Raw genomic sequence first — 144,179 nt, 5'->3', positions numbered from 1 at the left:
GGCTGAATGAAGGGCCTGGATTTTGAATTTGAATTACTTGAAGGATATTTGATAACCCCAACCAAGAAAGGCAGTAAGTGTGCAAATTTCCCACTGCCTTCGGACGGGATAGTTCTTACAACAGAAAAGCTTGATAAATGTCTAATGACTAATGTTGAGGACAGCGACGCTATTGTTTCTTGTTTTTGATGAGGTTGATAGACTGTTACATGTAACACAAAAGTTCATTGCAATAAATGCATAGAAATTTAAGTTTACCAAAATCAAGATTAATATGTGAGTATGGACTGCTTGCTTAAGATGCTGTTGCAGCAGTTGATGTGTTTGGTGCAGCAGGAAGTGGGTTGCCCTTCAATCTTTGTGTTGCAGCTCAAGCAAAGTTGTTCAGGTGCAAATTCTTCCAGTGTCGCGCTATATTTGCTGTGCTAAAGAAGTATTCTCAGGATGGATCACCCTTTGAAAGAGTTGTTTTGTAAATTACTAAGAATACTTTTGGAGTATTAACCTTCGGCTGGGGTAGTAGCTATGACAAAAAGGCTCGATAAAGGGCCTTGACTTTGAATCAGAATATGAAATTGAAGAATAATTGATAACCCAAGCCAAAAAAGGCAGCAAGTAAGTGCGTGTATGTGTGGATGATGTGTTCATTGAATGGAAGATGAATAAGGTAAAAAGTAAGAAAGGCTGCAGATGTGCAAAGTAACCACTGCCTTATCAGGGAAGTAGATCTTTGGATACCCAGCTCATTACACAGACAGTGCGTCGCAATGAAAGGATGCAAGTGTGGAAATTACCCACTGCAATTTACGGGAAGTAGTTACCAAGCAGGCTGAATAAAGGGCCAGCGTCAATCAGGTCGGCGATTTCTAATTTGTGCTTGGGGAGGGATCTTGCATTTCTTAATGCAGCTTGAACCAAAGGGGGGTCGGTTGTAGAGTGTTTCGCAGCAGCTATTGTGCAAGTAGGACATGGAACTGGGCCCAGGATTGGGCTGGAGTATCTGAGAAGTGGTAGGACATGAGGTAGGGCAGCTGTAGGCCTAAGTTGTAGTAATTTGGCAGAGGCGTATATCCGTCTTACCGTGTTAGTAGGTCGTGGTAGTGGAGCAGCAATTATATGATGTTATCTCTAGAAGATGGGCAACAGTAGAAAGTGCAAAGTGCTCTGAGTAGAAACACCATCACACATACATGGCCCCGACAGATGTTTCTTAAGGAACGGGAGAGCCACCAGATGGTGTGCCAAACCAAATCTAAGTCTGGTAAGTACAAACTTATGACATGGCCTAGTCACCATGGTTAAATACACAGGAAAACTTTCTACCATGCTATATCTAGTGTAGAACACAACAGTTGTCAACGTGCCCCAGCCATATTTGCTGCTTATTTACCTTATGCAACTAACAACCACTGATAAAACCAATAGTCTTACTTGTTGTAGGTATGATTTTACTTGTTGTATCATATATCTGGATGGAATGACAGAAACAGGAAAATATAAGCCAGGGACCACATTATGCCAAGCACAGAAAAGTTTCAAAAGACACACAATCACCCCACAGCCCAGATTTTTTAAGAAGAGAAATACAGCAAGTCTACAAACAGAGTGTGTGCTTTACATGCCATGTTTGTAGAGTTGATGAATTTCTGTACTTAATAGAGCGCAACTGCAGACTGATTGTGTGCCTTTGTTAAAGTTTTCTGGTTAAACACAGTGCACGTCTGGAGCTGCAATTAACCAGAAAACGTTCAGATGAAGTGAATGGGATGACTTAGAGTGGTCAGTGAGCTTAGAGGCTTTTATAGGTGAGAAAAGAGATCACTAAACTGCTATACACCTTTCAAATCCTTGAAAAAATACAATCTTAGACAAACATTACGCTGACAAGAGATCTGTAAAAGCCTGCACCATCACTGCACAGGTACATCACCTAGTCCCGTGGAATGCTCAGGTCACAGATCATCATGCATAAAAACACACTCTTTCTAGATGTCGGTTTCTCAAGTCAATAATAGAACAATTATTAAGACCCTAAAAAAGACTCAGCTCCTCCACTGCTCAGGACTACTGTTACCATCATCAGTGTCTCACTGCGTCAAGGTTCATCTTGTCTATTCTTCAGTCTTGCCATAATGAGCACCTACATCAACAAAATTGAGAAATACCACATATATTTCCCCTTTCTTCCTTCCTCTCACACCATTAAACCTGGAAAGAACAATCAATCTACAATTTGGACAGTATTTAGAAGCAAGCCGACTGTTGAATTCTCATCAGTCACTTTTCTGCCCCAACCACAGTACGGTAGCTTCAGTTCTACATGTGAGGCATACTCCTATCACAAGACAGGCAGACTAACCTGATGAACTTCAGAGCTGAGTTGTGTACAGAAGATCACCCCCTTTTGCCCTAATATATGCAAGTAAAAAAAAGGAATCTCATTAACAGTCAAACTGCTTCTTGGTAAAATGTCACATTTTATCTAGAGGGGTTGTTAAAATTGTACTACCAGTGGGAACATTACAGACACTCAAGCAAGTCTCTGCCATTGGCAGCCTCATCACAACCAGAAAGATGGCTGGAGAGTTTTGCTGTTTTCAAATTCAGATAGATTTAAGTTATCCCAGCTATTGTGGCTGCATATTTATCTTATGAAACTATCAACCACATACAAAGTAAATGGTGCGACTTGTAGGTATGATCAGGACTTTAAGTGGGCCAGGTCTCACTGGTGCTGAGCACTGGCAGTTATTTTTAAAGGGGGCTTCTAAACGGGTCTCAATTGGGTTCTGTTTTGTGCCCTGGCACAGGTGGTCTGTTTTTTCCAGACTGCAGTGACAGTATGCACGTCAATGTGCGCGTGCTCACACTGCTCCCTTCTCACTAGTAGAGCAGCTTGGGCATGATGTTGTGCCAGGGTGGCTTTGTAAGAAAGGGAAATCCTTTAAAATAAACCTTTTTGAAACTCTGGAGCAGTAACATTGCTGTGGTATCACCAGGGATTGAAGGTGAAGCTTTTTCAATATTACATAAGAGCCATAGTTGCTGCTCATTTATCTTATGCAATTAACAACCATTGACACAGCCAATAGTCCTGACCTGTAGGTATGATGTTACTTGTTGTATCCTATATCTGCATGCAATGACAGAAACAACAAAATACAAGTCGTGTGGTGGACCATGCTTAGTAAAGATTTTTAGCTTATGTGTCTTAAGCCACGCCCTTACTTACACTGGCCACACCAACATCTTTATCTTCAAACAATCCATCATTAGACGTATTTAGAAGAGTGGCTGGCCTCTGCTCTTTCTTCTACTGCTTTCCAAGAGAATTTCTGTGTCTTTGCCATCACTCCATTCAAGCAATAGAAGTCTAACGCAAGACACTTCAGTTTATAGGGACAAAATTCCTGTACTGGTCTTGGCTTTCCATTTCTGAGGAGAATAACTGATCAAAGAGTAGAATATTGTTTTGAGCAGTTATTGTGGTTTTTGAAGCTAGTGGGTATAATGTTTCCTTTTTACAAATGATCACGGAGTAGTTTATGCTGCAGTCTTTTCAGCATCGTTGTACCACCAACCAGGTTCAGTTTCCCAACTTAAAATCCAAAAAGATGTAATTTTCCATCAAAGGCCTTCCTTGTAAGCGCCTTCATGAGGTGTGATATTTACACCACTTGATGAAAAAATACTTGATGAAGTTTCTGAGTGCAATATGTAGCACCCAGTATTAAGTTTGCCCCTCCAATGAGAAATCAAATTAAAATTGTGATGCTTACTGCATGTTATAGTATTTTCTAAGCCCATTTATTCAATTTAAATGCCATCAACTTTGATTTGAACACATTTAGTAGGGGATGAATATTTTACTTGTAGCCAATATGCACCATAAAGTACACAGTACTAAGCCTATGATTATTATGTTTTAGTTACAGGAGTTACCTCTTCTGCTAAAGAGTACTGACAATTGGTAATGAGATTTGAGTGTTGAAGTTCTTTCATATGTTTACTTGATGGTTAAATCTTTTTAAAGGGACTCTTTCCCATTCAGTGAATCTTTTGTGTACTATGATGAATGTCTGTACATGCACAGATGTGGATTTGACTGCATAGTTCATTGGACTCATAGCCTTTGGAGATCATCGGATCCTTAAACAATGATGATCATCAGATGCCTGACCTCTGAGACAATCAGCTCCACTGGCCTCTTGATACCAGTGCAAGGCCTATGGAGGCCACCGGGCCCACAGCCGTTACACTCTCAGGAAGGCATTCAACGCATCAACCACTTAGACATCAGCCATATTTCTTGACCTCAGGTTCGTTCTCCTGGTCTAAGATGAATGAAGCATTTTTAAACTTAAAATATACAAACTTTCTCATGTGTAAAACTCCTGCATTGTTTTATTTAAACAATAAGCAATGGACTCTTTTTACAGCAAAGCAGGTAAGAAATTTGAAATAATTTCTATCCCACTAAAAAGAATCCATTCTAAAGGAAAGTCAATCCTGAACTACAATCTTTTTTTCAATACCTTGGTACACCTATTTGCACAATCAGATTTAGTTTTGTATGCTCTGCACTGAGTGTCATGAGATGGGCTTTCGTCGAGAAAACATCATATGACAGAAAAGTAATTCAAAACACATTCTGTAGCACAGTGCCAAGCAGGAACTTGTATCCAGCACCCATCAGCTCACTATGTTTATCTGAAGACTTCACAAAAAAAGATAAACTGCTGATATTTAGGGCCTGAGTCTCTACACCCATGAACTGAAGGAAAGGAAAATGGGAGAGGAGCTGTCCTAACGGCTAGGGCGGTCAACCTCGAACATATAGAACTGGGTTTGAGTCTTGGCAATGACGCTGAACATCCTGTGATTCTGGGCAATTCATTTAATCTCCCTGTACCATAATTTTTTTAAATGTGTCCTTATGTAACACAACTAGTGCTATGTAGAGCGCACTGATACCCGATTTGGGTCAAGTTTGCGGTATATAAAACTCTATTTTTAAAAAATGACCACAATTTAAAATTAGGAGAGCAGTAACACACTTGAAATCAGGTTATCCTAGTAACTAACATTCCTTACAATAGCAGTGATGTCACCAGTGATGAAATATATGAAGTCACAGAACATGGCATGAGAAATGTAACATGTGAGAACATAATCAGTTTGTGGTTGAGGCACAAGTTATAGTTAGCTGTGCTAAATATAACTGGTGATTTTTTCTGTATTTATAAGTATGTGTGTGTGTATATACATAATTTAGACCTTTTGAATTTCTATTCAAAAATAATTATTATTTTTCTCTCTGTGCCTATATATTATGCATGTGTGTGACCAACATAGCAATAGCATACAAAAACACAATCACTTATCACATATTTAATTTGCTGCTGGATGTGGGAGACTATTTTTTGGCAGCACATGAAGAGCTCCACTCTCCCCAACTATAGCTAATCATTTGCTGGCCATAGGCCTGGTAGCACTTGGACCCTGCTGCCAGCATGAAGAAGAAATGGCTCAGGGGGGCATGGTTAGCCGGCCAAGATGTCAGGAGTGATCTAACGAGGCTCATGTATACTCTCCATGGACCTTGCCACTCCAAAACCCATGGACCTTGCCACTCCAAAATCGATTTGAGTTACTAGGGTTGATGGAAGATTTGGACTGACCGAAAGCACAGTTCAGGAGGGTGAGTGGTGGGGACCAGGTTATTAACAAAGGCAAACATTTTGGGAGTACAGGCATACGATCAAAATCATAGTATTCAGGTGGATGCAAGACAAGCTATACTGAATACTGAAGATAGCCGGCTGGGAGGACATATTGAAGGATGCAACTGTAAGGCAGTACACCACAGATTACAGACTGAATATAGAAGAAGAAATACTTAGAGAGACAGGGGGATTAATAGGGGAGAGTACAATAGGAGTAGATTTGGGGTCAGGAGGCGAGATGCCAGAAATAAGTAAAATGTGTAAAACAGTATCATGGAATATTGCTGGGCTCGAGTCGCAGGTGAGAGACGCCATTTGGTTAATGTTTATATAGGATTACTCCATAGTTTGTTTACAAGAAACATGGGTAATTGAAGAAATACAAATAGGTGGCTTATGTACCCTTCATACTCCTGCCAGCTCTAGTAGCATGGGGCATAACAAAGGGGGTTTAGGTACTTATGTGTCAAACACAGCAGGGGAACTGATTGTCAAGTTTGAGAATGGGTCAAAGTTTTATCAGATATTGTCAGTAGGTGTTGGGTTAAAGAAGTTCACAGTTGTAACACATTTCTATAATAACATCCCGAAAACTCAAATTACTAAGGTCTTAGGCGATATATGTCTAACGTTAGGACACCTAGAAAAACACCTGAAGGGGGATATGTGTATCATTTGAGTTGGCAAGTTAAATTGTTCTCTATGTTCATATAGCAAACAGGGCATTTGTGGTATGGGTAAAGATAAGGATGACACACAAATCCATTTCTCCCATACAACTATAGGGGACTTGTTGAAATAAATACCTTTCCAATTTCACTTGGGCCATGCAAACAAACAATGTACACCCCCTTTAACCTTTGAGCTCACTTTTATTGGAGGAGGGTGTAAATCAGTAAATGATTTTGCCCTTTTGTCAAGTAGATACTCCTGCAAAGTTAACACTTGTAAAACTACTCATCCTATTAGCTTAGACCTTTAATTAGAATGGGACACAAAATCTTCCGAAGGGGAAGTAACAATTTATAATTGTAAAATAAATCTTGCTAGAATAAATGGTTATACTTTAAACTGGGCGAAAGTGGACCCTGCGGTATTCCTTTAAACTCTAGTAAAAAAAGATGAACAGAGATTTTGAAATATGTATTTCTAAGTCATGTGAACAAATCTTTGCAGCCTTCCTTAGGATAATAGAGGAAACATGTAAACTACTTACAAGGGAGCAGAAACAGGGGACGAATAAGGCCCAGGGCTGGTTTAATTGAGAATGTAGCAAAGCCCATTCTCATTTAATGAAAGTCTTAGAAAATGAAACTAGAAGTAAAGAAGAGGTGAGACTGGCCAGATTAGATTATCGATTAGCTATTGAAAAGCAAAAGAGTGAATTGAAAACGGAAGCCTGGCAAGCTTTACACCGGGCACGTATGATCAAGGATTATACCGGTTTTTGGAAGGCTGTCAATGCTCTCTTTTTCGTAAATAGGAAAACTGACATTATCGATGTGGTAATCACCAAAGACAAATGGGTCGATTTCTTTAAGGACCTTTATAAGGACGAAGCTTCAAACAGAGTTAGAGAATTATTGCTACAATAGAGGGAGATGTTAATATACACCATACATCCTTTCCCCTGTATATTTTAATTTCTTATGAAAAAGTCCTAACGGCTATTAAGGGAGTGCCGCGGGGAAAGCCCCAGTACCCAACGGTTTATCCCTACTTGGTGAGATGCTATCATGATCACGATTTTTAAAAAGGGTGATCGAAATTAACCCAGTTGCTACTGCCCAATCTCATTACTGGATTCACTTATGAAAGTCGCTGGGAGGGTGATTTTAAAGAAATTACAATTGTGGGTAGAAGGGAAAGGCTTACTATCCAAATTTCAATATGAGTTTTGGGCAGGGTTGGGAACGACCGAACAGAAATTAAACCTAGCATTAATGATCGGCAAATATTCATCAGCCAAAAGGGGAAAGCTTGTTTTAGTGTTCGTTGACTTAAGCTCTGCTTTCCACTGCGTAAATCATGAGAACTTATGGAGTATTCTAAATGAAATGGAGGTTGATCCCAATTAGTTACTATTCATCAAGGAACTGTACAGAGGAAGGGGGTGAGGGCTAGGTACGGCAAGCATGGGGAATGTTCAACTAAGTTCAGCATAAAAAAGGGGGTACAACAAGGATGTATACTTGCCCCGTTCTTATTTTCCCTATGCATACACAGTGTAGGACTTTATTTGACAGACGATAGGCAGGATTACCTAATCATTAAGTTTAAGAAATTTTATTGGAATAATTATAGACAAAATAAGCAAAATACATCTGCAAAAGTAAGTACATAGTAATGAGCTTAAATACTTGAATGAAAAGAAAAAGGTGTATAGAATTCTAAAAGGAGGAAAGAAAAAAAAAGAAGAGAGAGAGAGACAAACAGAAAAAAGAAAAGAGAGAAGAAGAGAAAGAAAAAGGAAGAACATGAAAGAGAGAGAAAAAAAAAGATATATATTACATACTATAAGCATGACTAATAACTGTATCAAGGTGTACCTGAGAAGCTATGTAAAAATGTGAAACTCACAATATAAGAAAACCATTGTCTAAGTATAAAAAAACAAATGTACGATATGCATTATAGTAGACAATGCGAAACATCAAGGTACCTTCATGGAATTGGGAAACAGACTTACAAGTATCTTGGTCCATTGCTCTCTGGGATAAAATTTGGCTTAAATTACGTAAATCTTCCAGAGCTGCTAATGCGACTCAGACGTTATTTAATTATTTATAATCACCGATTATTCTCCCCACTCACTCTTAGCAAGCAATTTCCAGATGTCACAGACTCTTGTTGGTCATGTTCCAGGTCCGGTGCAGATCTTTTTCACATGATTTTTGATTTCCCCCTAGTGCACACCTTTTGGAGGCAAGTTTGTTCCCAGATTAACTAAAATGTTTTCTCTACACACCCTTTTTCTGTCTCACACATCTTTCTGGGAAGTGTTTCTCCTATTTGGAAGCAGTGCACTCTGGGTACCAGAATTATAGACTTACTGTTAGCAGTTGCTTTTCAGCAAATCACCAAAAATTGGAAAGACTTCACCAAAATATCTTACCAGGCCTGGTGGTATGCAGTATGTTATAATCATAGATTGGACACGACTTCTGTTTACCCATTGTCCCTGGCGACGAAAGGAAAAGTTTTGTGGGAACCTGTTACCTCCTTACCTAATCATTCAGAACACTCCTGTTCCTATTCTATTGTATGCGTATGACGCAGTGATTATGTCACGGACGCAGATATTTATTTATTTATGTATTTTTATTTCTTTTTAAAGTTTTATGTAGAGCGAACTAGACCCTTGTGGGTATCAGACCGCTTTACAGGGTAGGTGACATTGTTATATAAATACAAAGAAAATACCATAGGGTTCAATGCTGATCCTTGATGTTAGAACCAACTATCATAGATAGATACATGGGTATTAGATGAAAAAAGGGCAGGTACTAAATGTACTACTTATATGAATGAGAGTGGTTTAAAAGTAAATATCAGTAAGACCTATACTATGAGCTTTCGGGTTAAGAAAATTAAACCATGTAAAATATTAATTGAAAAGAAAACAATAGATAACATAGACAGATTCTCTTACCTGGGAATCACTTTTGATAAGTCTGGCTCATGGACAGGGGCCATGAATGCGAGAAAATTGTCTTACCCCAGAGCAATAGCTGCAGTGCTTAATTTTTCCAAAAATGTGGTGGTAGACCAGTCCCGGAGCTATTGGTCATTTTTCAAAGCTAAATGTATATCTACTGCGATCTTTTAGCTATGGCTTGTTCTACTGCTATGTACGTATGTCATAGGGAAATTGGTTTGGCTTACATATCTGATATCATCAAACTAAATCCCCTTTTATTGTGGCACAAGGCGTGGGTTTTAATAGTGATGTAATTGAGGATTGCCTCAAACTAGACTGAGTTGCCAGTATATCATGGATTAATTATGAAAAAAAAACGATCTCATGATATTGGCCAGCCCAAGTATTTTGATTCCCCAAATAGCATGAAAAGGGTATTGAGAAAAATTCTTAAAGCAAACTGTTTAAGCCATCTAGAGAATGAGCGCTGGCTCTGCAAAAAAAGTGAAGAAATCAGTCATGGAGAACCACCTGATTTTGTAATGTCAGGGTACTCAATTATATCTCGTACAGGTGCAGAGCTGCTTCTCCTGCATGCTATTAACACGATTTCGCTGTGGGCCCTTTTTTCAGAATGGTGACCCTTCCAGAAGCTAATACTTGTAATAGAAATCTGTCTCCATGCCCGTGTGATCATACCACCCTACACTGAATGTTTTTCTGTAAATATTATGACTTACCAAGGAGTAGGCTTTTAATTCTTATTTTAAAGAAATGGGGACTTAGACAATGTAGAATAGCATTTCTGAGGCTCCAAACCTAGAAAATTATCAAATATCAAATAACAATAGTTATGTCATCTTTCATAAAAGCTATTATTAGGCATATGAACACTATTTATTAATGTGTGTTTTTTAAATTGTTGTCTGTGTTAAAGACTTTTATAAATAATATAGGATGTCTTGAAGAATTCTTTGAATTAGGGAATATTGTATTAATATGTGTTAAAGAAGGGTGATTGTTTTTTCTGTACTGTGGTTTTATAGTTTTTATGACACAAAAATCGAATAAAGCAGAGTATATTTTACTTTATTTACTCTCCATTATCTGCCGTTGATGCTGCACTCGTGGCTATATCAACTGAGCTAACCTGAAGTGCCCTGATTCCAGTTTCTTCCATTGCCATCTTGTTGTCTCCCCTGCCATGGGGTTTAGAGGTCGAAACTTGGTAGGGCCTGACCCTCTGTTGAGTTGGGTGTCCTTCTATGACAGAGCAGATGGATCTGTCTGCCTACAAGGGATGGATGCACTGCCTGCCAGCATCAGTGAGCCAGGACTGGGCTCCCCTGGATAGACGTTTGTTATGTCAGCCAGGGCCTCCACAGGTTTCCCCGTTTTCTACTCTTGTTGTAAGCAAACCTCAGCTAGGCCTACTTAGTGCAAGGGTTCACCCTTCTCTGCAAAGAGTCCTCAGACCTTAGGAAGAAGTGGGCAATAAAACTGGAAAATACAAAAGCAAAGTTTATTAACCCCTTTGATGCTTGTGACAGAACCATTCTGTCATCAGTCACGGTTGGGCTATGCCGATGACGGAATGGTTCCGTCACGACCACACCCATTTACATAGGGGCCCAGCACGGCAGGAGATTCTCCCTAGCAGCCAAGGTGTTAAACCTTTAACGGTGGTACTACAGTCCACACAACACCCTTCAGTATTGTATCGAGTAGCACTAAAGCACATGGCCCCTTTTATACAGAATGAAGGGTCCAGAGAAGGTGGTACAAAAGACAAGAGCAGTTTTATGACCATACAAGGACATTTTGGAAGGCACAATCGATAGGTGGGCGGAGTTAACAGTCTTCGGTAACTGTTAAACACATTCCTATCTGGAACCTATTACTAACGGTTGTTGACCCTACTGCGCATGTCTGGACATGATGGAAGCGGGGAATACTAAAAATAGCCTGTTGCCGGGCAGACTTCAGGTGCGGTGAACAAGAAGGTAGGAGTAAGCACATGACGAGCACATGGCAATGTATGGCATACAAAATGGCCGCTGCAAATACTAAGATGGAGTTGGCACATTTGTTACGATAATGGTCAAAACGAAGCATGTCTTCTGCTAATGCTTAACCTAATCGCCGTTGATTTACAACACTCTTGAGCAGAGATGTATCCCTGCCTGACCACCCCCTGCAGCTTTGGAAAGTACATTTACATCCTGCCTGTGGTGGCCTTCTGGTGAGGAAGAGATCGTGTTTACTTCCCTATAAACACACAAGGGAGAGTAGTGTATATAGATCTAAAGTTTAAATGTGGCACGTGCTCAGTGAAGACAAGAGGTGAAGGCAGAGCGCTACCCTTGGTGTGAGTGTGACTACAGGGGGTGTCCTCCTCTAACTTACCAGTTTAAGCATGCCTTATTTGGAAACTCAATTTTCTGGAGTGAGTTACTCATTGGGCCCCTCGAGCTGTGAACAATTGGTTTCGAAGACCCAATACTGGGTGTTCTGAGGGGATTCAAATTTTAAATTTCTGGGAACTGAAAGGTCTTCATGAAGGCTGTGATGACCTGAAATTGCAGGCACTTACAAAGCAGCTGAAACATGTTGACAATCTGACAGTAAGGAGGGGTGTAGGAACTCCTAATAATTTACTATCACCACCATCCTTTACATTAATATTTCCAGTCGGTGGATCTAGGAATACAATTATTTACAAAAGAAGCCACTGAACTAGTTTAAATTGTCACTTCACTTTTTCTTTTGGTAATCCCAGGATTAATTACATATATTAATATTTATATGTGTTTGTATTGTCTTCCCTTCCCTTTTTCTCCAACCTAGGTGTTGGTCTGCTCAGTGGTGTATTGATGCAAGCCCAATGATGAAGCATGTCACAATTTTGTGAGTGAGGCCAGTATTCTTTCACTGAGCATGTGCCACCGCTAATCTAGAGATCTATATACACTACTCCCCCTGGTGTGTTTACAGTTGTTATTGGGGAGGCTGGAGTAGTGATTGGGTTGTGCCTCTCCCCCTTCTTGTGTTTGAGATGGTGTTTACCTCCCACCTGGTTGTATCTTGGCTCAGAGACCAAGAGGAAATATTGGGCATGCTGTGAGGGGGCCCTCCCCCGTGGGTGGCTGTCACTGATGTTCTGCTGAGATATATCCTGGCCTGGCTCTGAGTAGAATTCAGACCAGTGAGTGAGCAGGGTCATGAGGGTGGTGTCAGGCCCAAGCCCCTCTGCTCGTGAGTACACTTGTTGGAGTTGAGGTAGCCGCAGCGTGTGCTGCACTTATCTTCTCTGTCTTCCCTCTCCTATCTGTTATCCCACCAATGTTGAAGGGTACCCTCATCCTTGACATTGCTTCAGCCTCAGTGGTAGCTGACAACTCTTATTGCTGACTCAACAACCAGGAGAACTATGATGCTGGGATAGAGGCGATTTGCTCTCTGCACAGTACATTCCCCCTGTTATGAGCCTCCCTGGGACTGACCCCTCTGATGCCCACATGCCAGCAGCTAAGCATGGGTCATCTTTGCTCAGCTGGCCCTCTGGCTCCTGCCCATACTGAGTTGTTTGTGGAATGGTCCACTGAAACTCACTCAGGGACTGATTAACCCATCTCTTAAGTGTCACAAGGAGCTGAACTAGACATGGTCTTACAAGATATGAAGAAGATTTGTTCAACACTTGTGCTGACCTGCACATCGCTGGAAGGCAGGTGTGGCACAGCTATGACAGACATCAAAGCTTACTGATAAAGTGGGTGATGCTAAACTGTCTGACCTCATATCCTTCACTTGGAGCATAAGGTGAAAGATGCCGAAGACTACTCCATCAGGAACAGTATGTAGACCACTGACCTGGTCAGTGTGACTGCTCTCCCCCTGCACATCTCTACCACTAAATGCTGCCCTCTGAGCCCACTTAGCTCTCCACTTAATGGGTGTTCAAGGCCATCCTACACCTGCAGGCTCCTGACTCTGCCTCGTCCTTGGTGGTCTGTGGGAGAGAACTCTGCGCTTCTGCCTGTCTTGGATTTATGTGCCCTCTTTCCTCTTTTCCCTCTTCTCTCTCTGCTCTCTCTCTTTTCTATCTCCTTTCTCTGCTTTTTTCTGTCCATGCTGCTGTTGCCCCAGCGCCCCTTTCAGTTTGTCCTTCCCACTCCTGGCTGACTGCCCTCCCTGACCCTTACCTAATGGTAGCCACCAGCGGATACCCCACTTGTGCACTAAAGGCATGCCAAAGCCAAGCCCATCTGCTCCTGTCCATGACTCAACCGTGACCAGCACCGGGGACCCTGGTTGTCCTACCCACCTCTGCTATGACTCCAGCACCTTTTACGCACTCAACTCTGGACGCAGCATCAACTGCGAGAAATCAAAGCTGAGCAACACCCATGGCGAGATCTCTTATTGACACTGCTGCTGCATCTTTTGCCACCTCCCGACCCTATAAGCAGCCCCCAGCATACCGGACATCACTGCTCACAAACTACTCAACTGCATCCTCGGGGCTATTTAGGCTGAGCCTGACTTTCACGCGCTGCGGTAAGGGGTAGTGGCAGTTCCTCCTGACCCGCTAGCTCGCCAGAGGCTACAGCATTGAGCCTGCGCTCCAACCACATGTAAACTGTGACTTGCCTGAATGTTTTTATATCTGTGATTTAAAACGGAATAATCGTCTTTTTAAAATTTGCTTCTCGCATTCTTGCACGCATAATCACCACACTTCAGATTGGTGTAGATTAGCCGTAGGAGACGCATCTCGGACTGCTGATTCGTCTTCCCTCTGATTGCAAGGGGGAGGACACCACTTCCTGCTTAGAACTGCTTGGCGGTTAGCACTCTAGCAGCTGGGTCTCTCTGGGCTATTTAGGCTGAGCCTGACTTTCACGTGCTGCGGTAAGGGGTAGTGGCAGTTCCTCCTGACCCGCTAGCTCGCCAGAGGCTACAGCATTGAGCCTGCGCTCCAACCACATGTAAACTGTGACTTGCCTGAATGTTTTTATATCTGTGATTTTAAATGGAATAATCGTCTTTTTAAAATTTTCTACTCGCATTCTTGCACGCATAATCACCACACTTCAGATTGGTGTAGATTAGCCGTAGGAGACGCATCTCGGACTGCTGATTCGTCATCCCTCTGATTGCAAGGGGGAGGACACCACTTCCTGCTTAGAACTGCTTGGCGGTTAGCGCTTTAGCAGCTGGGTCTCTCGGGGCTATTTAGCCCTCGCCCCCCAGTGAGCGCGCAGCGGTCGCGCGCAGTGGAGCCAAAGCTATGCCGAAGAGTAGCCAAAGAGTAGCCCGTCTGCGCCCGTCAGCGACAGGACGGGGCCAGGGGCCACCCACCCTGCTCCTTTTTCTTGTTACTCTTTCGTTTACCATGCCTACACCTGAAGACTCTCATATCAGGTACTCCTCACAATCCTTACTAGCTCTCCGACCCCAGGGTCACCAAAGATGTGCCGATAACAGCTGGCCATGTCCAGAAGGTCCCTTTTCCTGCTGTTTTTGTGGATTCCAAGCCACTTTCAATACCATAATAACTGGGTCTCCACAAACCATCAAGCCAGAAACGAAAGGCTGGAAAAGCTTCCTACTAAATGTTCGATCACTCCAGCGTCATTGTACTGAAATATGGGACACCATCCTTAGCCTCAAACCGGAAATATGCTTTCTCACTGAAACTTGGTTAAAGCCAATTCCATTAGGATACAAAATCCTGAGACAAGACCGCCCGATAAAAACAGGTGGCGGTACCGCCATAATATACAAAGACAGCCTCCACATTACAGTAATAGAACAAGCTTTACTTCCTTCCATGGAGATAATGATCTTTAAAATAAATACTGGAACTAAGAATCACTGGAAAGGAGCCTTAGTATACCGACCTCCCGGCCCTAATACCGGCTTTTCACTAACTTTAACTGAAGCACTTGCTCCACATATGAAAGCCAGAGAACACTTTATTTTACTTGGGGACTTTAATTTCCACGCTGATGTACCAGAGGACCCTGATACCAAGCTTCTTCTAGCTGACCTCGCCCTCCTAGGCTTACATCTGCGGAACAGCGGCCCCACCCACAGGGGAGGCCACACCTTAGATCTTATTTTCTCTAATGACCCATCTATACACTGCCACCCCCCCAGATCCGTACACTGGTCTGACCATAGCATGCTGGAATTCTCCATCATGCAGCTAACCAAACCTTCTGACCCTTCTGCTACTCTAAGCATCAAACGAAGATCATGGCACAAGATCACTCCAGATGCATTTGCAGAAACTTGGAAAACACCGATTTTCACAGATTCTGACAATTCTGAGTCGGCCCTAGCCAAACTCAACAATACTCTCCTCGATACCATAAACCTCCTAGCCCCACAAAAATTAGTCAAACAACCATCGACCAATAAAAAGGAAACTTGGTACACTGAAACACTAAAATTAGAAAAACAAAAGTGCAGAAAGCTAGAAAAACTATGGAGGAAGAATCATTCCAGTGAAAGTAAGGAGCTTTATCAACAAGCTGTTTCCTCCTACTACAAAAATATAAAAAAGGCAAGGAAAACCAGCCTTCAATCTCAAATCGATGAAGCTGACAACTCGACTAGAGAACTATATAAAATCCTGAGAAACTTCACCAACCCCTCAGCATGCGAAAGCCCTGACACTTTCTCTCAAGAGTTGTGCAATAATATCTCGCAATTCTTTGAAGATAAAATCGATACCATTTATAATAAAATTCTGGCCAAACACCCTAATACCATAGAGACTTACAGTGCCTCTTGCACACAGACTAATACTGAGACCTTCACTGACATCCCTGAAACCACCGAGGATGACATAAGATCATTACTAAACAATATAAAAACAGGGTCTCCCCTTGACCTTCTCCCCCCTAGAGTGATGAACACTCTGAGCACAGCTCTCTGCCCCGTTATTCAAAAAGTTTTGAACCTCTCTTACATAGAAGGTAAACTCCCTCAGCAATGGAAAGAGGCAGTAGTGAATCCTATACGGAAAAACTCCACCTCCCCTTGGACAGAGCTCTCCAATCTACGCCCTATATCTCTTCTGCCCCTCCTGAGTAAACTGGCCGAGAAACATGTTAACACCCAAATGTCCAGTTTCATAGAGGCGACAGGGGGCCTGGACCACTCACAATCTGGGTTCAGGCCCAACTACAGCACCAAATCTGCACTCCTCTCCGTGACCGATAACATCAAGATGTCACAGGATAGAGGAGGCTCAATGATTCTGGTGCTGTTAGACCTGTCGGCCGCCTTTGATACTGTGTCTCACAAGATTCTCGTGAGCCGTTTAAAGGGAGTGAGCATTGGAGGACAGGCCCTTTCCTGTTTGGAGAGTTTCCTGTCCGGGCGCTCACAATCCGCCAGCCTGGGACCCTATCGTTCCTCCTCAAGGGTGCTCACGAAGGGGGTGCCACAGGGCTCATGCCTAAGCCCCACATTGTTCAATGTGTACGTGGCCCCCCTTGCTGAGATTGTGAGGAAAGACGGATTCACTCCGGTGTCCTATGCTGACGACACCCAACTCCTCTACCCTTTCCACTCCCTCAACTCTAATGTTAGGGAACATTTTGCTGAAGGCATGAGGGCTATCTCTAATTGGATGGCTTCCAACCGTCTCCAATGCAACGTTGGGAAGACGGAAGTAATGCTCTTTGGAAAAGCATCTATACTATGGTCCCCTGACTGGTGGCCCCTGGACTTAGGACCAGTACCCTCCCCAAAATTGACAGTAAAGAATCTGGGGGTGAAGTTAGATCAAAATCCAACCTTAAAGGAACATGTAAATGCAATCGCTGGGGCATGTTTCCACACCCTTGGCCTGTTAAGACGAGTCTTCCCTTATTTACCAGACAATTACAGAAAGACCCTTGTACAGACCATGGTGATAATTCGACTAGACTACTGCAATGGGCTCCTGATACAAGCCAACGAGGATGCCATAAACCGCCTACAGGTAGTACAGAATACAGCGGCAAGACTGATTCTGAATGCCCCTCCAAGAACCCCCTCCAAGCCTTTGCTGAGAGAACTTCATTGGCTACCGATACGACAATGTGTCAAATTTAAAATCTGTTGCACTGTCCACAAATGCCTGTTCGGGAATGCCCCCAACTATCTGACTCAAAAACTACATCTCTACAAACCAGACAGATCCCTACGCTCTAGCAACCAACTGCTGATAAAAACCCCTCTTGTAAAAAAGACCAGACAGGGTGGCCGAGCCTTCTCCCTGGTGGGGCCGACCCTATGGAACAACTTGCCCTTCAGCATTAGGCAAATTTCTAACCACCTCGCCTTCAGGAAAAAATTAAAAAACAACCTGTTCCTAGAAGAATAACTAAACTATCAGCTTACTAGACTACAGCTCATCTGCAATAACCCCTCCTTCTACATCTTAGCGAGCAAAGCGTGGAGATACCCCGTACGGGGTCGATTCTTGCGCTATACAAGAAATTAAATAAATAAATCCTCCTCAGTATGCCCTCCCCAAAGAAGCAGACCATAGAAATCTGAGACCTCTTCAACACCCATGCACCCAATGTTGCCTAGACCAATGCCAACCCTATGCAGGACATCAGCACCGTCATTCCTAATGGATACAAGATCCTGCCCTACCCTCTTAAGTGGAGCCATCGCCATCAACACTACAATCCTCATAGAACATGTCCACTTCCAGATCCAGACCAACCCAAAAACGACACCCCAAGAAAACGCTCATCTGCAGGCTGCTCAGCCCATACTGCTTCCACTGAAACCATTGTGAATTCATCACACTCCATGCCCTTGCCTCCACTGACTACATCCTAGTCAGAGATCTATTATTATTATTATTATTAAAATTTATTATAGAGCGCGTAGTCACCCTGAGGTATCCCAGCGCTGAAGATCCCTACATCTGTGGGTTCGGGGGCTGAAAGGGGGGGGGAACGACAGGTTTCAGAACGGAAGAAAGTTAAAATTTAAGGGCACAGGTGAGCTTTAAGCCGTTTCATGAAACGTAAGTAGTTGGGTTCTTTTCTCAAGTCTCGGGGGAGAGCATTCCAGAGGCCTGCGGTGTGGACCGAGAAGCGTCTTCCACCCGTGCGGGCTTTCTTGAATCTGGGAAGGATGATAAGGGACTCCTTGTTGAAGGGATCTTGGGGCTTTGTAGGGTTTTATGAATTTCCTAAGAATAGGGGGGCCTTGATTCTGCAGTAGCTTATGCGCCAAGCATAAGGCTTTGAATATCACTCGTTCCCTCACTGGGAGCCAGGGAAGGAGCTTCAGTGCAGGTTTGGCTGAAGCTCTGGCAGGGGTGTTAGTGAGGGTCCGGGCCGCCGCATTTTGGATTTTCTGAAGTTTGTTTAGAGTTGCTTCGGGTGCGCCCAGGTAGATTGCGTTGCTATAGTCGAGCCTGGAAAGTATGAGGCCTTGGATGAGAAGTCTTTGCGATGTGGGTGGAAGTAAGGGCAGGATCTTTCTCATTGATTTCAGTAGCCCGAAGCAAGTACCGGCTACTTTTTTGGCCTGCGTGGTGAATAAAAGGTCGGTTTCGATCCATACACCCAGGCTTTTTACTTCCTGTTTTGGGTCTGGGGGGGGACCCAGACAGGGTGGCCAGATGTTCAGGGGGAAGGTGAGTCCTTTCTGACCCAGAAGGAGAATGTCTGTATTTGAACCATTCAGCTTTAAGGCTGAGTTGTTCATCCACACTTGTATCTGCGTCAAGCAGTTGAATAAGTCCGCAGGTTGTTGACTAGGGTGGGATAGGGAGACCACTAGTTGTGTGTCATCCGCATAACTGACGATGCTCACTCCGAACGGGGTGACGACCTCCTCCAATGGGGACATTTAGATGTTAAACAATATGGGGCTCAGGGAGGAGGCCTGAGGCACCCCACATTGGAGGGGTGTTTCGGAGGAGCAGGTGTTATTCTCCCAGATCTGGAATGAACGTTGGGCCAGAAAGGAGGAAAGCCAGGATAAAGCAGTGCCTTCCACTCCTACCTTCTTGAGCTGTTTGATCAGGAGTTGGTGGTTGACTGTGTCGAAGGCCGCGCTCAGGTCGAGGAGGATCTTTGCCACTGATCCTCCTTCGTCTAAGAGTGCCCTGGCCTCCTCCACCGCCGCAAGGAGGGTGATGTCAGTGCCCTGTCCTGGGCGAAAACCTGTCTGCGAGTTTTTTAGCAGATTATTGGATTCAAGAAACTGGGAAAGTTTCTTGTTCACCAGTTTCTCGGCAATCATGCTGGTCCCGGGGAGGAGGGATATTGGTCTGTAGTTGGCCAATTCCGCTGGATCCAAGGAGGGTTTCTTTAGAAGCGCTTTAACAACTGCAGATTTCCAACTAGGGGGGACGACTCCCTGTTGCAAAGACGCGTTAATCAGATGGGTGAGCGGGGGGATGATGATGGGAGCTACTTCCTTGAGGGTCCGTAGCGGTGCGGGGTCCCTAGGAGATCCGCTTTTGATGGTTTTTAGCGTATTCTCGACTTCTTCGGTGGTTATTTGCCTCCAGGAGGTGAGGCAAGGGGAGATTGGAGTGTCGGGGGGGATCTCCAATCTCGCTCGGATTGGTAGAAGGGATGGAGTCAAGCATTTTTTGAATCTTTTCTTGGAAAAAGCTGGCTAGCTGATGGCATTTTTCCTGGTCTGCTTTGGGGTCTGGAGGGTTTCTCGGGGCGGGGTCGGGGACCTTGAGAAGTTCTTTCAGGATGGTATAGGTTTCTTTGCTAGAGCAGGCGGCTTTTTCAATTCTTTCCTGAAGGAATAGACTTTTTGTCTTGCCAATAGAAGATTTGTATACTGATAGGGAGGTGAAATAGGCATACTTATTAGCATTGGATTTCTCCTTTCTCCAGGAACGTTCAGCTCTTTTACAGTCCTGCCGTAGCGACTTGAGCTCTGGAGTATACCACGGGGCCGAAGGTCTTCGTTTGGTATATCTGAGGGTGGCGGTTTTGGGGAGGAGTGTATCCAAAGAGGATGTGATCCAGGAGCTAAACTGTTTATCTGCCGTAATAGCGTCAGAGCAAAGCGTTGGAATAGAATTAGAGAGAATGACTTTGATTTTCGCGGACTGGGTGGTAACAGTAGGAGACTCCCAGGTGATGGGGATTAAAAAGTGATCGGTCCATGGCAGTGGCAAAGGAGGACTGGTGGTGATATTGGGGACATTAGTGAGGACGGGATCTAAGAGGTGTCACTTGTCGTGGGTGGGCTCGTTATTCACCAGTCGAATGTTAAGTAACAGAAGGTCCCCTAGCAGGTCAGAAGCAGACCGGTCAGTGGGATCTGTGAAGTGGAGGTTAAGATCGCCTACGATAAGAAAGTTGGAGACGGAGGCGGCTAGTTGAGAAGCCGTTTCGGTGACTGCGTTGATGAATTTCCCAAGAGTACCCGGAGGGCGGTAGATGAGTAGTCCCGAAAGGGAGTGCATCGGGAAGGTTTGGAGGGAGAAGTGGCAGCTTTCAGAGTCTTCAATGTTGGCGTCATCTAAACTTCAACCTGGACATGGCTATCCTCCTAGAGAACCTCTAAAGGACACATGTATCTCCCTTTACTGCATTGCACAGTGGTTTGTTCTTTATGTCTGCATTTCAAATGAACGGGGACTTAGTTGCTGCATGATCCATATTCCATTGCTTCCTAGACAGAGGTTCTTTTGGCCCTTTTTTATGTAACAATTTGTGTGTGATGTATGTTGCTTGCTGTTATACTATAAACAGTTCATTAGAGGTAGCCCCGAGCTGACTTGGGGCATTCCTATGCCCTCTAGGTTTCACCTATGTACTCATTCGTTGTTGCAATTTGTTCAGAAGTTTGGGAGGCTGCTCTTTGTACTACTGCCCTAATAATGTATCATATGTCGGGTGCTCCTCCCTCCTCTATTGTTATTTTCTCAAGGGTCTTCACTGTTGCTCATACACTTCGCGCTGACTTACATGATTTTGCTCACTGGCCCATATTCCTGAGCCACACCCCTTCATTCAGATGTGGAAGAGGCATATGTTTGTACCTATTTCAACAACAGTATGACCCACACTAATATAGTCCCCTGGTATGTATGAGGAATGCAAGTGCCCTCCCAATGTGTTGCAGTCTATTTGTACCATCAGGGCAGCTCCACCAACATAGCATTGCTGCAGGACACCCACCTGACGGTTGCCAAGGCTGATCGCCTTGGTTGTCAATGGCTAGGTCAGGTGTTTGCCACAAAATATTTTTCATGCACAAGGGGGTGTTGGTGTGGGTGAGATCATGGAGTCCCTTCCAGGCAGAGGAAACAGTGACAACATAGAGGGTAGACATGTGTTTATACAGGGTCTCCTGAATGGTATACAGGGTATTTTGAGTGCAATTTACTCCACTGACATAGATCAGGCTTCATTCCTACTCATTCTACCTGCATATTATCTCCTGGAGCAAAATTCCCTGGCTTATAGGTGGAGACGTTAACTCTGTCCTCAAGACTACCTTGGATCGGTCTTTCTCTCCACTGCAAAGCACATCAGCTGTATCTAATGCCCATACACTGAGTGATGGGCTATGTAACTGGTCTCTTGTAGACCTGTGGTGCAGCCTCAACACGGCATTCCACGTTTATGCACTTTACTCTGCCCCACATAACTTGATGCCACATTGCATATTGTGTCACACACACTCAGATCACCAACCCCAGCTTCTGGCATTGGCATGGGACAGGGAGGCGTTTGTCATCCCTATGTGGTACCTCCAACCTTGTGCATTAGAAGACCCCCAGTTTCAGGAGTTCCTTTGTGCCATCAATGTCAATGTTGTCAATGTCAGAAGTTCTTGTATAGCGCAGCTTATCACCGTGAGGTCTCAAGGCGCTTGCAGCATAAGAAACCAGAAAGAGAAGTGACAAGAGAGACAAGGAGCTTAAAGAACATGGGGGGTCCTACTTGGGAAAAGCCAGGTTTTCAGTGCTTTACGGAATTGCTGGTGTTCAAGGCAAATTATTCTGATCTTAATGCTGGCTAAGCTTCTGATAAACTGATCAAACAGGATGCATTTAAAATCACCATTAGGGGGCACAGCCTTAGGCATTGCATGTTGTTATTATTATTATTGGACATTTATTAAGTGCCTGGTTACGCCACTGGCGTGTCCCCGCGCTATGACAAGTGGAGTGACTGTCCCCCCTCCTCCCAACCAAGCTATCTACAGAAAAAGGTGCGTTTTAAGTTTTTTCCTAAACTGGACTTCGGAGGGTTCAAGCCGAAGTTCCAGCGGAAGACTATTCCAGCACTTGGGAGCAAGGTATCTGAAGGATCTGCCTACCATACGAGCTTTGAATATTCTTGGAACTTTTAACAGCCCGGTCTGCGAGGACCGAAGACTGCGTGCAGGCTCATAATGGGCTACTAGGCTCTGGAGCGGAAGAGGTGCTTTGCCGTTCAGGATGCGATGGCAGGTGGCAAGGGCCTTAAACTCCACTCTCCTCTTGATGGGGAGCCAATGGAGCACCCGCAAAGCTGGTTTGGCGGATGACCTCCTAGGGAGTCTGAGGACCAGCCGCGCTGCCGCGTTTTGAAGAACCTGCAGGCGGCCGATGACCCTGCCTGTAGCCCCCAGATAGAGCAGGTTCCCATAATCAAGTCGGGAGGTGACCAAGGCATGCACCAGTGTCTGACGAGCAGAAATGGGAAGCAGATCTAATACTTTCCTAAGAGCTCTCAGAACACTGAAGCAAACCCCCGCCACCCGACCGACATGTGGGCCAAAGGTGAGGTCCTTATCCAGCCACACGCCCAGGTTCCTGGCCTCACGGCAGGGAGTGGGGACTTCCCCCAGACAGGGTGGCCACCACGCCGACGACAACGCAGACGGTGCACCCCCCACCACGAGCACCTCGGTCTTGCTCCCGTTTAACTTTAAACAGTTGGCAGACATCCAGGCAGCAAGGTCTTTCATGCAGTTCCTGAAGATGTCCGCCGCAAGTCCGGGCGCGCGCGATAGGGAGATGACCAACTGCGTGTCATCGGCGTAGGACACCAGGCGGAGACCATATCCCTCCACGATAGCCGCCAGGGGGGAGACGTAGATGTTGAATAGAGTTGGGCTCAGGGACGAACCTTGAGGTACGCCCTGGCCCAGCTCAATCTCCCTGGAGTAGCACTCACCCAATCTGACTTGAAAGCACCTCTCAGAGAGGAAGGACTTGATCCAACCAAGCGCAGCTCCTGTCACCCCTCCTCCATTCAGAAACTGTAGCAAGGTGGAGTGTGCTACAGTGTCGAATGCTGCGCTTAAGTCTAGAAGGATCAGTGCCATCGTCTGGCCCTCGTCTACTCCCTGTCTGAGTGCTTCTACCGCCACGAGTAGAGCGGACTCCGTCGAGTGACGGGGGCGGAAGCCAAATTGCGAGTCGTGGAGTAGCGAAGCCGTCTCCACGAACTGCATGAGCTGTATGTTGGCTATTTTTTCCGCCACCTTCGCCATATAGGGATCAAGTGGCTCAGGGACATTAAATACCTGCTTGGGGAACTAGGTCTGGGCAATTGTTGGCTTACTCACTCAGCCCCCCCAAAGGAGACCCTGAAGAAAATATACTGGGGTTGGGTGTCCACTAAGCTTATGAGCAACCATCACCACTGCAATTCCACCGCAGCATATTTAAGGATTAAAGATGTCACTGCCTTCGAACCCTTTTTGGACATTATCACCATCCCAATGGATCGGGCTTTGTACATCAAGTTCAGACTAGGAATTCTACCTTTAGCTGACCTCCTTTCCAGATGGAACTTGCAAAATCAGGTATCACGCTTTTGTGCGCTTTGCTCTGACTGTTGCGAAACTGTGGCGCACTTTCTTCTTGATTGTCCAGACTATGCGCGCCCGAGATCTGTTTGGCTTAAACCCCTCTGCAACGAGATGGGCATTCGCAAGCATTCTGAGGCCCTACGCATTTTATTGACTAATACTGCCCCCCCTATTGTTTGTGCTGTGTCTAAATTTTCAAAATGGGCTTGGTTGATACGTCTCAAAAGACTGTCCTTATCGATTTAATGCTTTTCTTAACTAAGTTATCTAGTTATTTTGTTTTTACTCTGATGTCTGTACAGCCTATGAGTCCTGATATGTCGTTTTTTATATATTTCTGTGTAATGCTTTTATGATATACGCATATCGAAATAAAGCTATCAATCAATCAATCAATCATATAGGGAAGGAGGGAAATAGGACGGAGGTTATCCAGCTTTTCAAAGCTAACGTTGGCCTTTTTTTGCAGGGGAAGTACCACAGCCTGTTTCCAAGCCTTCGGGACCACCTGAGACTCGAAGGAAATATCCAGCAGCTGACGCACATAGGGCTCTAGTACTGGCAAGCTGTCCTTAAGCCGACTGGGAGTGGTCGGATCTCTAGGGGAACCGGATTTGATGGATCCACAAATATGGAGAAGCTCCGTGGTGGAAGGAGTGACAAAAGTGGTTAGCCGATGTTCCCCTTCCATTCTTGGGAGTTCCAAGGGGGCAAGGCCGCTGTCTATCCTCTGGGGGAAGGAATTGTATATGTTGGAGACCTTGGTTGCAAAGTACTCCGCAATACAATTGCAGCCCTCCGTGGTGCAAAGTTTCTTCGGTGCTGCGGCGGATTTTCCTATTACAATAGATTTATAAATCGAGAAAAGCTCCTTGGTGGACTGCTTAGCTTCCTCAATTTTATTGCAATAGTACAATGATTTGGCCTTCCTAATCAGCATGTGATAGGCACGTCTGCAATCAATGTAAACTGTTTTGGCCTGCATGGAGTATGCAATCCTCCATTGCCTTTCGGCGCGTTTACATGCAGCTTTGGCCGTTCGCAAATCCTCATTGTACCAAGGCGCCGACCGATGTACTCGGCCGCCTGATTTCGCCATACCCAGAGGTGCCACCTGATTCAGGGCTTCCAGGATGCGCTGGTCCAGGTTGGAATTGAATTCATCAGCCCCGTCGCCCCCAGGATGACCTTTCTCGGTGAGTGCCCGGTTGAATTTGGCCTGGGAGAACGCTGTCCATCTGCGCCTCGGATGTTTATCAGCGGGAGGGTCATTGGGGCGAAGTCCCTGTATTTCGATGGTAAAGGGAACGAGGAGATGATCGGACCATGCGATGGGAATCGGGGCTTGGGCATCCACTTGACTCCAGTTAGCAAAAACTGGGTCCAGAAGGTGACCCAACTTATGGTGGGTTGCGATACCTTCTGCTCAAATTGTAAGCTGGCCATTGTGTGGCATAGCTCGCTCGCCACCCTGTCCGTGGGGGTATCTAGATGTAAGTTAAGATCCCCTAGGACCAGGTATTTGTCTGAGCGTAAAGCGGCTTCTGTGACGCCTTCCACTAACTTTCCAACAAAGGCTGTAGTAGAGCCTGGAGGACGGTAAATTAACAGGCCTTTCAGGGTAAAACAGCCATTAATAGAAATGGAGAAGGCGCCAGCCTCACTGTCGTCAATCACAGTGCGATCTAGCTGACATTGATAATCTTGCCGAACAACAATGGCTATGCCGCCCCCTCTCCCACGTATTCTGTCTAGCCTTTGCAGGCAATAGCCTTCAGGGATGGCCTCAATGATCTCCGGCATGGAATCTTGGTCAAGCCAAGTTTCCGTGAGGAACAACAGATCCCATTGTTTCCCCGTGAGAAGGTCATGGATGTCGAGGGAGTGTTTCCGTAGGGAGCGAACGTTTAGTAGACCACACACCAAGGTATGTTGGCCTGCGGTTAGCGCCTTACCTGTGTTGAAGGTGTAATCACAGTGGCTGCAGCCCGCATTGGTCCCTGCATCAATGCTGTGGGGGCAGAGCCCGCACAGCTCTCTGCGGAGGAGAAGTAAGTCATCTCGACTCCAGGAGACTTGACAAGAGGGAGAGGCAGGGGGTATGGCCCTGGGCCGCAATCGGCCGCGGACGGGCGCAGACGGGCTTAACTCTGGCGCAACTCCGGCGCGCCTTCGTCGCGCCTGCTGCGCTCGTCCGCTGCGCTGACGACAGCACATCCGCCTTATATCCCCCCCAGCGTTCCAACAACTAGAGCGCTGCTGTTCCCTACCGGAAGTGCCTGGCTCGGACCCTCCACGCCCTCTGCTCAAACGGCGCTAATCACCGGCGTCAGACCGAGGCGGGAGGGAGGGGCGAGTCCAGTCCTCCGTATTCCGTCTATCAGAGCTCAGCCGAGCTAAGTACAAGGGGCACACACAACACGCTGACACCACGCTGTGCTTCCCAGCCAGGTGAGGAGAAGTAATGTGCAAAGTTTAAAAAGGCATAAAATGCTCACGCGCCGCAAAGCATGCGAGCTACACGCAGATGCGCTTCAGTTTTAAAAGCGGTAGGGACGCTGCCACAGTCCACTTACCACCTGTAACATTTGTAGGCAGCTGAATAACACTATTGCCTAAAAGGAAACATACGCTTATGCAAATTGAAACATGTTTGGTTATGTGTCCAGACTTTGCAAATCCCTTGGACAAATCCCTGGTGAGCATACCACATTACTTAAATGGCTGCGCTGCCTTAATTACACTGCACATTCTGCACAAATCTATGCAACATCAGGTTGTGTGGGTGGATGTTGGTGTGGTTAGTACATGAGGAGCAATCATAGCATCCCATTCTCTCCCTATGTGCTCAAGAAGGCAATCTCCTACACACACAGCATGAAACGTTATGCTGAATTGACATGCCACTATTCTTCATTTCTTATTTCTTTGATATAGAGATTCACTGTTACAACTAGCCCTGAAGGCCTTGCCACATTTTCCTCAATTATAGGTCTGTCTTTCTCCCAATGTTCCCATTAATTTGTTTAACTGTGTGCATCAGTGTATGGTCTCTATGAGCGACATCCATGACTATGTGCGCCAGGAACCAGACCGCGCTTGTGCGCAGAGTTAAATTTCAATCCAAACTTTTGCTTAAAAAAACTGAAAAAACAGTGCATTTCCACACATGCAGCACTACGTTAAGGGGCTTAAGGCAGATTTACAATTTGGATACACACGCCATGACATGAATTTTTTACACAGGCAAGTGCACTTCAGGTGTAGAAAAGCACAAGACTCAATGGGAAGTACCATCAGAAAATCTTACTATTATTTCTTAACTGGAGCACTGTCCATTGGCTGGACAAATGTTGAGAGCCTGTACAAGATTACATATACACAATAAGTTACAAAATTATAGAACATATTTACAATTTGATGTGTAAGTACTGTTGGGCTATCTCATCATAGATAGTTTGTGCAATGTGTGACATCCAGGCAAACATGGACTGTTCACACAAGTCTCATGTCACTTGATGGGTGTCATGGTTGCTTCTCTTGTCGATCCTTGCCATTTTTACAGTGCTGTTGCCTTTGTCCTCATCAGCATACCCAAATGCTTCTGCTCTATTTCTTGATTTACTCTTGAGAGTGTTCATGAGGCAGAATCCTCGTTTACAATCTGCACTAGGTACATGAAACGTTGCAACAAGCTGAGACATCCCACTATACTGAGAATCATTGCATACAGTGAAATTAACCATGTCTTGAAAAGTGGTAAATAACCCACCATTTACATGTTCCGCCACCTCATATTTATATTCTCTGTATTGTTGAACAACATATATCAGTGTTTCACAATCACCCAGGACCAAGACATTTTTTACTTTTCGATGAGTCTTTGTACATTCTCAGTCCCAAAATACAAATGTGATTGTTTTGAAATTGCGTTTAATTCAAAACGTGCCTATTCTTTCAGTACATCTTCCGGGAACCTTTATTGCATGTGCTCACAAAGAAGGGAAACAAAAGACAAAATAGGCCCACTGTCAAACTCCTGCCTTTCCTTGTACAATACCATCATATATCTTACTGTGCTGCTTCAAAAGACAGTGTCCCCCAAAATACTGTTCCTTAATTTAGCCAATCGTTGCTCTTGCATACTGTACAGCTTCAACAGTAGACAAGTAACTTTTTTGGAACAGTTTGCTCAAAGATTTAAATGCACCCAGAATGTCATGAAGTACTGAAATATGTTAGTTTGAGTTTGATTGATTTTGTAACAATATTTAGGAACTGGGTCATTCTACGTAAATTTCTCATGCTCAAGGTAGTTAAGCACAGCTTCTTAAATCCGAATTAGTGCACCAACTGCAAAATGCCTTGAAAGCCACCAGACTTCATTCAATGGTAGAAAAAAGAACACTTCATATTCAGTGACGGGATGCGATTTCATCCAGTTTGATCTTCCTTGCAGGAGATCCTGGAGAACACAGTGTAGACCGTCCCCAATAGTTTCCCCATCTCTTTAATTATTATAACCCTCTTCCAAATCTTGCAGTTGGGTGAAACAATGCTGCTCAATTGATCAGCAATGGATTGTTTGAGGTGAGGAGCAAAACCATTATTCTTACCCAGCAGCACAGACGCACCAACGGATGTGAACAAGACCATTTGTGTAAGGTCCAGTTCATTGGCAGCATAGAATTCTTTCACAGCAGTAGTGATAGCCTCAGAATTACAACTAATCAGCTTGAAGTACAAGATGAACATTTTTGTAACTGAAATACCTGTGCTCCCATAAATTATCAATGTGTGATACAAAGCTTGCCGAAGTTCTGCCATAGCTTCACAGTGCATCACGCTATCGATGGCCTAAAGGATCTCAAAGGCATAGTTCTTGCTCCTCCAGCTGTCTGGTATGTACACAAACCAAGCTGGGTGGTCATGGATGTCTTGGACAGACAACATTGACCGCCAGCAACACTTTGTTAATGAGAATGTTTATCTCCTTAGGCAGGTATCTTTGTTGTTCAACCACGTCCATTCTGTTTGCTTTGTCAGTGGCAGTTTCTGTCAGCATTGTCCACACTCCATAACCAAACCTGGCAGCCGTTGGGTAAGGTATGTGGTTATACTACAATGTGCAAGATGCACAGGTTTAACTCTACCAAGCAATTACCTGTTTGTTCTGCATGTACTCACATATGCCTGTTTAAATGTTTGTTGTGCTGCCTGCAAAACCTGTAACAGAAGAAAACATGGGTAAGGTGTGTTGTTATACTACAATGTACAAGATGCACCAGTTTAGCTCTACCAAACCATTACCTGTTTGTTCTGCCTGTGCAATTGTATCCGTAGTATGGTTTCACAAACCTGCAAAAGAAAATGGGTGCAGATTGTGAATATATTTACCCAGCAACCCCCAATCCAACGAGGAACGTAAACAGAAATACCTTGTCTTTGTGGGTACAGACGCCTGACCATTCAAATACCATACAGACTGCAAACCTGCAATTGAAGACCAGTTTGTTAGCTAGCGTTCTAAGAGTTACATACAATGAATAGAACATGCACGCTTAGTGGCTGAATTAAATGGATGTATGACGTAGGAAGCATACATTTACCACACATTTTTTACAACGCAGGACCCTTTACAACGAATGCCTTTACAACGCATTACACTACAACGCAGATACTATTACAACGCATACCATTACAACGTAAGTATAGGTAAGTATATAATATTTTAAAATAATGTAACCAATAATTAATTAAAAAATGTAATTAATTATAATAATTTTTATTGAAGAATTTGTAAATATATATGTTAAAAATACACCTATACCCCAAATCCCAAACCTAGCCCTGAACCCTAAAAATACCCCTGTACCCCGTAACCCAAACCCAGCCCTGAACCCTAAAAATACCCCTGTACCGCAAATACCCAAACACAGCCCTGAACCCTAAAAATACCCCTGTACCCCATAACCCAAACCCAGCCCTGAACCCTAAAAATACCCCTGTACCCCAAAACCCAAACCCAGCCCTGATCCCTAAAAATACCCCTGTACCCCATAACACAAACCGAGCCCTGAACCCTAAAAGTACCCCTTTACCCCATAACCCAAACCCAGCCCTGAACCCTAAAATACCCCTGTACCCCATAACCCAAACCTAGCCCTGAAACCTAAAATACCCCTGTACCCCATAACCCAAACCTAGCTCTGAACCCAAAAAAACCTCTGTACCCCATAACCCAAACCTAGCCCTGAACCCTAAAAATACCACTGTACCCCATAACCCAAACCCAGCCCTGCACCCTAAAAATACCCCTGTACCCCATAACCCAAACCCAGCCCTGAACCCTAAAAATACCCCTGTACCCCTTAACCCAAACCTAGCCCTGAACCCTAAAATCCCCTGTAACCCATAACCCAAACCTAGCCCTGAACCCTAAAATACCTGTGTACCCCATAACCCAAACCTAGCCCTGAACCCTAAAAATACCCCTGTACCCCATAACCCAAACCCAGCCCCAAACCCTAAAATACCCCTGTACCCCATAACCTAAACCTAGCCCTGAACCCTAAAATACCGCTGTACCCCATAACCCAAACCTAGCCCTGAACCCTAAAAATACCCCTGTACCCCTTAACCCAAACCTAGCCCTGAACCCTAAAATCCCCTGTAACCCATAACCCAAACCTAGCCCTGAACCCTAAAATACCTGTGTACCCCATAACCCAAACCTAGCCCTGAACACTAAAAATACCCCTGTACCCCATAACCCAAACCCAGCCCCAAACCCTAAAATACTCCTGTACCCCATAACCCAAACCTAGCCCTGAACCCTAAAATACCGCTGTACCCCATAACCCAAACCTAGCCCTGAAACCTAAAATACCCCTGTACCCCATAACCCAAACCTATCCCTGAACACTAAAAATACCCCTGTACCCCATAACCCAAACCCAGCCCTGAACCCTAAAAATACCCCTGTACCCCATAACCCAAACCTAGCCCTGAACCCTAAAATACCCCTGTACCCCATAACCCAAACCTAGCCCTGAACCCTAAAATACCCCTGTACCCCATAACCCAATACCCCTAAGAAATGTTTTAAAAAAATAGATAAACTTACCTATACTTACGTTGTAATGGTATGCATTGTAATAGTATCTGCGTTGTAGTGTAATGCGTTGTAAATACATGCGTTGTAAATACACTTGCGTTGTAATAGTTTCGTTGTAACAGTATTTTGTGGTAAAAGATGCGTGGTAACAGTTGTATACCGAATTAAATAGCACAAAGTGGTACCAGAAGTCTTTGAATCTGCCTTATCCGCTTGACTCATGCAGCGCGAGCCGGTAGCATCATGTGACATTGGTGTCATGTGAATGTGCCCAATTGCCGACAGGAACTCACTAGTTAGGCACAGCAGCAATTATATTTATTTGCACACCAGTGCCTGCCCTCTTGCATGACCATTAGGAGAGCAGAGAACGCTGGCCGCTCAAGTCTGGTAATTCATGAGTTTTGACAAGATAATTTACAACATTAGTACTACTTGGCAAGAAGGGACAATACGACCTGCATTTTAATAGGGTTTCTGCTTGGAGAACGACATTAGTGATTGAGCTGGACTTTGAAAGGCTAACACTTCTCTAAAAACACCTGCAGATGAAATAAAATCAAGCTTTTACAACAAAACTATTTTGAATCTTTAACTCCAGCTAAAGAAAACATGCTTGCAGCAGTGCATTTAAATTAAACTTTGGTGACAAACTAAATTACATGTGTATTGACACACTTTTAAGTGTTTTAAATTAATCCTTCATGAATTCCAAAGGAGGGGAGAGGGGTGTTGTGTCTTATTTTTATATGTTTACATGCACTGTCTTTAGAAGTACAATACAGTTTTAAAAGAACCTGCTGCTGTGTTCCTTGCCAGCAGCAATTTTCAGGAAACCATAAAAATGTCAAGATAACTCTGGCTTATTTATGGGCCTGCTGCGGAGAGATCTGAGTTTCTTGTAGTGGAAGTTTTGACTCATCATAAAGTTGCGCTGGAGGTTAAAATGCCTGATGTAAAGCAGGTGAACCATGCAGATCCCAAATTGCATTTCATGTAAATAGGCCAGTGCGTTACTGTTTTCGCTAGAGAGCCCCTTTTGAAACTTGCAGTTTAAAATTTTAAATCCTAATATAGAACAGTGAGCTATTAACTATCTAAGAGCTGCATACACACTGTAAGGTATAGATTAGAACATCATGCATATCCCTCCAGCCTTTCTTTATCCTAATGTTGCAAACAGATTTCACTTGGGTTGAAATCAATTCATATCAGTAAAGCCATGGTGTTATGTTTTAAATTCTCAGAGTGGGCTTCTTCATATCAAGAACTTTTAAACTAAACTGTCTACCAGTATGGACAACTTGTGCTTCCTGCAAATTGTATTCCTCTGTCTGATGTAACATTTTCTATACATTGATTTAAACACTATGATTCAGTGTCTCCGGGTAATGTGTATCCGATGTAAAGTGCTTAACACCTTACACTGGTATGAGTGACATTATTAAACAAAATCCATATGAATGAGAGAGGTGTTATGGACTTGAGGGGCACAGTAAAAAGTTGATAATGAGAGTATCCACGATGGAGGTGGTTATTGGGGCGCCAACAAACATTGTCGCACCAGGCGCCACCAGCACTAAAGCCAGCCCTGTTGGCACTAATAATTACAGTGAAATTATGAAAACATCCTGCATTGCAATTTGAAACCTTTGCATCTGTATTGATGCATTTCTTTTCTTAATAAGTCTGAGCCGCAGGGTGATTGTGTGCATTTGTTAAGGTTTTCGTGTTAATTGCAGCTCATGATGGGTGTTGTTTTTAACATGAAAACTTCAACAAATGCACAGGGACATCCTAAGGATTTTAATGGCGCTGGGCCAATCTTATTTCTCGGGCCCCTGATCAGAACAGCTTTGCATTTATAATCCAATGTAGGCTTTTCATGTCCTTTTTGGCCAGGTACCGACAAAGCAGCGGCACACTGGTCCAAATTCTAAGAGTGCTTCAATGTAATATTCAGGGATAGTGGTATGTGTTTTCAAAATTGTAACATGGCTGCCTGAAGGAAATGGAGAGGAGACTAACAAGAAATTGGTTTTAGTAGCAGAGAAAGGGGAGAGAGGAACAAAGTAGGAAAAAGACAGGGCGCAAAGACGAGAAATGGGGAAGGGGTAATGGAGAAATTGGTAAGAGAGGGACAGAAAGAGAAATGCAGCCAGAGGCTTTGGAGAACTAGGAGGGAGAACGGAGAATGGAAAACCGGTAAGAGGGAAAGCAAAGAACAGGCAGCGAGAGGAAAATGGAGACAAGAATGGTATCGGGGAGAAGGGGAAAGTGGGTAAACGTGGAGCAGGACTGATATGAGGAAGAAGAAAAAGAAGAGAAGGAGACGGCAAGAGCAGCTGGGGAGTTAAAGAAAAAAGGACAAAAGGTATGTCAGAGAAGACAGCGAGAGTGGTATGGCAAAGCTTCAGAAGTAGCATCTCTGCATATCGACGTTGGGGTGTTCTATAAGGAGCCTTTTTCACCAGCTTGTCATTTCTAAATGCTAGCTCTATGTAACTGTGATCACCTGAACAAACTAAGAAGGGTGGAAGGCTTGTTAGGCCTTGCCAAGATTCGTAATCTTGCCCAGATGCAGGTCTGAGCAGATGGCAGCTGCAAGTGTGTAAATGACTGATCCATCTGTCAGGAGTACTCTCTGCACTAACACTCGCCTCCTTGCTCTTTTTGAAACCCAGGGGCAGCAATATTGTTGTGGTGTCACCGGGGCTTAAAGTAGAAGTTTTTTGAATATTATATACAAGCCAATTCAATTCATGAAGCTTTATTTGGCACATGTAAAATGACCATAAGAGCACAAGAATAAAATCATGATAATAACAAATATATCAATATCTAAGAAAGATTTACAGACAATGTTACAGACATAATTCTTAAAAGCACATGCTTTTCCTGGCATTAACACAGTAATTTAAAAACGTGGCTGTGTAAAAACAGATATCGGCCGATTCCAGATTAAAGATTAAAATCATTGCCTGGTTAACTGTACGTACACCATATTTTATAAACATCGGTTTCAGAAATGCAGTACGTAAATTTGAGTACATTTTACAAAACAGTAGAAAGTGCAAAGTGCTCTGAATAGAAACACCATCACACATACATGGCCCCAACAGATGTTTCTTAAGGGACGGGAGAGCCACCAGATGGTGTGCCAAACCAAATCTAAGTCTGGTAAGTACAAACTTATGACATGGCCTAGTCACCATGGTTAAATACACAGGAAAACCTTCTACCATGCTATATCTAGTGTAGAACACAACAGTTGTCAAGGTACCCTAGCCATATTTGCTGCTTATTTACCTTATGCAACTAACAACCACTGATAAAACCAATAGTCTTACTTGTTGTAGGTATGATTTCACTTGTTGTATCATATATCTGGATGGAATGACAGAAACAGGAAAATATAAGTCAGGGACCACATTATGCCAAGCACAGAAAAGTTTCAAAAGTCACGCAATCACCCCACAGCCCAGGTCTATTAAGAAGAGAAATACAGCAAGTCTACAAACAGAGTGTGTGCTTTACACGCCATGTTTGTAGAGTTGATGCATTTCTGTTCTTAATAGAGCGCAACTGAAGACTGACTGTGTGCCTTTGTTAAAGTTTTCTGGTTAAACACAGTGCACGTCTGGAGCTGCAATTAACAAGAAAACGTTCAGATGAAGTGAATGGGATGACTTAGAGTGGTCAGTGAGCTTAGAGGCTTTTATAGGTGAGAAAAGAGATCACTAAACTGCTATACAACTTTCAAATCCTTGAAAAAATACAATCTTAGACAAACATTACGCTGACAAGAGATCTGTGAAAGCCTGCACCATCACTGCACTGGTACATCACCTAGTCCCGTGGAATGCTCAGGTCACAGATCATCATGCATAAAAAACACACTCTTTCTAGATGTCAGTTTCTCAAGTCAATAATAGAACAATTATTAGGACCCTAAAAAAAGACTCCGCTCCTCCACTCCTGGAGACTACTGTTACCATCATCAGTGTCTCACTGCGTCAAGGTTCATCTTCTCTATTCTTCAGTCTTGCAATAATGAGCACCCACATCAACAAAATTGAGAAATACCACATACATTTCCCCTTTCTTCCTTCCTCTCACACCATTAAACCTGGAAAGAACAATCACCCTACAATTTGGACAATATTTAGAAGCAAGCCGACTGTTAAATTCTCATCAGTGAATCTTTTCTGTACTATGATGAATGTCTGTACATGCACAGATGTGGATTTGACTGCATAGTCCATTGGACTCATAGCCTTTGGAGATTATCGGATCATTAGTCAATGATGATCATCAGATGCCTGACCTCTGAGACAATCAGCTCCACTAGCCTCTTGATACCAGTGCAGTACACTCTCAGGAAGGCATTCAACGCATCAACCACTTAGACATCAGCCATATTTCTTGACCTCAGGTTTGTTCTCCTGGTCTAAGATGAATGAAGCATTTTTAAACTTAAAATATACAAACTTTCTCATAGGCAAAACTCCTGCATTGTTTTATTTAAACAATAAGCAATGGACTCTTTTTTTACAGCAAAGCAGGTAAGAAATTTGAAATAATGGCTATCCCCCTAAAAAGAATCCATTCTGAAGGAAAGTCAATCCTGAACTAAAATCTTTTTTTCAATACCTTGGTACACCTATTTGCTCAATCAGATTTAGTTTTGTATGGTCTGCACTGAGTGTCATGAGATGGGCTTTTGTCGAGAAAACATCATATGACAGAAAATTAATTCAAAACACATTCTGTAGCACAGTGCCAAGCAGGAACTTATATCCTGCACCCATCAGCTCACTATGTTTATCTGAAGACTTCACAAAAAAAAGATAAACTGTTGATATTTAGGGCCTGAGTCTCTACACCCATGAACTGAAGAAAAGGAAAATGGGAGAGGAGCTGTCCTAACGGCTAGGGCGGTCAACCTCGAACATGGAGAACTGGGTTTGAGTCTTGGCAATGACGCTGAACATCCTGTGATTCTGGGCAATTCATTTAATCTCCCGTGCCATCATTTTTTTTTATGTGTCCTTATGTAACACAACTAGTGCTATGTAAAGAGCACTGATACCCGATTTGGGTCAAGTTTGCGGTATATAAAACTCTATTTTTAAAAAATGACCACAATTTAAAATTAGGGGAGAAGTAACACACTTGAAATCAGGTTATCCTAGTAACTAACATTCCTTACAATAGCAGTGATGTCATTTGATGTCACCAGTGAAGTAATATATGAAGTCAAAGAACATGGCATGAGAAAAATAACATGTGAGGACATAATCAGTTTGTGGTTGAGGCACAAGTTATAGTTAGCTGTGCTAAATATAACTGGTGTTTTTTTCTGTATTTATAAGTATGTGTGTGTGTATATACATAATTTAGACCTTTTGAATGTATATTCAAAAATAATTATTATTTTTCTATCTGTGCCTATATATTATGCATTTGTGTGACCGACATAGCAACAGCATACAAAAACACAATAACGTATCACATATTTAATTTGCTGCTGGATGTGGGAGACTATGTTTTGGCAGCACATGAAGAGATCCACTCTCCCCAACTATAGCTAATCATTTGCTGGGCCATAGGCCTGGTAGAACTAGGACCCTGCTGCCAGCATGAAGAAGAAATGGCTCAGGGGGGGCATGGTTAGCCGGCCAAGATGTCAGGAGTGATCTAACGAGGCTCATGTATACTCTCCATGGACCTTGCCACTCCAAAACCCATGGACCTTACGACTCCAAAATCGATTTGAGTTCCTAGGGTCGATGGAAGATTTAGAATGACCGAAAGCACAGTACAGGAGGTTGAGTGGTGGGGACCAGGTTATTGACAGAGGCAAACATTTTGGGAGTACAGGCATACGATAAAATCCATAGTATTCAGGTGGATGCGAGACAAGCTATACTGAATACTGAAGATAGCTGGCTGGGAGGACATATTGGAGGATGTAACTGTAAGGCAATACACCACAGATTACAGACTGAATATAGAAGAAGAAATACTTAGAGAGACAGGGGATTGATAGGAGAGAGTACAATAGCAGTAGATTTGGGGTCAGGAGGCGAGATGCCAGAAATAAGTAAAATGTGTAAAATAGTATCATGGAATATTGCAGGGCTCGAGTCGCAGGTGAGAGACCCCATTTGGTTATTGTTTATAGAGGATTACTCCATAGTTTGTTTACAAGAAACATGGGTAATTGAAGAAATACAAATAGGTGGCTTACGTACCCTTCATACTCCTACCAGCTCTAGTAGCATGGTGCATAACAAAGGGGGTTTAGGTACTTATGTGTCAAACACAGCGGGGGAACTGATTGTAAAGTTTGAAAATGGGTCCACATTTTATCAGATATTGTCAGTAAGTATTGGGTTAAAGAAGTGCACAGTTGTAACACATTTCTATAATAACATCCCGAAAACTCAAATTACTAAGGTCTTAGGCGATATATGTCTAACGTTAAGACACCTAGAAGAACACCTGCAGGGGGATATGTGTATCATTTGGGTTGGCAATTTAAATTGTTCTCTAAGTTCATATAGCAAACAGGGCATTTGTGGTATGGGCAAAGATAAGGACGACACACAAACCCATTTCTCCCATACAACTATGGGGGACTTGTTGAACTAAATACCTTTCCAATTTCACTTGGGCCATGCAAACAAACAATGTACACCCCCTTTAACCTTTGAGCTCACTTTTATTGGAGGAGGGTGTAAATCAGTAAATGATTTTGCCCTTTTGTCAAGTAGATACTCCTGCAAAGTTATCACTTGTAAAACTTCTCATCCTATTAGCTTAGACCTTTAATTAGAATGGGACACAAAATCTTCCGAAGGGGAAGAACCAATTTATAATTGTAAAATAAATCTTGCTAGAATAAATGGTTATACTTTAAACTGGGCGAAAGTGGACCCTGCGGTATTCCTTTAAACTCTAGTAAAAAAAGATGAACAGAGATTTTGAAATATGTATTTCGCAGTCATGTGAACAAATCTTTGCAGCCTTCCTTAGGATAATAGAGGAAACATGTAAACTACTTACAAGGGAGCAGAAACAGGGGACGAATAAGGCCCAGGGCTGGTTTAATTGAGAATGTAGCAAAGCCCATTCTCATTTAATGAAAGTCTTAGAAAATGAAACTAGAAGTAAAGAAGAGGTGAGACTGGCCAGATTAGATTATCGATTAGCTATTGAAAAGCAAAAGAGTGAATTGAAAACGGAAGCCTGGCAAGCTTTACACCGGGCACGTATGATCAAGGATTATACCGGTTTTTGGAAGGCTGTCAATGCTCTCTTTTTCGTAAATAGGAAAACTGACATTATCGATGTGGTAATCACCAAAGACAAATGGGTCGATTTCTTTAAGGACCTTTATAAGGACGAAGCTTCAAATCAGAGTTAGAGAATTATTGCTACAATAGAGGGAGATGTTAATATACACCATACATCCTTTCCCCTGGATATTGTAATTTCTTATGAAAAAGTCCTAACGGCTATTAAGGGAGTGCCACGGGGAAAGCCCCAGTACCCAACGGTTTATCCCTACTTGGTGAGATGCTATCATGATCACGATTTTTAAAAAGGGTGATCGAAATTAACCCAGTTGCTACTGCCCAATCTCATTACTGGATTCACTTATGAAAGTTGCTGGGAGGGTGATTTTAAAGAAATTACAATTGTGGGTAGAAGGGAAAGGCTTACTATCCAAATTTCAATATGAGTTTTGGGCAGGGTTGGGAACGACCGAACAGAAATTAAACCTAGCATTAATGATCAGCAAATATTCATCAGCCAAAAGGGGAAAGCTTGTTTTAGCGTTCGTTGACTTAAACTCTGCTTTCAACTGCGTAAATCATGAGAACTTATGGAGTATTCTAAATGAGATGGAGGTTGATCCCAATTAGTTACTATTCATCAAGGAACTGTACAGAGGAAGGGGGTGAGGGCTAGGTACGGCAAGCATGGGGAATGTTCAACTAAGTTCAGCATAAAAAAGGGGGTACAACAAGGATGTATACTTGCCCCGTTCTTATTTTCCCTATGCATACACAGTGTAGGACTTTATTTGACAGACAATAGGCAGGAGTACCTAATCATTAAGTTCAAGAAATTTTATTGGAATAATTATAGACAAAATAAGCTAAATACATCTGCAAAACAAGTACATAGTAATGAGCTTAAATACTTGAATGAAAAGAAAAAGGTGTATAGAATTCTAAAAGGAGGAAAGAAAAAAAAGAAGAGAGAGAGAAACAAACAGAAAAAAGAAAAGAGAGAAGAAGAGAAAGAAAAAGGAAGAACATGAAAGAGAGAGAAAAAAAAAGATATATATTACATACTATAAGCATGACTAATAACTGTATCAAGGTGTACCTGAGAAGCTATGTAAAAATGTGAAACTCACAATATAAGAAAACCATTGTCTAAGTACAAAACACAAATGTACGATATGCATTATAGTAGACAATGCGAAACATCAAGGTACCTTCATGGAATTGGGAAACAGACTTACAAGTATCTTGGTCCATTGCTCTCTGGGATAAAATTTGGCTTAAATTACGTAAGTCTTCCAGAGCTGCTAATGCGACTCAGACGTTATTTTTTTATTTATAATCGCCTATTATTCTCCCCGCTCACTCTTAGCAAGCAATTTCCAGACGTCACAGACTCTTGTTGGTCATGTTCCAGGTCCGGTGCAGGGTTTGCAAAAACAACAGGTGATGGACCGAATGAGGATCAATGTCACACATTCAACCCAGTCAAAAGTTCTGGGTCCTAATCCATCGTTTTTTTGCACTCCACACCACCCTGGGTTAGACAATGACGATATGCAAATCAGCTCTGACCCTGTGCCCCATGGGAACAGTCCAGTCCGAACTACAAAAGCCATGTCCTTCCCAGAATGGAATCAAGCATCCGAGGACCGGACCGGTTTCGAGGTAACACCTCTCATCAGCCCGGCTAGCTTGACTCCAGTGGTGTGGAGTGCCTGGGACCCACGTCTGGGTATCCCCAGTACACTTATAGCGAGTTTGCAAAAACAACAGGTGATGGACCGAATGAGGATCAATGTCACACATTCAACCCAGTCAAAAGATCTGGGTCCTAATCCATCGTTTTTTTGCACTCCACACCACCCTGGGTTAGACAATGGCGATATGCAAATCAGCTCTGACCCTGTGCCCCATGGGAACAGTCCAGTCCGAACTACAAAAGCCATGTCCTTCCCAGAACGGAATCAAGCATCCGAGGACCGGACCGGTTTCGAGGTAACACCTCTCATCAGCCCGGCTAGCTTGACTCCAGTGGTGTGGAGTGCCTGGGACCCACGTCTGGGTATCCCCAGTACACTTATAGCGAGTTTGCAAAAACAACAGGTGATGGACCGAATGAGGATCAATGTCACACATTCAACCCAGTCAAAAGATCTGGGTCCTAATCCATCGTTTTTTTGCACTCCACACCACCCTGGGTTAGACAATGGCGATATGCAAATCAGCTCTGACCCTGTGCCCCATGGGAACAGTCCAGTCCGAACTACAAAAGCCATGTCCTTCCCAGAACGGAATCAAGCATCCGAGGACCGGACCGGTTTCGAGGTAACACCTCTCATCAGCCCGGCTAGCTTGACTCCAGTGGTGTGGAGTGCCTGGGACCCACGTCTGGGTATCCCCAGTACACTTATAGCGAGTTTGCAAAAACAACAGGTGATGGACCGAATGAGGATCAATGTCACACATTCAACCCAGTCAAAAGATCTGGGTCCTAATCCATCGTTTTTTTGCACTCCACACCACCCTGGGTTAGACAATGGCGATATGCAAATCAGCTCTGACCCTGTGCCCCATGGGAACAGTCCAGTCCGAACTACAAAAGCCATGTCCTTCCCAGAACGGAATCAAGCATCCGAGGACCGGACCGGTTTCGAGGTAACACCTCTCATCAGCCCGGCTAGCTTGACTCCAGTGGTGTGGAGTGCCTGGGACCCACGTCTGGGTATCCCCAGTACACTTATAGCGAGTTTGCAAAAACAACAGGTGATGGCCCGAATGAGGATCAATGTCACACATTCAACCCAGTCAAAAGATCTGGGTCCTAATCCATCGTTTTTTTGCACTCCACACCACCCTGGGTTAGACAATGGCGATATGCAAATCAGCTCTGACCCTGTGCCCCATGGGAACAGTCCAGTCCGAACTACAAAAGCCATGTCCTTCCCAGAACGGAATCAAGCATCCGAGGACCGGACCGGTTTCGAGGTAACACCTCTCATCAGCCCGGCTAGCTTGACTCCAGTGGTGTGGAGTGCCTGGGACCCACGTATGGGTATCCCCAGTACACTTATAGCGAGTTTGCAAAAACAACAGGTGATGGACCGAATGAGGATCAATGTCACACATTCAACCCAGTCAAAAGATCTGGGTCCTAATCCATCGTTTTTTTGCACTCCACACCACCCTGGGTTAGACAATGGCGATATGCAAATCAGCTCTGACCCTGTGCCCCATGGGAACAGTCCAGTCCGAACTACAAAAGCCATGTCCTCCCCAGAACGGAATCAAGCATCCGAGGACCGGACCGGTTTCGAGGTAACACCTCTCATCAGCCCGGCTAGCTTGACTCCAGTGGTGTGGAGTGCCTGGGACCCACAGGTCCGGTGCAGATCTTTTTCACATGATTTTTGATTGCCCCCTAGTGCACACCTTTTGGAGGCAAGTTTGTTCCCAGATTAACTAAAATGTTTTCTCTACACACCCCTTTTCTGTCTCACACATCTTTCTGGGAAGTGTTTCTCCTATTTGGAAGCAGTGCACTCTGGGTACCAGAATTATAAACTTACTGTTAGCAGTTGCTTTTCAGCAAATCACCAAAAATTGGAAAGACTTCACCAAAATATCTTACCAGGCCTGGTGGTATGCAGTATGTTATAATCATAGATTGGACACGACTTATGTTTACCCATTGTCCCTGGCGACGAAAGGAAAAGTTTTGTGGGAACCTGTTACCTCCTTACCTAATCATTCAGAACACTCCTGTTCCTATTCTATTGTATGCGTATGACGCAGTGATTATGTCACGGACGCAGATATTTATTTATTTATGTATTTTTATTTATTTTTAAAGTTTTATGTAGAGCGAACTAGACCCTTGTGGGTATCAGAGCGCTTTACAGGGTAGGTGACATTGTTATATAAATACAAAGAAAATACCATAGGGTTCAATGCTGATCCTTGATGTTAGAACCTACTATCATAGATAGATACGTGGGTATTAGATGAAAAAGGAGCAGGTACTAAATGTACTACTTATATGAATGAGAGTGGTTTAAAAGTAAATATCAGTAATACCTATACTATGAGCTTTCGGGTTAAGAAAATTAAACCATGTAAAATATTAATTGAAAAGAAAACAATAGATATCATAGACAGATTCTCTTACCTGGGAATCACTTTTGATAAGTCTGGCTCATGGACAGCGGCCATGAATGCGAGAAAATTGTCTTACCCCAGAGGAATAGCTGCAGTGCTTAATTTTTCCAAAAAATTGGTGGTAGACCAGTCCCGGAGCTATTGGTCATTTTTCAAAGCTAAATGTATATCTACTGCGATCTTTTAGCTATGGCTTGTTCTACTGCTATGTACGTATGTCATAGGGAAATTTGTTTGGCTTACATATCTGATATCATCAAACTAAATCCCCTTTTATTGTGGCACAAGGCGTGGGTTTTAATAAAGAGGTAATTGAGGATTGCCTCAAACTAGACTGAGTTGCCAGTATATCATGGATTAATTATGAAAAAAAAAACGATCTCATGATATTGGCCAGCCCAAGTATTTTGATTCCCCAAATAGCATGAAAAGGGTATTGAGAAAAATTCTTAAAGCAAACTGTTTAAGCCATCTAGAGAATGAGCGCTGGCTCTGCAAAAAAAGTGAAGAAATCAGTCATGGAGAACCACCTGATTTTGTAATGTCAGGGTACTCAATTATATCTCGTACAGGTGCAGAGCTGCTTCTCCTGCATGCTATTAACACGATTTCGCTGTGGGCCCTTTTTTCAGAATGGTGACCCTTCCAGAAGCTAATACTTGTAATAGAAATCTGTCTCCATGCCCGTGTGATCATACCACCCTACACTGAATGTTTTTCTGTAAATATTATGACTTACCAAGGAGTAGGCTTTTAATTCTTATTTTAAAGAAATGGGGACTTAGACAATGTAGAATAGCATTTCTGAGGCTCCAAACCTAGAAAATTATCAAATATCAAATAACAATAGTTATGTCATCTTTCATAAAAGCTATTATTAGGCATATGAACACTATTTATTAATGTGTGTTTTTTAAATTGTTGTCTGTGTTAAAGACTTTTATAAATAATATAGGATGTCTTGAAGAATTCTTTGAATTAGGGAATATTGTATTAATATGTGTTAAAGAAGGGTGATTGTTTTTTCTTTACTGTGGTTTTATAGTTTTTATGACACAAAAATCGAATAAAGCAGAGTATATTTTACTTTATTTACTCTCCATTATCTGCCGTTGATGCTGCACTCGTGGCTATATCAACTGAGCTAACCTGAAGTGCCCTGATTCCAGTTTCTTCCATTGCCATCTTGTTGTCTCCCCTGCCATGGGGTTTAGAGGTCGAAACTTGGTAGGGCCTGACCCTCTGTTGAGTTGGGTGTCCTTCTATGACAGAGCAGATGGATCTGTCTGCCTACAAGGGATGGATGCAATACCTGTCAGCATCAGTGAGCCAGGACTGGGCTCCCCTGGATAGACGTTTGTTATGTCAGCCAGGGCCTCCACAGGTTTCCCCGTTTTCTACTCTTGTTGTAAGCAAACCTCAGCTAGGCCTACTTAGTGCAAGGGTTCACCCTTCTCTGCAAAGAGTCCTCAGACCTTAGGAAGAAGTGGGCAATAAAACTGGAAAATACAAAAGCAAAGTTTATTAACCCCTTCGATGCTTGTGACAGAACCATTCTGTCATCAGTCACGGTTGGGCTATGCCGATGACGGAATGGTTCCGTCACGACCACACCCATTTACATAGGGGCCCAGCACGGCAGGAGATTCTCCCTAGCAGCCAAGGTGTTAAACCTTTAACGGTGGTACTACAGTCCACACAACACCCTTCAGTATTGTATCGAGTAGCACTAAAGCACATGGCCCCTTTTATACAGAATGAAGGGTCCAGAGAAGGTGGTACAAAAGACAAGAGCAGTTTTATGACCATACAAGGACATTTTGGAAGGCACAATCGATAGGTGGGCGGAGTTAACAGTCTTCGGTAACTGTTAAACACATTCCTATCTGGAACCTATTACTAACGGTTGTTGACCCTACTGCGCATGTCTGGACATGATGGAAGCGGGGAATACTAAAAATAGCCTGTTGCCGGGCAGACTTCAGGTGCGGTGAACAAGAAGGTAGGAGTAAGCACATGACGAGCACATGGCAATGTATGGCATACAAAATGGCCGCTGCAAATACTGAGATGGAGTTGGCACATTTGTTACGATAATGGTCAAAACGAAGCATGTCTTCTGCTAATGCTTAACCTAATCGCCGTTGATTTACAACACTCTTGAGCAGAGATGTATCCCTGCCTGACCACCCCCTGCAGCTTTGGAAAGTACATTTACATCCTGCCTGTGGTGGCCTTCTGGTGAGGAAGAGATCGTGTTTACTTCCCTATAAACACACAAGGGAGAGTAGTGTATATAGATCTAAAGTTTAAATGTGGCACGTGCTCAGTGAAGACAAGAGGTGAAGGCAGAGCGCTACCCTTGGTGTGAGTGTGACTACAGGGGGTGTCCTCCTCTAACTTACCAGTTTAAGCATGCCTTATTTGGAAACTCAATTTTCTGGAGTGAGTTACTCATTGGGCCCCTCGAGCTGTGAACAATTGGTTTCGGAGACCCAATACTGGGTGTTCTGAGGGGATTCAAATTTTAAATTTCTGGGAACTGAAAGGTCTTCATGAAGGCTGTGATGACCTGAAATTGCAGGCACTTACAAAGCAGCTGAAACATGTTGACAATCTGACAGTAAGGAGGGGTGTAGGAACTCCTAATAATTTACTATCACCACCATCCTTTACATTAATATTTCCAGTCGGTGGATCTAGGAATACAATTATTTACAAAAGAAGCCACTGAACTAGTTTAAATTGTCACTGCACTTTTTCTTTTGGTAATCCCAGGATTAATTACATATATTAATATTTATATGTGTTTGTATTGTCTTCCCTTCCCTTTTTCTCCAACCTAGGTGTTGGTCTGCTCAGTGGTGTATTGATGCAAGCCCAATGATGAAGCATGTCACAATTTTGTGAGTGAGGCCAGTATTCTTTCACTGAGCATGTGCCACCGCTAATCTAGAGATCTATATACACTACTCCCCCTGGTGTGTTTACAGTTGTTATTGGGGAGGCTGGAGTAGTGATTGTGTTGTGCCTCTCCCCCTTCTTGTGTTTGAGATGGTGTTTACCTCCCACCTGGTTGTATCTTGGCTCAGAGACCAAGAGGAAATATTGGGAATGCTGTGAGGGGGCCCTCCCCCGTGGGTGGCTGTCACTGATGTTCTGCTGAGCTATATCCTGGCCTGGCTCTGAGTAGAATTCAGACCAGTGAGTGAGCAGGGTCATGAGGGTGGTGTCAGGCCCAAGCCCCTCTGCTCGTGAGTACACTTGTTGGAGTTGAGGTAGCCGCAGCGTGTGCTGCACTTATCTTCTCTGTCTTCCCTCTCCTATCTGTTATCCCACCAATGTTGAAGGGTACCCTCATCCTTGACATTGCTTCAGCCTCAGTGGTAGCTGACAACTCTTATTGCTGACTCAACAACCAGGAGAACTATGATGCTGGGATAGAGGCGATTTGCTCTCTGCACAGTACATTCCCCCTGTTATGAGCCTCCCTGGGACTGACCCCTCTGATGCCCACATGCCAGCAGCTAAGCATGGGTCATCTTTGCTCAGCTGGCCCTCTGGCTCCTGCCCATACTGAGTTGTTTGTGGAATGGTCCACTGAAACTCACTCAGGGACTGAGTCACCCATCCCTTAAGTGTCACAAGGAGCTGAACTAGACATGGTCTTACAAGATATGAAGAAGATTTGTTCAACACTTGTGCTGACCTGCACATCGCTGGAAGGCAGGTGTGGCACAGCTATGACAGACATCAAAGCTTACTGATAAAGTGGGTGATGCTAAACTGTCTGACCTCATATCCTTCACTTGGAGCATAAGGTGAAAGATGCCGAAGACTACTCCATCAGGAACAGTATGTAGACCACTGACCTGGTCAGTGTGACTGCTCTCCCCCTGCACATCTCTACCACTAAATGCTGCCCTCTGAGCCCACTTAGCTCTCCACTTACTGGGTGTTCAAGGCCATCCTACACCTGCAGGCTCCTGACTCTGCCTCGTCCTTGGTGGTCTGTGAGAGAGAACTCTGCGCTTCTGCCTGTCTTGGATTTATGTGCCCTCTTTCCTCTTTTCCCTCTTCTCTCTCTGCTCTCTCTCTTTTCTATCTCCTTTCTCTGCTTTTTTCTGTCCATGCTGCTGTTGCCCCAGCGCCCCTTTCAGTTTGTCCTTCCCACTCCTGGCTGACTGCCCTCCCTGACCCTTACCTAATGGTAGCCACCAGCGGATACCCCACTTGTGCACTAAAGGCATGCCAAAGCCAAGCCCATCTGCTCCTGTCCATGACTCAACCGTGACCAGCACCGGGGACCCTGGTTGTCCTACCCACCTCTGCTATGACTCCAGCACCTTTTACGCACTCAACCCTGGACGCAGCATCAACTGCGAGAAATCAAAGCTGAGCAACACCCATGGCGAGATCTCTTATTGACACTGCTGCTGCATCTTTTGCCACCTCCCGACCCTATAAGCAGCCCCCAGCATACCGGACATCACTGCTCACAAACTACTCAACTGCATCCTCGGGGCTATTTAGGCTGAGCCTGACTTTCACGTGCTGCGGTAAGGGGTAGTGGCAGTTCCTCCTGACCCGCTAGCTCGCCAGAGGCTACAGCATTGAGCCTGCGCTCCAACCACATGTAAACTGTGACTTGCCTGAATGTTTTTATATCTGTGATTTTAAATGGAATAATCGTCTTTTTAAAATTTGCTTCTCGCATTCTTGCACGCATAATCACCACACTTCAGATTGGTGTAGATTAGCCGTAGGAGACGCATCTCGGACTGCTGATTCGTCATCCCTCTGATTGCAAGGGGGAGGACACCACTTCCTGCTTAGAACTGCTTGGCGGTTAGCGATCTAGCAGCTGGGTCTCTCGGGGCTATTTAGCCCTCGCCCCCCAGTGAGCGCGCAGCGGTCGCGCGCAGTGGAGCCAAAGCTATGCCGAAGAGTAGCCAAAGAGTAGCCCGTCTGCGCCCGTCAGCGACAGGACGGGGCCAGGGGCCACCCACCCTGCTCCTTTTTCTTGTTACTCTTTCGTTTACCATGCCTACACCTGAAGACTCTCATATCAGGTACTCCTCACAATCCTTACTAGCTCTCCGACCCCAGGGTCACCAAAGATGTGCCGATAACAGCTGGCCATGTCCAGAAGGTGTTTTTGTGGATTCCAAGCCACTTTCAATACCATAATAACTGGGTCTCCACAAACCATCAAGCCAGAAACGAAAGGCTGGAAAAGCTTCCTACTAAATGTTCGATCACTCCAGCGTCATTGTACTGAAATATGGGACACCATCCTTAGCCTCAAACCGGAAATATGCTTTCTCACTGAAACTTGGTTAAAGCCACATACTGTCCCAACTGTTACGGTAGGAATTCCATTAGGATACAAAATCCTGAGACAAGACCGCCCGATAAAAACAGGTGGCGGTACCGCCATAATATACAAAGACAGCCTCCACATTACAGTAATAGAACAAGCTTTACTTCCTTCCATGGAGATAATGATCTTTAAAATAAATACTGGAACTAAGAATCACTGGAAAGGAGCCTTAGTATACCGACCTCCCGGCCCTAATACCGGCTTTTCACTAACTTTAACTGAAGCACTTGCTCCACATATGAAAGCCAGAGAACACTTTATTTTACTTGGGGACTTTAATTTCCACGCTGATGTACCAGAGGACCCTGATACCAAGCTTCTTCTAGCTGACCTCGCCCTCCTAGGCTTACATCTGCGGAACAGCGGCCCCACCCACAGGGGAGGCCACACCTTAGATCTTATTTTCTCTAATGACCCATCTATACACTGCCACCCCCCCAGATCCGTACACTGGTCTGACCATAGCATGCTGGAATTCTCCATCATGCAGCTAACCAAACCTTCTGACCCTTCTGCTACTCTAAGCATCAAACGAAGATCATGGCACAAGATCACTCCAGATGCATTTGCAGAAACTTGGAAAACACCGATTTTCACAGATTCTGACAATTCTGAGTCGGCCCTAGCCAAACTCAACAATACTCTCCTCGATACCATAAACCTCCTAGCCCCACAAAAATTAGTCAAACAACCATCGACCAATAAAAAGGAAACTTGGTACACTGAAACACTAAAATTAGAAAAACAAAAGTGCAGAAAGCTAGAAAAACTATGGAGGAAGAATCATTCCAGTGAAAGTAAGGAGCTTTATCAACAAGCTGTTTCCTCCTACTACAAAAATATAAAAAAGGCAAGGAAAACCAGCCTTCAATCTCAAATCGATGAAGCTGACAACTCGACTAGAGAACTATATAAAATCCTGAGAAACTTCACCAACCCCTCAGCATGCGAAAGCCCTGACACTTTCTCTCAAGAGTTGTGCAATAATATCTCGCAATTCTTTGAAGATAAAATCGATACCATTTATAATAAAATTCTGGCCAAACACCCTAATACCATAGAGACTTACAGTGCCTCTTGCACACAGACTAATACTGAGACCTTCACTGACATCCCTGAAACCACCGAGGATGACATAAGATCATTACTAAACAATATAAAAACAGGGTCTCCCCTTGACCTTCTCCCCCCTAGAGTGATGAACACTCTGAGCACAGCTCTCTGCCCCGTTATTCAAAAAGTTTTGAACCTCTCTTACATAGAAGGTAAACTCCCTCAGCAATGGAAAGAGGCAGTAGTGAATCCTATACGGAAAAACTCCACCTCCCCTTGGACAGAGCTCTCCAATCTACGCCCTATATCTCTTCTGCCCCTCCTGAGTAAACTGGCCGAGAAACATGTTAACACCCAAATGTCCAGTTTCATAGAGGCGACAGGGGGCCTGGACCACTCACAATCTGGGTTCAGGCCCAACTACAGCACCAAATCTGCACTCCTCTCCGTGACCGATAACATCAAGATGTCACAGGATAGAGGAGGCTCAATGATTCTGGTGCTGTTAGACCTGTCGGCCGCCTTTGATACTGTGTCTCACAAGATTCTCGTGAGCCGTTTAAAGGGAGTGAGCATTGGAGGACAGGCCCTTTCCTGTTTGGAGAGTTTCCTGTCCGGGCGCTCACAATCCGCCAGCCTGGGACCCTATCGTTCCTCCTCAAGGGTGCTCACGAAGGGGGTGCCACAGGGCTCATGCCTAAGCCCCACATTGTTCAATGTGTACGTGGCCCCCCTTGCTGAGATTGTGAGGAAAGACGGATTCACTCCGGTGTCCTATGCTGACGACACCCAACTCCTCTACCCTTTCCACTCCCTCAACTCTAATGTTAGGGAAAATTTTGCTGAAGGCATGAGGGCTATCTCTAATTGGATGGCTTCCAACCGTCTCCAATGCAACGTTGGGAAGACGGAAGTAATGCTCTTTGGAAAAGCATCTATACTATGGTCCCCTGACTGGTGGCCCCTGGACTTAGGACCAGTACCCTCCCCAAAATTGACAGTAAAGAATCTGGGGGTGAAGTTAGATCAAAATCCAACCTTAAAGGAACATGTGAATGCAATCGCTGGGGCATGTTTCCACACCCTTGGCCTGTTAAGACGAGTCTTCCCTTATTTACCAGACAATTACAGAAAGACCCTTGTACAGACCATGGTGATAATTCGACTAGACTACTGCAATGGGCTCCTGATACAAGCCAACTAGGATGCCATAAACCGCCTACAGGTAGTACAGAATACAGCGGCAAGACTGATTCTGAATGCCCCTCCAAGAACCCCCTCCAAGCCTTTGCTGAGAGAACTTCATTGGCTACCGATACGACAATGTGTCAAATTTAAAATCTGTTGCACTGTCCACAAATGCCTGTTCGGGAATGCCCCCAACTATCTGACTCAAAAACTACATCTCTACAAACCAGACAGATCCCTACGCTCTAGCAACCAACTGCTGATAAAAACCCCTCTTGTAAAAAAGACCAGACAGGGTGGCCGAGCCTTCTCCCTGGTGGGGCCGACCCTATGGAACAACTTGCCCTTCAGCATTAGGCAAATTTCTAACCACCTCGCCTTCAGGAAAAAATTAAAAAACAACCTGTTCCTAGAACAATAACTAAACTATCAGCTTACTAGACTACAGCTCATCTGCAATAACCCCTCCTTCTACATCTTAGCGAGCAAAGCGTGGAGATACCCCGTACGGGGTCGATTCTTGCGCTACACAAGAAATTAAATAAATAAATAAATAAATCCTCCTCAGTATGCCCTCCCCAAAGAAGCAGACCATATAAATCTGAGACCTCTTCAACACCCATGCACCCAATGTTGCCTAGACCAATGCCAACCCTATGCAGGACATCAGCACCGTCATTCCTAATGGATACAAGATCCTGCCCTACCCTCTTAAGTGGAGCCATCGCCATCAACACTACAATCCTCATAGAACATGTCCACTTCCAGATCCAGACCAACCCAAAAACGACACCCCAAGGAACGCTCATCTGCAGGCTGCTCAGCCCATACTGCTTCCACTGACACCATTGTGAATTCATCACACTCCATGCCCTTGCCTCCACTGACTACATCCTAGTCAGAGATCTATTATTATTATTATTATTAAAATGTATTATAGAGCGCGTAGTCACCCTGAGGTATCCCAGAGCTGAAGATCCCTACATCTGTGGGTTCGGGGGCTGAAAGGGGGGGGGGAACGACAGGTTTCAGAACGGAAGAAAGTTAAAATTTAAGGGCACAGGTGAGCTTTAAGCCGTTTCATGAAACGTAAGTAGTTGGGTTCTTTTCTCAAGTCTCGGGGGAGAGCATTCCAGAGGCCTGCGGTGTGGACCGAGAAGCGTCTTCCACCCGTGCGGGCTTTCTTGAATCTGGGAAGGATGATAAGGGACTCCTTGTCGAAGGGATCTTGGGGCTTTGTAGGGTTTTATGAATTTCCTAAGAATAGGGGGGCCTTGATTCTGCAGTAGCTTATGCGCCAAGCATAAGGCTTTGAATATCACTTGTTCCCTCACTGGGAGCCAGGGAAGGAGCTTCAGTGCAGGTTTGGCTGAAGCTCTGGCAGGGGTGTTAGTGAGGGTCCGGGCCGCCGCATTTTGGATTTTCTGAAGTTTGTTTAGAGTTGCTTCGGGTGCGCCCAGGTAGATTGCGTTGCTATAGTCGAGCCTGGAAAGTATGAGGCCTTGGATGAGAAGTCTTTGCGATGTGGGTGGAAGTAAGGGCAGGATCTTTCTCATTGATTTCAGTAGCCCGAAGCAAGTACCGGCTACTTTTTTGGCCTGCGTGGTGAATAAAAGGTCGGTTTCGATCCATACACCCAGGCTTTTTACTTCCTGTTTTGGGTCTGGGGGGGGACCCAGACAGGGTGGCCAGATGTTCAGGGGGAAGGTGAGTCCTTTCTGACCCAGAAGGAGAATGTCTGTATTTGAACCATTCAGCTTTAAGGCTGAGTTGTTCATCCACACTTGTATCTGCGTCAAGCAGTTGAATAAGTCCGCAGGTTGTTGACTAGGGTGGGATAGGGAGACCACTAGTTGTGTGTCATCCGCATAACTGACGATGCTCACTCCGAACGGGGTGACGACCTCCTCCAATGGGGACATTTAGATGTTAAACAATATGGGGCTCAGGGAGGAGGCCTGAGGCACCCCACATTGGAGGGGTGTTTCGGAGGAGCAGGTGTTATTCTCCCAGATCTGGAATGAACGTTGGGCCAGAAAGGAGGAAAGCCAGGATAAAGCAGTGCCTTCCACTCCTACCTTCTTGAGCTGTTTGATCAGGAGTTGGTGGTTGACGGTGTCGAAGGCCGCGCTCAGGTCGAGGAGGATCTTTGCCACTGATCCTCCTTCGTCTAAGAGTGCCCTGGCCTCCTCCACCGCCGCAAGGAGGGTGATGTCAGTGCCCTGTCCTGGGCGAAAACCTGTCTGCGAGTTTTTTAGCAGATTATTGGATTCAAGAAACTGGGAAAGTTTCTTGTTCACCAGTTTCTCGGCAATCATGCTGGTCCCGGGGAGGAGGGATATTGGTCTGTAGTTGGCCAATTCCGCTGGATCCAAGGAGGGTTTCTTTAGAAGCGCTTTAACAACTGCAGATTTCCAACTAGGGGGGACGACTCCCTGTTGCAAAGACGCGTTAATCAGATGGGTGAGCGGGGGGATGATGATGGGAGCTACTTCCTTGAGGGTCCATAGCGGTGCGGGGTCCCTAGGAGATCCGCTTTTGATGGTTTTTAGCGTATTCTCGACTTCTTCGGTGGTTATTTGCCTCCAGGAGGTGAGGCAAGGGGAGATTGGAGTGTCGGGGGGATCTCCAATCTCGCTCGGATTGGTAGAAGGGATGGAGTCAAGCATTTTTTGAATCTTTTCTTGGAAAAAGCTGTCTAGCTGATGGCATTTTTCCTGGTCTGCTTTGGGGTCTGGAGGGTTTCTCGGGGCGGGGTCGGGGACCTTGAGAAGTTCTTTCAGGATGGTATAGGTTTCTTTGCTAGAGCAGGCGGCTTTTTCAATTCTTTCCTGAAGGAATAGACTTTTTGTCTTGCCAATAGAAGATTTGTATACTGATAGGGAGGTGAAATAGGCATCCTTATTAGCATTGGATTTCTCCTTTCTCCAGGAACGTTCAGCTCTTTTACAGTCCTGCCGTAGCGACTTGAGCTCTGGAGTATACCACGGGGCCGAAGGTCTTCGTTTGGTATATCTGAGGGTGGCGGTTTTGGGGAGGAGTGTGTCCAAAGAGGATGTGATCCAGGAGCTAAACTGTTTATCGGCCGTAATAGCGTCAGAGCAAAGCGTTGGAATAGAATTAGAGAGAATGACTTTGATTTTCGCGGACTGGGTGGTAACAGTAGGAGACTCCCAGGTGATGGGGATTAAAAAGTGATCGGTCCATGGCAGTGGCAAAGGAGGACTGGTGGTGATATTGGGGACATTAGTGAGGACGGGATCTAAAAGGTGTCACTTGTCGTGGGTGGGCTCGTTATTCACCAGTCGAATGTTAAGTAACAGAAGGTCCCCTAGCAGGTCAGAAGCAGACCGGTCAGTGGGATCTGTGAAGTGGAGGTTAAGATCGCCTACGATAAGAAAGTTGGAGACGGAGGCGGCTAGTTGAGAAGCCGTTTCGGTGACTGCGTTGATGAATTTCCCAAGAGTACCCGGAGGGCGGTAGATGAGTAGTCCCGAAAGGGAGTGCATCGGGGAGGTTTGGAGGGAGAAGTGGCAGCTTTCAGAGTCTTCAATGTTGGCGTCATCTAAACTTCAACCTGGACATGGCTATCCTCCTAGAGAACCTCTAAAGGACACATGTATCTCCCTTTACTGCATTGCACAGTGGTTTGTTCTTTATGTCTGCATTTCAAATGAACGGGGACTTAGTTGCTGCATGATCCATATTCCATTGCTTCCTAGACAGAGGTTCTTTTGGCCCTTTTTTATGTAACAATTTGTGTGTGATGTATGTTGCTTGCTGTTATACTATAAACTGTTCATTAGAGGTAGCCCCGAGCTGACTTGGGGCATTCCTATGCCCTCTAGGTTTCACCTATGTACTCATTCGTTGTTGCAATTTGTTCAGAAGTTTGGGAGGCTGCTCTTTGTACTACTGCCCTAATAATGTATCATATGTCGGGTGCTCCTCCCTCCTCTATTGTTATTTTCTCAAGGGTCTTCACTGTTGCTCATACACTTCGCGCTGACTTACATGATTTTGCTCACTGGCCCATATTCCTGAGCCACACCCCTTCATTCAGATGTGGAAGAGGCATATGTTTGTACCTATTTCAACAACAGTATGACCCACACTAATATAGTCCCCTGGTATGTATGAGGTATGCAAGTGCCCTCCCAATGTGTTGCAGTCTATTTGTACCATCAGGGCAGCTCCACCAACATAGCATTGCTGCAGGACACCCACCTGACGGTTGCCAAGGCTGATCGCCTTGGTTGTCAATGGCTAGGTCAGGTGTTTGCCACAAAATATTTTTCATGCACAAGGGGGTGTTGGTGTGGGTGAGATCATGGAGTCCCTTCCAGGCAGAGGAAACAGTGACAACATAGAGGGTAGACATGTGTTTATACAGGGTCTCCTGAATGGTATACAGGGTATTTTGAGTGCAATTTACTCCACTGACATAGATCAGGCTTCATTCCTACTCATTCTACCTGCATATTATCTCCTGGAGCAAAATTCCCTGGCTTATAGGTGGAGACGTTAACTCTGTCCTCAAGACTACCTTGGATCGGTCTTTCCCTCCACTGCAAAGCACATCAGCTGTATCTAATGCCCATACACTGAGTGATGGGCTATGTAACTGGTCTCTTGTAGACCTGTGGTGCAGCCTCAACACGGCATTCCACGTTTATGCACTTTACTCTGCCCCACATAACTTGATGCCACATTGCATATTGTGTCACATACACTCAGATCACCAACCCCAGCTTCTGGCATTGGCATGGGACAGGGAGGCGTTTGTCATCCCTATGTGGTACCTCCAACCTTGTGCATTAGAAGACCCCCAGTTTCAGGAGTTCCTTTGTGCCATCAATGTCAATGTTGTCAATGTCAGAAGTTCTTGTATAGCGCAGCTTATCACCGTGAGGTCTCAAGGCGCTTGCAGCATAAGAAACCAGAAAGAGAAGTGACAAGAGAGACAAGGAGCTTAAAGAACATGGGGGGTCCTACTTGGGAAAAGCCAGGGTTTCAGTGCTTTACGGAATTGCTGGTGTTCAAGGCAAATTATTCTGATCTTAATGCTGGCTAAGCTTCTGATAAACTGATCAAACGGGATGCATTTAAAATCACCATTAGGGGGCACAGCCTTAGGCATTGCATGTTATTATTATTATTATTGGACATTTATTAAGCGCCTGGTTACGCCACTGGCGTGTCCCCGCGCTATGACAAGTGGAGTGACTGTCCCCCCTCCTCCTAACCAAGCTATCTACAGAAAAAGGTGCGTTTTAAGTTTTTTCCTAAACTGGACTTCGGAGGGTTCAAGCCGAAGTTCCAGCGGAAGATTATTCCAGCACTTGGGAGCAAGGTATCTGAAGGATCTGCCTACCATACGAGCTTTGAATATTCTTGGAACTTTTAACAGCCCGGTCTGCGAGGACCGAAGACTGCGTGCAGGCTCATAATGGGCTACTAGGCTCTGGAGCGGAAGAGGTGCTTTGCCGTTCAGGATGCGATGGCAGGTGGCAAGGGCCTTAAACTCCACTCTCCTCTTGATGGGGAGCCAATGGAGCACCCGCAAAGCTGGTTTGGCGGATGACCTCCTAGGGAGTCTGAGGACCAGCCGCGCTGCCGCGTTTTGAAGAACCTGCAGGCGGCCGATGACCCTGCCTGTAGCCCCCAGATAGAGCAGGTTCCCATAATCAAGTCGGGAGGTGACCAAGGCATGCACCAGTGTCTGACGAGCAGAAATGGGAAGCAGATCTAATACTTTCCTAAGAGCTCTCAGAACACTGAAGCAAACCCCCGCCACCCGACCGACATGTGGGCCAAAGGTGAGGTCCTTATCCAGCCACACGCCCAGGTTCCTGGCCTCACGGCAGGGAGTGGGGACTTCCCCCAGACAGGGTGGCCACCACGCCGACGACCACACAGACGGTGCACCCCCCACCACGAGCACCTCGGTCTTGCTCCCGTTTAACTTTAAACAGTTGGCAGACATCCAGGCAGCAAGGTCTTTCATGCAGTTCCTGAAGATGTCCGCCGCAAGTCCGGGTGCGCGCGATAGGGAGATGACCAACTGCGTGTCATCGGCGTAGGACACCAGGCGGAGACCATATCCCTCCACGATAGCCGCCAGGGGGGAGACGTAGATGTTGAATAGAGTTGGGCTCAGGGACGAACCTTGAGGTACGCCCTGGCCCAGCTCAATCTCCCTGGAGTAGCACTCACCCAATCTGACTTGAAAGCACCTCTCAGAGAGGAAGGACTTGATCCAACCAAGCGCAGCTCCTGTCACCCCTCCTCCATTCAGACACTGTAGCAAGGTGGAGTGTGCTACAGTGTCGAATGCTGCGCTTAAGTCTAGAAGGATCAGTGCCATCGTCTGGCCCTCGTCTACTCCCTGTCTGAGTGCTTCTACCGCCACGAGTAGAGCGGACTCCGTCGAGTGACGGGGCGGAAGCCAAATTGCGAGTCGTGGAGTAGCGAAGCCGTCTCCACGAACTGCATGAGCTGTATGTTGGCTATTTTTTCCGCCACCTTCGCCATATAGGGAAGGAGGGAAATAGGACGGAGGTTATCCAGCTTTTCAAAGCTAACGTTGGCCTTTTTTTGCAGGGGAAGTACCACAGCCTGTTTCCAAGCCTTCGGGACCACCTGAGACTCGAAGGAAATATCCAGCAGCTGACGCACATAGGGCTCTAGTACTGGCAAGCTGTCCTTAAGCCGACTGGGAGTGGTCGGATCTCTAGGGGAACCGGATTTGATGGATCCACAAATACGGAGAAGCTCCGTGGTGGAAGGAGTGACAAAAGTGGTTAGCCGATGTTCCCCTTCCATTCTTGGGAGTTCCAAGGGGGCAAGGCCGCTGTCTATCCTCTGGGGGAAGGAATTGTATATGTTGGAGACCTTGGTTGCAAAGTACTCCGCAATACGATTGCAGCCCTCCGTGGTGCAAAGTTTCTTCGGTGCTGCGGCGGATTTTCCTATTACAATAGATTTATAAATCGAGAAAAGCTCCTTGGTGGACTGCTTAGCTTCCTCAATTTTATTGCAATAGTACAATGATTTGGCCTTCCTAATCAGCATGTGATAGGCACGTCTGCAATCAATGTAAACTGTTTTGGCCTGCATGGAGTATGCAATCCTCCATTGCCTTTCGGCGCGTTTACATGCAGCTTTGGCCGTTCGCAAATCCTCATTGTACCAAGGCGCCGACCGATGTACTCGGCCGCCTGATTTCGCCATACCCAGAGGTGCCACCTGATTCAGGGCTTCCAGGATGCGCTGGTCCAGGTTGGAATTGATTTCATCAGCCCCGTCGCCCCCAGGATGACCTTTCTCAGGGAGTGCCCGGTTGAATTTGGCCTGGGAGAACGCTGTCCATCTGCGCCTCGGATGTTTATCAGCGGGAGGGTCATTGGGGCGAAGTCCCTGTATTTCGATGGTAAAGGGGACGAGGAGATGATCGGACCATGCGATGGGAATCGGGGCTTGGGCATCCACTTGACTCCAGTTAGCAAAAACTGGGTCCAGAAGGTGACCCAACTTATGGGTGGGTTGCGATACCTTCTGCTCAAATTGTAAGCTGGCCATCGTGTGGCATAGCTCGCTCGCCACCCTGTCCGTGGGGGTATCTAGATGTAAGTTAAGATCCCCTAGGACCAGGTATTTGTCTGAGCGTAAAGCGGCTTCTGTGACGCCTTCCACTAACTTTCCAACAAAGGCTGTAGTAGAGCCTGGAGGACGGTAAATTAACAGGCCTTTCAGGGTAAAACAGCCATTAATAGAAATGGAGAAGGCGCCAGCCTCACTGTCGTCAATCACAGTGCGATCTAGCTGACATTGATAATCTTGCCGAACAACAATGGCTATGCCGCCCCCTCTCCCACGTATTCTGTCTAGCCTTTGCAGGCAATAGCCTTCAGGGATGGCCTCAATGATCTCCGGCATGGAATCTTGGTCAAGCCAAGTTTCCGTGAGGAACAACAGATCCCATTGTTTCCCCGTGAGAAGGTCATGGATGTCGAGGGAGTGTTTCCGTAGGGAGCGAACGTTTAGTAGACCACATACCAAGGTATGTTGGCCTGCGGTTAGCGCCTTACCTGTGTTGAAGGTGTAATCACAGTGGCTGCAGCCCGCATTGGTCCCTGCATCAATGCTGTGGGGGCAGAGCCCGCACAGCTCTCTGCGGAGGAGAAGTAAGTCATCTCGACTCCAGGAGACTTGACAAGAGGGAGAGGCAGGGGGTATGGCCCTGGGCCGCAATCGGCCGCGGACGGGCGCAGACGGGCTTAACTCTGGCGCAACTCCGGCGCGCCTTCGTCGCGCCTGCTGCGCTCGTCCGCTGCGCTGACGACAGCACATCCGCCTTATATCCCCCCCAGCGTTCCAACAACTAGAGCGCTGCTGTTCCCTACCGGAAGTGCCTGGCTCGGACCCTCCACGCCCTCTGCTCAAACGGCGCTAATCACCGGCGTCAGACCGAGGCGGGAGGGAGGGGCGAGTCCAGTCCTCCGTATTCCGTCTATCAGAGCTCAGCCGAGCTAAGTACAAGGGGCACACACAACACGCTGACACCACGCTGTGCTTCCCAGCCAGGTGAGGAGAAGTAATGTGCAAAGTTTAAAAAGGCATAAAATGCTCACGCGCCGCAAAGCATGCGAGCTACACGCAGATGCGCTTCAGTTTTAAAAGCGGTAGGGACGCTGCCACAGTCCACTTACCACCTGTAACATTTGTAGGCAGCTGAATAACACTATTGCCTAAAAGGAAACATACACTTATGCAAATTGAAACATGTTTGGTTATGTGTCCAGACTTTGCAAATCCCTTGGACAAATCCCTGGTGAGCATACCACATTACTTAAATGGCTGCGCGGCCTTAATTACACTGCACATTCTGCACAAATCTATGCAACATCAGGTTGTGTGGGTGGATGTTGGTGTGGTTAGTACATGAGGAGCAATCATAGCATCCCATTCTCTCCCTATGTGCTCAAGAAGGCAATCTCCTACACACACAGCATGACACGTTATGCTGAATTGACATGCCACTATTCTTCATTTCTTATTTCTTTGATATAGAGATTCACTGTTACAACTAGCCCTGAAGGCCTTGCCACATTTTCCTCAATTATAGGTCTGTCTTTCTTCCAATGTTCCCATTAATTTGTTTAACTGTGTGCATCAGTGTATGGTCTCTATGAGCGACATCCATGACTATGTGCGCCAGGAACCAGACCGCGCTTGTGCGCAGAGTTAAATTTCAATCCAAACTTTTGCTTAAAAAAACTGAAAAAACAGTGCATTTCCACACATGCAGCACTACGTTAAGGGGCTTAAGGCAGATTTACAATTTGGATACACACGCCATGACATGAATTTTTTACACAGGCAAGTGCACTTCAGGTGTAGAAAAGCACAAGACTCAATGGGAAGTACCATCAGAAAATCTTACTACCATTTCTTAACTGGAGCACTGTCCATTGGCTGGACAAATGTTGAGAGCCTGTACAAGATTACATATACACAATAAGTTACAAAATTATAGAACATATTTACAATTTGATGTGTAAGTACTGTTGGGCTATCTCATCATAGATAGTTTGTGCAATGTGTGACATCCAGGCAAACATGGACTGTTCACACAAGTCTCATGTCACTTGATGGGTGTCATGGTTGCTTCTCTTGTCGATCCTTGCCATTTTTACAGTGTTGTTGTATTTGTCCTCATCAGCATACCCAAATGCTTCTGCTCTATTTCTTGATTTACTCTTGATAGTGTTCATGAGGCAGAATCCTTGTTTACAATCTGCACTAGATACAGGAAATGTTACAACAAGCTGAGACATTACACTATACTGAGAATCATTGCATACAGTGAAATTAACCATGTCTTGAAAAGTGGTAAATAACCCACCATTTACATGTTCCGCCACCTCATATTTTTAATCTCTGTATTGTTAAACAACATATATCAGTGTTTCACAATCACCCAGGACCAAGACATTTTTTACTTTTCGATGAGTCTTTGTACATTCTCAGTCCCAAAATACAAATGTGATTGTTTTGAAATTGCGTTTAATTCAAAACGTGCCTATTCTTTCAGTACATCTTCCGGGAACCTTTATTGCATGTGCTCACAAAGAAGGGAAACAAAAGACAAAATAGGCACACTGTCAAACTCCTGCCTTTCCTTGTACAATACCATCATATATCTTACTGTGCTGCTTCAAAAGACAGTGTCCCCCAAAATACTGTTCCTTAATTTAGCCAATCGTTGCTCTTGCATACTGTACAGCTTCAACAGTAGACAAGTAACTTTTTTGGAACAGTTTGCTCAAAGATTTAAATGCACCCAGAATGTCATGAAGTACTGAAATATGTTAGTTTGAGTTTGATTGATTTTGTAACAATATTTAGGAACTGGGTCATTCTACGTAAATTTCTCATGCTCAAGGTAGTTAAGCACAGCTTCTTAAATCCGAATTAGTGCACCAACTGCAAAATGCCTTGAAAGCCACCAGACTTCATTTAATGGTAGAAAAAAGAACACTTCATATTCAGTGACGGGATGTGATTTCATCCAGTTTGATCTTCCTTGCAGGAGATCCTGGAGAACACAGTGTAGACCGTCCCCAATAGTTTCCCCATCTCTTTAATTATTATAACCCTCTTCCAAATCTTGCAGTTGGGTGAAACAAAGCTGCTCAATTGATCAGCAATGGATTGTTTGAGGTGAGGAGCAAAACCATTATTCTTACCCAGCAGCACAGACGCACCAACGGATGTGAACAAGACCATTTGTGTAAGGTCCAGTTCATTGGCAGCATAGAATTCTTTCACAGCAGTAGTGATAGCCTCAGAATTACAACTAATCAGCTTGAAGTACAAGATGAACATTTTTGTAACTGAAATACCTGTGCTCCCATAAATTAGCAATGTGTGATACAAAGCTTGCCGAAGTTCTGCCATAGCTTCACAGTGCATCACCCTACTGATGGCCTAAAGGATCTCAAAGGCATAGTTCTTGCTCCTCCAGCTGTCTGGTATGTTCACATACCAAGCTAGGTGGTCATGGATGTCTTGGACAGACAACATTGACCGCCAGCAACACGTTGTTAATGAGAATGTTTATCTCCTTAGGCAGGTATCTTTGTTGTTCAACCACGTCCATTCTGTTTGCTTTGTCAGTGGCAGTTTCTGTCAGCATTGTCCACACTCCATAACCAAACCTGGCAGCCGTTGGGTAAGGTATGTGGTTATACTACAATGTGCATGATGCACAGGTTTAACTCTACCAAGCAATTACCTGTTTGTTCTGCATGTACTCACATATGCCTGTTTAAATGTTTGTTGTGCTGCCTGCAAAACCTGTAACAGAAGAAAACATGGGTAAGGTGTGTTGTTATACTACAATGTACAAGATGCACCAGTTTAGCTCTACCAAACCATTACCTGTTTGTTATGCCTGTGCAATTGTATCCGTAGTATGGTTTCACAAACCTGCAAAAGAAAATGGGTGCAGATTGTGAATATATTTACCCAGCAACCCCCAATCCAACGAGGAACGTATACAGAATGACCATGTCTTTGTGGGTACACACGCCTGACCATTCAAATACCATACAGACTGCAAACGTGCAATTGAAGACCAGTTTGTTAGCTAGCGTTCTAAGAGTTACAAACAATGAATAGAACATGCACGCTTAGTGGCTGAATTAAATGGATGTATGACGTAGGAAGCATACATTTACCACGCATACCATTACTACGCATTTTTTACAACGCAGGACCCTTTACAACGAATGCCTTTACAACGCATTACACTACAACGCAGATACTATTACAACGCATACCATTACAACGTAAGTATAGGTAAGTATATAATATTTTAAAATAATGTAACCAATAATTAATTAAAAAATTTAATTAATTATAATAATTTTTATTGAAGAATTTGTAAATATATATGTTAAAAATACCCCTATACCCCAAATCCCAAACCTAGCCCTGAACCCTAAAAATACCCCTGTACCCCGTAACCCAAACCCAGCCCTGAAACCTAAAAATACCCCTGTACCGCAAATACCCAAACCCAGCCCTGAACCCTAAAAATACCCCTGTACCCCATAACCCAAACCCAGCCCTGAACCCTAAAAATACCCCTGTACCCCAAAACCCAAACCCAGCCCTGAACCCTAAAAATACCCCTGTACCCCATAACACAAACCGAGCCCTGAACCCTAAAAGTACCCCTTTACCCCATAACCCAAACCCAGCCCTGAACCCTAAAATACCCCTGTACCCCATAACCCAAACCTAGCCCTGAAACCTAAAATACCCCTGTACCCCATAACCCAAACCTAGCTCTGAACCCAAAAAAACCTCTGTACCCCATAACCCAAACCTAGCCCTGAACCCTAAAAATACCACTGTACCCCATAACCCAAACCCAGCCCTGCACCCTAAAAATACCCCTGTACCCCATAACCCAAACCCAGCCCTGAACCCTAAAAATACCCCTGTACCCCTTAACCCAAACCTAGCCCTGAACCCTAAAATCCCCTGTAACCCATAACCCAAACCTAGCCCTGAACCCTAAAATACCTGTGTACCCCATAACCCAAACCTAGCCCTGAACCCTAAAAATACCCCTGTACCCCATAACCCAAACCCAGCCCCAAACCCTAAAATACCCCTGTACCCCATAACCTAAACCTAGCCCTGAACCCTAAAATACCGCTGTACCCCATAACCCAAACCTAGCCCTGAACTCTAAAAATACCCCTGTACCCCTTAACCCAAACCTAGCCCTGAACTCTAAAAATACCCCTGTACCCCTTAACCCAAACCTAGCCCTGAACCCTAAAATACCCCTGTACCCCATAACCCAAACTCAGCCCCAAACCCTAAAATACCCCTGTACCCCATAACCCAAACCTAGCCCTGAACCATAAAATACCGCTGTACCCCATAACCCAAACCTAGCCCTGAAACCTAAAATACCCCTGTACCCCATAACCCAAACCTATCCCTGAACCCTAAAAATACCCCTGTACCCCATAACCCAAACCCAGCCCTGAACCCTAAAAATACCCCTGTACCCCATAACCCAAACCTAGCCCTGAACCCTAAAATACCCCTGTACCCCATAACCCAAACCTAGCCCTGAACCCTAAAATACCCCTGTACCCCATAACCCAAACCTAGCCCTGAACCCTAAAATACCCCTGTACCCCATAACCCAATACCCCTAAGAAATGTTTTAAAAAAATAGATAAACTTACCTATACTTACGTTGTAATGGTATGCATTGTAATAGTATCTGCGTTGTAGTGTAATGCGTTGTAAATACATGCGTTGTAAATACACTTGCGTTGTAATAGTTTCGTTGTAACAGTATTTTGTGGTAAAAGATGCGTGGTAACAGTTGTATACCGAATTAAATAGCACAAAGTGGTACCAGAAGTCTTTGAATCTGCCTTATCCGCTTGACTCATGCAGCGCGAGCCGGTAGCATCATGTGACATTGGTGTCATGTGAATGTGCCCAATTGCCGACAGGAACTCACTAGTTAGGCACAGCAGCAATTATATTTATTTGCACACCAGTGCCTGCCCTCTTGCATGACCATTAGGAGAGCAGAGAACGCTGGCCGCTCAAGTCTGGTAATTCATGAGTTTTGACAAGATAATTTACAACATTAGTACTACTTGGCAAGAAGGGACAATACGACCTGCATTTTAATAGGGTTTCTGCTTGGAGAACGACATTAGTGATTGAGCTGGACTTTGAAAGGCTAACACTTCTCTAAAAACACCTGCAGATGAAATAAAATCAAGCTTTTACAACAAAACTATGTTTGAATCTTTAACTCCAGCTAAAGAAAACATGCTTGCAGCAGTGCATTTAAATTAAACTTTGGTGACAAACTAAATTACATGTGTATTGACACACTTTTAAGTGTTTTAAATTAATCCTTCATGAATTCCAAAGGAGGGGAGAGGGGTGTTGTGTCTTATTTTTATATGTTTACATGCATTGTCTTTAGAAGTACAATACAGTTTTAAAAGAACCTGCTGCTGTGTTCCTTGCCAGCAGCAATTTTCAGGAAACCATAAAAATGTCAAGATAACTCTGGCTTATTTATGGGCCTGCTGCGGAGAGATCTGAGTTTCGTGTAGTGGAAGTTTTGACTCATCATAAAGTTGCGCTGGAGGTTAAAATGCCTGATGTAAAGCAGGTGAACCATGCAGATCACAAATTGCATTTCATGTAAATAGGCCAGTGCATTACTGTTTTCGCTAGAGAGCCCCTTTTGAAACTTGCAGTCTAAAATTTTAAATCCTAATATAGAACAGTGAACTATTAACTATCTAAGAGCTGCATACAATCTGTAAGGTATAGATTAGAACATTATGAATATTCCCTCCAGCCTTTCTTTATCCTAATGTTGCAAACAGATTTCACTTGGGTTGAAATCAACACTTATCAGTAAAGCCATGGTGTTATGTTTTAAATTCTCAGAGTGGGCTTCTTCATATCAAGAACTTTTAAACTAAACTGTCTACCAGTATGGACAACTTGTGCTTCCTACAAATTGTATTCCTCTGTCTGATGTAACATTTTCTATACATAGATTTAAATACTATGATTCAGTGTCTCTGTGTAATGTGTATGCGATGTAAAGTGCTTAACACCTTACACTGGTATGAGTGACATTATTAAACAAAATAAATATGAATGAGAGAGGGGTTATGGACTTGAGGGGCACAGTAAAAAGTTGATAATGAGAGTATCCACGATGGAGGTGGTTATTGGGGCGCCAACAAACATTGTCGCACCAGGCGGCACCAGCACTAAAGCCAGACCTGTTGGCACTAATAATTACAGTGAAATTATGAAAACGTCCTGCATTGCAATTTGAAACCTTTGCATCTGTATTGATGCATTTCTTTTCTTAATAAGTCTGAGCCGCAGTGTGATTGTGTGCATTTGTTTAGGTTTTCGTGTTAATTGCAGCTCATGATGAGTGTTGTGTTTAACATGAAAACTTCAACAAATGCACAGGGACATCTTAAGGATTTTGATGGCACTGGGCCAATCTTATTTCTTGGGCCCCTGATCAGGACTGCTTTGGATTTATAATCCAATGTAGGCTGTTCATGTCCTTTTTGTCCAGGTACCGACAAAGCAGCGGCACACTGGTCCAAATTCTAAGAGTGCTTCAATGTAATATTCAGGGATAGTGGTATGTGTTTTCAAAATTGTAACATGGCTGCCTGAAGGAAATGGAGAGGAGACTAACAAGAAATTGGTTTTAGTAGCAGAGAAAGGGGAGAGAGGAACAAAGTAGGAAAAAAGACAGGGCGCAAAGACGAGAAATGGGGAAGGGGTAATGGAGGAATTGGTAAGAGAGGGACAGAAAGAGAAAAGCAGCCAGAGGCTTTGGAGAACTAGGAGGGAGAACGGAGAATGGAAAACCGGTAAGAGGGAAAGCAAAGAACAGGCAGCGAGAGGAAAATGGAGACAAGAATGGTATCGGGGAGAAGGGGAAAGTGGGTAAACGTGGAGCAGGACTGATATGAGGAAGAAGAAAAAGAAGAGAAGGAGACGGCAAGAGCAGCTGGGGAGTTAAAGAAAAAAGGACAAAAGGTATGTCAGAGAAGACAGCGAGAGTGGTATGGCAAAGCTTCAGAAGTAGCGTCTCTGCATATCGACGTTGGGGTGTTCTATAAGGAGCCTTTTTCACCAGCTTGTCATTTCTAAATGCTAGCTCTATGTAACTGTGATCACCTGAACAAACTGAGAAGGGTGGAAGGCTTGTTAGGACTTGCCAAGATTCGTAATCTTGCCAAGATGCAGGTCTGAGCAGATGACAGCTGCAAGTGTGTAAATGACTGATCCATCTGTCAGGAGTACTCTCTGCACTTACACTTGCCTCCTTTCTCTTTTTGAAACCCAGGGGCAGCAATATTGTTGTGGTGTCACCGGGGCTTAAAGTAGAAGTTTTTTGAATATTATATACAAGCCAATTCAATTCATGAAGCTTTATTTGGCACATGTAAAATGACCATAAATTCACAAGAATAAAATCATGATAATAACAAATATATCAATATCTAAGAAAGATTTACAGACAATGTTACAGACATAATTCTTAAAAGCACATGCTTTTCCTGGCATTAACACAGTAATTTAAAAACGTGGCTGTGTAAAAACAGATATCGGCCGATTCCAGATTAAAGATTAAAATCATTGCCTGGTTAACTGTACGTACACCATATTTTATAAACATCGGTTTCAGAAATGCAGTACGTAAATTTGAGTACATTTTACAAAACAGTAGAAAGTGCAAAGTGCTCTGAGTAGAAACACCATCACACATACATGGCCCCGACAGATGTTTCTTAAGGGACGGGAGAGCCACCAGATGGTGTGCCAAACCAAATCTAAGTCTGGTAAGTACAAACTTATGAGATGGCCTAGTCACCATGGTTAAATACACAGGAAAACCTTCTACCATGCTATATCTAGTGTAGAACACAACAGTTGTCAAGGTACCCTAGCCATATTTGCTGCTTATTTACCTTATGCAACTAACAACCACTGATAAAACCAATAGTCTTACTTGTTGTAGGTCTGATTTTACTTGTTGTATCATATATCTGGATGGAATGACAGAAACAGGAAAATATAAGTCAGGGACCACATTATGCCAAGCGCAGAAAAGTTTCAAAAGTCACGCAATCACCCCGCAGCCCAGGTCTATTAAGAAGAGAAATACAGCAAGTCTACAAACAGAGTGTGTGCTTTACACGCCATGTTTGTAGAGTTGATGCATTTCTGTTCTTAATAGAGCGCAACTGAAGACTGACTGTGTGCCTTTGTTAAAGTTTTCTGGTTAAACACAGTGCACGTCTGGATTTGCAATTAACAAGAAAACGTTCAGATGAAGTGAATGGGATGACTTAGAGTGGTCAGTGAGCTTAGAGGCTTTTATAGGTGAGAAAAGAGATCACTAAACTGCTATACAACTTTCAAATCCTTGAAAAAATACAATCTTAGACAAACATTACGCTGACAAGAGATCTGTGAAAGCCTGCACCATCACTGCACTGGTACATCACCTAGTCCCGTGGAATGCTCAGGTCACAGATCATCATGCATAAAAAACACACTCTTTCTAGATGTCCGTTTCTCAAGTCAATAATAGAACAATTATTAGGACCCTAAAAAAAGACTCCGCTCCTCCACTCCTGGAGACTACTGTTACCATCATCAGTGTCTTACTGCGTCAAGGTTCATCTTCTCTATTCTTCAGTCTTGCAATAATGAGCACCCACATCAACAAAATTGAGAAATACCACATACATTCCCCCTTTCTTCCTTCCTCTCACACCATTAAACCTGGAAAGAACAATCACCCTACAATTTGGACAATATTTAGAAGCAAGCCGACTGTTAAATTCTCATCAGTCACTTTTCTGCCCCAACCACAGTACGGTAGCTGCAGTACTAGATGTGAGGCAAGCTCCGATCACGAGACAGGCTGATTAATCTGAAGAACTTCAGAGCTGAGTTGTGTACAGAAGATCACCCCCTGCTTCTTGGTAAAATGTCACATTTTACCTAGAGGGGTTGTTAATATTGTACTACCAGTGGGAACATTACAGACACTCAAGCAAGTCTCTGCCATTGGCAGCCTCATCACAACCAGAAAGATGGCTGGAGAGTTTTGCTGTTTTCAAATTCAGATAGATTTAATTTATCCCAGCTATTGTTGCTGCATATTTATCTTATGCAACTATCAACCACATACAACGTCAATGGTGCGATTTGTAGGTATGATCAGGACTTTAAGTGGGCCAGGTCTCACTGGTGCTGAGCACTGGCAGTTATTTTTAAAGGGGGCCTCTAAACGGGTCTCAATTGGGTTCTGTTTTGTGCCCTGGCACATGTGGTTTGTTTTTTCCAGACTGCAGTGACAGTATGCACGTCAATGTGCGCGTGCTCACACTGCTCCCTTCTCACTAGTAGAGAAGCTTGGGCATGATGTTGTGCCAGGGTGGCTTTGTATGGAAGGGAAATCCTTTAAAATAAACCTTTTTGAAACTCTGGAGCAGCAACATTGCTGTGGTATCACCAGGGATTGAAGGTGAAGCTTTTTCAATATTACATAAGAGCCATAGTTGCTGCTCATTTATCTTATGCAATTAACAACCATTGACACAGCCAATAGTCCTGACCTGTAGGTATGATGTTACTTGTTGTATCCTATATCTGCATGCAATGACAGAAACATCAAAATACAAGTTGTGTGGTGGACCATGCTTAGTACAGATTTTTAGCTTATGTGTCTTAAGCCACGCCCTTACTTACACTGGCCACACCAACATCTTTATCTTCAAACAATCCATCATTAGACTTATTTAGAAGAGTGACTGGCCTCTGCTCTTTCTTCTACTTCTTTCCTAGAGAATTTCTATGTCTTTGCCATCACTCCATTCAATCAATAGAAGTCTAACGCAAGACACTTCAGTTTATAGGGACACAATTCCTGTACGGGTCTTTGGTTTCCATTTCTGAAGAGAATACCTGAATCAAAGAGTAGAATATTGTTTTGAGCAGGTATTGTGGTTTTTGAAGCTATTGGGTGTAATGTTTGCTTTTTACAAATGATCATGGAGTCGTTTATGCTGCAGTCTTTTCAGCATCGTTGTGCCACCAACCAGGTTCAGTTTCCCAACTTAAAATCCAAAAAGATGTAATTTTCCATCCAAGGCCTTCATTGTAAGCGGCATCATTAGGTGTGATATTTACACCACTTGATGAAAAAAAACTTGATGAAGTTTCTGAGTGCAATTTGTAGCACCCAGTATTAGGTTTTCCCCTCCAATGAGAAATCAAATTAAAATTGTGATGCTTACTGCATGTTATAGTAGTTTCTAAGCCCATTTATTCAATTTAAATTCCATCAACTTGGATTTGAACACATTTAGTAGGGGATGAATGTTTTACTTGTGGCCAATATGCATCATAAGATACACAGTACTAAACTTATGAATATTATGTTTTAGTTACAGGAGTTACCTCTTATGCTAAAGAGTACTGACAATTGGTAATGAGACTTGAGTGTTGAAGTTCTTTCGTATGTATACTTGATGGTTAAATCTTTTTAAAGGGACTCTTTCCCATTCAGTGAATCTTGTGTGTACTATGATGAAAGTCTGTACATGCACAGATGTGGATTTGACTGCATAGTCCATTGGACTCATAGCCTTTGGAGATTATCGGATCATTAGTCAATGATGATCATCAGATGCCTGACCTCTGAGACAATCAGCTCCACTAGCCTCTTGATACCAGTGCAAGGCCTCTGGAGGCCACCGGGCCCACAGCCGTTACACTCTCAGGAAGGCATTCAACGCATCAACCACTTAGACATCAGCCATATTTCTTGACCTCAGGTTCGTTCTCCTGGTCTAAGATGAATGAAGCATTTTTAAACCTAAAATATACAAACTTTCTCATAGGCAAAAATCCTGCATTGTTTTATTTAAACAATAAGCAATGGACTCTTTTTACATCAAAGCAGGTAATGGCTATCCCCCTAAAAAGAATCCATTCTAAAGGAAAGTCAATCCTGAACTAAAATCTTTTTTTCAATACCTTGGTACACCTATTTGCACAATCAGATTTAGTTTTGTATGGTCTGCACTGAGTGTCATGAGATGGGCTTTCGTCAAGAAAACATCATATGACAGAAAATTAATTTAAAACACATTCTGTAGCACAGTGCCAAGCAGGAACTTATATCCAGCACCCATCAGCTCACTATTTTATCTGAAGACTTCACAAAAAAAAGATAAACTGTTGATATTTAGGGCCTGAGTCTCTACACCCATGAACTGAAGAAAAGGAAAATGGGAGAGGAGCTGTCCTAACGGCTAGGGCGGTCAACCTCGAATCTGGGGAACTGGGTTTGAGTCTTGGCAATGACGCAGAACATCCTGTGATTCTGGGCAATTCATTTAATCTCCCCGTGCCATAATTTTTTTTTAATGTGTCCTTATGTAACACAACTAGTGCTATGTAGAGCGCACTGATACCCGATTTTGGTCAAGTTTGCGGTATATAAAACTCTATTTTTTAAAAATGACCACAATTTAAAATTAGGGGAGCAGTAACACACTTGAAATCAGGTTATCCTAGTAACTAACATTCCTTACAATAGCAGTGATGTCATGTGATGTCACCAGTGATGTAATATATGAAGTCACAGAACATGGCATGAGAAAAATAACATGTGAGAACATAATCAGTTTGTGGTTGAGGCACAAGTTATAGTTAGCTGTGCTAAATATAACTGGTGTTTTTATCTGTATTTATAAGTATGTGTGTGTGTATATACATAAATTAGACCTTTTGAATGTCTATTCAAAAATAATTATTATTTTTCTATCTGTGCCTATATATTATGCATTTTTGTAACATACATAGAAACAGCATGCAAAAACACAATCACTTATCACATATTTACTTTGGTGCTGGATGTGGGAGACTATGTTTTGGCAGCACATGAAGAGCTCCACTCTCCCCAACTATAGCTAATCATTTGCTGGGCCATAGGCCTGGTAGAACCTGGACCCTGCTGCCAGCACGAAGAAGAAATGGCTCAGGGGGGGCATGGCTAGCCGGCCAAGATGTCAGGAGTGATCTAACGAGGCTCATGTATACTCTCCATGGACCTTGCCACTCCAAAACCCATGGACCTTGCGACTCCAAAATCGATTTGAGTTACTAGGGTTGATGGAAGATTTAGACCGACCGAAAGCACAGTTCAGGAGGTTGAGTGGTGGGGACCAGGTTATTGACAGAGGCAAACATTTTGGGAGTACAGGCATACGATCAAAATCCATAGTATCCAGGTGGATGAAAGACAAGCTATACTGAATACTGAAGAGGACATATTGGAGGATGCAACTGTAAGGCAATACACCACAGATTACAGACTGAATATAGAAGAAGAAATACTTAGAGAGACAGGGGATTGATAGGAGAGAGTACAATAGGAGTAGATTTGGGGTCAGGAGGCGAGATGCCAGAAATAAGTAAAATGTGTGAAATAGTATCATGTAATATTGCAGAGGTCGAGTCGCAGGTGAGAGAACCCCTTTTGGTTAATGTTTATAGAGGATTACTCCATAGTTTGTTTACAAGAAACATGGGTAATTGAATAAATACAAATAGGTGGCTTACGTACCCTTCATACTCATGCCAGCTCTAGTAGCATGGGGCATAACAAAGGGGGTTTACGTACTTATGTGTCAAACAAAGCGGGGGAACTGATTATAAAGTTTGAGAATGGGTCCAAGATTTATCAGATATTGTCAGTAAGTATTGGGTTAAAGAAGTGCACAGTTGTAACACATTTCTATAATAACATCCCGAAAACTCAAATTACTATGGTCTTAGGCGATATATGTCTAACGTTAAGACACCTAGAAGGACACCTGCAGGGGGATATGTGTATCATTTGGGTTGGCAATTTAAATTGTTATCTATGTTCATATAGCAAACAGGGCATTTGTGGTATGGGCAAAGATAAGGATGACACACAAACCCATTTCTCCCATACAACTATGGGGGACTTGTTGAACTAAATACCTTTCCAATTTCACTTGGGCCATGCAAAGAGACAATGTACACCCCCTTTAATCTTCGAGCTCACTTTTATTGGAGGAGGGTGTAAATCAGTAGATGATTTTGCCCTTTTGTCAAGTAGATACTCCTGCAAAGTTATCACTTGTAAAACTTCTCATCCTATTAGCTTAGACCTTTACTTAGAAGGGGACACAAAATCTTCCGAAGGGGAAGAACCAATTTATAATTGTAAAATAAATCTTGCTAGAATAAATGGTTATACTTTAAACTGGGCGAAAGTGGACCCTGCGGTATTCCTTTAAACTCTAGTAAAAAAAGATGAACAGAGATTTTGAAATATGTATTTCGCAGTCATGTGAACAAATCTTTGCAGCCTTCCTTAGGATAATAGAGGAACCATGTAAACTACTTACAAGGGAGCAGAAACAGGGGACGAATAAGGCCCAGGGCTGGTTTAATTGAGAATGTAGCAAAGCCCATTCTCATTTAATGAAAGTCTTAGAAAATGAAACTAGAAGTAAAGAAGAGGTGAGACTGGCCAGATTAGATTATCGATTAGCTTTTGAAAAGTGAAAGAGTGAATTGAAAACAGAAGCCTGGCAAGCTTTACACCGGGCACGTATGATCAAGGATTATACCGGTTTTTGGAAGGCTGTCAATGCTCTCTTTTTCGTAAATAGGAAAACTGACATTATCGATGTGGTAATCACCAAAGACAAATGGGTCGATTTCTTTAAGGACCTTTATAAGGACGAAGCTTCAAATCAGAGTTAGAGAATTACTGCTACAATAGAGGGAGATGTTAATATACACCATACATCCTTTCCCCTGGATATTGTAATTTCTTATGAAAAAGTCCTAACGGCTATTAAGGGAGTGCCGTGGGGAAAGCCCCAGGACCCAACGGTTTATCCCTACTTGGTGAGATTCTATCATGATCACAATTTTTAAAAAGGGTGATCGAAATTAACCAAGTTGCTACTGACCAATCTCATTACTGGATTCACTTATGAAAGTCGCTGGGAGGGTGATTTTAAAGAAATTACAATTGTGGGTAGAAGGGAAAGGCTTACTATCCAAATTTCAATATGAGTTTCGGGCAGGGTTGGGAACGACCGAACAGAAATTAAACCTAGCATTAATGATCGGCAAATATTTATCAGCCAAAAGGGGAAAGCTCCTTTTAGCGTTCGTTGACTTAAGCTCTGCTTTCAACTGCGTAAATCATGAGAAGGTACGGAGTATTCTAAATGAGATGGAGGTTGATCCCAATTTGTTACTATTCATCAAGGAACTGTACAGAGGAAGGGGGGTGAGGGCTAGGTACGGCAAGCATGGGAAATTGTTCAACTAAGTTCAGCATAAAAAAGGGGGTACAACAAGGATGTATACTTGCCCCGTTCTTATTTTCCCTATGCATACACAGTGTAGGACTTTATTTGACAGACGATAGGCAGGATTACCTAATCATTAAGTTCAAGAAATTTTATTGGAATAATTATAGACAAAATAAGCAAAATGCATCTGCAAAACAAGTACATAGTAATGAGCTTAAATACTTGAATGAAAAGAAAAAGGTGTATAGAATTCTAAAAGGAGGAAAGAAAAAAAATAGAAGAGAGAGAGAAACAAACAGAAAAAAGAAAAGAGAGAAGAAGAAAAAGAAAAAGGAAGAACATGAAAGAGAGAGAAAAAAAAGATATATATTACATACTATAAGCATGACTAATAACTGTATCAAGGTGTACCTGAGAAGCTATGTAAAAATGTGAAACTCACAATATAAGAAAACCATTGTCTAAGTACAAAACACAAATGTACGATATGCATTATAGTAGACAATGCGAAACATCAAGGTACCTTCATGGAATTGGGAAACAGACTTACAAGTATCTTGGTCCATTGCTCTCTGGAATAAAATTTGGCTTAAATTACGTAAGTCTTCCAGAGCTGCTAATGCGACACAGACGATATTTTTTATTTATAATCACTTATTATTCTCCCCACTCACTCTTAGCAAGCAATTTCCAGACATCACAGACTCTTGTTGGTCATGTTCCAGGTCCGGTGCAGATCTTTTTCACGTGATTTTTGATTGCCCCCTAGTGCACACCTTTTGGAGGCAAGTTTGGTCCCATATTAACAACATTTTTTTCTCTACACACCCCTTTTCTGTCTCACACATCTTTCTGGGAAGTGTTTCTCCTATTTGGAAGCAGTGCACTCTGGGTACCAGAATTATAGACTTACTGTTAGCAGTTGCTTTTCAGCAAATCACCAAAAATTGGAAAGACTTCACCAAAATATCTTACCAGGCCTGGTGGTATGGAGTATGTTATAATCATAGATTGGACACGACTTATGTTTACCCAATGTCCCTGGCGACGAAAAGAAAAGTTTTGTGGGAACCTGTTACCTCCTTACCTAATCCTTAACAACACTCCTGTTCCTATTCTATTGTATGCATACGACGCAGTGATTATCTCACGGACGCAGATATTTTTAAAGTTTTATGTAGAGCGAACTAGACCCTTGTGAGTATCAGAGCGCATTACAGGGTAGGTGACATTGTTATATAAATACAAAGAAAATACCATAGGGTTCAATGCTGGTCCTTGATGTTAGAACCTACTATCATAGATAGATACATGGGTATTAGATGAAAAAAGAGCAGTTACTAAATGTACTACTTATATGAATGTGGTCTAACAGTAAATATCAGTAAGACCTATACTATGAGCTTTCGGGTTAAGAAAATTAAACCATGTAAAACATTAATTGAAAAGAAAACAATAGACAACATAGACAGATTCTCTTACCTGGGAATCACTTTTGATAAGTCTGGCTCATGGACAGCGGCCATGAATGCGAGAAAATTGTCTTACCCCAGAGGAATAGCTGCAGTGCTTAATTTTTCCAAAGATTTGGTGGTAGACCAGTCCCGGGGCTATTGGTCATTTTTCAAAGCTAAATGTATATCTACTGCGATCTTTTAGCCCTGCCTTGTTCTACTGCTATGTACGTATGTCATAGGGAACTTGGTTTGTCTTACATATCTGATATCATCAAACTAAATCCCCTTTTATTGTGGCACAAGGCATGGGTTTCAATAGAGATGTAATTGAGGATTGTCTCAAACTAGACTGAGTTGCCAGTATATCATGGATTAATTATGAAAAAAAAAACGATCTCATGATATTGGCCATCCCAACTATTTTGATTCCCCAAATAGCCTGAAAAGGGTATTGAGAAAAATGCTTAAAGCAAACTGTTTAAGCCATCTAGAGAATGAGCGCTGGCTCTGCAAAAAAATGGAGAAATCAGTCATGGAAAACCACCTGATTTTGTAATGTCAGGGTACTCAATTATATCTCGTACAGGTGCAGAGCTGCTTCTCCTGCATGCTATTAACACGATTTCGCTTCGGGTCCTTTTTCAGAATGGTGACCCTTCCAGAAGCTAATACTTGGTCTAGAAATCTGTCTCCATGCCCGTGTGATCATACCACCCTACACTGAATGTTTTTCTGTAAATATTATGACTTACCAAGGAGTAGGCTTTTAATTCTTATTTTAAAGAAATGGGGACTTAGACAATGTAGAATAGCATTTCTGAGGCTCCAAACCTAGAAAATTATCAAATATCAAATAACAATAGTTATGTCATCTTTCATAAAAGCTATTATTAGGCATATGAACACTATTTATTAATGTGTGTTTTTTAAATTGTTGTCTGTGTTAAAGACTTTTATAAATATTATAGGATGTCTCCATGAATTCTATGAATTAGGGAATATTGTATTAATATGTGTTATAGAAGGGTGATTGTTTTTTCTGTACTGTGGTTTTATGGTTTTTATGACACAAAATCGAAAAAAAGCAGAGTTTTTTTTAACTTTATTTACTCTCCATTATCTGCCATTGATGCTGCACTGGTGGCTACATCAACTGAGCTAACCTGAAGTGCCCTACTTCCAGCTCCTTCCATTGCCACTTTGTTGTCTCCCCTGCCACGGGGTTTAGAGGTCGAAACTTGGTAGGGCCTGACCCTCTGTTGAGTTGGGTGTCCTTCTATGACAGAGCAGATGGATCTGTCTGCCTACAAGGGATGGATGCAATACCTGTCAGCATCAGTGAGCCAGGACTGGGCTCCCCTGGATAGACGTTTGTTATGTCAGCCAGGGCCTCCACAGGTTTCCCCGTTTTCTCCTCTTGTTGTAAGCAAACCTCAGCTAGGCCTACTTAGTGCAAGGGTTTGCCCTTCTCTGCACAGAGTCCTCAGACCTTAGGAAGAAGTTGGCAATGAAACTGGAAAATACAAAAGCAAAGTTTATTAAACCTTTAACACCTTGGCTGCTCCGGAGAATCTCCTGCCGTGCTGGGCCCCTATTTAAATGGGTGTGGTCGTGACGGAACCATTCCGTCATCAGCACAGCCCAACCGTGACTGATGACAGAATGGTTCCGTCACAAGCATCGAAGGGTTTAAAGATGGTACTACAGCCCACACAACACCCTTCAGTATTGTATCGAGTAGCACACCGAACTAAAGCTCATGGCCCCTTTTATACACAATGAAGGGGCTCAAGAGAAGGAGGTACAAAAGACAAGAGCAGTTTCATGACCATACAAGGATATATTGGAAGGCACAATTGATAGGTGGGCGGAGTTAACAGTCTTCGGTAACTGGTAAACACATTCCTATCTGGAACCAATTAATAACGGTTGTTGACGCTACTGCGCATGTCTGGAGATGCTGGAAGCGGGGAATACTAAAAATAGCCTGTTGCCGGGCATACTTCAGGTACAGTGAACAAGAAGGTAGGACTAAGCACATGACGAGCACATGGCACAGTATGGCATACAAAATGGCCGCTACAAATACTTAGATGGAGTCAGCACATTTGTTACGATAATGATCAAAACGAAGCATGTCTTCTGCTAATGCTTAACCTAATCGCCGTTGATTTACAACACTCTTGAGCTGAGATGTATCACTGCCTGACCACCCCCTGCAGCTGTGGAGAGTACATTTACCTCCTGCCTGTGGTGGCCTTCTGGTGAGGAAGAGGTCGTGTTTACTTCCCTATAAACACACAAGGGAGAGTAGTGTATATAGATCTAAAGTTTAAATGTGGCACATGCTCAGTGAAGACAAGAGGTGAAGGCAGAGCGCTACCTTGGAGTGAGTGTGACTACAGGGGGTGTCCTCCTCTAACTTACCAGTTTAAGCATGCCTTATTTGGAAACTCAATTTTCTGGAGTGAGTTACTCATAGGGCCCCTGGAGCTGTGAACAATTGGTTGCGGACACCCAATACTGGGTGTTCTGGGGGATACAAATTTTAAATTTCTGGGAACTGAAAGGTCCTGATGAAGGCTGTGATGACCTGAAATTGCAGGCACTTACAAAGCAGCTGAAACATGTTGACAATCTGGCAGTAAGGAGAGGTGTAGGAACTCCTAATACTTTACCCTCACCACCATCCTTTACATTAATATTTCTAGTCGGTGGATCTGGGAATACAATTATTTACAAAAGAAGCCACTGAACTAGTTTTAATTGTCACTGCACTTTTTCTTTTGGTAATCCCAGGATCATTACATATATTATTATTTATATGTGTTTGTATTGTCTTCCTTCCCTTTTTCTCCAACCTAGGTGTTGGTCTGCTCAGTGGTGTATTGATGCAAGCCCAATGATGAAGCATGTCACAATTTTGTGAGTGAGGCCAGTATTCTTTCACTGAGCATGTGCCACCGCTAATCTAGAGATTCATATACACTTCTGCCCCTGGTGTGTTTACAGTTGTTATTGGGGAGGCTGGAGTAGTGGTTGTGTTGTGCCTCTCCCGCTTCTTGTGTTTGAGATGGTGTTTACCCCCACCTGGTTGTATCTTGGCTCAGAGACCAAGAGGAAATATTGGGCATGCTGTGAGGGGGCCCTCCCCTGCGGGTGGCTGTCACTGATGTTCTGCAGAGCTATTTCCTGGCCTGGCTCTGAGTGGAATTCAGACCAGTGAGTGAGCAGGGTCATGAGGGTGGTGTCAGGCCCAAGCCCCTCTGCTCGTGAGTTCACTTGTTGGAGTTGAGGTAGCCGCAGCTAGTGCTCTACTTATCTTCTCTTTCTTCCATCTCCTATCTGTTACCCCACCAATGTTGAAGGGTACCCTCATTATTGACATTCTTCAGCCTCAGTGGTAGCTGACAACTCTTATTGCTGACTCAACAATCAGGAGAACTATGATGCTGGGATAGAGGCGCTTTGCTCTCTGCACAGTACCTTCCCCCCTGTTGTGAGCCTCCCTGCAACTGACCCTTCTGATGCCTACGGACTGAGTCACCCATCCCTTAAGTGTCACAGGGAGCTGAACCAGACATGGTCTTGCAAGATGTGAAGAAGATTTGTTCAACACTTGTGCTGACCTGCACATCGCTGGAAGGCAAGTGTGGCAAAGCTACGACAGACATCGAAGCTTACTGATAAAGTGGGTGATGCTAAAGTGTCTGAACTCATATCCTTTACTTGGAGCATAAGGTGAAAGATGCTGAAGACTACTCCATCAGGAAGAGTATGTAGACCACTGACCTGGTCAGTGTGACTGCTCTCCCCCTGCACATCTCTACCACTAAGTGCTGCCCTCTGAGCCCACTTAGCTCTCCATTTACTGGGTGTTCAAGGCCATCCGCCACCTGCAGGCTCCTGCCTCTGCCTCGTCCCTGGTGGTCTGTGGGAGAGAACTCTGCTCTTCTGCCTGTCTTGGATTTCTGTGCCCTCTTTCCTCTTTTCCCTCTCCTCTCTCTGCTCTCTCTCTTTTCTATCTCCTTTCTCTGCTTTTTTCTGTCCATGCTGCTGCTGCCCCAGCGGCCCCTTCAGTTTGTACTTCCCACTCCCGGCTGACTGCCCTCCCTGACCCTTACCTAATGGTAGCCACCAGCGGACACTCCACTTGGCAAGCCAAACCCGAGCCCATCTGCTCCTGTCCATGACCCAACCGTGACCGGCACTGTGGACCCTGGTTCTCCTACCCACCTCTGCTATGACTCCAGCACCTTTTAGGCACTCAACCCTGGACGCAGCATCAACTGCCAGCTTTCAAAGCCGAGCAACACCCAAGGCGCGATCTCCTATTGACACTGCTGCTGCACCTTTGCCACCTCCGGATCCTATAAGCAGCCCCCAGCATACCGGACATCACCGCTCACAAACTACTCCACTGCATCCTCCTCAGTATGCCCTCCCTACAGAAGCAGACCATAGAAATCTGAGACCTCTCCAACACCCATGCACCCAATGTTGCCCAGACCAATGCCAACCCTATGCAGGACATCAGCACCGCCATTCCTGATGGATACAAGATCCTGCCCTAGCTTCTTAAGTGGAGCCATCGCCATCAACACTACAATCCTCATAGAACATCTCCACTTCCAGATCCAGACCAACCCAAAAACGACACACCAACGAACCCTCATCTGCAGGCTGCTCAGCCCATACTGATTCCACTGACACCATTGTGAATTCATCACACTCCGTGCCCTTGCCTCCAGTGACTACATCCTAGTCAGAGATCTAAACTTCAACCTGGACACCGCTATCCTCCTAGAGAACCTCTAAAGGACACATGTATCTCCCTTTACTGCATTGCACAGTGGTTTGTTCTTTATGTCTGCATTTCAAAGAAAAGGGGACTTAGTTGCTGCATGATCCCTATTCCATTGCTTCCTAGACAGAGGTTCTTTTGGCCCTTTTTTATGTAACCATTTGCGTGTGATGTATGTTGCTTGCTTTTATACTATAACCTGAACATTGGAGGTAGCCCCAAGCTGACTTGGGGCATTCCAATGCCCCTAGATTTCACCTATGTACTCATTCGTTGTTGCAATTTGTTCAGAAGTTTGGGAGGCTGCTCTTTGTACTACTGCCCTAATAATGTATCATATGTCGGGAGCTCCTCCCTCCTCTATTGTTATTTTCTCAAGGTTCTGCACTACTACACTTCCCGCTGTCTTACATGATTTTACTCACTGGCCCATATGCCTGAGCCACACCCCTTCGTTCAGATGTGGAAGAGGCATATGTTTGTACCTATTTCTCCAACAGTATGACCCACACTAATATAGTCACCTGGTATGTATGAAGAATGCAAGTGCCCTCACAATGTAATGCAGTCTATTTGTACCATCAGGGCAGCTCCACCAACATAGCATTGCTGCAGTACACCCACCTGACGGTTGCCAAGGCTGTTCGCCTTTGTTGTCAATGGCTAGGTCAGGTGTTTGCCACAAAATATTTTTCATGCACAAGGGGTTGTTGGTGTGGGTGAGATCAGGGAGTCCTTTCCTGGCAGAGGAAACAGTTATAACATAGAGGGTAGACATGTGTTTATACAGGGTCTCCTGAATGGTTTCCAGGGTATTTTGAGTGCAATATACACCACTGACACAGATCAGGCTTCATTTCTACTCATTCTACCTGGCATATTATCTCACTGGAGCAAAATTCCCTGGCTTATAGGTGAAGACTTTAACTCTGCCCCCAAGACTACCTTGGATCGGACTTTCTCTCCACTGCAAGGCACAGCAGCTGTATCTAATGCCCTACACTGAGTGATGGGATATGTAACTGGTCTCTTGTAGACCTATGGTGCAGCCTCAACACGGCATTCAACGTTTATGCACTTTACTCTGCCCCACATAACTTGATGCCACATTGCATATCTGTGTCACATACACTCGGATCACCACCCCCAGCTTCTGGCATGGGACAGGGAGGCTTCTGTCATCCCTATGTGGTACCTCCAACCTTGTGCATTAGAAGACCCGCAGTTTCAGGAGTTCCTTGGTGCCGTCAAGGCAAAGTATTCTGATCTTAATGCTGGCTAAGCTTCTGATAAACTGATAAAACGGGATGCCTTTAAAATCACCATTAGGGGGCACAGCCTTAGGCATTGCATGTAACATTTGTAGGCAGCAAGATAACACTATTGCCTAAAATGAAACATAAGCTTCTGCAACTTGAAACATGTTTGGTTATATGTCCAGACTTTGCACATCTCTTGGACAAATCCCTGGTGAGCATACCACATTACTTAAGCGGCTGCGCTGCCTTAATTACACTGCACATTCTGCACAAATCTATGCCACATCAGATGTGTGGGTGGAAGTTGATAAGGTTAGTACATGAGGAGCAACCATAGCATCCCATTCTCTCCCTATGTGCTCAAGAAGGCAATCTCCTACACACACAGCATGAAACGTTATGCTGAATTGACATGCCACTATTCTTCATTTCTTATTTCTTTGATATAGAGATTCACTGTTACAACTAGCCCTGAAGGCCTTGCCACATTTTCCTCAATTATAGGTCTATCTGCTTTTCAATATTCCCTTTAATTTATTTCACTGTGTGCATCAGTGTGTGGTCTCAATGAGCGACATCCATGACTATGTGCGCCAGGAACCAGACCGCGCTTGTGCTCAGAGCCAAATATCAATCCAAACTTTTGCTTAAAAAATGTAAATGTGTAAATGTAAATGTGTGTATACTTGTAAAGCGCACTATTACCTAGAAGGTATCTTGGCGCTGTATACCGCTGTGGAACCCTTCCTGGCTTTCCCTGTGAGATGCCCCTTACTGGGCACCTCCAAGGTGAGGCCAGGCATCCTAGCGCTTTCGGGCCGTTGTGGAGATTAAGCAAGATATTGCCCAGAGTTGCAGAGTGGAACCCATGATTAGAGTAGACACCGAGGCGAGAATTATCAAGTCCGTGGACATTGATCCCAAGACCCTGCTGCGCTGGGAATTGAACCCTGGTCCCGGGCCAGACCTCTGCCTCAGGGTCTGCCGCTCTAATCTGTGAGCCACACTTCTCCACCAAAACAGTGCATTTCCACATATGCAGCACTACGTTAAGGGGCTTAAGGCAGATTTACAATTTGGATACACATGCCATGACATGACTTGGTTACACAGGCAAGTGCACTTCAGGTTTAGAAAAGCAAAAGACTCAATGGGTAGTACCATCATAAAATCTTACTATTGATTCTTAACTGGAGCACTGTTCATTGGCTGGACAAATGTTGATAGCCCATACAAGATTACATATAAACAATAAGATACAAAATTATAGAACATATTTACAATGTGATGTGTAAGCTACTGAGTAATGTTGGGCTATCTCGTCAGAGATAGTTTGAGAATGTGTGACATCCAGGCAAACATGGACTGTTCACACACGTCTCACGTTACTTGATGGATGTAATGGTTGCTTCTCTCGTCGATCCTTGCCATTTTTACAGTGCTGTTGCCTTTGTCCTCATCAGCATACCCAAATGCTTCTGCTCTATTTCTTGATTTACTCTTGAGAGTGTTCATGAGGCAGAATCCTTGCTTACAATCTGCACTAGATACATGAAATGTTGCAACAAGCTGAGACATTACACTATACTGAGAATCATTGCATACAGTGAAATTAACCATGTCTTGAAAAGTGGTAAATAACCCACCATTTACATGTTCCCCCACCTCATATTTATGTTCTCTGTATTGTTGAACAACATATATCAGTGTTTCACAATCACCCAGGACCAATACATGTTTTACTTTTCGATGAGTCTTTGTACATTCTCAGTCCCAAAATCCAAAGGTGATTGTTTTGAAATTGCCTTTAATTCAAAACGTGCTTATTCTTTCAGTACATCTTCCGTGAACCTTGTTTGCATGTGCTCACAAAGAAGGGAAACAAAAGACAAAATAGGCCCACTGTCAAACTCTTGCCTTTCCTTGTACAATACCATGATATATCTTACTGTGCTGCTTCAAAAGACAGTGTCCCCCAAAATACTGTTCCTTAATTTGGCCAATCGTTGCTCTTGCATACTGTACAGCTTCAACAGTAGACGGGGAACTTTTTTGGAACAGTTTGCTCAAAGATTTAAATTCACCCATAATGTCATTAAGTACTGAAATATGTTAGTTTGAGTTTGATAGATTTTGTAACAATATTTAGGAATGGGTCATTCTATGTAACTTTCTCATGCTCAAAGTAGTTAAGCACAGCTTCTTAATCCGAATTAGTGCACCAACTGCAAAATGCCTTGAAAGCCACCAGACTTCATTCAATGGTAGAAAAAGAACACTTCATATTCAGTGACGGGATGTGATTTCATCCAGTTTGAACGTCCTTGCAGGAGATCTGGAGAACACAGTGTAGACCATCCCCAATATTTCCCCATCTCCTTAATTATTATAACCCTCTTCCAATTCTTGCAGTTGGGTGAAACAATGCTGCTCAATTGATCAGCAATGGATTGTTGGAGGTGAGGAACAAAACCATTATTCTCACCCAGCAGCACAGACGCACCAACGGATGTGAACATGACCATTTTTATAAGGTCCAGTTCATTGGCAGCATAGAATTCCTTCACAGCAGTAGTGATAGCCTCAGAATTACAACTAATCAGCTTGAAGTACAAGATGAGCATTTTTGTAACAGAAATACCTGTGCTCCCATAAATTATCAATGTGTGATACAAAGCCTGCCGAAGTTCTGCCATAGCTTCACAGTGCATCCCGCTATTGAATTTGAATTTTGAATTTTAAAATATTTATAAAGCGCTCTTATACCAGAATCGGTTTCATGGCGCTAGATGGCAGAGGACCAGTGGGTGCAGAGGAAAGGGTTATACGACTACAGATCTGGAGAACAAGAAGGTTTTAAGATGTTTGCGAAATTCCAGGTAGGAAGATGAAGACCTAAGCGTAAAAGGGAGTGAGTTCCAGAAGGAAGGAGCCAGCACTGCAAATCTGGCCCCACCGGACTTCTGTTTTCTAAAACGAGGGACTGACAGAAAGGCCAAATGAGTGGAACGGAGTTCTCGGGAAGGAAGGTAAGGGGAAATGGCTTCACACAGGAAAACAGGAGCGGTCCCTGATCTGGCCTGGTAGGTGATACATCCAAGCTTAAAAAGGGCCCTCTCCCTCACTGGGAGCCAATGGAGAGACTGCAACAGAGGGGTCGTATGGTTGAACCTGGGGAGTCCGTAGATCAGGCGAGCCGCCTGATTCTGAATCTGTTGGAGCCGGCGGCGCAGATAAGCCGGCGCACCATTGTAGATGACGTTCCCATAGTCAAGGCGCGAAAGCACCATGGCCATGAGAATGAGCTTGAGTGCAGCAGTTGAGAAGAAGCGGGCGACCTTTCGGATGATCCGCAGGGAAAGGAAACAAGCAGATACAACTGCATTGATCTGCGTATGAAGGGTAAGCATGGGATTGATGAAAATACCCAAGGTTTTAACCTTGGAAACAGGAATAGGGGAAGGGCCAAGGGCAGAGGGCCAGAAGGAAGGGGACCAGGGACTGCAACCACCCCCCGTCAGGACCAATTCGGTCTTGTCCGGATTCAGTTTGAGGTGGTTGCAGTTCATCCACCCTTGGATAAAAAGCATAACCTTCTGGAAATTAGAAGCTGAGGAAGGAGAAGAAGAAAGGTTGAAAACAAGTTGGAGGTCGTCGGCGTAATTAAACACCGAGACCTCCATCTGCTGTAAAGTAAAAATGAGGGGTGAAATGTATAAATTGAAAAGCAAGGGGGACAGGGAAGAGCCTTGGGGAACTCCGCAAGTCACCCTCCTAAGAGGAGCGGTGAAGTTGGCAAGATGGACAGCCTGTTCCCTGTCCGTCAAAAAGGAACGGAGCCAAGCATAGGCCGAGCCCCCAATGCCCGCCGCTTCGACACGGGTCAACAAGATGTCATGGTCCACCGTGTCGAACGCGGCGGACAGGTCTAACAGGACTAGAGCCTGTGGCCGGCCAATGTCAATACCCTCTCTTAATTGATCCATCACCGACACGACTACCTTCTCGGTAGAGTGCAGCGGGCGAAAGCCCGCTTGGCGGGCGGCCAAGCAGCCTGTGGATTCCACAAAGGAACTCAGGGACCTGGTGATATGAGCCTCTGAGACCTTTGCGAGGTAAGGGAGGAGAGAGATCGGGCGGTAATTGGCGGGCACAGAGGGATCGATGCCAGGCTTTTTCAAAATAGGGATGATGACTGCTGATTTATGGGCAAGGGGGACAGTGCCAGAGTTAAGGGAGTGATTGATGAAAGTAAGTGGTGGAGAATAGCAGTTAGAAAAGAGCTCTTTTAGAACAAAAGCAGGACCAATGTCCCGAGGGGAACCTGATTTGATCCGAGCTAGAAGAGGAAGCAAAGAGTCTCGGGTGAGGGGAGGAAACTGAGTGAAGGAGGGGGGAGGGGGGGTGGGGGAACAGCAGAAGGTACCGTGGGTGGGGGAGGAATGTTGGCCCTAATAAGGGCAATCTTCTCAAAGAAAAAAGAGTTAAGGGAGTTACAGAGTGTTTGGGACGGGGGGATTTTAGAGACCACCCTGTCAGAGGCCGCCAACTCATGAATAGTATTGAATATCTCCTTCGGTTGGTTTTCTGCTGCCAAGATTCTGCCAGAGAAATACTCCGTTTTGGCTTTTAGAATGTCACGTTTGTACTCTTTTAGGGACAGGCAGTAACTAGCCTTAAGGAGAGGGCAGTAGGTGCGCCGCCAGGCGCGTTCCGCTCTACGGGTCGCAAGTTTTTTCCCCCTGAGGGCAGGAGTGAACCATCGGTTGGCCCCGTGGGCGCGTTTAACAGTCACTCTCTTAAGGGGGACGATGGAATTACACGCCTTTAACAGCCAGTTGTTAATGGCTGAGAGCTGGGAGGAAGGGGATAAATCGTTAAGCTCCGGGCTAGTAGCCTCCAGGGAGGAGCAGACCGCCGGGAGGGCCGCCTTATCCCACTTTCTGGCCCAGATGTTTTTGGGCAGAGGGGGTTTAGGTGGCCGTCCGAGGCTGGCTGTGAAGGAGATGAGGGAATGGTCTGACCAAGAACAAGGGGAAATGGTTGGAGGGCCCATAGGGATGTTAAGGGACCAAATTCGGTCAAGTTGATGACCTTTGATGTGGGTGGCCGAACTCAGCTGAGGGAGGAAGTTTAGGCTGGTGAGCAGAGCCCTGAACTCCTTAGATCTCATATCTTCAGCTGGGTCATTCGGCCAATAATTTAAGTCTCCCAATAGAAGAATGGCAGAGTTGTTTACCACAAGGGTGGCCAAAAGGTCCTCTAGAGCGGGTAGAAAACCGGGGGTAGACTGGGGCGGGCGATATATGAGAACACAGGTTATAGGGGTCCCAAAGGAAGTGGAACGGACTACTAAGCAGTCTACTGCAGGGATCACGGGGGACGGTAAGGTTTGGAAGAGGAAGTCTGCGCGGGTGATCAGTGCCACACCCCCCCAGTCTTCCCTCCTGGGCGGTCCTTCCTAATGGCCGCGTATGTAGGGGGCAAAATGGACAGCAGGCTGGGAAGCGAGTCGTCCCTGAACCATGTTTCCGTGAGGAATACCAGGTCAGGCTGGCGTGAGTCGAGCAGATGGAAAAGCTCGAGCTGGTGCCCATCCGCAGACCTGGTGTTGAGGAGGATCGCAGAAGTAGGAAGCTTAGGGCCGTCAAGGGCGCAGGGGAGGGCGTCATCGTGCCTGGAGGGCGACTTAGTGAAGGGAGAAGGGTCAGGGTACGGCAATAGGGATAAGACACTAGGGAGCGGGGGTGCAGGGCAAGGGCAGCTGAGACCCAAAGAGGCAATGCGTTCTAATACTAAAGATGAAGGGGAACGGGGATGCCAGAGGGAGTGTATGTGCGCCGACGGGTATGTGGTTAAAAAATGGGCATGGCGACCGGGCCCGGGCCCCAGCCGGCCGCGGACGGGCGCAGACGGGCTTAACTCTGGCGCGACTCCGGTGCGCCTACGACGCGCCCGCTGCGCTCGTCCGCTGCGCTGCCTCATGGTGCTATTGATGGCCTAAAGGATCTCAAAGGCATAGTTCTTGCTCCTCCAGCTGTCTGGTATGTTCACAAACCAAGCTGGGTGGTCATGGATGTCTTGGACAGACAACATTGACCGCCAGCAACACGTTGTTAATGAGAATGTTTATCTCCTCAGGCATGTATCTTTGTTGTTCAACCACGTCCATTCTGTTTGCTTTGTCAGTGGCAGTTTCTGTCAGCATTGTCCACACTCTATAACTAAACCTGGCAGCCGTTGGGTAAGGTATGTGGTTATACTACAATGTACAAGATGCACCGGTTTAACTCTACCAAGCAATTACCTGTTTGTTCTACATGTACTCACATATCCCTGTGTAAATGTGTGTTGTGATGCCTGCAAAACCTGTAACAGAAGAAAACATGGGTAAGGTGTGCTGTTATACTACAATGTACAAGATGCACCAGTTTAGCTCTACCAAACAATTACCTGTTTGTTATGCTTGTGCAATTGTATTCGTAGTATGGTCTCACAACCCTGCAAAAGAAAATGGGTGCAGATTGTGAATACATTTACCCAGCAACCCCCAATCCAACAAGCAACGTAAATAGAATTACCTTGTCTTTGTGGGTACACACGCCTGACCATTCAAATACCATACAGACTGCAAACCTGCAATTGAAGAACAGTTTGTTAGCAAGCATTCTAAGAGTTACAAAAAATGAATTGAACATGCACGCTTAGTGGCTGAATTAAATAGCACAAAGTGGTACCAGAAGTCTTTGAATCTGCCTTATCCGCTTGACTCGGGCTGGCTGCATATATGAGTCATGCAGCGCGAGACGGCAGCACCATGTGACATTGGTGTCACGAGAATGTGTCCATTTGCTGAGAGGAACTCACTAGTTAGGCACAGTGGCAATTATATTTATTTGCACAACAGTGCCTGCCCTCTTGCATGACCATTAGGAGAGCAGAGAATGTTGGCCGCTCAAGTCTGGTAATTAATGAGTTTTGACAAGTTAATTTACAACATTAGTACTACTTGGCAAGAAGGGACAATACGACCTGCATTTTACTAGGGTTTCTGCTTGGAGAACGACATTAGTGATTGAGCTGGAAAGGCTAAAACTTATCTAAAAACACCTGCAGATGAAATAAAAGCAAGCTTTTGCAACAAAACTATGTTTGAATCTTTAACTCCAGCTAAAGAAAACATGCTTGCATAAGTGCATTTAAAATAAATTGCTGTGCCTTCAATAAACATTGGTGACAAACCAAATTACATGTGTATTGACAAACGTTTAAGTGTTTTAAATTATTCCTTCATGAATTCCAAAGGAGGGGAGAGGGGTGTTGTGTCTTATTTTTATATGTTTACATGCACTGTCTTTAGAAGTACAATACAATTTTAAAAGAACCTGCTGCTGTGTCCCTTGCCACCAGCAATGTTCAGGAAACCATAAAAATGTCAAGATAACTCTGGCTTATTTATGGGCCTGCTGCAGAGAGATCTGAGTTTCTTGTAGTGGAAGTTTTGACTCATCATAAAGTTGCGCTGGAGGTTAAAATGCCTGATGTAAAGCAGGTGAACCATGCAGATCACAAATTGCATTTCATGTAAATAGGTCAGTGCGTTACTGTTTTCGCTAGAGAGCCCCTTTTGATAATTGCAGTTTACAAATTTAAAATCCTAATATAGAACAGTGAGCTATTAACTATCTAAGAGCTGCATACACACTGTAAGGTATAGATTAGAACATCATGCATATCCCTCCAGCCTTTAATTATCCTAATGTTGCAAACAGATTTCACTTGGGTTGAAATCAATTCATATCAGTAAAGCCATGGTGTTACGTTATAAATTCTCAGAGTGGGCTTCTTCATATCAAGAACTTTTAAACTAAACTGTCTACCAGTATGGACAACTTGTGCTTCCTACAAATTGTATTCCTCTGTCTGATGTAACATTTTCTATACATTGATTTAAACACTATGATTCAGTGTCTCCGTGTAATGTGTATGCGATGTAAAGTGCTTAACACCTTACACTGGTATGAGTGACATTATTAAACAAAATAAATATGAATGAGAGAGGGGTTATTGACTTGAGGGGCACAGTAAAAAGTTGATAATGAGAGTATCCACGATGGAGGTGGTTATTAGGGTGCCAACAAACATTGTCACACCAGGCGCCACCAGCACTAAAGCCAGACCTGTTGGCACTAATAATTACAGTGAAATTATGAAAACATCCTGCATTGCAATTTGAAACCTTTGCATCTGTATTGCTGCATTTCTTTTCTTAATAAGTCTGAGCCGCAGGGTGATTGTGTGCATTTGTTAAGGTTTTCGTGTTAATTGCAGCTCATGATGGGTGTTGTTTTTAACATGAAAACTTCAACAAATGCACAGGGACATCCTAAGGATTTTAATGGCACTGGGCCAATCTTATTTCTTGGGCCCCTGATCAGGACAGCTTTGGATTTATAATCCAATGTAGGCTTTTCATGTCCTTTTTGTCCAGGTACCGACAAAGCAGCGGCACACTGGTCCAAATTCTAAGAGTGCTTCAATGTAATATTCAGGGATAGTGGTATGTGTTTTAAAAATTGTAACATGGCTGCCTGAAGGAAATGGAGAGGAGACTAACAAGAAATTGGTTTTAGTAGCAGAGAAAGGGGAGAGAGGAACAAAGTAGGAAAAAGACAGGGCGCAAAGACGAGAAATGGGGAAGGGGTAATGGAGGAATTGGTAAGAGAGGGACAGAAAGAGAAATGCAGCCAGAGGCTTTGGAGAACTAGGAGGGAGAACGGAGAATGGAAAACCGGTAAGAGAGAAAGCAAAGAACAGGCAGCGAGAGGAAAATGGAGACAAGAATGGTATCGGGGAGAAGGGGAAAGTGGGTAAACGTGGAGCAGGACTGATATGAGGAAGAAGAAAAAGAAGAGAAGGAGACGGCAAGAGCAGCTGGGGAGTTGAAGAAAAAAGGACAAAAAGGAGCCTTTTTCACCAGCTTGTCATTTCTAAATGCTAGCTCTATGTAACTGTGATCACCTGAACAAACTAAGAAGGGTGGAAGGCTTTTAGGCCTTGCCAAGATTCATAATCTTGCCAAGATGCAGGTCTGAGCAGATGGCAGCTGCAAGTGTGTAAATGACTGATCCATCTGTCAGGAGTACTCTCTTCACTAACACTTGCCTCCTTTCTCTTTTTGAAACCCAGGGGCAGCAATATTGTTGTGGTGTCACCGGGGCTTAAAGTAGTGTAGCAGGGTTTCCGTTCTCCCACAGAACTGTGCACTGATATCTAGAACCTGGGTGAATTAGGATGACCCAAAACTCATCTTAGTATCAGAAATCCCCTTACCGAGCTAGCTACAGTGTCTCATTGGTCATAACAAACTCCCAATGACTTAGACAAACCAGAACATGAACTTAGGGTACCTTAGGTATCGTGGAACACATGAGCACTCTTTCGCTCTATAATCATTTCAAACCACAACGCAGAGTAAAAGAACACACGTGCAAGTTTGAAATATTTATTTTTCAGTGCAAGGTTCTCAAACGCAGTATCTTATATAATACCAACATACATATTATAAAAATCAGAGTTATCAGCATAGTCACTAGTCCATAGTAAGCGAATGGTGATAGCATATTATAATGCAAAAATCTATAGAAATCTGTATCACCTATATTTTGCGCACCCTATTTAGCATACTATTGTCAGGGTCTGACAGAGGTGCCTGCCTAGAGGATAGACTACATCTACCAGAATGCCTTGCATGTAGTGGGTTGTCTTCTGAGAGCATAAAGTCCTAGGGAAGCCTGCAATTGGTGCTCGTGATTTGTCCTATTGAATGCTGTTGTTAGCGGACGCCCTGTCCCCGCGGATCTGCTGGGAAGGCGTGGTTCGTTTTTGCTCTGCGGCTGTGGAGCAAGTTTTGCGCTGAGACGAGTGAAGATAGAGACACTCGTCATTGTTTTGTGTTTGTTACCCGCGAGGCGCGTGAGACGCTTGGATTGCCCCCTCGGCGCTCTTGCGGTGTTATTGACAAGGGAGAGGTGAGTGAATTCGGAGACGCCGGATTGCCCCCTTCGGTTCACTCACGGAACGCGGTAAAGAACCGTGTTACGGACGCTGGTGCTTCGATTCATCGTATGCACGTGAGACGCAGGATTGCCCCCTCCGCGCCTTGTGTTGTTTTTCTTTAACTCTTTGTGTGTGTTGGTGGAGACGCTCGGATTTCCCCCTCCACCGCACACCGAGACTGTGTATTGTACTCAGAGACTATTAACGACGTACAGGAGACGCTGGGATTGCACCCTCCTGTTGTTCGTAACTGTTTTTGCCCTGATCATTTCTGTCAAGCAGGAAGAGCCGGCTGGCCACATTTAAGTTAGGTTTTTCATCTTTTGTTCAGGAACATCGGATGTTGTATCATCAGTTGGCTAGGAACTTGGGGAAGAGGTTGATCTTCCATTAGTCCAACTGAGAACTCCTTACAGCTCCCCTTCTCATGGCACCTGGTGAGTGATTGTGGGTTGTACGAAAAGGTGGATTACACACATGAGGCATAGGGGGTTGCAGGAGGGCCCTGATTGTTGTTTCATTTTCTTTCCCTTAGTCCAAGAAGGGATACAAACAAGGGAAGGGTCGTCTCCTGAGCATTATCAGGTGAGGGTCCTTATATGTACTTGTGAGACTGAACTAGGAAGTCTAGGGAGTGGTAGGTTAACGTGTTCCTCTTGTCATTTCAGGTCCCTATCCTGGATGTTCCTGTTTCCTACCTATTTTTCCCTCGCCTGACTGCCTTGCACTCTGAAGGTCTACTTAATTGGAGTGCAGGGACGTCTGGAGGTGGACCCCATTTGAGCATCATTCCGACCCTAAGGATTAGCAGCCGTGACAGAATCACGAGCCCACGTTTAATTCTCCTCCTGGTCGGAAGGAAGTTCAAAGCATGGCATTCATGGACGATGTGCTTCAGGCCTTGCTATTAGTACAGCAGGAACTGGCTGCGTCTAAGGCAGAGACCACTGCCTTAAAAGAAAGATTAGACCGACAACAGGTCAATCCTTTTGATGCGGCCCCAGGAGGTCGTTCTATTCAAGTAACAGTACCTCCACCAATACCTTTAGCCAGTCCAGAGAGATATTCTGGTGACCCTCAGAGAATTCAAGCCTTTTTAACCCAAATCACCCTTCATTTTTCGTGTAGACCGGCATCGTTCCCAAATAACATGTCCTGAGTGGCGTTCGCCATTTCTTATCTGTCAGGGGATGCAGCAAACTGGGCGGTTCCCTTCGTCAGGAATGACGACCCCATATTGAATGATTGGACGGCTTTCCGCAGAGAGTTCGAACGGGTGTTCGATCGGAGAGCTACTACACTAAGCGCAGACAGGGAATTGCTGGGGCTCCGACAAGGGAGGAAGGATCTAGTGTCCTATATGACTACTTTTAATCGTCTTGTGGCTGAAACAGCCTGGCCCGAAGACAAAAGAATGGCGTTGTATTATCAGGGCCTGTCAGACAAGTTAAAAGATGTGATAGCGCAGATCGACCCCCAACCCGCAACATGTGTTGATTTGATCAATCTCACACTGCGTTTAGACCATCGATTAGGAGAGCGGGGAGGCGATAGGCCCTCTGACACTGTGGGACATGTGCTTCCACCCAGTCCACGGGCTGGTGACAGTACTACAGAGCCAATGGATGTAGGAGCCATCCAGTCCCCTCTTACCAAGGCAGAGAGAGAGAGTCGTCGCTCGCAGGGGCTGTGTATGTATTGCGGGAAGAAGGGACATTATGTTAAGGAGTGTCCCTCCAAACCCAAAAGGTCAAAAACCTTTTATTCCGCTAAGAAAGTGGCTCTTACCACTGTCGATCCCGAGAGCAGTAATGAAAGCAATTCCTTGAGCAACAGGTCGGAAACAAAAGAATGGAGGCTGACTTCGTTGGCTTCGGTTGAGGGAAAAGCCCCTGTGACGCACGTTGCCTTATCCACCTTGTTACAGAGCCAGGGCAAAGAGCATGCTGTGTGGAGCATGATAGATTCAGGGGCTACTGGGAATTTTGTGGATGAGGGCTTGGTGCGTCGTCTAGGGTTGGGAAGAGTACCTACGGCTAACCCAGAAACTGTGCTGGCCGTGGATGGTACTCCCCTGAAATCCGGTCCTATCATTGAGCGTACTGAAGAAGTGGTGCTAGTATTGGAGAACAGCATTGTTAAACATGTTGAGAGTATAGTACTGAACATCATCGAGGCACCACAATATGAGTTAATATTGGGTATTCCATGGCTGGAAAAACACAACCCTTCCATTGATTGGAGGGAAAAAAACGTAAGCTTTCAGTCAGAGGAGTGTCAGAGCGTTTGTATGAATACTTCTACATCACACACTATAGCCTTGACTCAGATAAAACACATAGCCACTGCTGTGGAAAAGGTAACTGTCTTACCTATGGAATACCACGAGTACAGTGAGGTGTTCAGCGAAACCCAGGCCAAAGTACTCCCTCCCCATCGGGAGTACGACTGTAGAATAGATCTGGTTGAAGGTGCTGTTGTTCCATCTTGCAGGGTGTATGCCTTGTCTGAGCCTGAATCCAAACATTTGCAAGAATACTTGGCACACTTTAGTGATATCGGCTTCATTAGACCCTCCAGATCACCAGCAGTGTCCCTTTTGTTTTTTACGACGAAGGCCAATGGGGAGTTGCGTACCCTTATTGACTATCGCCAGTTAAACAAACAGACTATACGGAATCGGTACCCTCTTCCACTCATCCCTGTGCTTCTGGATCAGGTGAGGGAGGCAGTGATTTATACACGGTTGGATCTCCGTGGTGCCTATCACCTGGTCAGAATCCGCAGTGGTGATGTGTTGAAGACGGCCTTCAAGACCAGGTATGGCCTTTTTGAGTATCTGGTAATGCCGTTCGGGCTTTGCAAAGCCCCGGCGGCGTTTCAGTACTTTTGAGGTAATAGAAATTTTCAGGTAGCCAAGATGTCCCCCAACTCGCACCCTATCCATGCACCAATGTTCCTTGTATGTCGTGTAACTTCTGTTCTGCTCATGCTAGAAAGACGCATATGGATTTGCGTCCATCCTTAACATGTCAGCTATCCAGTCATACATAAAAATCCAGTTCATTAGGCTTCTAAACCTATGGTGCCAACGTCTTTACATGGTACACTTTTGAATAAACCACACGTTTTCTCCATGTTTCCTGGCCCAGTCGAGCTAGGCCCTTAACAAGTCTCCAAGTTCATTTCTGCCTCTGAAAGCTGCAGTTTAGGTGTGCATCCCTGACCTCTGCCTTACATCCTGCACAGACGAGCGGTGCCCGGCTCGGCCTGCTTGCCTGCCAAAACGTTATTTTGCCTACAGTTATCTGTTCAGAGTCCGCGAAAACACATTCCAGTCTAGTGAGATAGGTAAACATATTCCCGGCTGCAGAGCAAAGGGCCCTGCCTTCCTGTCTCCATGCAAGTAATTTACTGCTCCCGTTACCATGGCAGGCCCATGGCCCCCGCACTCTACATGAAGATTCATATGCACGCATTAGCCTTCGGTAATGAACGGCCTCTGCCCGAGAGACCTTTTACTTCAGACACTACATCCTCTAAACATGAGATACCAGATATGCTATAGGTATAGGTCGTTCTGACACCCCAGACATCAGTCTCCTCTACTCGTGCAAAAGTCAAAGCCCCCAGTTCTCCCCAGTTACACGTCATGCTCAGTTGCGCGCGCATCTAGGTCAGAAGTTTCTGCCGACTTTGCAAACTTTCACTAAGTATCCACCCACTTGTGACGTTTCATGTTACGTTTTCTCTGACATGTCAAGTGCACGCCCATGTGTACGCCTTCTTACTCGCCTCCTGTTACGCACATGTGTTCTTATCTCTCTCTTTTCACCTGTTACGCCTACTACATTGGAATCAAGTATACTGTTTTACTATATATAATGTGTGATGTTAATAAAAAGTTGAATATCCCTTCCTGAGCCTTCGTGGTGATGGAACTCGATGTCCATACCTCGAGGTATTATTTTAATTAAAGCCCGTATGACTCAGATTCCACGGACTCTGCCTCTCATTACTTGAGCTATCCGTTTACTTTTAATTGTATGGAAAAATGATACGGTAAATTTATTTACCACATAATTTGGCGCCCGAACCGGAACCCCCCCTTCCCCACTCGCCGGCGATGTCCAGCAGGCCTTGACCCCTTCTGCAGCAGCGACGGAACCAGTGCACTTCTGCGGGTTTTCCTGCTATTCTCCCTCGGGCCTACGGAGGAGGCGGTGACTGCGACCCAGCATCCAGACGAGGCGGTGAGGAATGTGGAGGATCCCGACCAGAGCCCCTAGTCGAGAGAGCAAAGTCCGAGGTATCCAGAGGCCCACCTGTTCCGAACCGCATGCGTAGGAGAATCGTCACCTGACGCAGTCCAGTCCAGTCCAGTTTCCGAGGCCTTCAGTTTCTGCTTCCCGGTGAGTACCGTTATTGGGAACGCATCTAGACGGGTTCATTAATTTGTGCCCGGTCAAGACAGGTCTGGGTACACAGACCTGGTCCGGATGTGTTTACTTAGGTATATACGGCAACACGTGTCTCTTTATGGGACCGGTCTGTACTGTTCTAGCAGTGCATCTAGTAATCCAGTGTTCTAGAGTCTCGAGAATCTTACCAGTATTGTGTTTTCATGTACCAGGTAGTAACTGTTCGAAAATGTTTTTAATGTGTTTCATGTCGTGGTATGAATGATTGTTTGCAATCCATTACTGTGTTTATTGTGTTCACGTTCAAATCAGTCTCAATATGCCACTGTTCTCGAAATTACGTCAGATAGGAACTAGGAAAGGGATACTCGAAGAAGCAGTTCCCGTCCCGCCTAGGGACACTCCTGGACATTTTATGTATAATGTATAGCAGCGCCAAGATGCTCCTTCCGGAGCGATAGGCTGCGCTTAATAAATACTCACAAATACAAATACAAATACAAATAAGCATGGCTTAGATGTCATACTGTACCTAGATTTGTGGGTGGACTACACCAAGGGTCTGGAAGAAGAAGTATAGATGGCCTGTCTCAGGGACATGGGATGCTGATTGCATCATGAGAGTAGAAGAAGCATTATCGAAAAAGAAAGCCAGACAATCCCAGAAAGATGCCATAGAATTATGGCGTAAAGAAGCGCATAGACGAAATGAGAAAGAAATCAGGAAAGCAGAGAGAAGTAGAGAAGAATCCGAAAAAGCTAGAGAAAAAGAGTTATTAGAAGAAGGAGAACGAGTAAGAATAGAGCAACAAGACAGACAAAGAAATGCCCTTATTACAGGACTGTATCCAGTTCTAGCCGAGGGCCTGCCCAAGGCGACCCCGGAAGTAACACGTAACTTGCCACCACCATTGGTCCCAACTAAACTCCGTCATAAACAAACCGCAGTAGACATTTTCCTTTCTTCCTATTTAGATGATATTGCTCCAGCATATACTAATGTACCCGTACCACCCGTTAATAATGCACAGCAGCCTGCTCCGTCTGTTCAACTCACTGTCCAAGCCACGACCCCTCCACGTTCCCAAGTCACGCTTTCCGCGCCTGTTACTTCCCCTACTGCTACTGCTACTGTTACTGTCCCACCTACTGTTGGTCCTCATAATCCTTTCACGACAGATGTGACCCAGAGTCCACCTCCGTTACATATGCTACCTCTTCCAGCAGCTACTGCCCAGTCAGTTCACGCCCTCACTTCCGCTTCCGGAGGCGCAGTAGGAGGACATCTTCACACCCCGCCACAAACAAAACGAATAACGCTTAGAGATCTAGCATTACAGCGTACACCTAGACCAGCTACATTCGAAACCCTTAGACAATACATGACAGATTGTAGATATGACCCAGTACCTGGCAAGGGGGACATGATATTATCTTCGCTACGTCTACGACACGTTACGGATTATTTGATGCTCTTTCCCGAAATGACTGACCATCTAGACAATATATACCATTTTATTAGAACAGGGGAGAGACCTGAATGTATTCGCGAGGCCATGGCACAGCAGAAGGTTGAGACACAAAGTATGATTTTACGATTTCTGATTAATTGTTTGATAAGGGAACGAGATCGACCAGGTACAAGCCAAGAAGAGAAGGCCAAGTTGATAAATTGGAGTAATACATATCTGATGGTAAACATGATAAACAAAATTGCATAGACACCATGTACAGAAAGATCCGCAAAGAAATAGTAATAATACACGAAAAAGAGAAAGAAGCTAGGGGAGCCGAGAAAGAGAGTGAAACCGAGGAGGAAGAGAATGGGTTAGAAGAGTCAGATGAACGCCAAGAGATGATAGCGTACGTAGGTAGAGCAAGACCTTTTGACAGACCCATACGCCTAGAAAACAAGAAACGTTTTCTTTCTCCCATACCAGAACAATGTTCTCTTGAATATTTATTCCAAGCCACTGATAAAATTCTGAAAGAAAGAATAGGTTACAACGAACTTAGTACAATGCGTGAACAAGAACTAGCACAGTCCGCAGTACAGTGGGCTGATAATACCAGCGTATATAAAGATGATTCAGTAGCGCAAACATTTTTGAGTCTTACTCCAACTGAACAGCGTTTATCTGGTACGTACATGATCCAACATCTCATTATTCTATATGAGAGTCAGCATTCTGATCCAGGTCCCCTATACAATATATTAGATGACTTACTCCTGAAAAGATGGAGAGGCCTAGGTACTGATTTAATTAATGTGATTCTTGAACAACGTCATAAATACAGAACATTTTTGACTCCACATTTTGTTCCCGTTCCACCTCCAGTAGGGAAACCCTTTTACATAGACAGACAGAATCCCTTAAGAGAAGTTCATCCCGTCCAGACGACTCCAGGGGGTGCGCTTCAACGCGTATTCATATACACGCCCTTAAGTAAAATGGAATTATTGGAAATGAGGAAAATAGTGCCTTGTCATGATAAAGATCCAGCAGGTTTTCACCGTGAATTAAAAGACATGTTACTAATGGGAGACTACACATATCCCGATATTATGAAAATGTTAAAGGTACTGTTACCAGCCGGTATTTACGAGAAACTCAAAGAAAAAGAATGGGAGGTGGGAGATAAAAAGATTATCTGGACTGAATTAGAAAACAAAGAAAGTACACGAATCCCAGGTACTGGTCTTGGGGATAAAACTAAAGCATTACCAGGATTATTAGTACAGGTTTTGCCGAGGTTATTGACAACTAAAAAGGAAGACTGGGATGCAATCTCAGCCTGCAAACAGAAACAAGATGAAGACACTAGTGATTTTTATTCCAGATTTGAGAAATGTTTTGTTATTAATAGCGGCCTGAAAACAAGTAGTGAATCATATCCACATCTTTTTGTGACCAAATTAGTAGAGAATTCCTTACCCCAAGTTAAGAATAGAGTCCTGAAAGTCGAGAGCACATGGCAAGCAAATATACCTTCCCAAATGTTACAAATGTTACAGTACCACCAGAACCGAATTAGAGAGGAACATGATCATGAACAGAGACGTATGAAAGATACGAAAATGAAAGTACTAGTAGCTCAGACTGTTCCAGCAGACGGTCAAAGAAAGGGTACAGCACCTCCAGGTCAGTCTGCAGCTCCCGTTAAAGGGAATTGCAATTACTGCAAACAGCCAGGTCACTATATAAATGAATGTTGGGTTTTGAAACACAATATTGCTACCGGTAGGACGAAAGAAAGACCGCATCCTCCTAGACAGGAACATGTTCCACAGCATATTCCACAGAATACGCAACCACCACAGCAAGCACAACAGACAGTAGCTGTACCCCAACCTCAACCACAGCCTATTGCTGCCACTCAACATGTCACGCAACAAATGTACCAGTATGCACAGTCAGATTACCCCGATTACCAGCCGTACACATGAAACTGCCTAGAGAGGGAGGTTGGCTTGCCTCTTATTGAGGTTCCTGTAGATCAAGAGGGTCCCTATGTACATAGTCAGGTATTAGGGAAAGACAGAAAATTTTTGATTGACACAGGGGCAAGTAGAACGACCATCAGTCATGAAGAGGTTCCAGGGGCACCCCTCTCAGGCTCACAGAATGTTTCCCTGGGTTTTTCAGGAAAGCCTATTGTTAATGAAGTGTCAAAGCCAGTTACTCTTGAAGTTGGTCCATTGTCCCGCACTACAGACCTGTTACTTACGAAAGCATGTCCTGAAAATCTGCTTGGTATTAAAACGTTGAAGGCTTTAGGAGCTGTGATATGTTGTTCCCCGGAAGGAGTGAGATTGTTCTTACGTGACTTCAAGGGTCACTATGTGTTACGAGATTTTGATCCAAGATTGCAAAATGTACCAGCACATTTATGGGCACAAGGTCCAACTGATGTAGGTTGTATGCACATTACACCTTATCGTGTCACTCTCAAGCAAGGTGTTGTACTACCCCGAATCCGACAATACAAATTGCCCCCCGAGGCTGTAGTGGCCTTATTGAAAATTATTGACGAATTGATTGCCCAAGGAGTAGTTATAGAAACTGACTCCAATGTATGTAATTCTCCAATCATTCCGATTCTTAAACGAACTGACCCAAATGCACCACCAGTCTACAGATTGGTGATCGATCTTCGAGAACTGAATAAATGCATTGTTCCCCAGTACCCAGTAGTGCCAGACATATCTTCCCTATTGACTGCTATTAATTCCGAAGCTGCGTTCTTTACTGTAATTGACCTCAAGAACGCCTTCTTTAGTGTCCCCATTCATCCGGAAAGCCAATTCTTAATCGGATTCTCATTAAATGGCCAAAGTTTCAAATTTGCACGTGCACCTCAAGGGTTCACGGAAAGTCCCAGTATTTACAGTCAAGCCCTGAAAAGACAACTAGACAGTATTCACATGCCTGTTGACACTGCTCTGCTCCAATATGTTGATGACTTGTTAATCACTGCACGGAACGAACGTGACTGCGAGCACGCGTCACTGACTGTCCTATGTTTCTTGGCCGAAAAGGGGCATAAAGTGTCCCCTTCGAAGCTACAATTCTGTGCCCAGCAAGTGGTATACCTTGGGCACTTGCTGTCCAAATGGGGGAGACAACTGACACCAGAACGTATTCAGTTAATTGCACATCTGCCACAACCCAAGACACAAAAGGAGGTACGGGCCTTTATTGGCCTCACCTCGTACTGCAGACAATGGATCCCTCAGTATGCATATCTAGCCAAACCACTCATACAGTTGACAACACAGGAGGCAGCGACTTCGACTGTCCTCCCTTGGACTCAGGAACACACACAAGCTTTTGACGAGTTAAAGAAAGCCTAAAGTCAAGCACCTGTTTTAGCGACACCATGTTATAGCAAGCCTTTTACACTTTTTGTTACTGAACGCGACGGCACAGCATTATCTGTGCTCACACAAGATCAAGCAGGAAAACACAAGCCTTGTGCTTATTTTTCTAGTACATTGGATCCAGTGGCCCAGGCTCTGCCTGCGTGCCTCAAATCAGTTGCAGCAACAGCTCTAGCAATCAGACAAAGCGATTCAATAGTGTTAGGGCATCCCCTGACAGTACAGGTTCCACACTCTGTGGAAGTTCTTTTGAATCGAACCCAGACTCAACACTTGACCATAGCAAGACTGACTGGATACGAATTGACATTGTTTCAGCCACACATAGAGATCAGACGTTGCAATACATTAAATCCTGCCACATTGTTACCCTCGAGTACAATTGACCCGACACCACATGACTGCGTAGAAGTCATCAATACTGTAACGAAGCCCAGACAAGACTTGACAGACATTGCATTGCCCGATCCAGACCTGACACTTTACGTGGATGGTTCATGTATGAGAACAAGCACAGGAGAGTTAGTGGCCGCCTATGCAGTGACCACTGAAACTGAAGTCTTAGAAACACATCGCATTGACACACTGTCTGCCCAAGCAGCAGAGCTCATCGCTCTGACCCAAGCCTGCATTCGAGCCAAGAACCTGAAAGTAAACATATATACAGATTCACAGTATGCATTCGGAGTCGTTCACGACTTCGGTATCCTCTGGCAAGAAAGAGGTTTTCTAACTTCTCATGGAGCCAAGATACAGCATGGTCCCCTTATTCAAGCTCTGTTAGAAGCAATACACTTACCTGCATCCATTGCTATCATGAAGTGCAAAGCACATACGAAAGTCACTGATACTATTTCCCAGGGTAACGACCTGGCGGATCGAACAGCTAAACTCACAGCTCAGACTCAGACAAACCCGACAAAGACTATAGTACCAACACAGACACATTGTATGACAGTGAAGGATCCCACACTAGAAGTACTCGACATACAGACACATGCCTCTCCAGACGAAATCAAGAAATGGACTGAACAAGGAGGGATCCAAACAGATCAGGGATGGATGACGAAGGGAAGAGCCACATGGTTCCTCCCCGACTCTATGGTTCAAGTTATCATTAACACAACACATAGCCCAGCACACTTAGAAGAAAAAGCCATGTTAGACAGCATTCAGAATTTATGGTTCAACAAGCATTTACGAGCAGCAGCAAAACAGAAAGTGCGTACCTGCATGATCTGTTGTCAGTTCAATCCAGGCAAAGGTGTTCCCGTGGAACAAGGTGGTTTCCAACCTCCTGATCATCCTTTTGAAGTCCTTCAGATGGATTATATCCAGATGGACCGATGTAGAGGATTCAAATATGTTCTTGTAGTTGTATGTGCCCTTTCCAGATGGACAGAAGCATATCCAGTCCCAGATTACACTGCCGCGACCACTGCCAAGCAGCTGGTTCGTGAATTTTTCCCGCGATACGGCTTGCCCCGTGTCGTGTACTCAGATAATGGACAGCCATTCTCGTCCGAGCTTATGAAACAGGTATCACTCCTGTTAGGTTACCAGTGGAAATTTCACTGTGTACGACATCCCGAAGCAGCTGGTTTGGTCGAAAGACACAACCAGACCCTGAAAACACGATTAGCTAAAATATGTGCAGAAAAAGGTGTAGATTGGATCGTAGCGCTGCCAGTTGCACTCTTCTATATGCGCATGGTAGCTCACTCCAGAACCGGACTATCCCCCTATGAAGTTGTTTTTGGGCGGCCTCCCAATATGTGGGGTACGCCTATGCCTAAGAAGATCACTGATGTTGATAGTACTATGTTGACAGATTACCTAGCTTCCTTGATGTCTGCACTACATTCATGTCGTTCACAGGTTGCGGCTGCCTTCCCGGATAACACCCAAGTGAAACCGCATGAAGTCGTCCCTGGAGAGCTGGTGTATGTACGGAATTTCGATCGAGCGAGTCCGCTGGAACCCAGATGGAAGCAGCCTAAACTGGTGTTGATGACGACGAGGACCGCGGTCAAGCTGGAAGGAAGAAAGGGGTGGTTGCACTCCAGCCATATCAAGAAATTTCATGGACTGTGTCCAGAAACTCCGATCAAAGACTGCCCCCTTTCGGACACTGAATCTAAACTTCCCCTGATAGAAAAAACTCCTCAACAGGAGTACCGTTCAAAGCTAAGGTCTAGTAAGTCAGACAGCGTTTAATTGTTTAAGTCCCCCTCGGGTGAAGCGGTTAGACAGGTTTCTGACATGAATAAGATAGACCCCAGTAGTCAGAGAGATAGGCGTATCAAAAAGAGAGAACAATACTTTAAGAAACTGCACAGTCGTTGTGTTATAACATTAATTTTCATGTTTCTTCTGAGCATTTTGATCATATGGGTAAGCTTCTTGTTACATGATTTCTTTCCTCCTTTCAATTCACATGTACATACTTTCTCTAATGATTCTGCAGAGCACACTTTCAGCGACCTGCCCCCACATGAATTATCCTATCGATTAGCAATGCGCAACAATACATTCATTCGTATGTTACATCATACTCACCAGACCAGCAATGCCACGAATTGTTGGGTATGCGGCCGACTCCCACCTTATCAGAAATACAAGGGAGCTTTGCCCCTCTTTCCTTACCCGTTCACACATAATGGTTCGTGTGGTGCATGGTTTGCTTTAATGTCTTCCTTAGATAGTAAGTCCAAGGTTTCCCAAGGCAATTGGATATGGGGGAACCTGAATACAGTTATGAATAAAGCATGTTTCCCAGATGCAGACGGTCTCCCTCAAAGGATAGGGACTGATCTAGAAAATGAAGTATATGCATTAGGTAATTTTTCCCTCAACCTCATGATCCTGAACGTCCAGTCCGAGACTAATTCGAACTTGCCGTTTATAACAGTTTTACCAGTAAAAGGTGAACTATGTGTTAGAAAGAATGGTTCAGTACATCTAGGACACAGTGATTGTAATACTGTGGTCGACTTTAGCGATAAAGGAAAGTCTACTTTCAAAGCCTCACGCCATTCTTATTTTATTTGTGGTCATGCAGCTTATGTACATCTGCCCCCTGATTGGGATGGGATGTGTTATATTGCGTTCCTATTGCCACCTGTTTTTCTAGCCCCGCCTGATTATCATCGAAATTCACGCCTTGTGAATATCAGACACAGAAGAGACCTTCCTCCTGTTATTGATTATTCCGAATCAGCATGGGATCAGTATAAGGATTATGTTAAAGGATACTTCTGGTTCATAGGTCCTGTCCAGAACAGTAAAATAATACGCAGGTTAACGAGAACACTTGAAGTGGTAGTGAACGAAACTACTTTTGCTTTAGGTAACCTGACTGAAGAACAATCTGCTATGAGAATTGTAGTTCTTCAAAATCGCCTTGTCCTTGACGTCATACTGGCCAATAGGGGCGGGGCTTGTAGAGTCATCGGATCTAGTTGTTGTGTTTTCATCCCTAATAACGCGCCATCCATGTATAAGGCCATAACAAGGCTTCACGAAATAGCTCACCTGATTCACCAGAATCCAGGCACCTGGTCCGGTTGGCTCTGGAGTGTGTTGTCCGCCTGGGGATGGAAATTGCTATCATTCCTAGGAATAATACTGCTTATTCTATTCAGTTGTTGTCTCTGTCTGCAATGTGGGCCAGCGATTTGCGGCTTGTGCGCCACAGCTTGTATTCCCAGTCCAAGTTCACGTTCCCGTTCCCGAATGAAGAGAGATGAGCAAATGATGTTATATGAACAGATAGATGGTCTCATGAATATCGATATATCCTAAAGGGTGAAGTAGGGGCCAATGAGGGAATGAGGTAATAGAAATTTTCAGGTAGCCAAGATGTCCCCCAACTTGCACCCTATCCATGCACCCATGTTCCTTGTATGTCGTGTAACTTCTGTTCTGCTCATGCTAGAAAGACGCATATGGATTTGCGTCCATCCTTAACATATCAGCTATCCAGTCATACATAAAAATCCAGTTCATTAGGCTTCTAAACCTATGGTGCCAACGTCTTTACATGGTACACTTTTGAATAAACCACACGTTTTCTCCATGTTTCCTGGCCCAGTCGAGCTAGGCCCTTAACGAGTCTCCAAGTTCATTTCTGCCTCTGAAAGCTGCAGTTTAGGTGTGCATCCCTGACCTCTGCCTTACATCCTGCACAGACGAGCGGTGCCCGGCTCGGCCTGCTTGCCTGCCAAAACGTTATTTTGCCTACAGTTATCTGTTCAGCCTCTGCGAAAACACATTCCAGTCTAGTGAGATAGGTAAACATATTCCCGGCTGCAGAGCAAAGGGCCCTGCCTTCTGTCTCCATGCAAGTAATTTACTGCTCCCGTTACCATGTTAAGCCCATGGCCCCCGCACTCTACATGAAGATTCATATGCACGCATTAGCCTTCGGTAATGAACGGCCTCTGCCCGAGAGACCTTTTACTTCAGACACTACATCCTCCAAACATGAGATACCAGATATGCTATAGGTATAGGTCGTTCAGACACCCCAGACATCAGTCTCCTCTACTCGTGCAAAAGTCAAAGCCCCCAGTTCTCCCCAGTTACACGTCATGATCAGTTGCGCGCACATCTAGGTCAGAAGTTTCTGCCGACTTTGCAAACTTTCACTAAGTATCCACCCACTTGTGACGTTTCATGTTACGTTTTCTCTGACAAGTGCACGCCCATGTGTACGCCTTCTTACACGCCTCCTGTTACGCACATGTGTTCTTATCTCTCTCTTTTCACCTGTTACGCCTACTACATTGGAATCAAGTATACTGTTTTACTATATATAATGTGTGAAGTTAATAAAAAGTTGAATATCCCTTCCTGAGCCTTCGTGGTGATGGAACTCGATGTCCATACCTCAAGGTATTATTTTCATTAAAGCCCGTATGACTCAGATTCCACGGACTCTGCCTCTCATTACTTGAGCTATCCTTTTACTTTTAATTGTATGGAAAAATGATACAGTAAATTTATTTACCACACTTTCTTAACGATGTACTGAAGGCATATCTGGACCAGTTCGTCATCGTATACATCGATGACATTCTTGTCTATTCCGATTCACGCAACCAACACACCAATCATGTCCTCCTGGTGTTACAGAAGCTGCTGGAGCACCGGCTCTACTGTAAACTCAGTAAATGTGAGTTCAATGTAGAAGAGGTGGAATTTTTGGGAGTTATACTCACACCTAGAGGGTTTCACATGGCAGAGAGGAAGATTGATGCGGTGAGTGCATGGCCAGTGCCAAACAGTGTGAAAGAGGTGCAGTGTTTTCTTGGCTTCGCCAATTATTATAGACGTTTTATCTCTCAGTTCTCCTTGTTGGCTTCCCCCATCACTAAACTGCTACGAAAAGGGGTCCCCTTCCTGTGGAACACCGAAGCCATGAGGGCTTTTGAGTTACTGAAGAAGGCGTTTGTTACTGCCCTAATCCTGAAACATCCACAACTGGACCTACCCTTCATAGTGGAGGCAGATGCCTCTGATTCAGCAGTAGGGGCTGTTCTATCGCAAAGAGACAGAGAGACAGGTCAGCTGCATCCGGTTGCCTTTCTGTCCAGGAAATTAAATTCTGCTGAGACCAATTACACAATATCCGAAAAAGAACTGCTGGCCATCGAAAGAGCCTTCCAGGAGTGGAGACACTACCTGTGGGGGTCACAACATCCTATAACAGTGTATTCTGACCATAGAAACTTGTTGTTCATGAAAACTGCTCGCCATTTATCCCAACGACAAATGAGGTGGATGCTGTTTTTCGCGGAATACAATTTCATTGTCACTTTCCGTCCTGGGTCAGAAAACAAGAAAGCAGACTCACTCTCCAGACTAGGGGGAGACCTGGTGCCAGCTAAGAAACAAATAAGAGCGATAATCGCACCTGAAAAGGTGGTGTGCCTGGTAACAGCTGATCGTTTTATCGAACAAGTACAGAAAGACCGAAACCAGGCCCAATGGCAGAATTGGGCAAGCCAGAACTGTCTCCGAAGCATCCAACATGGAGTACCCTTGCATGGTGGGAAATTGTTTCTCCCCTCCCATGACCTACGGCTTCAGGCCTTCAACTGGTGTCATGGGGAGGTGTTGGCCGGACATCCCGGAGTGAGAAAAACCGTCCATCTGGTAAAGCGTCATTACTAGTGGGAAACGCTGACAAAAGATGTAGAAAAGTGGATAGGACATTGTGATACTTGTGCGAGGGCGAAAGGGGACCATTCCATGAGTCGTGGGAAGCTCAGACCATTGCCCACTCCGTCCCGTCCTTGGCATACCATCAGTTTGGACTTTATCGTGGGGTTGCCCATGGACCAAGGATACAACGCAATCATGGTAGTGGTGGACAGCCTGACAAAAATGGGGCATTTTATACCATGCAAAAACCTTCCTACTGCCAGCCAGACTGCTCAATTGCTGTTAACACAAGTGGTCCGGATTCATGGTATTCCACGAGTGATCGTCTCGGACAGGGGACCGCAGTTCGTGGCCAGGTTCTGGCACATGTGGTGCAAGGCATTGAGGGTGGAAGACGCTCTTTCCACCAGCTTCCATCCTCAGACGGACGGACAGACCGAACGACTAAACCAAACACTCAAACAGTATTTGAGGTGTTATTCGGAAGAAGCTAGTCGCTCATGGGTCTCTCTTCTCTGGCTGGCGGAGCTGTCATACAATAACGCATGGCACAGTGCAACAGGGGAAACACCGTTCAAGGCCAATACAGGTTTTCACGCCGACACTCTGCCTTTGACCATACCGGGAGAAATCCAGAACCATCCCACTGTGGCAGCCCATGTGAAGGCTCTGTTAGAAACACATCAACGGATACAAAAGACCCTTGTCCAAGCGAAAACCTCATACAAAAAATGGGTGGATAAACACCGGCAGGAGAGTCCTCTGTATGAGATTGGAGACAAGGTCTTGCTGTCCACAAAAAACATTCGATTTCGTTACCGTAGTATTTTCCATCCCCGATTCATCGGTCCTTATTCAATCATCAAGAAGATCAATCCAGTGGCTTACAAGCTGAAGTTGCCTATGTCTATGAGGATACACCCGGTGTTCCACAGCAGCTTGTTGAAGCCGGCTGGTTCCATACGAAGCAAGGCCGCACCGCCAGTGCTGAGGGACGGTCAACTGGAGTACGAGGTGCGACGCATTCTGGACTCAAGGTTCCGCCAGGGGAAGCTGTGGTTTCTCGTATCCTGGAAGGGGTATGGCTCAGAGGATGACTCGTGGGAGCCTAGTCAAGACGTTCATGCCCCACGGTTGATCCGCTCAATCTACACCCGCAATCCGCGGAAGCCGGGCGCTAGGAAGCACAGGGCAGGGGGGCGTACTGTCAGGGTCTGACAGAGGTGCCTGCCTAGAGGATGGACTACATCTACCAGAATGCCTTGCATGTAGTGGGTTGTCTTCTGAGAGCATAAAGTCCTAGGGAAGCCTGCAATTGGTGCTCGTGATTTGTCCTATTGAATGCTGTTGTTAGCGGACGCCCTGTCCCCGCGGATCTGCTGGGAAGGCGTGGCTCGTTTTTGCTCTGCGGCTGTGGAGCAAGTTTTGCGCTGAGACGAGTGAAGATAGAGACACTCGTCATTGTTTTGTGTTTGTTACCCGTGAGGCGCGTGAGACGCTTGGATTGCCCCCTCGGCGCTCTTGCGGTGTTATTGACAAGGGAGAGGTGAGTGAATTCGGAGATGCCGGATTGCCCCCTTCGGTTCACTCACGGAACGCGGTAAAGAACCGTGTTACGGACACCGGCTGGTGCTTTGATTCATCGTATGCGTGTGAGACGCAGGATTGCCCCCTCCGCGCCTTGTGTTGTTTTTCTTTAACTCTTTGTGTGTGTTGGTGGAGACGCTCGGATTTCCACCTCCACCGCACACCGAGACTGTGTACTGTACTCAGAGACTATTAACGACGTACAGGAGACGCTGGGATTGCACCCTCCTGTTGTTCGCAACTGTTTTTGCCCTGATCATTTCTGTCAAGCAGGAAGAGCCGGCTGGCTACATTTAAGTTAGGTTTTTCATCTTTTGTTCAGGAACATCGGATGTTGTATCATCAGTTGGCTATGAACTTGGGGAAGAGGCTGATCTTCCATTAGTTCAACTGAGAACTCCTTACAGCTCCCCTTCTCATGGCACCTGGTGAGTGATTGTGGGTTGTATGAAAAGGTGGATTACACACATGAGGCATAGGGGGTTGCAGGAGGGCCCTGATTGTTGTTTCATTTTCTTTCCCTTAGTCCAAGAAGGGATACAAACAAGGGAAGGGTCGTCTCCTGAGCATTATCAGGTGAGGGTCCTTATATGTACTTGTGAGACTGAACTAGGAAGTCTAGGGAGTGGTAGGTTAACGTGTTCCTCTTGTCATTTCAGGTCCCTATCCTGGATGTTCCTGTTTCCTACCTATTTTTCCCTCGCCTGACTGCCTTGCTGTTAGAACTGGGGGTCTCTAGTTGGCAGAGGTAGGTACCAATGTCCAAATAGGGACCCTTGCTTCTAGTCAGGACAAGGAGATAACCCTCTCAGATAACCCCTGCTCGCCCTCAAGGTAGCTTGGCCGGAGCAGTCTAGGCTAACCAGAGGCAATGCGTAAAGTATTTGTACCAACACTCACAGTAACACAGTGAAAACACCACAAACTGATTCTACGACAGTTTAGGACAATAAAGGTATTTATTCTAAACTACACAAGACCAAAACGGCAGAAATCCAACATACACAATGCAAGGTTACGGTTTCAAATGAGTTCTTCAGGTTGTAATCAAAGTTCTTTAAGTTACGATCAAATGATCCACAGATGCGTGAAAAGTTCACAGTTGCGTCACGTTGACTCACAGTACCTTTTAGATGCAACAAAGTTCCAAAAGCAGGAAGCTGGTGCGGTGGAAACAAGCAACTCGTTACTCCTGAGACCCTGGGGAGGCGATGCGACAGCCCCGCTGCAGCAGCGGGCGTGCGGCGACGAATCCGGTCTGTAAGGGGAGGAAGGCAGCTTGCGTAGATTCCGGTGCGTAGGTTCCGTGGGAAGTTTGTTCTCGCAAAGGCACGATGCGATGATCTCGTAGGGGCTGCGATGATCTCCGGGGCGACGATGCGCAGTCCAGCGGTGACCCTCTCTCTCGCAGCTCCTCGATGTGCTGTTTTCTGCGACGATGTTCGCAGCGACGTGATGCGGTCCGCAAGCAAGCGGTGCGGTGATCTCACCCAGCGACAGGCTCTGCGACGACACTCGCAGCGATGTTCGATTCCCCTGCACCGGCCTGGTGCGTCTCGCAAACGAAGGGTGCGACGGCTTCGGCAGCGAGGTCAGGTGCTGCGCCGATCTCGACCTTCGTAGCGGCGGGAACTTCTCACGCTGTCGGGGATGCGCTCCGCAAGCGAGCGATGCGACACTTTTCAGCTTCACAAGTTTCTCAGCTTAGTCTCAAGCTTCCCAGCTCGGGTTCGACTTCTAGAGGCCCCACAACTGGGTCAAGCACTCTACGAAGGACAGAACTCTCTCAGCAGAGTTCAGGGAGACTGGGGGTGAAGTCCTTTTGTTCCTGGGACTTCGGAAACAGGGAGCCAGCTCTTCTCAGGCCCTTGGAGATTCCTTCAAGACAGGGGACACAGCTCACAGCAAAGTCCTTCCCCTCTCCTTGGCAGCAAAGCAACAGCAGGTCAGTCCAGCAGAGCAACAGCAGGACAGTCTTCCTTCTTCAGAGTCAGCTTTCTCCTTGGCAGAGGTTCCTTCTTGATTTCCAGGATGATCTAATCTTCTGTTGTCAGGGGTCCTGTACTTATACCCCTAAAGTCTTTGTTCTTTCTGTGCATGTGGGCCCTGAGCCCGGTCTGAACCAGTTCTGGGTGGATCCTGAGCACCTTGATGTGCTGGTTGCATCTTTCCTTTCAGAGTGAGGGGCAGAGTCCTCAGCCGCCCAGCAGGAGGTGGAGCCAACCTTGTGGCAGGCAGGCACAGCCCTATTCAGCCCAGGTGCTAACTCCTCCCACCACTCAGGTAGCAACTGCTCCACTCAGCCTAGCGCTGACTCATCCAGCCTCTGGGGCATTTCCCCGCTCCTGTCACTCACAAACCAGACAGTCAATACACAAACAGTCTCAGGCACACAGAAGGGTCAGACAAGAGAACAGCAACTTTCTAAAAGTGCTGTCCTCAAACACAGGATCTAAAAACCACCTTTCCTAAAAGATGCGTTATTAAATTCTGAGTTCAGGGATACTAGATACTTATGTCCTATCTTGTTCCTATGGGAAGAAATGCCGTTAACCACTGTAGCCAGCATCCCCCATGTTAACCTATGGAGCAAGATAGCCTTACAATAGTGAAAACGAAAATGGTTGTAGTTCACTACCAGAGCATGTCACCTGCACCAGTACATGCTCTACCTTTCACATACACGGCACCCTGCCCAGGGGGGTACCTTGGGCCTTCCATAGGGGTGACTGATGTGCACGAAAAGGGAAGGGTTCGGCCTGGTCAGCGGGGACGCGGACCAGGAGGACATGGCAGTTCTAAACTGCCCGTAGGCGCTGCAGTGGCAGGCCCGAGACACCATTTTAGGGCTACTCCCGTGGGTGGCACAATCAGTGCTGCAGGCCCACGAGTAGCATCTGTCATCACCGGCCCTGGCACACCCAGTGCACTTTACGAGGGACTTCATGGTGATACAAATATGCCAAACATGTATATCCAATCGGAATAACAATTTATATAGGGAGCACTTACACTCTGGCACTGATCAGCAGTGGCAGAGCGTCCAAAGCATCTAAACCAGCAAAACGAATCCAGCACAGCATCGAAAAATACAGGAGGCAGAGGCAAAAAGATAGGGGTAATCACGCCAAAAGATGTCAGGTCTAACACGTGTCCCCTCCAGCTGAAAGTGGGGAGAACTACCCACCCTCTTGGGAGTTCTCTTCACTAAGGCGGAAAAATCTGGACAGACCATCAGCGTTGGCGTGTTCTGTACCAGGGCGGTGTTCCACCGTAAAGTCTATTCCCTGTAGGGAGATGGACCACCTCAACAGTTTAGGATTTTCACCCCTCATGTGCATTAACCACCTGAGGGGCCTGTGGTCGGTCTGAACACGAAAGTGAGTCCCAAACAGGTAGGGCCTCAACTTTTTCAGAGCCCAGACCACAGCAAAAGCCTCCCTTTCAATCGCACTCCACTTCTGTTCCCTGGGGAGTAGCCTCCGACTAATGAAAGCTACTGGCTGGTCTCCATTCTCCTCAGTGGCTTGTGAGAGTACTGCTCCCACACCATGCTCTGAAGCGTCCGTCTGAACTATGAACTCACTGGAAAAGTCAGGTGCCTTGAGCACCGGTGCTGTGCACATCGCAGTCTTCAGGGCCTCAAAAGCAGTTTGGCAGGCGTCAGTCCAGTCAACTCTTTTGGGCAACTTCTTGGAAGTGAGTTCTGTCAAGGGGGCGACAATGGTGCCATATCCCTTGACAAACCGTCTGTAATACCCGGTGAGTCCTAAAAAGGCTCTCACCTCTGTCTGGGTCTTGGGGGGCTCCCAAGCCAGAATGGTATCAATCTTTGCCTGTAGGGGCGCCACCTGGCCGCTCCCCACCTGGTGTCCCAAATACACCACAGATCCCTGCCCTATCTGGCACTTGCTGGCCTTGATAGTGAGGCCTGCCTTTTGCAGAGCCTTCAACACTTCGCAGAGGTGTTGCAAGTGTTCCTCCCACGTGGAGCTGAACACAGCAATGTCATCCAGGTATGCGGCGCTGAATTCCTCCAGCCCGGACAGTACCTGGTTAACCAGTCTCTGGAACGTGGCAGGGGCATTCTTCAACCCAAAGGGCATGACACAGAACTGGAAGTGCCCCTCTGGCGTTGAAAATGCTGACCTCTCTTTGGCCCCGTCAGTTAAGGCAATCTGCCAGTACCCCGAAGTCAAGTCGAACGTACTGAGGTACTTGGCAGCTCCCAACCGATCCACGAGCTCATCAGCTCTGGGGATAGGGTGTGCGTCAGTCTTCGTGACCGCATTGAGCCCACGGTAGTCCACGCAAAACCGGAGTTCTGGCGGGCCACCGGGGGTAGCAGCTTTCTTGGGGACCAAGGCCACTGGGCTAGCCCAGGGGCTGCTAGAGGGCTCAATCACCCCTAGCGCCAACATCTTGGAAACCTCCTCCTTGATGCTGGCCCTGACCTTGTCAGCTACCCTGTAAAATTTTTGCTTCACAGGCAGACTGTCTCCAGTGTCCACGTCATGGACGCACCAGTTGGTGACTCCTGGGGTCAGGGAGAACAGAGAGGAGAACTGACCCAACACTTGGCGACAGTTGCTCTGCTGTTCTGGGGTCAGGGTGGGCGAGAGGACCACACCATCCACTGACCCATCGTGCTCCTTAACTGCCAGGAGGTCAGGGAGAGGATCGCTATCCTCTTCCATCCCTGCATCTGTAGCCATGAGCATGGTTACTTCAGACCTCTCAAAGTGTGGTTTGAGGCGGTTCACGTGCAAAACTCTCAGGGGCTGCCTGGGAGTCTTCAGGTTAACCAGGTAGGTTACCTCACTCTTCCTTTCCACCACCTCGTATGGCCCAGACCACTTGTCTTGGAGCGCGCAAGGCTCCACTGGTGCCATCACCCACACTTTCTGCCCAGGTTGAAACTCGACCAGAGTGGTATTCTGGTCGTACCATCTTTTCATTTCTTCCTGGCTTGCTTCCAGGTTCGCCTGAGCGAGCTTCCTGAAGCGTTGTGTCTGGTTGCGGATGGCCAGCACATAGCTGAACACATCCTGGGGGGTTTTCCCACGGGACTTTTCCCAACCCTCCTTCACCAGTGAGAGAGGTCCTCTGACAGGGTGGCCATACAGGAGTTCAAAGGGACTGAACCCTAAGGACTTCTGAGGCACCTCCCTGTAGGCAAACAACAGGCATGGTAACAAGACGTCCCACTTCCGTCTCATGGGCTCCGCTATGCCCATTATCATACCTTTCAGGGTCCGGTTGAACCTTTCAACCAGCCCATTTCCTTGAGGGTGGTAAGGAGTGGTGAACTTATAAGTTACCCCACACTCCTCCCACAGAGACTTCATGTACCTAGAGATGAAGTTGGTACCCCGGTCGGAGACCACCTCTCTGGGGAACCCCACACGGGAAAAGATCCCCATCAATGCACAGCCCACCACGGGTGCTGTGATTGTCCTGCGAGGGACTGCTTCCGGGTACCGGGTGGCATGGTCCACCAAGACCAGGATGAACCTGTTGCCTAAGGCTGTCTTGGGGTCCAGGGGCCCTACGATATCTATGCCCACCCGCTCGAAAGGGGTGCTTACCACTGGGAAGGGTTGAAGGGGGGCCTTCAACTTCATTCCAGTCTTGCCACTAGCTTGACAGGTTTGGCAAGATCTGCAAAAGGAACCAACGTGCTTTCTCATCTGGGGCCAGTGGAAGTGGGTGACAAGCCGGTTTAGGGTCTTGTCTTGCCCCAGATGTCCTGCGAGAGGCACGTCGTGAGCCAGACCCATTAGGAAGTTTCGGAAGCGCTCGGGTACCACCAGCACACGGGCTGCACCGGGCTCAGCAAACTTAGGCTCGCTATAGAGTAGGTCACCTTCCCAGTAAACATAGTGATCTTTGACTGCTCCACCTGCTGCCTGATCTACAGCCTGTTGCCGCAGACCAACGAGGGAAGGGCATTCCTTCTGCGCCTGGCAGAACTCCTCCCTGGAGGGACCACCTTCTTGCTGCCAATGGGTCAGCTCAGGTAGGTCTCCCAGTTCGGCGACCTGTTCCCCTGTAGGTTCCAGGGCATCCCCCTCAGGTTCTGCTTCCTCCTGGACCGTGGGAACAGCTGGGGCGGGTTTCCCGCGCCCTCTGCCTCTTCCTCTCCTGGCAGGTCTCTGGGCCACTGTTTCAGGCTCCAGTTCTGCTGATTCACCCTTACTGGCTGCCGTAGCGCGCGTGGTCACGCAGATCCACGCAGGCAGACCCAACATCTCCAAGTGAGTTCGGTGTTCTATGTCCTTCCATAGAGAACTCTCCAGGTCGTTACCTAACAGACAGTCCACAGGCAAGGCATCACTGACAACTACCTCCAAAAGACCAGAGACTCCTCCCCATTCAAAGGAAACCTTCGCTAACTTGCAGAGGCGCACTGAGCTGTCAGCGGCCACTACAGGGCGGAGTACGCCAGGGATGATTTGCTCGTCAGACACCCACTGACACCTCACGGATGTCACACTTGCTCCGGTGTCTCTCAGTGCTTCAACCTCCCTCCCATTGATGGTCACCTTCTGCCCATATTTCTTAGTGTTTGAGGGCAGTAAGGTTTCCGGGACCATCTCTCGGTCTCCTAGCGAGACAAGGGTCATGACCGCTAGCTCTCCCCAATCACTAGAAACCAAATCCCCACCCAAAGCTACACTAGCTAACGCTGGCGCAGGAGCACCAGTGGGTGCGGGCTTTTTCTTGGGACATTTCGGAGCGATATGGCCCACCTCGTTGCAGTGATAGCAGGTAGGGGGACCCTGGTTATTTCTCTTGTCCCGCCTACCCTTCGAGGGCCATGGCTGTTTAGGCTTGGGGGTTTGGGAATCCTTTTCCGGGGAACTACTTTGGGGCCCTTGTGAGAACTCCTTTTGGTTACCCTTGCCCCCCCCACTCTTCTGCTGGGGACCCTGCCCACCTTTGGCTGTGGTACCCACAATTCCTCTGTGGACCCTGGTACTAGACCAGCGGTCCGCCTCCTTAGCAAGCTCAATGGGGTCTGTCAGCTTGCTGTCTAAAAGATGCTGGCGCAGCTCTGGAACACAAAGACTACTCAAGTGCTCCCAACTGATTAAATGCAACAACCCCTTCAAATCAGTTACTTTACTGCCCTTCATCCAACCTTCCAGTGCACGCGAGTACCCATTCACACACTCCATCCAAGTCTCAGACTCTTTCTTCTTGGAGTTTCTAAACTGCAGTCTGTACTGCTCTGGAGTAAGGCCATACCTGAGACATAAGGCCTCCTTCATATTGGGGTAGGTCATGGCACCTGTCAATTCTAAAGGCTCTAGAGCACTCCTCCCAGACGCCTCAAAATGTTTCCACAGGCCCGCCCCCCAATACTTGTCAGGCACATCATTCATCTTCAATGCAATTTCATACGAAGTGAACCAGGCATAAATATCCTCACTCCTATGGTAATTCTGTACCAGGTCTTTGGGAATATATACTTTACCCCCATGCACTGGCTGTGCACTGCCACCATTTGAACCGGCATCCGCCTCTCTGTTTTGCAGATCCAGCTCTCTCATTCTCAATTCGTGAGCCAAAAGCAATTTCTTTTCCTCTAAAGCGCGGGCATTCTTGCTCTCCTCCGCCGCTTTCTCGACTTCCAATTGCTTCATTTTCATTTTCATGACTTCCAAGTCATATTCTCTTATTCTTTGATTTTCCTGTAACTCTTCTGGGGTGAGGCCCCTACTGGAGTGGTTGCTGCCAGCTCCTGAGCCTACTCTGCCCACTGGCAGGTCTTTGCCTTGAAAAGCACTGTCTACATCCTCAACCTCATTTCCTTCCTGTGCTTCCCAATAGGTTTTCAAGATTTTCTGCAGCTCCTCCTTCCTGTAGGCACTCTTTATGGGGCACTCAAACTGCTGGCAGAAGTACCTAAGATGCTTTACCGGGTAGGAGTACAGATCTTCAATCGAGAATTCCAAATCTAGCTCTGCCTCCTCGCTGGGCGCTTTCCCATTCAGAGACATGACGCTTTCCGAAGAGTTACTCAACAACAGAATGCAAAAACTCAAAAACCAGTAGTATGCGGTGGCGTAATGGTCTGCACTCACTAGTGATGTACACCAATTACTGTGGGTCAAGTACAAATACAAGCTCAAATCCCACCGCCTGACCACCAATGTTAGAACTGGGCGTCTCTAGTTGGCAGAGGTAGGTACCAATGTCCAAATAGGGACCCTTGCTTCTAGTCAGGACAAGGAGATAACCCTCTCAGATAACCCCTGCTCGCCCTCAAGGTAGCTTGGCCGGAGCAGTCTAGGCTAACCAGAGGCAATGCGTAAAGTATTTGTACCAACACTCACAGTAACACAGTGAAAACACCACAAACTGATTCTACGACAGTTTAGGAAAATAAAGGTATTTATTCTAAACTACACAAGACCAAAACGGCAGAAATCCAACATACACAATGCAAGGTTACGGTTTCAAATGAGTTCTTCAGGTTGTAATCAAAGTTCTTTAAGTTACGATCAAATGATCCACAGATGCGTGAAAAGTTCACAGTTGCGTCACGTTGACTCACAGTACCTTTTAGATGCAACAAAGTTCCACAAGCAGGAAGCTGGTGCGGTGGAAACAAGCAACTCGTTACTCCTGAGACCCTGGGGAGGCGATGCGACAGCCCCGCTGCAGCAGCGGGCGTGCGGCGACGAATCCGGTCTGTAAGGGGAGGAAGGCAGCTTGCGTAGATTCCGGTGCGTAGGTTCCGTGGGAAGTTTGTTCTCGCAAAGGCACGATGCGATGATCTTGTAGGGGCTGCGATGATCTCCGGGGCGACGATGCGCAGTCCAGCGGTGACCCTCTCTCTCGCAGCTCCTCGATGTGCTGTTTTCTGCGACGATGTTCGCAGCGACGTGATGCGGTCCGCAAGCAAGCGGTGCGGTGATCTCACCCAGCGACAGGCTCTGCGACGACACTCGCAGCGATGTTCGATTCCCCTGCACCGGCCTGGTGCGTCTCGCAAACGAAGGGTGCGACGGCTTCGGCAGCGAGGTCAGGTGCTGCGCCGATCTCGACCTTCGTAGCGGCGGGAACTTCTCACGCTGTCGGGGATGCGCTCCGCAAGCGAGCGATGCGACACTTTTCAGCTTCACAAGTTTCTCAGCTTAGTCTCAAGCTTCCCAGCTCGGGTTCGACTTCTAGAGGCCCCACAACTGGATCAAGCACTCTACGAAGGACAGAACTCTCTCAGCAGAGTTCAGGGAGACTGGGGGTGAAGTCCTTTTGTTCCTGGGACTTCGGAAACAGGGAGCCAGCTCTTCTCAGGCCCTTGGAGATTCCTTCAAGACAGGGGACACAGCTCACAGCAAAGTCCTTCCCCTCTCCTTGGCAGCAAAGCAACAGCAGGTCAGTCCAGCAGAGCAACAGCAGGACAGTCTTCCTTCTTCAGAGTCAGCTTTCTCCTTGGCAGAGGTTCCTTCTTGATTTCCAGGATGATCTAATCTTCTGTTGTCAGAGGTCCTGTACTTATACCCCTAAAGTCTTTGTTCTTTCTGTGCATGTGGGCCCTGAGCCCGGTCTGAACCAGTTCTGGGTGGATCCTGAGCACCTTGATGTGCTGGTTGCATCTTTCCTTTCAGAGTGAGGGGCAGAGTCCTCAGCCGCCCAGCAGGAGGTGGAGCCAACCTTGTGGCAGGCAGGCACAGCCCTATTCAGCCCAGGTGCTAACTCCTCCCACCACTCAGGTAGCAACTGCTCCACTCAGCCTAGCGCTGACTCATCCAGCCTCTGGGGCATTTCCCCGCTCCTGTCACTCACAAACCAGACAGTCAATACACAAACAGTCTCAGGCACACAGAAGGGTCAGACAAGAGAACAGCAACTTTCTAAAAGTGCTGTCCTCAAACACAGGATCTAAAAACCACCTTTCCTAAAAGATGCGTTATTAAATTCTGAGTTCAGGGATACTAGATACTTATGTCCTATCTTGTTCCTATGGGAAGAAATGCCGTTAACCACTGTAGCCAGCATCCCCCATGTTAACCTATGGAGCAAGATAGCCTTACAATAGTGAAAACGAAAATGGTTGTAGTTCACTACCAGAGCATGTCACCTGCACCAGTACATGCTCTACCTTTCACATACACGGCACCCTGCCCAGGGGGGTACCTTGGGCCTTCCATAGGGGTGACTGATGTGCACGAAAAGGGAAGGGTTCGGCCTGGTCAGCGGGGACGCGGACCAGGAGGACATGGCAGTTCTAAACTGCCCGTAGGCGCTGCAGTGGCAGGCCCGAGACACCATTTTAGGGCTACTCCCGTGGGTGGCACAATCAGTGCTGCAGGCCCACGAGTAGCATCTGTCATCACCGGCCCTGGCACACCCAGTGCACTTTACGAGGGACTTCATGGTGATACAAATATGCCAAACATGTATATCCAATCGGAATAACAATTTATATAGGGAGCACTTACACTCTGGCACTGATCAGCAGTGGCAGAGCGTCCAAAGCATCTAAACCAGCAAAACGAATCCAGCACAGCATCGAAAAATACAGGAGGCAGAGGCAAAAAGATAGGGGTAATCACGCCAAAAGATGTCAGGTCTAACACTTGCACTCTGAAGGTCTACTTAATTGGAGTGCAGGGACGTCTGGAGGTGGACCCCATTTGAGCATCATTCCGACCCTGAGGATTAGCAGCCGTGACAACTATATTATATCTAAGAAGGTCTCATTTGGGTTTTAGCAGGGCGGGCCCATACCTCTAAATGTCAACAGAAGAAGATCACATCATCAGCTACCAACTCTCTGCACGCGAAGCACCATCAAGTGTGTTTTTTGCATTCTCAGTAACTCTATCTTAAACCCGCGTAGAGCCCAATGTTGGCAGCAACATTATTTGTGTTATGTCTAATGTGGTGCGGGGATCAGGCCTCCCAGCAACATTGTATTAGGTTATTCTTAGAGGCTATAGCTCTCAGTGTGCAGACAGTGTACCAAGTGTACCAGGCACGACTGATATCAGAGCAATAACATATTATTCTCAATAAATCACATCTTTCGTCTAGGTTGAAAGCTACAATAATAATTATGTGCCGTGTGCAAACTGAAGCCGAAGGAAAATATTTTGTTTAAACATTTAATAAACTCATACTAACTTAACACAATATATAGAAAAGCATTAACTATTTGACAGTAGAGGTTTTTTGAATATTATATACAAGCCAATTCAATTCATGAAGCTTTATTTGGCACATGTAAAATGACCATAAATTCACACGAATAAAAACATGATAATAACAAATACATCAACATCTAAAAAAGATTTACGGACAATGTTACAGACATAATTCTTAAAAGCACATGCTTTTCCTGGCATTAACACAGTAATTTAAAAACGTGGCTGTGTAAAAACAGATATCGGCCGATTCTAGATTAAAGATTAAAATCATTGCCTGGTTAACTGTACGTACACCATACTTTATAAACATCGGTTTCAGAAATGCAGTACGTAAATCTGAGTACATTTTACAAAACAGTAGAAAGTGCAAAGTGCTCTGAGTAGAAAGACCATCACACATACATGGCCCCGACAGATGTTTCTTAAGGGACGGGAGAGCCACCAGATGGTGTGCCAAACCAAATCTAAGTCTGGTAAGTACAAACTTATGAGATGGCCTAGTCACCATGGTTAAATACAAAGGAAAACTTTCTACCATGCTATATCTAGTGTAGAACACAACAGTTGTCAAGGTACCCTAGCCATATTTGCTGCTTATTTACCTTATGCAATTAACAACTACTGATAAAACCAATAGTCTTACTTGTTGTAGGTCTGACTTTACTTGTTGTATCATATATCTGGATGGAATGACAGAAACAGGAAAATATAAGTCAGGGACCACATTATGCCAAGCACAGAAACGTTTCAAAAGTCACGCAATCACCCCACAGCCCAGGTCTATTAAGAAGAGAAATACAGCAAGTCTACAGAGTGTGTGCTTTACACGCCATGTTTGAGGAGTTGATGCATTTCTTTTCTTAATAGAGCGCAACTGCAGCCTGATTGTGTGCCTTTGGTAAAGTTTTCTGGTTAAACACAGTGCATGTCTGGAGCTGCAATTAACAAGAAAACGTTCAGATGAAGTGAATCGGATGACTTAGAGTGGTCAGTGAGCTTAGAGGCTTTTATAGGTGAGAAAAGAGATCACTAAACTGCTATACAACTTTCAAATCCTTGAAAAAATACAATCTTAGACAAACATTACTCTGATAAGAGATCTGTGAAAGCCTGCACCATCACTGCACTGGTACATCACCTAGACCTGTGTACTGCACAGGTCACAGATCATCATGCATAAAACACACACTCTTTCTAGATGTCAGTTTCTCAAGTCAATAATAGAACAATTATTAAGACCCTAAAAAAGACTCAGCTCCTCCACTGCTCAGCACTACTGTTACCATCATCAGTGACTCACTGCATCAAGGTTCATCTTGTCTATTCTTCAGTCTTGCCATAATGAGCACCTACATCAACAACATTGAGAAATACCACATACGTTTCTCCTTTCTTCCTTCCTCTCACACCATTAAACCTGGAAAGAACAATCACCCTACAATTTGGACAATATTTAGAAGCAAGCCGACTGTTGAATTCTCATTAGTCACTTTTCTGCCCCAACCACAGTACGGAAGGTGCAGTACTAGATGTGAGGCAAGCTCCTATCACAAGACAGGCGGACTAACCTGATGAACTTCAGAGCTGAGTTGTGTACAGAAGATCACCCCCTTTTGCCCTAATATATGCAAGTAAAAAAAGGAATCTCATTAACAGTCAAACTGCTTCTTGGTTTTAAAATGCATTGCTGTGTGCTGTGTGAATGAAGCATTTTTAAACTTAAAATATACAAACTCTCTCATGTGCAAAACTCCTGCATTGTTTTATTTAAACAATAAGCAGTGGACTCTTTTTACATCAAAGCAGGTAATGGCTATCCCCCTAAAAAGAATCCATTCTAAAGGAAAGTCAATCCTGAACTGAAATCTTTTTTTCAATACCTTGGTACACCTATTTGCACAATCAGATTTAGTTTTGTATGGTCTGCACTGAGTGTCATGAGATGGGCTTTCGTCGAGAAAACATCATATGAGAGAAAATTAATTCAAAACACATTCTGTAGCACAGTGCCAAGCAGGAACTTATATCCAGCACCCATCAGCTCACTATGTTTATCTGAAGACTTCACAAAAAAAGATAAACTGTTGATATTTAGGGCCTGAGTCTCTACACCCATGAACTGAAGAAAAGGAAAATGGGAGAGGAGCTGGCTTAACGGCTAGGGCGGTCAACCTCGAATCTGGGGAACTGGGTTTGAGTCTTGGCAATGACGCTGAATATCCTGTGATTGAGGGCAAATCACTTAATCTCACCGTGCCATAATTGTTTTTTAATGTGTTCTCATGTAACACAACTAGTGCTATGTAGAGGACACTGATACCCGATTTGGGTCAAGTTTGCGCTATATAAAACTATATTTAAAAACAATGACCACAATTTAAAACTATGGGAGCGGTAACACACTTGAAATCAGGTTAGTAACTAACATTCCTTACAATAGCAGTGATGTCATGGGATGTCACCAGTGATGTAATATATGAAGTCACAGAACATGGCATGAGAAATGTAACATGTGAGGTCATAATCAGTGTGTGGTTGAGGCACAAGTTATAGTTAGCTGTGCTAAATATAACTGGTGTTTTTTTCTATATTATAAGTATGTGTGTGTGTATATACATAAATTAGACCTTTTGAATGTCTATTCAAAAATAATTATTATTTTTCTATCTGTGCCTATATATTATGCATTTGTGTAACATACACAGCAACAGCATGCAAAAACACAATAACGTATCACATTTTTAATTTGCTGCTGGATGTGGGAGACTATGTTTTGGCAGCACATGAAGAGCTCCACTCTCCCCAACTATAGCTAATCATTTGCCGGGCCATAGGCCTGTTAGAAATTGGACCCTGCTGCCAGCACGAAGAAGAAATGGCTCAGGGGGGGGCATGGTTAGCCGGCCAAGATGTCAGGAGTGATCTAACGAGGCTCATGTATACTCTCCATGGACCTTGCCACTCCAAAACCCATGGACCTTGCCACTCCAAAATCGATTTGAGTTCCTAGGGTCGATGGAAGATTTAGACCGACCGAAAGCACAGTTCAGGAGGTTGAGTGGTGGGGACCAGGTTATTAACAGAGGCAAACATTTTGGGAGTACACGCATACGATAAAATCCATAGTATTCAGGTGGATGCGAGACAAGCTATACTGAATACTGAAGAGGACATATTGGAGGATGCAACTGTAAGGCAATACACCACAGATTACAGACTGAATATAGAAGAAGAAATACTTAGAGAGACAGGGGGATTGATAGGAGTGAGTACAATAGGAGTAGATTTGGGGTCAGGAGGCGAGATGCCAGAAATAAGTAAAATGTGTAAAATAGTATCATGTAATATTGCAAGGCTCGAGTCGCAGGTGAGAGACCCCATTTGGTTATTGTTTATAGAGGATTACTCCATAGTTTGTTTACAAGAAACATGCGTAATTGAATAAATACAAATAGGTGGCTTACGTACCTTTCATACTCCTGGCAGCTCTAGTAGCATGGGGCATAACAAAGGGGGTTTAGGTACTTATGTGTCAAACACAGCGGGGGAACTGATTGTAAAGTTTGAGAATGGTTCCACATTTTATCAGATATTGTCAGTAGGTATGGGCAAAGATAAGGACGACACACAAACCCATTTCTCCCATACAACTATGGGGGACTTGTTGAACTAAATAGCTTTCCAATTTAACTTTGGCCATGCAAACAAACAATGTACACCCCCTGTACCCTTTGAGTCCAATTTTATTGGAGGAGGGTGTAAATCAGTAATTGATTTTGCCCTTTTGTCAAGTAGATACTCCTGCAAAGTTATCACTTGTAAAACTTGCGAAATAGCGATGAGTGACCATCATCCTATTAGCTTAGAACTTTACTTAGAAAGGGACACAAAATCTTCTGTAGGGGAAGAAACTATTTATAATTGTAAAATACATACTGGTAGAATAAATGGTTATACTTTAAACTGGGCAAAAGTGGACCCTGTGGTATTCCTTGAAACTCTAGTAAAAAAGAGGAACGGAGATTTTGAAATACGTCTTTCGCAGTCATGTGCAGCCTTCCTTAGGATAACAGAGGAAACACGTAAACTACTTACAAGGGAGCAGAAAAAGGGGACGAATAAGGCACAGGGCTGCTTTAATTGAGAATGGAGCAAAGCTCTTACCCATTTAATAAATGTCTTAAAAAATGAAACTAGAAGTAAAGAAGAGGTGAGACTGGCCGGATTAGATTATAGGTGGAGTGGTGTGGCTCACTGGTTAGAGGCGGCAGACCCGATAGCAGAGACAGTCCCGGGTCCAGGGTTCAATTCCCGACGCGGCAGGGTCGTGAACCAGGGTCAGCGGACTCGATAATTCTCGCCTCGGTGCCTACTCTAACCAGGGATCACACTCTGCAACTCTGGGCATTAGCTTACCTCATCTCTACAATGGCCCCCCACATTCGCCGGGGATGCCTGGTTTCACCTTGGAGATACCCAGGAGGAAACATCTCACAGGGATAGCCAGGACAGGTTCCCCAGAGGTCTACAGCGCCATGACGCCTCAGGGCATCAGTGCGCTTTACAAGACCACATACATTACATTACATCGATTAGCTATTAAAAAGCGAAAGAGTGAATTGAAAACGGAAGCCTGGCAGCCTTTACACCGGGCACGTATAACCAAGGATAATACAGGTTTTAAAAAGGCTGTCAATGCTCTTTTTTTCGTAAATAGGAAAACTGACATTATCGATGTGGTAATCACCGAAGACAAATGGGTCAATTTCTTTAAGGACCTTTATAAGGACGAAGCTTCAAATCAGAGTTAGGGAATTACTGCTACAATAGAGGGAGATGTTAATATACACCATACATCCTTTCCTCTGGATATTGTAATTTCTTATGAAGAAGTCCTAACAGCTATTAAGGGAGTGCAGCGGGGAAAGCCCCAGGACCCAACGGTTTATCCCTACTTGGTGAGATGCTATTGTGATCACGATTTTTAAAAAGGATGATCAAAATGAATCCAGTTGCTACTGCCCAATCTCATTACTGGATGCACTTATGAAAGTCGCTGGGAGGGTGATTTTAAAGAAATTACAATTGTGGGTAGAAGGGAAAGGCTTACTATCCAAATTTCAATATGAGTTTCGGGCAGGGTTGGGAACGACCGGACAGGGTTTAAACCTAGCATTAATTATGGACAAATATTCATCAGCCAAAAAGGGAAAGCTCTTTTTAACGTTTGCTGACTTAAGCTCAGCTTTCAACTGCGTAAATCATGAGAAATTATGGAGTACTCTAAATGAGATGGAGGTTGATCCCAATTTTTTACTATTCATCAAGGAACTGTACAGGTGAGGGGGGTGAGGGTTAGGTACGGCAAGTATGGAGAATGTTCAAATAAGTTCAGCATAAAAAAGGGGGTACAACAAGGATGTATACTTGCCCCGTTCTTATTTTCCCTATGCATACACAGTGTAGGACTTTATTTGACAGACGATATGCAGGATTACCTAATCATTAAGAACACTCCTGTTCCCATTCTATTGTATGTGGAGGACGCAGTGATTATGGCACGGACGCAGATATTTATTTTTGTATTTATTTTTATTTATTTTTAAAGTTTTATGTAGTGCGAACCAGACCCTTGCGGGTATCAGAGCGCTTTACAGGGTAGGTGACATTGTTATATAAATACAAAGAAAATACCATAGGGTTCAATGCTGATCCTTGATGTTAGAACCTTCTATCATAGATAGATACATGGGCATTAGATGAAAAAAGAGCAGTTACTAAATGTACTACTTATATGAATGAGAGTGGTCTAAAAGTAAATATCAGTAAGACCTATACTATGAGCTGTCGGGTTAAGAAAATTAAACCATGTAAAATATTAATTGAAAAGAAAACAATAGACAACATAGACAGATTCTCTTACCTGGGAATCACTTTTGATAAGTCTGTCTCATGGACAGCAGCCATGAATGCGAGAAAATTGTCTTACCCCAGAGCAATAACTGCAGTGCTTAATTTTTCCAAAAATTATGTGGTAGACCAGTCTGGGAGCTCCTGGTTATTTTCCAAAGCTAAATGTATATCTACTGCGATCTTTTTGCTGTGCCTTGTTCTACTGCTATGTACGTATGTCATAGGGAACTTGGTTTGGCTTACATATCTGATATCATCAAACTAAATCCCCTTTTATTGTGGCACAAGGCGTGAGTTTTAATCGAGATGTAATTGAGGATTGACTCAAACTAGACTGAGTTGCCAGTATATCATAGATTAATTATGAAAAAAAACTATCTTATGATATTGGCCATCCCAAGTATTTTGATTCCCCAAATAGCCTGAAAAGGGTATCGAGAAACATTCTTAAAGCGAACTGTTTAAGCCATCTCGAGAATGAGCGCTGGCTCTGCAAAAAAATGAAGAAATCAGTCATGGAAAACCAACTGATTTTGTAATGTCAGGGTACTCAATTATATCTGGTACAGGTGCAGAGCTGCTTCTCCTGCATGCTATTAACACAATTTCGCTACGGGTCCTTTTTTCAGAATGGTGACCCTTCCAGAAGCTAATACTTGGTCTAGAAATCTGTCTCCATGCCCGTGTGATCATACCTCCATCCAATCCACCCTACACTGCATGTTTTTCTGTAAATATTATGACTTACCAAGGCGTAGGCTTTTAATTCTTATTTTAAAGAGATGGGGACTTAGACAATGTAGAATAGCATTTCTGAGCCTCCAAACCTAGAAAATGATCAAATAACAATGGTTATGTCATCTTTCATAAAAGCTATTATTAGACATAGGAACACTATTTATTAATTTGTGTTTTTTAAATTGTTGTCTGTGTTAAAGACTTCTTTTATAAATATTATAAGATGTCTCCATGAATTTTATGAATTAGGGAATAATGTATTAATATGTGTTATAGAAGGGTGATTGTTTTTTCTGTACTATGGTTGTATGGTTTTTATGATACGAAAATCGAATAAAGCACAGTTTATTTTACTTTATTTACTCTCCATTATCTGCCGTTGATGCTGCACTCGGGGCTACATCAACTGAGCTAACCCGAAGTGCCCTACTTCCAGCTCCTTCCATTGCCACCTTGTTGTCTCCCCTGCCATGGGGTTTAGAGGTGGAAACTTGGTAGGGCCTGACCCTCTGTTGAGTTGGGTGTCCTTCAATGACAGAGCAGATGGTTCCGTCTGCCTACAAGGGGTGGATGCAATACCTGCCAGCATCAGTGAGCCAGGACTGGGCTCCCCTGGATAGACGTTTGTTATGTCAGCCAGGGCCTCCACAAGTTTCCCGTTCTCTCCTCTTGAGCTGAGATGTATCACTGACTGACCACCCCCTGCAGCTGTGGAGAGTACATTTCCATCTTGCCTGTGGTGGCCTTCTGGTGAGGAAGAGGTTGTGTTTACTTCCCTATAAACACACAAGGGGGAGTAGTGTATATAGATCTAAAGTTTAAAGGTGGCACGTGCTCAGTGAAGACAAGAGGTGAAGGTGGAGCACTACCCTTGGAGTGAGTGTGACTACAGAGGGTGTCCTCCTCTAACTTACCAGTTTAAACATACCAGGACGGGTTCCCTAGGCAAGCGCCAGGATGCCCTTGTGGTGACAGGTCGCGCTATATAAGTATACCTACATTTACATTTACAATAGCATACAAAAACACAATAACTTATCACATATTTAATTTGCTGCTGGATGTGGGAGACTATTTTTTGGCAGCACATGAAGAGATCCACTCTCCGCAACTACAGCTAATCATTTGCTGGGCCATAGGCCTGGTAGAACTCGGACCCTGCTGCCAGCATGAAGAAGAAATGGCTCAGGGGGGCATGGTTAGCCGGCCAAGATGTCAGGAGTGATCTAACGAGGCTCATGTATACTCTCCATGGACCTTGCCACTCCAAAACCCATGTACCTTGCACTCCAAAATCGATTTGAGTTACTAGGGTTGATGGAAGATTTAGACTGACCGAAAGCACAGTTCAGGAGGTTGAGTGGTGGGGACCAGGTTATTGACAGAGGCAAACATTTTGGGAGTACAGGCATACGATCAAAATCATGGTATTCAGGAGGATGCGAGACAAGCTATACTGAATACTGAAGAGGACATATTGGAGGATGCAACTGTAAGGCAATACACCACAGATTACAGACTGAATATAGAAGAAGAAATACTGAGAGAGACAGGGGGATTGATAGGAGAGAGTACAATAGCCGTAGATTTGGGGTCAGGAGGCGAGATGCCAGAAATAAGTAAAATGTGTAAAATAGTATCATGGAATATTGCAGGGCTCGAGTCGCAGGTGAGAGACCCAGTTTGGTTAATGTTTATAGAGGATTACTCCATAGTTTGTTTACAAGAAACATGGGTAATTGAAGAAATACAAATAGGTGGCTTACGTACCCTTCATACTTCTGCCGGCTCTAGTAGCATGGTGCACAACAAAGGGGGTTTAGGTACTTATGTGTCAAACACAGCGGGGGAACTGATTGTAAAGTTTGAAAATGGGTCCAAGTTTTATCAGATATTGTCAGTAAGTATTGGGTTAAAGAAGTGCACAGTTGTAACACATTTCTATAATAACACCCTGAAAACCCAAATTACTAAGGTGTTAGGCGATATATGTCTAACGTTAAGACACCTAGAAGAACACCTGCAAGGGGATATGTGTATCATTTGGGTTGGCAATTTAAATTGTTTTCTATGTTCATATAGCAAACAGGGCATTTGTGGTATGGGCAAAGATAAGGACGACACCAAAAACCCATTTCTCCCATACAACTATGGGGGACTTGTTGAACTAAATACCTTTCCAATTTCACTTGGGCCATGCAAACGAACAATGTACACCCCCTTTAACCTTTGAGCCCACTTTTATTGGAGGAGGGTGTAAATCAGTAAATGATTTTGCCCTTTTGTCAAGTAGATACTCCTGCAAAATTATCACTTGTAAAACTTCTCATCCTATTAGCTTAGACCTTTACTTAGAAGGGGACACAAAATCTTCCGAAGGGGAAGAAACAATTTATAATTGTAAAATAAATCTTGCTAGAATAAAGGGTTTTACTTTAAACTGGGCAAAAGTGGACCCTGCGGTATTCCTTTAAACTCTAGTAAAAAAAGATGAACAGAGATTTTGAAATATGTATTTCGGAGTCATGTGATGACGAACAAATCTTTGCAGCGTTCCTTAGGATAACAGAGGAAACATGTAAACGACTTACAAGGGAGCAGAAACAGGGGACGAATAAGGCACAGGGCTGGTTTAATTGAGAATGTAGCAAAGCCCATTCTCATTTAATGAAAGTCTTAGAAAATGAAACTAGAAGTAAAGAAGAGGTGAGACTGGCCAGATTAGATTATCGATTAGCTATTGAAAAGCAAAAGAGTGAATTGAAAACGGAAGCCTGGCAAGCTTTACACAATAGGAAAACTGACATTATCCATGTGGTAATCACCGAAGACAAATGGGTCGATTTCTTTAAGGACCTTTATAAGGACGAAGCTTCAAATCAGAGTTAGAGAATTACTGCTACAATAGAGGGAGATGTGAATATACACCATACATCCTTTCCCCTGGATATTGTAATTTCTTATGAAGAAGTCCTAACGGCTATTAAGAGAGTGCCGCGGGGAAAGCCCCAGGACCCAACGATTTATCCCTACTTGGTGAGATGCTATCGTGATCACGATTTTTAAAAAGGGTGATCAAAATTAACCCAGTTGCTACTGCCCAATCTCATTACTGGATTCACTTATGAAAGTCGCTGGGAGGGTGATTTTAAAGAAATTACAATTGTGGGTAGAAGGGAAAGGCTTACTATGCAAATTTCAATATGAGTTTCGGGCAGGGTTGGGAACGACCGAACAGAAATTAAACCTAGCATTAATGATCGGCAAATAATTATCAGCCAAAAGGGGAAAGCTCGTTTTAGCGTTCGTTGACTTAAGCTCAGCTTTCAACTGTGTAAATCATGAGAAATTGAGGAGTATTCTAAATGAGATGGACGTTGATCCCAATTTGTTACTATTCATCAAGGAACTGTACAGAGGAAGGGGGGTGAGGGTTAGGTACGGCAAGCATGGGGAATGTTCAACTAAGTTCAGCATAAAAAAGGGGGTATAACAAGGATGTATACTTGCCCCGTTCTTATTTTCCCTATGCATACACAGTGTAGGACTTATTTGACATGCGATAGGCAGGATTACCTAATCATTCAGAACACTCCTGTTCCTATTCTATTTTATGCGTACGACGCAGTGATTATGGCACGGACGCAGATATTTATTTATTTTTAAAGTTTTATGTAGAGCGAACCTGACCCTTGCGAGTATCAGAGCGATTTACAGAGTAGGTGACCTTGTTATATAAATACAAGGAAAATACCATAGGGCTCAATGCTGGTCCTTGATGTTAGAACCTACTATCATAGATAGATACGTGGGTATTAGATGAAAAAAGAGCAGGTACTAAATGTACTACTTATATGAATGAGAGTGGTCTAAAAGTAAATATCAGTAAGACCTATACTATGAGCTTTTGGGTTAAGAAAATTAAACCATGTAAAATATTAATTGAAAAGAAAACAATAGACAACATAGACAGATTCTCTTACCTGGGAATCACTTTTGATAAGTCTGGCTCATGGACAGCGGCCATGAATGCGAGAAAATTGTCTTACCCCAGAGCAATAGCTGCAGTGCTTAATTTGTCCAAATATTAGTTGGTAGACCAGTCCCGGAGCTATTGGTCATTTTTCAAAGCTAAATGTATATCTACTGCGATCTTTTAGCTGTGCCTTGTTCTACTGCTAGGTACGTATGTCATAGGGAACTTGGTTTGGCTTACATATCTGATATCATCAAACTAAATCCCCTTTTATTGTGGCACAAGGCGTGGGTTTTAATAGAGATGTAATTAAGGATTGCCTCAAATAGACTGAGTTGCCAGTATATCATGGATTAATTATGAAAAAAAACGATCTCATGATATTGGCCATCCCAAGTATTTTGATTCCCCATATAGCCTGAAAAGGGTATTGAGAAAAATTCTTAAAGCAAACTGTTTAAGCCATCTAGAGAATGAGTGCTGGCTCTGCAAAAAAAGTGAAGAAATCAGTCATGGAGAACCACCTGATTTTGTAATGTCAGGGTACTCAATTATATCTCGTACAGGTGCAGAGCTGCTTCTCCTGCATGCTATTAACACAATTTCGCTGTGGGTCCTTTTTCAGAATGGTGACCCTTCCAGAAGCTAATACTTGTAATAGAAATCTGTCTTCATGCCCATGTGATCATACCTCTATCCAATCCACCCTACACTGAATGTTTTTATGTAAATATTATGACTTACCAAGGGCTTTTAATTCTTATTTTAAAGAAATGGGGATTTGGACAATGTAGAATAGCATTTCTGAGGCTCCAAACCTAGAAAATTATCAAATAACAATAGTTATGTCATCTTTCATAAAAGCTATTATTAGACATATGAACACTATTTATTAATGTGTATTTTTTAAATTGTTGTCTGTGTTAAAGACTTCTTTTATAAATATTATTAGATGTCTCCATGAATTCTATGAATTAGGGAATATTGTATTAATATGTGTTATAGAAGGGCGATTGTTTTTTCTGTACTGTGGTTTTATGGTTTTTATGACACAAAAATCGAATAAAGCAGAGTTTATTTTACTTTATTTACTCTCCATTATCTGCCGTTGATGCTGCACTGGTGGCTACATCGACTGAGCTAACCTGAAGTGCCCTGATTCCAGATCCTTCCATTGCCACCTTGTTGTCTTCCCTGCCATGGGGTTTAGAGGTAGAAACTTGGTAGGGCCTGACCCTCTGTTGAGTTGGGTGTCCTTCTATGACAGAGCAGATGGATCTGTCTGCCTACAAGGGATGGATGCACTGCCTGCCAGCATCAGTGAGCCAAGACTGGGCTCCCCTGGATAGACGTTTGTTATGTCAGCCAGGGCCTCCACAGGTTTCCCCGTTTTCTACTCTTGTTGTAAGCAAACCTCAGCTAGGCCTTCTTAGTGCAAGGGTTCACCCTTCTCTGCACAGAGTCCTCAGACCCTAGGAAGAAGTTGGCAATGAAACTGGAAAATACAAAAGCAAAGTTTATTAAACCTTTAACACCTTGGCTGCTAGGGAGAATCTCCTGCCGTGCTGGGCCCCTATGTAAATGGGTGTGGCCGTGACGGAACCATTCCGTCATCAGCACAGCCCAACTGTGACTGATGACAGAATGGTTCCGTCAAAAGCATCGAAGGGGTTAAAGGTGGTACTACAGTCCACACAACACCCTTCAGTACTATATCGAGTAGCACACCGAACTAAAGCACATGGCCCCTTTTATACACAATGAAGGGCTCAAGAGAAGGTGGTACAAAAGACAAGAGCAGTTTTATGACCATACAAGGACATATTATTATTATTATTATTATTTATTTTTGTAGAGCGCATAGTCACCCTAAGGTATCCCAGCGCTAGGAACCCTAACTCTTCAGTTCAGCGGGCCAGGGGCAAAAAGGGGGAGGGGTGGGGGGGGGACAGAGAATCAGTGTAAGGGGAAGGCATGAATCATAAGGGAAAAAGATGAGTCTTGATGATGATATTGGAAGGCACAATTGATAGGTGGGCGGAGTTAACAGTCTTCGGTAACTGGTAAACACATTCCTATCTGGAACCAATTAGTAACGGTTGTTGACCGTAAGGCGCATGTCTGGACATGCTGGAAGCGGGGAATACTAAAAATAGCCTGTTGCCGGGCAGACTTCAGGTGCAGTGAACAAGAAGGTAGGACTAAGCACATGACGAGCGCATGGCAATGTATGGCATAGAAAATGGCCACTGCAAATACTAAGATGGAGTCGGCACATTTGTTACGATAATGGTCAAAACAAAGCATGTCTTCTGCTAATGTTAACCTAATCGCCGTTGATTTACACACTCTTGAGCTGAGATGTATCACTGTCTGACCACCCGCTGCAGCTGTGGAGAGTACATTTACATCCTGCCTGTGGTGGCCTTCTGGTGAGGAAGAGGTTGTGTTTACTTCCCTATAAACACACAAGGGAGAGTAGTGTATATAGATCTAAAGTTTAAATGTGGCACGTGCTCAGTGAAGACAGGAGGTGAAGGCAGAGCGCTACCCTTGGAGTGAGTGTGACTACAGGGGGTGTCCTCCTCTAACTTACCAGTTTAAGCATGCCTTATTTGGAAACTCAATTTTCTGGAGTGAGTTACTCATTGGGCCCCTCGAGCTGTGAACAACTGGTTTCGGAGACTCAATACTGGGTGTTCTGAGGGGATTCAAATTTTAAATTTCTGGGAACTGAAAGGTACTGATGAAGGCTGTGATGACCTGAAATAGCAGGCACTTACAAAGCAGCAGAAACATGTTGACAATCTGGCAGTAAGGAGGGGTGTAGGAACTCCTAATACTTTACCATCACCACCATCCTTTACATTAATATTTCTAGTCGGTGGATCTAGGAATACAATTATTTACAAAATAAGCCACTGAACTAGTTTTAATTGTCACTGGACTTTTTCTTTTGGTAATCCCTGGATTCATTACATATATTATTATTTATATGTGTTTGTATTGTCTTCCCTTCCTTTTTTCTCCAACCTCGGTGTTGGTCTGCTCAGTGGTGTATTGATGCAAGCCCAATGATGAAGCATGTCACAATTTTGTGAGTGAGGCCAGTATTCTTTTACTGAGCATGTGCCACCGCTAATCTAGAGATCTATATACACTACTCCCCCTGGTGTGTTTACAGTTGTTATTGGGGAGGCTGGAGTAGTGATTGTGTTGTGCCTCTCTCCCTTCTTGTTTTTGAGATGGTGTTTACCTCCCACCTGGTTGTATCTTGGCTTAGAGACCAAGAGGAAATATTGGGCATGCTGTGAGGGGGCCCTCCCCCGTGGGTGGCTGTCACTGATGTTCTGCAGAGCTATATCCTGGCCTGGCTCTGAGTAGAATTCAGACCAGTGAGTGAACAGGGTCATGAGGGTGGTGTCAGGCCCAAGCCCCTCTGCTGGTGAGTACACTTGTTGGAGTTGAGGTAGCCGCAGCATGTGCTGCACTTTCTTCTCTTTCTTCCCTCTCCTATCTGTTACCCCACCAATGTTGAAGGGTACCCTCATTATTGACATTGCTTCAGCCTCAGTGGTAGCTGACAACTCTTACTGCTGACTCAACAACCAGGAGAACTATGATGCTGGGGTAGAGGCGCTTTGCTCTCTGCACAGTACCTTCCCCCCTGTTGTGAGCCTCCCTGCGACTGACCCTTCTGATGCCCACGGACTGAGTCACCCATCCCTTAAGTGTCACAGGGAGCTAAACCAGACATGGTCTTGCAAGATGTGAAGAAGATTTGTTCAAAACTTGTGCTGACCTGCACATCGCTGGAAGGCAGGTGTGGCAAAGCTACGACAGACATCGAAGCTTACTGATAAAGTGGGTGATGCTAAACTGTCTGAACTCATATCCTTCACTTGGAGCATAAGGTGAAAGATGCTGAAGACTACTCCATCAGGAACAGTATGTAGACCACTGACCTGGTCAGTGTGACTGCTCTCCCCCTGCACATCTCTACCACTAAGTGCTGCCCTCTGAGCCCACTTAGCTCTCCATTAACTGGGTGATCAAGGCCATCCTTCGCCTGCAGGTTCATGCCTTTGCCTCGTCCCTGGTGGTATGTGGGAGAGCACTCTGTTCTTCTGCCTGTCTTGGATTTCTGTGCCCTCTTTCCTCTTTTCCCTCTTCTCTCTCTGCTCTCTCTCTTTTCTATCTCCTTTCTCTGCTTTTTCTGTCCATGCTGCTGTTGCACCAGCGCTCCCTTCAGTTTGTACTTCTCCACTCCCGGCTAACTGCCCTCCCTAACCCTTACCTAATGGTAGCCACCAGCGGACACCCCACTTGTGCACTAAAGGCATGCCAAAGCGGAGTCCATCTGCTCCTGTCCATGACCCAACCGTGACCGGCACCATGGGCCCTGGTTCTCCTACCCACCTCTGCTATGACTCCAGCACCTTTTACGCACTCAACCCTGGATGCAGCATCAACTGCCAGCTTTCAAAGCCGAGCAACACCCAAGGCGAGATATCCTATTGACACTGCTGCACCTTTGCCACCTCCGGACCCTAGCAGCAGTCCCAGCATACCGGACATCACCGCTCACAAACTACTCAACTGCATCCTCCTCTGTGTACCCTCCCTACAGAAGCAGACCATAGCAATCTGAGACCTATCCAATGCCCATGCACCCAATGTTGCCTAGACCAATGCCAACCATATGCAGGACATCAGCACCGCCATTCCTGATGGATACAAAATCCTGCCCTACCCCCTTAAGTGGAGCCATCGCCATGACACTACAATCCTCCTAGCACATCTCCACTTCCAGATCCGGACCAACCCAAAAACGACACACCAAGGAACCCTCATCTGCTGGCTGCTCAGCCCCATACTGATTCCACTGACACCATTGTGAATTCATCACACTCCATGCCCTTTCCTCCACTGACTACATCCTAGTCAGAGATCTAAACTTCAACCTGGACACCGCTATCCTCCTATAGAACCTGTAAAGGACACATGTATCTCCCTTTACTGCATAGCACAGTGGTTTGTTCTTTATGTCTGCATTTCAAAGGAAAGGGGACTTAGTTGCTGCATGAGCCCTATTCCATTGCTTCCTAGACAGAGGTTCTTTTGGCCCTTTTTTATGTAACCATTTGCATGTGATGTGTGTTGCTTGCTTTTATACTATAACCTGAACATTAGAGGTAGCTCCAAGCTGACTTGGGGCATTCCTATGCCCCCTAGATTTCACCTATGTACTCATTCGTTGTTGCAATTTGTTCAGAAATTTGGGAGGCTGCTCTTTGTACTACTGCCCTAATAATGTATCATATGTCTGGAGCTCCTCCCTCCTGTATTGTTATTTTCTCAAGGGTCTGCACTGTTGCTCATACACTTCCGGCTGTCTTACATGGTTTTTCTTACTGGCCCATACGCCGGAGCCACTCCCCTTTGTTCAGATGTGGAAGAGGCATATGTTTGTGTACCTATTTCACCAACAGTATGAACAAAACTAATATAGTCACCTGGTATATATGAGGTATGCAAGTGCCCTTACAATGAGATGCAGTCTATTTGTACCATCAGGGCAGATCCACCAACATAGCATTGCTACAGTACACCCACCTGAAGGTTGCCAAGGCTGATCACCTTTGTTGTCAATGGCTAGGTCAGGTGTTTGCCCAAAAATATTTTTCATGCACAAGGGGGTGTTGGTGTGGGTGAGATCAGGGAGTCCCTTCCTGGCAGATTTACAAAAGGGGGTGGTGATGAACAGAGTGTCTGAATTGAGCAGACCACTCTTACCCAGTCCAAAGATCAGGGCTTGATCCATCACCGTTATTTATCTCACTGCCCCATCCCAGCTCAGAACCTGGCTATATGCAAATCAGTCTGTCCCTGGCCCAGTGCATCATGGGAACAGGGCAGACTAAACTACCAAGCCAATTCTTTACCAGAAAGGAGACAAGCTACCGGGGACCGGTTTCTGGCATTTCAGCCTCTTCGGCCCGGCTTGCTTGAATCCTGATGGAGCAGTGAGAAAGGGACTCATGTCTGAGTATACCCTGCCACACCTATAGTGGCCAAAATCGATTTACAAAAGGGGGTGGTGATGAACAGAGTGTCTGAATTGAGCAGACCACTCTTACCCAGTCCAAAGATCAGGGCTTGATCCATCACCGTTATTTATCTCACTGCCCCATCCCAGCTCAGAACCTGGCTATATGCAAATCAGTCTGTCCCTGGCCCAGTGCATCATGGGAACAGGGCAGACTAAACTACCAAGCCAATTCTTTACCAGAAAGGAGACAAGCTACCGGGGACCGGTTTCTGGCATTTCAGCCTCTTCGGCCCGGCTTGCTTGAATCCTGATGGAGCAGTGAGAAAGGGACTCATGTCTGAGTATACCCTGCCACACCTATAGTGGCCAAAATCGATTTACAAAAGGGGGTGGTGATGAACAGAGTGTCTGAATTGAGCAGACCACTCTTACCCAGTCCAAAGATCAGGGCTTGATCCATCACCGTTATTTATCTCACTGCCCCATCCCAGCTCAGAACCTGGCTATATGCAAATCAGTCTGTCCCTGGCCCAGTGCATCATGGGAACAGGGCAGACTAAACTACCAAGCCAATTCTTTACCAGAAAGGAGACAAGCTACCGGGGACCGGTTTCTGGCATTTCAGCCTCTTCGGCCCGGCTTGCTTGAATCCTGATGGAGCAGTGAGAAAGGGACTCATGTCTGAGTATACCCTGCCACACCTATAGTGGCCAAAATCGATTTACAAAAGGGGGTGGTGATGAACAGAGTGTCTGAATTGAGCAGACCACTCTTACCCAGTCCAAAGATCAGGGCTTGATCCATCACCGTTATTTATCTCACTGCCCCATCCCAGCTCAGAACCTGGCTATATGCTTGACTGGGTGAGAGTTTTCTGCTTAATTCAGAGACTCTGTCCCTCACCACCCCTTGTTGTAAATATTTTTGTCCACCCTAAGCGTGGAAGGGTATTCTCAGATGTGAGACCCTTGCTCATTGCACCATCAGGATTCAAGCAAACCGGGCCGAAGACGGCTGTAATGCCAGAAACCGGTCCCCGGGAGCTTGTTTCCTTCCCAGTGTAAGAATTGGCTTTTGTAGTTTGGTTTGCCCTGTTCCCATCATGCACTGGGACAGGAACAGACTAATTTGCATAGAGCCAGGTTCTGAAACTGGGATGGTGCAGTGAGCTAAAAAACGGTGTTGGATCTAGCCCTGATCTCTTGACTGGGTGAGAGTTTTCTGCTTAATTCAGAGACTCTGTCCCTCACCACCCCTTGTTGTAAATATTTTTGTCCACCCTAAGCGTGGAAGGGTATTCTCAGATGTGAGACCCTTGCTCATTGCACCATCAGGATTCAAGCAAACCGGGCCGAAGACGGCTGTAATGCCAGAAACCGGTCCCCGGGAGCTTGTTTCCTTCCCAGTGTAAGAATTGGCTTTTGTAGTTTGGTTTGCCCTGTTCCCATCATGCACTGGGACAGGAACAGACTAATTTGCATAGAGCCAGGTTCTGAAACTGGGATGGTGCAGTGAGCTAAAAAACGGTGTTGGATCTAGCCCTGATCTCTTGACTGGGTGAGAGTTTTCTGCTTAATTCAGAGACTCTGTCCCTCACCACCCCTTGTTGTAAATACCTTCCTGGCAGAGGCACAGTGACAACACAGAGGGTAGACATGTGTTTATACAGGGTCTCCTGAATGGTATCCAGGGTATTTTGAGTGCAATATACACCACTGACACAGATCAGGCTTCATTCCTACTCATTCTACCTGGCATATTATCTCACAGGAGAAAAATTCCCTGGCTTATAGGATGGAGACTTTAACTCTGTCCTCAAGACTACCTTGGATCGGTCTTTCTCTCCACTGTAATGCACAGCAGCTGTATCTAATGCCCATACACAGAGTGATGGGCTATGTAACTGGTCTCTTGTACACCTATGGCGCAGCCTCAACACGGCATTCAACGTTTATGCACTTTACTCTGCCCCGCATAACTTGATGCCACATTGCAGGGACAGACTAATTTGCATGTAGCCAGGTTCTGAGCTGGGATGGTGCAGTGAGCTAAAAAACGGTGATGGATCAAGCCCTGATCTCTTGACTGGGTAAGAGTGTTCTGCTTAATTCAGATACTCTGTCTATCACCACCCCCTTTTCTGAATCGTTTTGTCCACCATAAGCATGGAAGGGTATGTTCAGACATGAGTCCCTTGCTCACTGCACCATCAGGATTCAAGCAAGCCGGGCCGAAGACGGCTGTAATGCCAGAAACCGGTCCCTGGAAGCTTGTTTCCCTTCCAGTAAAAGAATTGGCTTGGTAGTTTGGTCTGCCCTGTTCCCATGACGCACTGGGCCAGGGACAGACTAATTTGCATGTAGCCAGGTTCTGAGCTGGGATGAAGCAGTGAGCTAAAAAAACGGTGATGGATCAAGCCCTGATCTCTTGACTGGGTGGGAGTGTTCTGCTTAATTCAGATACTCTGTCCATCACCACCCCCTTTTCTGAATCACATTGCATATCTGTGTCACATACACTCAGATCACCACCCCCAGTTTCTGGCATTGGCATGGGACAGGGAGGCTTCTGTCATCCCTATGTGGTGCCTCCAACCTTGTGCATTAGAAGACCCGCAGTTTCAGGAGTTCCTTGGTGCCGTCAAGGCAAAGTATTCTGATCTCAATGCTGGCTAAGCTTCTGATAAACTGATCAAAGAGGGTTGCCTTTAATATCACCATTAGGGGGCACAGCCTTAGGCATTGCATGTAACATTTGTAGGCAGCAAGATAACACTATTTGTTGAAAGCCACCAGACTTCATTCAATGGTAGAAAAAAGAACACTTCATATTCAGTGACGGGATGCGATTTCATCCAGTTTGGACTTCCTTGCAGGAGATCTGGAGAACACAGTGTAGACCGTCCTCAATAGTTTCCCCGTCTCTTTAATTATTATAACCCTCTTCCAAATCTTGCCGTTGGGCAAAACAATGCTGTTCAACTAGATCAGCAATGGATGGTTTGAGGTGAGGAGCAAAACCATTATTCTTACCCAGCAGCTCAGACACACCAACGGATGTGAACATGACCATTTTTATAAGGTCCAGTTCATTGGCAGCATAGAATTCTTTCACAGCAGTAGTGATAGCCTCAGAATTACAACTAATCAGCTTGAAGTATAGGATGAGCATTTTTGTAACTGAAATATCTCTGCTCCGATCAATTATCAATGTGTGATACAAAGCTCGCCGAAGTTCTGCCATAGCTTCACAGTGCATCATGCTATTGATGGCCTAAAGGATCTCAAAGGCATAGTTCTTGCTCCTCCAGCTGTATGGTATGTTCACATACCAAGCTAGGTGGTCATGGATGTCTTGGACAGACAACATTGACTGCCAGCATCACATTGTTGATGAGAATCTTTATCTCCTCAGGCAGGAATCTTTGTTCATCAACCACTTCCATTCTGTTTGCTTTGTCAGTGGCAGTTTCCGTCAGCATTGTCCACACTCCATAACCAAACATGGCAGCCGTTGGGTAAGGTAGGTGGTTACAAGATGCACCAGTTTAACTCTACCAACTGTGTGTACTCGTGTATGCCTGTTTAAATGTGTGTGGTGCAAAACCTGTAACAGTAGAAAGCATAGGTAAGGTATGTCATACCACAATGTACAAGATGCACCGGTTTAACTCTACCAAGCAATTACCTGTTTGTTCTGCATGTACTCATATATGCCTGTTTAAATGTGTGTTGTGCTGCCTGCAAAACCTGTAACAGAAGAAAACATGGGTAAGGTGTGTTGTTATACTACAATGTACAAGATGCACCAGTTTAGCTCCACCAAACAATTACCTGTTTGTTATGCCTGTTCAATTGTATTTGTAGTATGGTCTCACAAACCTGCAAAAGAAAATGGGTGCAGATTGTGAATACATTTACCCAGCAACCCCCAATCCAACAAGGAACATAAACAGAATTACCTTGTCTTTGTGGGTACACATGCCTGACCATTCAAATACCATACAGACTGCAAACCTGCAATTGAAGACCAGGTTGTTAGCAAGCGTTCTAAGAGTTACAAACAATGAATTGAACATGCACGCTTAGTGTTGAAATTAAATAGCACAAAGTGGTACCAGAAATCTTGGAATCTGCCTTATCCGCTTGACTTGGGCTGGCTGCATATAAGAGTCATGCAGCGCGAGCCGGCAGCATAATGTGACATTGGTGTCATGTGAATGTGTCCAATTGCCGACAGGAACTCACTAGTTAGGCACAGTGACAATTATATTTATTTGCACACCAGTGCCTGCCCTCTTGCATGACCATTAGGAGAGCAGAGGACGTTGGCCGCTCAAGCCTGGTAATTAATGTGTTTTGACAAGATAATTTACAACATTAGTACTACTTGGCAAGAAGGGACAATACGACCTGCATTTTACTAGGGTTTCTGCTTGGAGAACGACATTAGTGATTGAGCTAGACTTTGAAAGGCTAACACTTATCTAAAAACACCTGCAGATGAATTAAAAGCAAGCTTTTGCAATAAAACTATGTTTGAATCTTTAACTCAAGCTAAAGAAAACATGCTTGCAGCAGTGCATGTAGAATACATTGCTGTGCCTCTATTAAACATTGGTGACAAACCACATTACATGTGTATTGACAAACTTTTAAGTGTTTTAAATTAATCCTTCATGAATTCCAAAGGAGGGGAGAGGGTGTGTTGTGTCTTATTTTTATATGTTTACATGCACTGTCTTTAGAAGTACAATACAGTTTTAAAAGCACCTGCTGCTGTGTTCCTTGCCACCAGCAATTTTCAGAAAACCATAAAAATGTCAAGATAACTCTGGCTTATTTATGGGCCTGCTGCGGAGAGATCTGAGTTTCATGTAGTGGAAGTTTGACTCATCATAAAGTTGCGCTGGAGGTTAAAATGCTTGATGTAAAACAGGTGAACCATGCAGATCACAAATTGCATTTAATGTAAATAGGTCAGTGCCTTACTGTTTTCGCTAGAGAGCCCCTTTTGAAACTTGCAGTTAACAAATTTAAAATCCTAATATAGAACAGTGAGCTATTAACTATCTAAGAGCTGCATACAAACTGTAAGGTATAGATTAGAACATTATGCATATCCCTCCAGCCTTTCATTATCCTAATGTTGCAAACAGATTTCACTTGGGTTGAAATCAATAGTTATCAGTGAAGCCATGGTGTTACGTTACAAATTCTCAGAGTGGGCTTCTTCATATCAAGAACTTTTAAACTAAACTGTCTACCAGTATGGACGACTTGTGCTTCCTACAAATTGTATTCCTCTGTCTGATGTAACATTTTCTATTCATTGATTTAAACACTATGATTCAGTGTCTCCGTGTAATGTGTATGCAATGTAAAGTGCTTAACACCTTACACTGGTATGAGTGACATTATTAAACAAAATAAATATGAATGAGAGGGATCACTGAAATAATATCGAGGGACAAAATATCGACTTGCCAAAATATCGTGGACAAAATATCGACAGTCAAAATATCGAGTTTGTATCTACAAACAGGTAAGTACAAAAATATCGAGTACAAAATATCGTTAACAATAATATAGATGTAAAAAATATCGACTTTATTAAAAACAGTGTTAAATTAAATTAATATTAAATTTTAATTACTAAAATATACTTAAAACTACTTAAATTAAATTATAATAATTAAATAATAAATGAAAATAATAAAAATAATTTTTTACAATCTTATTTGTTGACCCTGAACCCTAAAAATACCCCTTTACCCAAAAACCCAAAACTGACCCTGAACCCTAAAAATACCCCTTTACCCAAAAACCCAAAACTGACCCTGAACCCTAAAAATACCCCTTTACCCAAAAACTGAAAACTGACCCTGAACCCTAAAAATGCCCCTTTACCCAAAAACTGAAAACTGACCCTGAAACCTAAAAATACCCCTTTACCCAAGAACTGAAAATTGACCCTGAACCCTAAAAATAGCCCTTTACCCATGAACTGAAAACTGACCCTGAACCCTAAAAATACCCCTTTACCCATGAACTGAAAACTGACCCTGAACCCTAAAAATACCCCTTTACCCTAAAACTGAAAACTGACCCTGAACCCTAAAAATGCCCCTTTACCCAAAAACTGAAAACTGACCCTGAACCCCAAAAATACCCCTTTACCCTAAAACTGAAAACTGACCCTGAACCCTAAAAATGCTCCTTTACCCAAAATGTATCAATATTATTTAATTACCAATTAATTATTAATTAACAATAACAATAAAGTAAATATATTAGAACATTAGCTGTAATTATTTTAATAATTAATATTATTTTTTCCAAATTAATTACTTAAAAATAACACAAAATTATATATATTAAAAATTTACTCTAATTAATGTAATTAACTAATTACAATTAATTAATTAACAATTAATTACTAATACAAAATATGTTCAAAATTATAGTAATTAATTAACTAATTAATATTAATTAATTATCAATTAATTATTAATAAAAAATATTAACAAACATATATTAATTAATTAATTATTATTAAATTACTTCCCACCCTATTCCCCTATAAACCCACAACCCGCTACAGAATTACATTACGCAATTATTATAAAAACAAAATTCATTTAATAAAATATTTTATAACATTAATACACACTATTCACACATATTATTACATAAAAATACACTATAAAATATTATATATTATTAAAAATTCGATATTTTTGCTATCTATATTTTATACAGTCGATATTACTTCACTTACCTGAAAAACGATATTTTTGTAGTCGATATTATGTCCAGTCGATATTTTGTCCAGTCTATATTTAAAACTCGATATTATGTCCAGTCGATATTTTGGAGTCGATATTTTGTCTGTACACCGAATGAGAGAGGGGTTATTGACTTGAGGGGCACAGTAAAAAGTTGATAATGAGAGTATCCATGATGGAGGTGGTTATTGGGGCGCCAACAAACATTGTCGCACCAGGCGGCACCAGCACTAAAGCCAGACCTGTTGGCACTAATAATTACAGTGAAATTATGAAAACGTCCTGCATTGCAATTTGAAACCTTTGCATCTGTATTGCTGCATTTCTTTTCTTAATAAGTCTGAGCCGCAGTGTGATTGTGTGCATTTGTTTAGGTTTTCGTGTTAATTGCAGCTCATGATGGGTGTTGTGTTTAACATGAAAACTTCAACAAATGCACAGGGACATCTTAAGGATTTTGAAGACATTGGGCCAATCTTATTTCTTGGGCCCCTGATCAGGACTGCTTTGGATTTATAATCCAATGTAGGCTATTCATGTCCTTTTTGTCCAGGTACCGACAAAGCAGCGGCACACTGGTCCAAATTCTAAGAGTGCTTCAATGTAATATTCAGGGATAGTGGTATGTGTTTTCAAAATTGTAACATGGCTGCCTGAAGGAAATGGAGAGGAGACTAACAAGAAATTGGTTTTAGTAGCAGAGAAAAGGGAGAGAGGAACAAAGTAGGAAAAAAGACAGGGTGCAAAGACGAGAAATGGGGAAGGGGTAAGGGAGGAATTGGTAAGAGAGGGACAGAAAGAGAAAAGCAGCCAGAGGCTTTGGAGAACTAGGAGGGAGAACGGAGAATGGAAAACCGGTAAGAGGGAAAGCAAAGAACAGGCAGCGAGAGGAAAATGGAGACAAGAATGGTATGGGGGAGAAGGGGAAAGTGGGTAAAAGTGAAGCAGGACTGATATGAGGAAGAAGAAAAAGAAGAGAAGGAGACGGCAAGAGCAGCTGGGGAGTTGAAGTAAAAAAGGACAAAAGGAGCCTTTTTCACCAGCTTGTCATTTCTAAATGCTAGCTCTATGTAACTGTGATCACCTGAACAAACTAAGAAGGGTGGAAGGCTTGTTAGGCCTTGCCAAGATTCGTAATCTTGCCCAGATGCAGGTCTGAGCCGATGACAGCTGCAAGTGTGTAAATGACTGATCCATCTGTCAGGAGTACTCTCTGCACTTACACTTGCCTCCTTTCTCTTTTTGAAACCCAGGGGCAGCAATATTGTTGTGGTGTCACCGGGGCTTAAAGTAGAAGTTTTTTGAATATTATATACAAGCCAATTCAATTCATGAAGCTTTATTTGGCACATGTAACATGACCATTAAAGCACAAGAATAAAAACATGATAATAACAAAAACATCAACATCTAAAAAAGATTTACAGACAATGTTACAGACATAATTCTTAAAAGCACATGCTTTTCCTGGCATTAACACAGTAATTTAAAAACGTGGATGTGTAAAAACAGACATCGGCCGATTCCAGATTAAAGATGA

This window comes from Lissotriton vulgaris, chromosome 4_1 (assembly GCF_964263255.1).
Source record: "Lissotriton vulgaris chromosome 4_1, aLisVul1.2, whole genome shotgun sequence".
NCBI lineage: Eukaryota > Metazoa > Chordata > Amphibia > Caudata > Salamandridae > Lissotriton > Lissotriton vulgaris.
Note: the sequence above shows the minus strand (reverse complement) of the source record.